Below are 117,818 nucleotides of genomic sequence, written 5' to 3'. Positions count from 1 at the left end.
CAGGGTCTGGCCATAGCCTGACATTCTCCTCGTATGGTCAGAGTCTGGCCATAGCCTGACATTCTCCTCCTGACATTCTCCTCGTATGGTCAGGGTCTGGCCATAGCCTGACATTCTCCTCATATGGTCAGGGTCTGGCCATAGCCTGACATTCTGATCAGTTTAATCTGTGTATGTGATAGTTCACTGTGCATGAAAGTTAATGTGGTCAGTATCGGTCAGTTGTGGTCACACAGGACATGACCATGATCAGACAATAAATGGAGCAGTGATGTCTAGACTGAGCAGTGAGACACGAGGCAGGGCAAAGTGCATGCACCATCCTTATATTCTATCATTTAGCCCAAACAACTACCTCTTCCCCTACCGTATTTATTTACATTTACATTTACATTTAAGTCATTTAGCAGACGCTCTTATCCAGAGCGACTTACAAATTGGTATTTATTTATTATTTTTCTCCTTTGCACCCCATTATTTCTATCTCTACTTTGCACATTCTTCCACTGCAAATCAACCATTCCAGTGTTTTTCTTGCTATATTGTATTTACTTCGCCACCATGGCCTTTTTTGCCTTTACCTCCCTTATCTCTTATGCTCACATTGTATATAGACTTATTTTTCTACTGTTTTATGGATTGTATGTTTGTTTATTCCATGTGTTACACTGTGTTGCTGTATTTGTCGAACTGCTTTGCTTTATCTTGGCCAGGTCGCTGTCGTAAATGAGAACTTGTTCTCAACGAGCCTACCTGGTTAAATAAAGGTGCAAAAAATTAAAATAAATATTCCCACAAGAGGGCGGTGTGAGTCCAGAAATCAGTAGGCCAGTGTGGTGGTTCCCAAACCTTTTTGGTTACTGTACCACCTACTGAATTATGCTCTAACTGGAGTATCCCTGAAGTTTCCCTCATGTGCATTTGGTCTCATGAGTCTTCTCAAGTACCCCTGTGGATAGACCAAGTACCCCTGTAGATAGACCAAGTACCCCTGTGGATAGGCCAAGTACCCCTGTGGATAGACCAAGTACCCCTGTGGATAGACCAAGTACCCCTGTGGATAGGCCAAGTACCCCTGTAGATAGGCCATAGATAGGCCAAGTACCCCTGTAGATAGGCCAAGTACCCTGTGGATAGACCAAGTACCCCTGTAGATAGGCCAAGTACCCCTGTAGATAGGCCAAGTACCCCTGTGGATAGACCAAGTACCCCTGTAGATAGGCCATACCCCTGTAGATAGGCCAAGTACCCCTGTGGATAGACCAAGTACCCCTGTAGATAGGCCAAGTACCCCCTGTAGATAGGCCAAGTACCCCCTGTGGATAGACCAAGTACCCCTGTAGATAGGCCAAGTACCCCTGTAGATAGGCCAAGTACCCCCCCTGTGGATAGACCAAGTACCCCCCTGTAGATAGACCAAGTACCCCCTGTAGATAGACCAAGTACCCCCCTGTAGATAGACCAAGTACCCCTGTGGATAGACCAAGTACCCCTGTAGATAGGCCATACCCTGTAGATAGGCCAAGTACCCCCCTGTAGATAGGCCAAGTACCCCCTGTAGATAGGCCAAGTACCCCCTGTAGATAGACCAAGTACCCCTGTAGATAGGCCAAGTACCCCTGTAGATAGACCATAGACCAAGTACCCCTGTAGATAGACCAAGTACCCCCCTGTAGATAGGCCAAGTACCCCTGTAGATAGACCAAGTACCCCTGTAGATAGACCAAGTACCCCCTGTAGATAGACCAAGTACCCCCTGTGGATAGACCAAGTACCCCCCTGTAGATAGACCAAGTACCCCCAGTAGATAGACCAATACCCCTGTAGATAGGGAAGTACCCTGGGATAGACCAAGTACCCCTGTAGATAGGCCAAATGTAGATAGAACATTGTCATAGGGTGATGGAAGTACCCCTGAGATAGACCAAATATGGTATAGACCAAGTACCCCCTGTGAATAGCCATTCTGTAGATAGACCAATAATTGAATAGACCAAGTACCCCCTGTATAGACCATAATCTCTGTAGATAGACCATATGATGTGGATAGAAGTGACACTATTTCTAGACCAAGTTTGATAGACCAAGACCCCCTGTTAGACCAAGTACCCCCTGTAGATAGACCAAGTACCCCCTGTAGATAGACCAAGTACCCCCTGTAGATAGACCAAGTACCCCCTGTAGATAGACCAAGTACCCCCTGTAGATAGACCAAGTAACCTTGGTCCTGGAGGGGCAGATAGACCAAGTACCCCTGTAGATAGACCAGGCAACCTTGGATAGACCTGGACCCCCTGTAGATAACCTTGGTCCAAGAGTAGATAGCCCCCCCTGTGGATAGGCCAAGTCCTGTAGATAGACCAAGTACCTGTAGATAGACCAAGTACCCCTGTGGATAGACCAAGTACCCCTGTGGATAGACCAAGTACCCCTTGGATAGACCAAGTACCCCTGTGGATAGGCCAAGTACCCCTGTAGATAGACCAAGTCCCTGTAGATAGACCAAGTACCTGTGGATAGACCAAGTACCCCTGTGGATAGACCAAGTACCCCTGTGGATAGACCAAGTACCCCTGTGGATAGGCCAAGTACCCTGTAGATAGACCAAGTACCTTGGATCCAAGTACCCCTGTGGATAGACCAAGTACCCCTGTGGATAGACCAAGTACCCTGTAGATAGACCAAGTACCCCTGTGGATAGACCAAGTACCCTGTGGATAGACCAAGTACCCTGTGGATAGACCAAGTACCTTGGATAGACCAAGAGTGGATAGACCAAGTACCTTGGATCCAAGTACCCCTGTGGATAGACCAAGTACCCCTGTGGATAGACCAAGTACCCCTGTGGATCCTGGAGGGGGTCCTAATACTCCTGGTGGGAACCACTGGAGGGTGCACAGACACCCTTATTCCAAATATAGAACATTGTCATGGGTGATGGAGCTGATGCAAATATGGTAAGAAAGGTGAATGGCATTCTGGGAAATAATTGAATGTCATCTGTATGACTATAATCTCTATCATATGATGGGACAGAAGTGACACTATTTCTAACCATTTGACAGAGCAGGACAATATGTGTTTGGTCTAGTGCAAATGGGCAGGCAACCTTGGTCCTAGAGGGGTAGGCAACCTTGGTCCTGGAGGGGCAGGCAACCTTGGTCCTAGAGGGGTAGGCAACCTTGGTCCTAGAGGGGTAGGCAACCTTGGTCCTAGAGGGGTAGGCAACCTTGGTCCTGGAGGGGCAGGCAACCTTGGTCCTGGAGGGGCAGGCAACCTTGGTCCTAGAGGGGTAGGCAACCTTGGTCCTAGAGGGGTAGGCAACCTTGGTCCTAGAGGGGTAGGCAACCTTGGTCCTAGAGGGGTAGGCAACCTTGGTCCTGGAGGGGCAGGCAACCTTGGTCCTGGAGGGGCAGGCAACCTTGGTCCTGGAGGGGCAGGCAACCTTGGTCCTAGAGGGGTAGGCAACCTTGGTCCTAGAGGGGTAGGCAACCCTGGTCCTGGAGGGGTAGGCAACCTTGGTCCTGGAGGGGTAGGCAACCTTGGTCCTAGAGGGGTAGGCAACCTTGGTCCTAGAGGGGTAGGCAACCTTGGTCCTGGAGGGGCAGGCAACCTTGGTCCTGGAGGGGTAGGCAACCTTGGTCCTAGAGGGGTAGGCAACCTTGGTCCTAGAGGGGTAGGCAACCTTGGTCCTGGAGGGGTAGGCAACCTTGGTCCTAGAGGGGTAGGCAACCTTGGTCCTGGAGGGGCAGGCAACCTTGGTCCTGGAGGGGTAGGCAACCTTGGTCCTGGAGGGGCAGGCAACCTTGGTCCTGGAGGGGCAGGCAACCTTGGTCCTGGAGGGGTAGGCAACCTTGGTCCTGGAGGGGTAGGCAACCTTGGTCCTGGAGGGGCAGGCAACCTTGGTCCTAGAGGGGTAGGCAACCTTGGTCCTGGAGGGGTAGGCAACCTTGGTCCTAGAGGGGTAGGCAACCTTGGTCCTGGAGGGGTAGGCAACCCTGGTCCTGGAGGGCCACAGCCACTTCATGTTTTGGATTGAACCTACCAGGAAGACCAGGGGTGTCCAATTTAGGCCATTGAACTGATCAATTTGCTCAGACGTGGTGCCTAGTTGGAACAAAATCCCACAGTACCTGTGGCACTCCGGGAACAGGGTTACCTACCCTTTCTGGGAGAGCTGTGACACACTCGTCTGGAGAGGAGGCCGTTTGTTTAACGAGATATTTGCTCAGAAATTGTGCAACGGGTTTGATTGGTTCACTCAAATGTTTACTATTTTTTTTCCACTCGGGGGTTCAGACCTCTCGTTGGGATTTGAGAATCCAACCACTGTAATGGAAGGGGGTGGCACTCGGGGGCTGTGAATGGCTGTGCATGTCGATGTTTGAGTAGGAAAGACACAGAGGAGAGCCAACCAGTAAAAGCACAGCCCCCTTCATTATTGTGCTGATAACATCAAAGAGCCATCCCAGACTCTGAAGTTAAGAGGACTTAGAGTGTTAGGTGTTAGCCAGACTAAGTGCCACTGACTCCGGCCTATAAGAATATCACAATTGACGAGGGTTCGAGTATAAATAACTGCCCTTCAGATTCGCACTCCTCACACTTTTCCTGTCTTCTCACACTAGCCATTCAATAAAAAAAAAATACTAATTTAAGTACACACAACAAATGTTTAGATGTTTAAATTTGTTGGATTACTTTTTTGCCTGTATGCATGCATCACAGGAGGTTGGTGGCACCTTAATTGGGGAGGACGGGCTCGTGGTAATTGCTGGAGTGGAATTAGTGGAATGGAATCAAATGCAATAAACACGTGGTAGATGCCATTCCATTCCCTCCGTTCCACAGATAATTATGAGCCATTTTCCCCTCAGCAGTCTCCTGTAGTGTAGTGAAGTTTCGCGAGGCCCCACTACAAGGTCTGTAAAAATATTTGTAGGATATTTGATTTTACCATGGGGCAGAGAGTAAAATGTGCAGTTTTATAGCTAATCTCATGCTATTTGACACATTTTGCCATGAGGGTGAGAGAAAATGTATTTGTTTTACTGCTCAAGGATCTTGAAAGACGGGACAATCTAAACCTTTTTTTCCACAAATATGTATAAAAAATGTAACATACAGTGCCTTTGGAAAGTATTCAGACCCCTTGACTTTTTCCACATTTTATTAGGTTGCAGCCTTATTCTAAAATGTATTAAATTGTTTGTTTCTTGGCGCAGTGGTTAAGGGCACTGTACTGCAGCGCCAGCTGTGCCACCAGAGACTCTGGGTTCGCGCCCAGGCTCTGTCGTAACCGGCTGCGACCGGGAGGTCCGTGGGGCGACGCACAATTGGCCTAGCGTCGTCCGGGCTAGGGAGGGTTTGGCCGGTAGGGATATCCTTGTCTCATCGCACACCAGCGACTCCTGTGGCTGGTGCGCAGTGTTTCCTCTGACACATTGGTGCGGCTGGCTTCCGGGTTGGATGCGCGCTGTGTTAAGAAGCAGTGCGGCTTGTTTGGGTTGTGTATCGGAGGACGCATGACTTTCAACCTTCGTCTCTCCCGAGCCCGTATGGGAGTTGTAGCGATGAGACAAGATAGTAGCTACTAACAGTTGGATACTATGAAATTGGGGAGAAAAAGGGGTAAAAATTAAACAACAAAAAAAACATTTGTTTGTTTCTTTCCTCATCAATCGACACACAATATCCCATAATGACAAAGCAGAAACAGGTTTTTGGACATTTCTGCTATATTATTTGACAAAATGTACTAAAATATCACATTTACTTAAGTGTTCAGACCCTTTTCTCAGTACTTTGTTGAAGCACCTTCGGCAGCGATTACAGTCTCAAGTCTTCTTGGGTATGACGCTACAACGAACACCTGCATTTGGGGAGTTTCTCTCATTCCTCTCTGCAGATCCTCTCAAGCTCTGTCAGGTTGAATGGGGAGCGTTGCTGCACAGCTTTTTTTCGGTCTCTCCAGAGATATTCAATCGTGTTCAGCTCTTGCTGGGCCACTCAAGGACAGTCAGAGGCGTGTCCCGAAGCCACTCCTGCATTGTCTTGGCTGTGTGATTAGGGTCGTTGTCCTGTTGGAAGGTGAAACTTCGCCGCAGTCTGAGGTCCTGAGCACTCTGGAGCAGGTTTTCTTTAAGGATCTCTTTGTACTCTGCTCCGTTCATCTTTTCCTCAATCCTGACTAGTCTCCCAGTCCCTGCCGCAAAAAAACATGCACCATGCTGCCACCACCATGCTTCACCGTAGGGATGGTGCCAAGTTTCCTCCAGACGTGATGCTTGGCATTGAGGCCAAAGAGTTCAATCTTGGTTTCATCAGACCAGAGAATCTTGTTTCTCATGGTCTGAGAGTCTTTAAGTGCCTTTTGGCAAACTTCAAGTGGGCTGTCATGAGCCTTTTACTGAGGAGTGGCATTGGTCTGGCCACTCTACCATAAAGGCCTAATTGGTGAAGTGCTGCAGAGATGGTTGTCTTTCTTGAAGGTTTTCCCATCTCTACAGAGGAACTCTGGAGCTCTGTCAGAGTGACCATCAGGTTCTTGGTCACCTTCCTGACCAAGGCCCTTCTCCCCTAATTGCTCAGTTTTGCAGGGTGGTCAGGTCTAGGAAGAGCCTTGGTGGTTCCAAACTTCTTCCATTTAAGAATGATGGAGGCCACTCTGTTCTTAGAACCTTCAATGTTGCAGCAATATTTTGGTACCCTTCCCCAGATCCATTCCTTGACACAATCCTGTCTCAGAGCTCTACGGACAGTTATTTTGACCTCATGCCTTGTTTTTGCTCTGACATGCACTGTCAACTGTGGGACCTTGGATAGCCAGGTTTCTGCCTTTCCAAATCATGTCCAATCAATAGAATTTACCACAGTTTGACTCCAATCTAGTTGTAGAAACATCTCAATGATGATCAATAGAAACAGGATGCACCTGAGCTCAATTTCGAGTCTCATAGCAAAGGATCTGAATACATATGTAAATAAGGTATTTCTGTTTTTATTTTTAATAAAAGTGCAACAGCTTCTAAAAATAATGTTTTTCTTTGTCATTATGGGGTGTTGTGTGTAGCTCGGTGAGGGGAAAAAAAATATTTGATTCATTTTAGAATAAGGCTGTAACTTAACAAGATGTGGACAAAGGGGAAGGGGTCTGAATACTTTCCGAATGCACTGTAGGTACAGCAGGGTTGATTTTATTTATACGTTTTCTGATCTGAAAAAATATTGTAATGCACCGCTTGCCTGCTACCCAGATTACTGAGCTCTACTCTATTTTTTTTATGGGGGGGGAGGGACATTAAATACTAAAACGCCAGCAAATCAGCTCCAAGTGATAAGTATTCCCACACATAGGAGATATGTGATCATATAGAAGGAAGTAAGATCTGAAATTATTGTTTTAGTCAAATATTATATCCGTTTGGGCTTCATGAGGCCAATTTGCAGTCTCCAAATTATTTGTAATTATGTTCCGACCCCTGACCATCCACTCAAGAAACATAGTCCCGCGGCTGAATTTGGTTGATGATCCCTGGGCTACAGTCGTTGATAAATGTTAGCCTCTTCACAGTGAGGGTCCGTGACATTAACTGTAAAGGGTCCGTGGTTACAACTAGGGGGAGGCGTTGTACTCCACAGTTTTCAAAATCAGGAAGCGCTCGATAGAAAAAGTATCGCACTCAAAGCGAAGTGTAGGCAGGCACAGATAAAAGAAGCGACGCGTTCCTCTGCCCAAGCGTTGCTGACGTATGCCAAACCTTACAACGTCTGGAAAGGTATTTTAACTTTAACTAACCACATCATATGTTATAGCCATCTGCTAGTCGATGACACAGTCGATGATGTTGCACGCCACCATTGGTTAATTCATGTAACTTCGGCGCAGGGGAACGCGAACCGGAGTATCGACGTCCTTGATAACCCGTGAACTCCGTGCCAAGAACAATTCCTAGATTCGGAAACTGACCAGGAAAAGTAAACAGAAGATTTGCAGTTCATTTTTATTCTGTTATTTTGTTTTATCGTTTCAGAGGAGACAAGTAGCACTTTGAAACGTTGGAGACTGAGGTTTAAAGTCCCGACCGAAAGAGACAGTCTTCCCTCTCCTCTGCACGCGTCGTTTGCCATGGCTTTGACAACCTGTACCAGATTTACCGACGAGTTTAATCTCTACGAAGAGCTGGGAAAGTAAGTATTTTCAATGTTTTTGTTATTTCTCTCCAATACATATCTGCATTGGATTATGTTTAGCTACTGGTGCTCTAAACGGGTGGTTATTCTTGATTACCTGTTACCTGTGTGTGGTGCACAGAAACCGTACCCGTTGTATTCAAACCGTACGTTTGGTCTTCAAATGTATATTTCCTAACTTTTCTTTCCAAAACCGTCGTTGCGTTTGTTTTGATATCTTTACTGAATGTTTACGTAGTATTTCAATCGCTCTTGACATTTTCGTCTAACAAGTCACCGCCCTTTTAGTGGAACAACAACTGTATTGAGGCGGTAATTTCCTAGTGGTGAGCGGTCGTAAATGGTAGTGTCTAAATTTCTGGAGAAATCCCTTGTTTTCCCAGCTGTGATGTCATTCCTTGCTCACAGCAAAACGAAATTGGCATAAATGTGACTTATCGATCCACTGATTGCTATTGCCAAGCGGCCAGCGCACATGCCCATTCCGACATGGTTTTATTGGGTCTATTTATAACCATAAACAAAATAATAAATGCCATAGTTTTAGCAACAATGTAAACGCATCGATATGAGTGATGGGTTTTAAAGCATGGCAGAGCGAAAGGTTACCGCGTTAAATGTTTTTAAAAGCAGCGCTGACCCTGGGTGACTGAGAAGAATCCCTTGACATTACTGACTAGCCTGCCCTACTTTACCAGCAAAGCACGGGGGGCTTTGCGGGGTTGGGGAAAATTAGGTCACTTGCACTTACGCGGTCTTCAGTGCTTTTTCCAGCGTGAGGTTGCATCTTCTAGCCTAGGCCTACTCTCCACAGTGGTCCACCGAGCATGGGCCTCTCACAGCCATCTCCATCCGAGTTTGACTACTAAAACTTGAATTATTGTGTACACCATGACGCAAATAAACGAAATATAGATGCATATTTTCAGTATATCCCTGTTTCTTTGGAGTTGTATGCATCAGGTCAAATACATGGTTCGTTGGACAAAGCCTATGGGGGAAAATAAAAGGCATTTTAGGATAAACGCCGAAAATAAGGTCTGGCAAACACAGGCTAAGGAGATTTTATACATTTTGTTCAATAATAATCTTCAAATAAAATTGTATTGGTCACATGCACATGGTTAACAGATGTTATTGCAACGCAGCAATATCTAACATGTAATCTAACAATTCCACAACAACTATCTAATACACACATCTAAAGGGATGGAATATGAATATATAGATGAGCAATGACAGAACGGCATAGGCAAGATGGTATAAAATACAGGATATACATATGAGATGAATAATGCACGATATGTAAACATTATTAAAGTGACTAGTGATCCATGTATTAAAGTGGCCAATGATTTCAAGTCTGTGTGTAGGCAGTGATGTGCTAGGGATGGCTATTTAACTGTCTGATGGCCTTGCGATAGAAGCTGTTTTTCAGCTTTAGGTCCCAGCTTTGATGCACCTGTACTGACCTCGCCTTCTGGATGGTTGCGGGGTGAACAGGCAGTGGCTCGGTGGTTGTTGTCCTTGATGATCTTTTTATCCTTCCTGTGACATCGGGTGGTGTAGGTGTCCTGGCGGGCAGGTAGTTTGCCCCCGGTGATGCGTTGTGCAGACCTCACTACCCTCTGGAGAGCCTTGCGGTTGTGGGCGGAGCAGTTGCCGTACCAGGCGGTGATACAGCCTGACAGGATGCTCTCAATTGTGCATCTGTAAAAGTTTGAGGGTTTTCGGTGACAAGGCACATTTCTTCAGCCTCCTGAGGTTGAAGAGGTGCTGTTGCGCCTTCTTCACCACACTGTTTGTGTGGATGGACCATTTCAGTTTGTCTGTGATGTGTACACTGGGGAACTTTCCACCTTCTCTACTGCTGTCCCGTCAATGTGGATAGGGGGGTGCTCCCTCTGCTGTTTCCTTAAGTCCTCGATCGTCTCCTTTTGTTGACGTTGAGTGAGAGGTTGTTTTCCTGACACCACACTCCGAGTGCCCTCACCTCCTCCCTGTAGGCTTTCTTTTTGTTGGTAATCACGCCTACTACTGTTGTTCTCTGTAAACTTGATGATTTGAGTTGGAGGTGTACATGGCCATGCAGTCATGGGGGAACAGGGAGTACAGGAGGGGTCTGCGCACACACCCTTGTGGGGCCCCAGTGTTGAGGATCAGTGACGTGGAGCTGTTTCCTACCTTCACCACCTGGGGGTGGCCGGTCAGTAAGTCCAGGACCCAATTGCACAGGGCGGGATTGAGACCCAGGGTCTCGAGCTTAATGATGAGCTAGGAGGGTACTATGGTGTTGAATGCTGCGCTATAGTCAATGAACAGCATTCGTACATAAGCATTCCTCTTGTCCAGATGGATAGGGCAGTGTGATGGCGATTGCATCGTCTGTGGACCCATTGGGGCGGTAGGTAAATTTGAAGTGGGTCTAGGGTGACAGTTAAGGTGGAGGTGATATGATCCTTGACTAGCCTCTCAAAGCACTTCATGGTGACATAAGTGTGTGCTATGGGGCGATAGTCATTAAGTTCAGTTACCTTTGCCTTCTTGGGTAACAACACTTTTTGTGAATGTTGAAGAATTGATGTAATGATAAAAAGCACATAAAGGCTTCATAATTCATAAAGGTCATGTTAAACTAACTGATATTATCTCATAGAACAGAAAGTATGAGATCTCCTAAGCCCGTGTTAACCTCTGACCTTATTTTTGGTGTTTATTCCAAACCCCTATTCATTAGGAATGACTGAACAAACCTGACATGTCTTATTTCTGAGTGTTTTAGGACTACAAGCTAGCACTTAACAGAGCTCGCTATCTTGCAATACATAGCTTGCAGTCCGAAAACCCGGAAATGATATGATTCGCCACTGTTGTCTTACGACTCGACAGATAGCTCGAACCAGTCATGACTATTCAACAAAACAATTAATTATTTAAGTTTATTTTCAGCAAATGTATTAGTTACATGATTGTATAACTAGAAAGTGAGTTTTGAAGTTGAGGGTGCAGTATTTATGAAGTTTGGCAATGTGGACAAAAATTAGCATAGTTCAACTAGCCAGCAAATTTAGTCGGGGAAAACAAATCTGGGAGAGGATATAGCTGGGTGAACATGAATCCAGGAAATGTATGGTGAAGTCCCTTCCAGACACGGTAGATTCCTCCTCACCACTCTATAGAGAAAGGAAAGGGTTTTTCAATGGAACAAAATGTATAACATCTCCAAAGCCTGTGTTTACCAGACCTTATTTTCGGCATTTGTTCAAAAACGAACCATGGTGAAATTAGTGCAGACAAAAAGACGCCATCACTATTGCTCTCCATGTCAGTTTGATTGTCTACTCATCACCGTTTTTGTGTGTCCTAAAGGGGAGCTTTCTCCATAGTGAAAAGATGTATGAGGATCTCCAGCGGACAGGAGTATGCTGCCAAAATCATCAACACTAAGAAGCTATCTGCTCGGGGTAGGTGTCTTTACCATGTCTTTTCCTTGTCTTGGCAGTTTTGGTTGAAAAAAAAAAAAAAATCTCCAACATTTCCTTGATTTTTGGACTTCATGCACTTTTTAACCAAGTGACCTGCCCTCCAACTTCCCCACATTTCGCTCCTGCTTACTTTTTAGTGGACAACGTACAGTCGTAGCTGTATGAACATGAGTCATTTCTGTAATTGGAGGCAAACCACGTCTGGGGAGGCTCGCTCAGGGTTCTGTCCAACTGGCTTTTCAGTTCTTCTTTCATTTTATATCCTTAGTGCCCCTTGTGGCGAGGGATGAAAACACCAAGCAAGGTTATGACTCTCATACTGGTATCAGTTAACCTGCTTTGACTTCTGACATGAGTCACAGTGTAGTCTTCTGTGTCACAACCACAGTCACTATGGGGTAACTGAAGGGATACTGCCAGTAGTAGAAATAATGCATTCTTCAAGACCTTTGGGTCTATATCCTGGTGCTACTATACAAAGTCTTGCTTTTGTAGAATGGACTGCCTGTCCAGGATGTAGCTTGGGTCTGTTTTTTTTCCCTTATTCTCTCTCTCTCTCCTTCTTTCTGAGGCAGCTGTGGTGAGCGGGTTGGGTTGGTGCGTGGGCCGGTGCTCCCGTTGTCTGTATGGCGCTGCTGATTATCCCTCCACAAACCTTAATGGGCTGCTGACAGACAAGTAAGGATGAAGAGACAGGAGGGAGGGATGATTAGGACTAAATGACAGGAGGGAGGGGAGGGATGATTAGGACTAAATGACAGGAGGGAGGGGAGGGATGATTAGGACTAAATGACAGGAGGGAGGGAGGGATGATTAGGACTAAATGACAGGAGGGATGATAAGGACTAAATGACAGGAGGGAGGGGAGGGATGATTAGGACTAAAAGAAGGGAATGTAATTGTATCACAGACAGGAGCTATGTCTAGAACAGAACATGAATAACTGGATAGAGAATATAGCTGGAGAGAGGAAGCGGTACCCAATTCCTTACACAATCCTCTTTATGGTACAGAGAGTAAAGAGAGATTAGATTGCTGAGGTGTTGAATAGAGGGTGGCCCAGAGAGGGTTGAGAAAGCGTATTGGTGTTTTTTTCCCATGATTGATCCCATTCTAGGATTGGCTTGACTGATTGGCTCCACTGAGCCACGCCCGGCCCCTATCCGAGAGAAGATGAGAGGCAAAAAGAGCAGGGAGATAAATTGGAATGGGAGGAGAGATGTGCAAGATTTTGTGAGGGACAGAAATGGAATGAATTGAAGAGAGAAAGCGAGTGGGGCGAGATGAGGAGGAGAGATAGGAAAGAATAGTACTAGCAGAGAGATCTCTCCCTTCTTCAGCTGAAGGTGACCTTCGAGGAGGGAAACCCCAGGTCTGTGTGTCAGTCAGATACCAGGGGCAGGACTGGAGGAACATAGTAAGTAGAAAGGGGGATACCTAGTCAGTTGTACAACTGAATGCATTCAACCGAAATGTGTTTTCTGCATTTAACCCAACCCCTCAAACTCACCTCATCCACCAGCAATGTGTAGCACCCACAATGCACAGCAAACATTTTTGTGCCTGGACGCTCACCTCATCTATCGAGATACAGGATTTTCCCCATTAGGAATGAGAGGAATTATTAGGTGGCCATGATGGAATGGGGCCAGGTTGGGAGTTTAGCCATGACCCCAGGGTGGTATTACATCCCAGCTGTGGGATGCAGGGTGATCTACTTCTGCCAACCTGTAGATTGTTGTCAATTGGGTGATCTTTATCTATACCCCTATAGGGTGTTATTAAAGCCTTATCAAAGCACAGAAATGTAGACAGTGGATTGGTTTTTGGTTCACTGCACTGTATTGACGAAGTTAGATGATGTGTTAGCAAATCAGTCTGTCCCTATATGTGTGTGTCCCCTTCTCTGTGTCCACCACGAGCAGGGCACTGATCTACTAACAGCCGTCTTACTTTATGTTTGAGGGAATGAGTTACAGTTCGGACATTCAAGGTTACTCTTTGCGCTGGGGATTCCCAAAGTGGGTCGTGTGACTTCTGATAGACGAGACTCTGAATTTAGCCTCCCGTGCGATAGTGGGACTCCTTAGGGAATAGACCCTCCCTGGTAACCCACACTCCTTTTGGCTCGCCGTGTGGAGGTGTGTTGAAGGTGCAGACCTATATCTCCTCACACACTTATGTCAATGCATGGGCTTTGGGAGTGTTTTTGACTTGTTGCACTTCTTCTTTTCTCTCATTTGGTGACTTCCCCCTTCTATAAATTGGTTAGCATTTAGAATGTATAGGTTTTTGTGCCTCTTGCTTTGTGGTTAGATGAGGAAGGATGTGTTTTTGAAGCCAACTGAATGTCATAAAGTTGTGGCTATCCTACCAGGCTCTGTCAGGCTCATTGTCTGCTAATGAGAGGGGTGTAGACCCGCACAGACATTATGGGTTAATTGGGGGCTCCCAAGGGGCACAGCGGTCTAAGGCACTGCGTCTGCGCTAGAGGTGTCACTACAGACCTTGGTTCGATTCCAGGCTGTACCACAACCGGCCGTGATTGGGAGTCCCATAGGGCGGCGCACAATTGGCCCAGCGTCAGGTTAAGGACAGACTGAGAACCCCCTCTCCACACGCGCACACAGCCCACCATAAATACAAGTCACCCTGGCCTGACCAATATGGCTGACCTTGGTGTCTGGGAATGTTCACACCAGCATGAATACAGATGACTCAATCACCCCAAAGCTCTGTCTAATATGGGGATCTGGGGCACTCACTGTGCTGTAAGGTTCCCCAAGGTGTGAGGGATTTTTTTTTTTTCTCACTCCGTCCCATGTATCCCTCCTGTGAGGTATTTAAGTATGTCTCTCTTTTTCTCCATCTCTCTCTCGCTCTCTCCTTTCTGTCTCTCACTCTCTGTCTCTCTCTCCCTCTCTCCTATCTCTCTCTCTCACTCTCTCTCTCTTTTTCTCCATCTCTCTCTCTCCTTTCTGTCTGTCTCTCTTTTTCTTCTCTCTCTCTCTCTCTCTCCTGTCCCTCTCTTTTTCTCCATCTCTCTCTTCTTTCTGTCTCTCTTTCTCCATCTCATTCTCTCTCTCGCTCTCTTCTTTCTCCATCTCTCTCTCGCTTTCTTCTTTGTCTCTCTCTTTTTCACCATCTCGCTCTTCTTTCTCTTTTTCTCCATCTCTCTCTCTCGCTCTTCTTTCTCTGTCGCTCTTCTCTCCTTTTTCTCTCTTGCACTCCTCGGTCTCTCTTACAATCTTACGGTCTCTCTCTCTCTCTCACTTTGCTCTCTTCTCACACTCACGGACAGGGGGGTTGAGTCACAAAGTGTTTAGTTTTTTAGTTTTATTTCCTGTAAATCTGTATTTGTGTAAGAGCAAAGCCCTCAGTCTATTTAGCCCTCATCTTACGGAATAGTGTGTGTCTGAAGTTCATGACAGAGCCAATCAGCACACTGGATATTTTACTAAGCTGGAGCATTCCCCGAGCAGTTCTAGAACACCAGAGGAATGAAAAGATGTAACGATTGGTATGGCGTCAGGAGAACGTGTGTATTGGCAGACCCCCTCCCCCCCGACTGAGCGTTTCACGGGCAGGCTAAAAATATCTCATTTAAACAACAGAAACCGAGGGAGGGAGAGGAGGAAGATCTGGATCGAGGGAGATGGTGTCTGTCAGTGATGAACTATCAGAATGAGCAAAATATTCATAGATCCTTAGCAAAGATATTTTTATATTTGGCTGCACAATGTTCAATGAATGACCAAATCAATCAATCAAATATATTTATTTGTAGCCTGAATTGGGTCGCATCGACAAATCACTAAATATAGTCCAGGTTCTTGTTATTTTCATTCCATTTCTGCCAAACGGTGACAAGAACAGTTGTTGGGGAAGAGACCAGAACAGCATGAACGATACATGACGACAGGAAGCCACACTCACTACGCCTTGGCCACATGTGCATCGGAACATGTTATTAGCCGGCGTGTCGAAGGGAAATTGCTTAAACAAACATAAGAATCTCTATTGCACTTCACACTGCCCTTTCACATTTGGACAAAAGGAACACCTATGTGAGAATGCAATTCATTGACTACAGCTCAGCGTTCAACACCATAGTACCCTCAAATCTCATCACTAAGCTAAGGACCCTGGAACTAAACAACTCCCTCTGCAACTGGATCCTAGACTTCCTGACGGGCCGCCCCCAGGTGGTAAGGGTAGGTAACGAAACATCCGCCATGCTGATCCTCAACACGGGGTCCCCTCAGGGGTGCGTACTCAGTCCCCTCCTGTACTCCCTGTTCACTCATGATTACACAGCCAGGCACAAGTCCAACACCATCAAGTTTGCTGATGACACAACAGTTGTCGGCCTGATCACTGATGAGAAAGCCTATAGGGAGGAGGTCAGAGACCTGGCTGTGTGGTGTCAGGACAACAACCTCTCCCTCAACGTGATCAAGACAAAGGAGATGATTGTGGACTACAGGAAAAGGAGGGCCGAGCATGCCCCCATTCTCATTGACGGGGTTGTAGTGGAGCAGGTTTTGTGCTTCAAGTTTCTTGGTGTCCACATCACCAACAAACTAACATGGTCCAGGCACACCAGGACAGTCGTGAAGAGGGCACGACAACCTATTTCCCCCCAGGAGACTGAAAAGATCTGGCATGGGTCCTCAGATCCTCAAAAGGTTCTACAGCTGCACCATCGAGAGCATCCTGACAGGTTGCATCACTACCTGGTATGGCAACTGCTTGGCCTCTGACCGCAGGCACTACAGAGGTTAGTGCATATGGCCCAGTACATCACCAGGGCCAAGCTTCCTGCCATCCAGGACCTCTATACCAGGCAGTGTCAGAGGAAGACTCCAGCCTCCCTAGTCATAGACTGTTCTCTCTGCCACCGCATGGCAAGCGGTACCGGAGCCCCAAGTCTAGGTCCAATAGGCTTCTAAACAGCTTCTACCCCCAAGCCAAAAGATTCCTGAACAGCTAATCAAATAGCTACCCAGACTATTTGTGCAACCCCCCCCCCCCCCTCACGCTGCTACTACCCTCTGTTATTATCTATGCATAGCCACTTTAACAACCCTATCTGCATGTACATAATTACCTCAATTACCTCGACACCGGTGCCCCCGCACATTGACTGTACTGGTCTCCCTGTATATAGCCGACACATTGACTCTCTACTGGTCTCCCTGTATATAGCCCCACTATTTGTTATTCACTGCTGCTCTTTAATTATTTGTTATTCTTATTTCTTCTTTTTTGTATTTTCTTAAAATGGCATTGTTGGTTAAGGGCTTGTGAGTAAGCATTTCACTAAGGTCTTACACCTATTTTATTTGACGCATGTGCCAAATAAAAGTGGATTTGAAAATCCCAGAGATGGAATCTGGTGTCACCATGGGGCTGGCGTCTCTAGGAAGGGTTTCAGCCGCAGTCTCCTGGTCTTTCAGGAAAGACCATATGCATCTGTCTTTGTTTGTCATGAAATCCATGTTTTCCCTTAAATATATATATATTTTTTTTGAAGTGGCAGGTCTTTGATTTACTGTTTCGTCATTTAGATAAAACCATGAAACGCTTTGTTTGTCGCCAAGGGGACGGATAGGTTATCGATCGCTTGAATCTAAAGAGGGAACTGTCATCAATATGAATTAGTCAGTGTCTCTTCTCTTTGTGAATGATAACTGTGATGGTCAGTGTCTCTTGTCTTTGTGAATGATAACCGTGATGGTCAGTGTCTCTTCTCTTTGTGAATGATAACTGTGATGGTCAGTGTCTCTTCTCTTTGTGAATGATAACTGTGATGGTCAGTGTCTCTTCTCTTTGTGAATGATAACCGTGATGGTCAGTGTCTCTTCTCTTTGTGAATGATAACCGTGATGGTCAGTGTCTCTTCTCTTTGTGAATGATAACCGTGATGGTCAGTGTCTCTTCTCTTTGTGAATGATAACTGTGATGGTCAGTGTCTCTTCTCTTTGTGAATGATAACTGTGATGGTCAGTGTCTCTTCTCTTTGTGAATGATAACCGTGATGGTCAGTGTCTCTTCTCTTTGTGAATGATAACTGTGATGGTCAGTGTCTCTTCTCTTTGTGAATGATAACTGTGATGGTCAGTGTCTCTTTGTGAATGATAACCGTGATGGTCAGTGTCTCTTTGTGAATGATAACCGTGATGGTCAGTGTCTCTTTGTGAATGATAACCGTGATGGTCAGTGTCTCTTTGTGAATGATAACCGTGATGGTCAGTGTCTCTTTGTGAATGATAACCGTGATGGTCAGTGTCTCTTTGTGAATGATAACCGTGATGGTCAGTGTCTCTTTGTGAATGATAACCGTGATGGTCAGTGTCTCTTTGTGAATGATAACCGTGATGGTCAGTGTCTCTTTGTGAATGATAACCGTGATGGTCAGTGTCTCTTCTCTTTGTGAATGATAACCGTGATGGTCAGTGTCTCTTCTCTTTGTGAATGATAACTGTGATGGTCAGTGTCTCTTCTCTTTGTGAATGATAACCGTGATGGTCAGTGTCTCTTCTCTTTGTGAATGATAACCGTGATGGACTATGCACCACTCAATACACACACAAGCACTTGTTTCCCAGCCCTAAACACATCACTGATATACTCAGATATACTCTATCCCATCACCGCTAAAACCAACTGACTGATCATGTGTCAGGGCAAGCGAGGGATTTAAAACAACAATTCTGTTCTTTTCTCTCCTTTGCCTGTTTCCAAGCTCATTTTCCAGTTGACTAAAACAGCCCTGTTTGCGTCAAATTTTTCTGTGTGTGCTCGGTTTATTTTCAGACCCGACGTGAACTCCCCCAGGAGCGGTAGCTAGCTCTGCCAACGTTTCATTATAGCATAGCCAGGTGTAGCAGCACTCATATAAAAAACAGCTGAAAATCAAAGTTGATTCAGAATTCCTGTTCTGTTTAGTTTGTTTACCAGAGGGGGCTTGGGAGGAGGGATTTTCAGTTCATGAATGAATGCAAAATAATTCAGCTCGTACCATATGTAAGACGTTTTGATTTGCATTTGTACACACACACACACACACACACACACACACAAATGTTGTGTATCACATTGAACTGAACCCCAGATCCAATCTATGTAAGCAAAGACTGTCATCCCTGATGAATCTGTCTATTTCCATAAATGTGAGCTTTCCCCGGGGCTTCAGTCTAAATCCTCATTTAGGCCAGTAGGCTCAGGGGGGACGGGGGCTCCCTTAATTAGTCTCTTTGTCTGGGAGAGGGACAGAGGGGCCACTCCACAGGAGCCCAGAGGTGCTCTCCCACTCTTAATGAACGATGGTACCCTTCACCGGGCCTTCTATGGTTATGTCTGTCTTTCTCTCTGATATGTAACGGAATGGAAACTTTCAATGAATTCTTCTTCTTTTCATTACCTTGACCTCTGACCCTTGGTGTCTTTTGCTGTCCTTAGGGCTGCTGGGAGAGGTTATATGTAAATGTATTCTGTGTTGAGGTGAGCGCCAGTAACTACTTGTAGAAACACACCGCATTAATGAGACTCGTATAGATGTATGATATGACACTGCGAATATCCCCTCTCGACACCAGTCATCCTCTCAATCGCCATGTCATTCTTCCACGGCTACACAGTCTTGCAAGTGTCAGGAGCTTTAGTCTAGCTTATGTTCCAAGCCGAGTCTATCCTACACGCTCCCTAATACAAGCAGAACGTATCTGTTCTCTTTCACTCCTCCCCCACCTTAGAATACACTACCTTCCACTACCATCTGAATGAATGTATTCATGGGACTGTTATTCTAGCTGTCTCTGGTGAGGTGGAATGAGTTAACCCCAGCTGCACTGGGTTTGTCCCTGACCAGGCCATGCATTTTTATTCCACACAGCCACATATGTGATGTGTCTGTGTGCAGAGGGCACATGGCCAGGCAGTCAGTGACCCCCCCCCCCCCTCCTTGCTGAGCAGGGAATTAGATGGTGTAGTTAACCTCTCTGAGATACATGGGACCCACCTCGCCAACAGCAAGTGAAAGTGCAGGGCGCCAAATTTAAAACAACAAAGTTCCTCAAGCATACAAATATCTTAAACTTCTCGTTAATCCAGCCACAGTGTCTGATGTCAAAAATGCTTTACAGCGAAAACACCACAAATGATTGTTAGGTCACCACCAAGTCTCAGAAAAATCCAGCCATTTATCCAGCCAAGAGAGGAGTCACAAAAAGCACAAATAGAGAGAAAATGAATCACTCACCTTTGATGATCCTCATCAGATGACACTCATAGGACTTCATGTTACACAATACATGTATGTTTTGTTCGCTAAAGTGCACATTTATATAAAAAAAAATCTCATTTTACATTGGCACGTTACGTTCAGTAGTTCTAAAACATGCATTGATTTTGCAGAGAGCCACATCAAGTTACAGAAATACACAACATAAATGTTGATGAGAATACAAGTATTACACATGGAATTAGAGGGATGCTTCTCCTTAATGCAACTGCTGTGTCATATTTTTTTTTTAAACTTTACGGAAAAAGCAAACCACGCAATAATCTGAGTACAGCGTTCAGACAACAAAGCAGCCAAAAAGATATCCGCCATATTTGGTAGTCAACATTAGTCAGAAATAGCGTTATAAATATTCACTTACCTTTGATCTTCAGAATGCACTCCCAGGAATCCCAGTTCCACCATAAATGTTTGATTTGTTCAAGAATGTCCATTAGTTATGTCCAAATATCTTCTTTTGTTAGGGCGTTTGGTAAACAAATCCAAAAGCGCGTTCAGGTTGCGCAGAACGTCGGACGAAAATGATTCTATATTTAGTTTGACAACTAAGTATAGAATCAATCTTTAGGATGTTTTTAACATTAATGTTCCAACCGGAGAATTCCTTTGTCTGTAGAAAAGCAATGGAACGAGAGCGAACTCGTGTCAAAAGCCCCCAAAAAAGCCCACCGCGCGTCAAAAGCCCAAGGCATTCTGCCAGACCACTTACTCAAACAGCTCTCATGAGCCCCTCTATAGTAGAATCCTCAAACCAGTTTCTAAAGACGGTTGACATCTAGTGGAAGCCTTAGGAAGTGCAACATAACCAATATCCCACTGTATCTACAATAGGGGCTGAGTTTAAAAAAAAACTACAAGCCTCAGATATCCCATATCCTGGTTGGATTTTTCTCAGGTTGTCGCCTGCCGTATGAGTTCTGTTATACTCAGACATCATTCAAACCAGCCTGACAATGAGCCATCCTCAACAAGGTTGGACAGTGAAGATGAGGCCTCAGAGTCTGACGTTCAAGAGGTGGACATTGAGGAGGTCCAGGGAGAAGACATGGAAGCCTGAGAGGAAGACAACCAAAGCTTTAGTTTCTAGACTATCATTTTACAGATGTTGAAAAGGTTTGTGGGAGATGCGATGGATCATTGAGGATCATTCAATATTCCCTTTCTTTTGTTGTTTGGTGAAATCATCCCATGTGAAGAGTCAACTCATTTACTTAAAGTTCAATTTGTAAATAAATTGTTTTTATTTCTATTGGAGGGATTTCATAATTTGCAATTATGTCTACTTATGATAAGATTTATGTTTCTGTCTCCATATGATGTGATATATCCAATGCAAAAAAGACATCTACATTTAAATGGTATTAATATTAATTTGCATATATTTCTGTTAATTCCCACAAAGTTTCTACCTCTGAATATTCCCCAAAATGTGCAACCCTGTCTATAGACGGCGGAGGAACGATGGGGAACCTGTATATATGTTTAGTAGATGAGTGTGTTTCCTCACGTGTTGCTTTCATAACCTACATCTGATATCATACTGTATATAACTCAAAGCTGTGATTGTCATCACTGCCTCTTATGCTACATTACTGCTCTACATTGCCCCCAATGTAGCATTTTGTATCTCTCATATGACGTCTCTTCTGTTCATCAGCCACATTGTCACGCCTTTAATGAGCCGGGAATCCGTTCATCTCATACAAACTTCAGGGTTAATGTTCAGGCACCAGTAATGACCCGGATGTGGTAGACCAGCCACCTCCATTTTTAAAAATGTATTTATTTGACCTTTTATTTAACTAGGCAAGTCAGTTAAGAACAAATTCTTATTTTCAATGACGGCCTAGGAACAGTGGGTTTACTGCCTGTTCAGGGGCAGAACGACAGATTTGTACCTTGTCAGGTCAGGGGTTTGAACTTGCAACCTTCTGGTTACTAGTCCAATGTTCTAACCACTAGGCTACCCTGCCACCCCTCATGCTCTCCCTTGGTAATTAACCGTTCACACTGAGGCTAATTAAGGGTGCTTTTAACGATGCATGATTCACCCCGAGAGTCCACAGACATAATGTAGCTGTAAAAGCTATTCTTCGAGCGACAGAACAGTTTGTGACCCATTGCTACTGTATGCGACCCAGCCAATGCAGTGTCAGGGAAATTGAGAGCAGGCTTGATGCTGGTGATGGCTTGTTCTCTCTCTCCATCTTGACTGTTGTCTGACTAGAGGAGCTTCCTTTCTCTCCCTCCATCTTGACTTGGTTTCTGACAAGAGGAGCTTCCTTTCTCTCCCTCCATCTTGACTGGTGTCTGACTAGAGGAGTAAAGTACAATCATTCTGTCACCAAACCAAGATGAGACGTTTGTAGTGTAGTAGCAGGTTATTCTCATGCTGTTCCCTGTGAGGTCAAGCCACCCAGTCGATTGGGCATGTGCGTTTGTTCGCCCTAACACAAACACAGGGGCTCCCGAGTGGCGCAGTGGTCTAAGGGACTGCATCTCAGTGCAAGAGGCGTCACTATAGTACCTGTATCACAGCTGGCTGTGATTGGGAGTCCATAGGGCGGCACACAATTGGCCCAGCATCGTCCGGGTTAGGCCGGAGTAGGCCGTCATTGTAAATAAGAATTTGTTCTTATTGACTTTAACTGACTTGCCCAGTTAAATAAATAAAGTCAACCCTCTGGTATTTATTTTTTATCTTGCCGCAGTGTAAATCTCCTCACCTGTACTGTTGGACCACTGTCCTCCTCACATTCCTGCTCCATGAGTCAGGGCCACCAATCATTATAGGCTCTCCACCAGGTACTCTCTGGTGGCTATGGTTAACCACCTGTGGTTACCTTAGCCTTAACCACTGCTATCTGCTCTTGCCGTGAGCAACTGCTCCACCAACCTTGACCACTTCCCAATGCTGTTCAAAGCCTAATCTAAGGCTGCGTTTTACACAGGCAGCCCAATTCTGATCTTTTGCCACTATTTGGTCTTTTGACCGATCAGATCCTTTGCCCATAATTGGGCAGAAGATCAGAGTTGGGCTGCCTGTGTAAACGCAGCCTAAGTAATGTGCTGTATTCAGACATTCTCAGATTGATATATTTAGAAATGGTGTAAACACACCACAGCTGGAATGCATGCTCTCTTGGGAATTTTAGATGGCTTTAGTTTGTTTACCTTTTAGATGACATGTCCTGCCAAGTTCAGTCCGAAAGCTGTTGAGGTCAGCGTTGCGTACAATGTCCGCATCGGCTTTGCTAGTGATGAATTCTGGGTCCTGACTCCTAAACTTGAAATAAGGTTAATTATCAGGTATCCTATTGAAATATTGAGTCCCATGGTTTAGAGGGTCTACACCAGAAGTTATCTGTAGGAGGAAGGTATATGGTGGAGGCAATTAAGCTTGGAATGTACTGAGTGTAGGGAAAAACAATCACATGTGACGGGCATTGATAAGGGAAGTCATGGATTAGTGATGAAGGGGGTCGAGGGCAGGTCACGTTAAGGGAGAAGGAACAGTTTATTTCCCGTCTCATTTCCTGCCTCGCAATGAATATACAATGTTTAGCGAGAAGGAGGAGACTCCACCCAAAGTGGGGTACATATACCACCACTGTTGTAAATATGTTTTTGTCGGTTCAGCTCCTTTGGGAAGAATAAACTTGGTTTAAGCTTTCAGTGTCTGAATTCTTACTGTGACATGTAGAACCTAGAGTCTTGCCTGGATGTTGAGCATTGAGAAATGGACCTCAGGTATATTTGATAATGATATACAACTTGCCTGTTTGGCTTCCATGTGTTTATCACTTAAAAACCACACTTGTTAAATGTAAATGCAGTTTCTGGCTTCTTAAACAGTCTCCTCCCTCATTTAGTTGCTGGCTCTCTGTTAGGGAACTTTCACTTCTTTTTTTTTCTTGTATTTTTCCCTGAGCTAATTAGTGTGTGTGTGATGACTAGGGGAGATTTCAAGGAACAGATGGCTGCTAGCTGGTCGAGCTAAACTCTCAGGCCATGTGGAGAAACTGAACTCACTCAACCCAGGATTCCAGAACATCTAGAAGCCAGCCAGCAATTTCTGTTTTTCCAGTAGGTTTCCTAAAAAGGAATACCAATGTTGTGGCTTATGACAACTAGATGTAGGTCACTTGAATTAGCCTTTTGAAAAAAGGTCTCCTTGGTGTAACTGCCAACCTTTAACCTACAATATTTTCTTAGATTTTATTGCAGAAGAAGCTGTTTGGTTATTTTCAGGAGATTTTCTATTTTATTTCTAAGCTATTGTTTTCTGTGCTCTACTTTTGAGCCTCCTGGCAGAGAATCTCACCATGTGACCACTAGCGTCTTCCTTAGATGCTGTGCCACCACCAGTCAACACGATGGGCCACTGCACCTGCCGCGTCTCTCACCATCCTACTGGAATGATCGATTTAGTCCTGAGAGGAGAAAAAAAACCAAGAGGTCCTTTTGAGGGCAGTGCTCTGTTCGCTTTAGCCCCACCGTCTCCCATTTCCTGAGAATGAGGGTTCTATCCTGTATGCAAATTCTCCGTGTGGTCAGAGATGAACCCGTATGCTAGCTACGACTACGCATTTTAAAAGTACGTTGCCAACAATTTAACAAAATGAATATGGGGGAAACACTGGTACCATATGACTCACTGTAACACTGTTTGGACTTTTCAGATTATGGAGGAAAAGTTTCTCATTAGACTTTAGTTTTTGCAATTATGCAGATCACATTCATAAGCAATTTGAGATAATTGACGTTGTGATGCACACTGCTGTTGAGATGAACCACCTCCGGTTAAAGGTGACTCAGTTCTACGACGTCAATGGGAGAAAGAGAGAGAGCGAGTGTACACACACGTTAATGCACTGCCTATTGGGATTCATATCACTTTTGATTAGCTTGTTCTGGCATGTCCTATATGCAAATGTGCCTATGTAGGTGACACACTCAGTCAAATGAAAGGGAAACCGTTTGAATTTTGAAACTCGTTCACAACGACAAGTTGAGACGAATTAATCAAAGGATATAGTGTGCATATGATCCCTGCGTGAAGGTCTCTCTCACATTGTCCTAATGATAACAATAACCCATTACAATCCCAGACGGGTGTGTGTGTTCCTCTACCCCTAGCCAACATCGCTTTGTGGCTCTGCTCTAGCAATGAGTCACCCACTTCTTCTACAGACATATAGCAGACTGAGACGCATTGTCTTATCACCGTGTTTGGGGTTTGTTTCCGGGGCCTGACGTTCCAATCTAGACGCTCATTGCTACGAATCGAGTTATCTCTTCGAGGAAGCAAAATAGGATTTTGTGTCTGAAGAGTTTGTATTAAATACGTATGTGGGTAATAGGGATGGGCATTTTTCCTTTGACTGTTGGAGTACGCACATTACTTATTTTCAGAGGACTCCAATGGGAAAAATGTAACATTTTAGAATAAGGGCCACACTAGAAAAAAATGTGCGCATTTATCTAATACTGAACAAAACTATTAAGGCAACATGAAACAATTTCAATGATTTTACTGAGTTAGTTCATATAAGGAAGTCAGTCAATTAAATTCGAGGCCCTAATCTATGGATTAGAATTGAGGCGCAGCTATGGGTGGGCCTGGGAGGGCATAGGCCAACCCATGTGGGAGCCAGACACACCCACTGGGTAGCCAGGCCCAGCCAATCAGAATGAGTTTTTCCCCACAAAAGTGCTTTATTACAGACCGAAATTCTCTTCCGCTGTCCGGGTTGGCTGGTCTCCGAGGTCAAACATACCTGTATTGCTGTTTCATAGACGAGGTGATTTTATTTTTATTGGTATAATCACAATGAATTCTAGTCTCAGCATCATTGCCAGAGCGTCACAGGCTGACTCTGCATGTTCTCTCTACCCCAGATGGCTGGATTACTCTGTTTTAATTCCTGCTCCAGTGTACTAATCACATTCAGAAATCTGTCAAAAGCCCCCAGGGAAGTGGTTTGGACTAATGACAGACACGGGCAGATTGGGATGAGTGTTTGTTTGGCTGCATTTACACAGGCAGCCCAATTCTGATATTTTGCCACAATTTGGATATTTTCCCAATAATCAGGTGAAATACCATAACTGGGCTTCCTGTGTAAAGACAGTCTTTGTATGTTATGGGAGTACAGGCCTCCCGGGTGGCGCAGTGGTCTAGGGCTAGCTGTGCCACCAGAGAGACTGGGTTCGTGCCCAGGCTCTGTCGCAGCCGGCCGCGACCGGGAGGTCCGTGGGGCGATGCATAATTGGCCTAGTGTCGCCCGGGTTAGGGAGGGTTTGGTCGGTAGGGATGTCCTTGTCTCATCGCGCACTAGCGACTCCTGTGGAGGGCCGGGCGCAGTGCACGCTAACCAGGTCGCCAGGTGCACAATTTTTCCTCCAACACATTGGTGCGGCTGGCTTCCGGGTTGGATGTGCGTTGTGTCAAGAAGCCGTGCGGCTTGGTTGGGCTGTGTTTCGGAGGATGCATGGCTCTCGACCGTCGCCTCTCCCGAGTCCGTAGGGAGTTGCAGCGATGAGACAAGACGGTAGACACTACCAATTGGGGAGAAAAAGGGGTAAAATAAATATATATTTTTTTAAAGAGAAAGTTAGACGCACAAATATAATTTATTTGTATTTAACGAGGCAAGTCAAATTATTATTTTACAATGACGGCCTACCCTGGCCAAACCTTCTCCTAACCCGGACGATGCTGGGCCAATTGTGCGCCGCCCCTTGGGACTCCCAATCACTGCCAGTTGTGATACAGCCCTGATTGATCCAGGGTCTGTAGTGACACCCCTAGCACTGAGATGCAGTGCTTCAGACTGCTGTGCCGCTAGGGAGCCCAAAATCACACCCCCAAGACATGCTAACCTCTCTCCATTACGCTAACAGCATTAATGTAGAAGTGTTTAAAAACACATTCTATTCTTATTTACAATAAAAGTGACTCCAAAATGACAATACATTATTTTAAATTAATTTATATTGGCCACAAAATAATCTGAAACTAAACCAAAACAAAGAGCAAATGCATCCAACAAGTTTGTAGAGTCACAAGCTTGATGTAATCATTGCGTGCTAGGAATATGGGACCAAATACTGAACTTCTGACTACTTTAATACACAGTATTTTCCCCCAATACTTTTATGGTCCTCAAAACTGCAGTGGACTACGTACAGAAAGTTCTGTCATTTCTAAACGGTTCACTCAATATGGATGAAAATACTCTCAAATTAAAACTGTCAGGCTACAATTTAACCTCCTCGTTGATCATTGTATCATTTCAAATCCCAGGTGCTGGAGTACAGAGCCAAAACAACCAAACATGTGTTACTGTATGTTCGTGTTACACTAGCCTTGTTGGGAAGCCTGGGGAAGTTCCATGGCGGAAATCGGCTAAAGACGGGTCAGAACCCGGTGTAAATCAGTGGCGCGGTGCTCACCAGATTAGTGCCGTAGGAGCAACAGTGAGGACTAAACATGCCAACAAAACAACCGCTGGTGACACAACCATTTTAGAATGTTAGCAGCACGCGGGTTCACAGCATTTCTCTGTTTAGAGATGAGCTGAACCACAGCAAGAGAACATAGTCTCCCATTCTGGCCATATCAATATTAAGCGTTTTCGTTGAACCACAGAGCTTAGGCTATCGGTCTACCACCACTTCATTGGCAAGTTTTTCATGTTGCTGACATGCAGTACTGATAACTGTAGGCTATTATACCACTTTTCTTGACATTTTGTTTTAATTATTGTGATAGGCTCATGTTTTACCAGTACGGCGTACCCCCCCCCCCCACTACTTGTTTTTCCGGATCGCCTTACCAGACCGCGTCGCCTTACTTTCACCTCTGCGTTATACTCAAATTAAACAGAATATTATGTTTCTATTATCTCTGTCCTCAAAGTTGAACCGTCTAGGGACTGGAGAATCTTTTCCTAATGTCCTCTCTCAAAATGGCCAGTCCTATCCAATCGCCGACACTCTCATTTTACTGACAGCTGGAGCTGCAATTTCCCCCTCCTCCATGGCAGTTATCTACAAATGCATTTGCAGACCGTGTTTTTAATTTACAATAATTACATCAAGATAGCGCAACCATGTGGTTGAATGGAGACAAGGAAAAAGATCTTTGGCACCAGAGCGGTTTAGAATGTGTTGTGACATGACTTTACCAGTGTAATCCAATTTCAATATAAATCGCAGGCTGTCGGCCACACTTGAAAACCAGCACTTCAAAGTAGCATAGTCAACAACAACCCTTCTACGGCCGTGGGGGAGTGTTCTTGAAATGTGACATCCAATCAAAATCAGCGGACAATTCAAACTGTTTTTGCAATACAAAATTCTCTCAACAATGTTATTTTGAAGGCATGGCAACGCAAGACTAGTAATTACTCCCTTGTTCTTTCTGGAAAAGCTAAATCCGTGCTGATCACTTTCTCCACTCTAATCCCACAGACGGACTCTGATTAGTGGACTGCTCTCTTCTCAGTCTGGCATCAGACCATGTCTCCCACTCCTTTTTGTGGGTGTGGGACTCCTACTGCACTGAGACAGCAGTTATTGTTCACCCCCGCCGACCTCTGATCAAAATGAAAGGCTTTAATTACAGAAACACAAGTGTAGATTAGATAAGTATGTGTCGGAGCTTGCATGGGCTCTTTATTTAAAGCTCATCTAAAATATGTTTTATGAATATTAAATGCAAATGTAACGGTCTTTATATGTACCACAGAAGAACCAAGAAGTGAAGAGTGTCACCACTCTTTATGGGCTTTTACATAGGATCTGTAATATTATGGAAAGACAGGACAGGAACACATCAGTCTCCAACGCGCCATCTGACAAGTTGTTCTATAGAGGAGCATGAAGAAAGGTTAAACACATCCTGTCTCACATATATAATGTTGTTAGTCACATGCGCCGAATACAATAGGCGTAGATCTTACAGTGAAATTCTTACTTACGAGCCCCTAACCAACAATGCAGTTTAAAAACCCCCAGATAAGAAAAAAAGTAACAAGTAATTTAAAGGGCAGCAGCAAAATAACAATAGCGAGACTATATACAGGGGGGTACCGGTACAATGTGCGGGGGCACCAGTTAGTTAATATGTACAAGTAGGTAGTTATTAAAGTGACTATGCATAGATAACAGAGTAGCAGCGGTGTAAAAATGTGGGGTGGGGGGGGGGCAGCAATGCAAATAGTCTGGGTAGCTATTTGATTAGGTGTTCAGGAGTCTTATGGCTTGGGGGTAGAAGCTGTTTAGAAGCTTCTTGGATCTAGACTTGGCACTCCGGTACCACTTGCCATGCAGTAGCAGAGAGAACGGTCTATGACTAGCGTGGCTGGAGTCTTTGACAATTTTCAGGGCCTTCCTCTGACACCGCCTGGTATAGAGGTCCTGGATGGCAGGAAGCTTGGCCCCAGTGATGTACCGGGCGGTACACACTAACCTTTTGAGGATCTGAGGACCCATGCCAAATCTTTTCAGTCTCCTGAGGGGGAATAGGTTTTGTCGTGCCCTATTCAGGACTGTCCTGGTGTGCAAAGGACCATTTTAGTTTGTTGGTGATGTGGACACCAAGGAACTTGAAGCTCTCAACCTGCTCCACTGCAGCCCCGTCCATGACGATGGGGACGTGCTCGGTCCTCTATTTCCTGTCGTCCACAATCATTTGTCCTTCGTCTCTAATACATCGCCAGGTGCTTTCAGTGCTGACAGTATTAAAATACTTTTTAGCACTCTGTAAAACTATATCAATAACAATTTTAAACTGAAAGTTGCATGTTTCAATAGTCTCACACTTATAACAATACCTATAGCATTAACCTTGGGATGCTTTGTTTATTTAACGTAATGGAATTTCTGATCTGCGACATACGGTTTCTGTTTTCTCGGACTGAGGAGAACGGGTGCTACGGGTAGTACCAGAGTATTAGGTGACGTAAGCACACAGATGAAATCAATTACATTTAATGAAATAAAAACCGAAGATGTTGATATCATCCAGCTACTGTAGCTGCCTACTTAACATCAACAGGCAGTACTAGTAGTGCAACAATTGAAAATAGAAACCAAAAGTAAAGATTTGAGCTCCGACTCCCCCCTTCAGTCTAAACTTGAAATATTCATTTTCGTGGGTTTGGGTCACTGACCCTTAACCTGGTTGTTTTGCGTTATCTACTATTTTAATAATTTGTTAAATTTGATGGAATGACCATTTTAACTCTCCCACACAAGAGTCACAGAGCTTGAATTTTAAAAAAATGTCACGAGTTCGAGTCACTTAGTCTTTTTGTACCGTGTATCAAAACACGACCCATTAGACCCTATGTCCAGTTGGAGGTGTAAATAATTCCCACTTCCCCCGTCCAATGTCTTGTTAAAACTGGACCACTTACAGTAGCTGAGAAAGAAGCTTTTATGTTTGGGAAATCTCCTCCTGCACAACACAAGCCCAGCTCTGTGCCGCGACCAGCGATGTGAGCAGCCAACACGTTGACTCATAGAACCAACCCTCAGCTCTCTGGTATTAGTGAGTCACCCTTTAAACATACCCCCAGAGAGGGGGAGAGAGGTTGAACGTGGCTCGTGCTTCCCCAGCCGAGAGCACTCCGGAGTGGGGGAGACGGTTTGGAGATAACATGTCTGCCCTGGTTCTCTCCTGCAAACATGGAGCTGCCTGCCAAGGTCTACCGATGTTAATCACAGCTGTGTTTGTGTAGCGCGCTCACTCTTTCTTGTGAGTTTCGCTTCTCAGTTGGACACACCCACCTCATTCTTTCTCCCGCCTTTTCCCTTTTCTCTCGTTCCTGTGATCTCTCTTGTTCTCTCCCTCTCAATCTCGCTCTCTCAATTCAATAGACTATTGGCATGGCAAGTTAAATTACTTAAATGTTCAAAGTACACAACAATAGTCGGGACAGTAGTGGTAATGATATGACAACAATGGTAAATGAGAATAATAATACATTAAAGCTATATTAGTAGGCTAGTCTCAACATGACTGAAACCGAGTCCCCTCTGGGTTTCTCTGGCTCTCCCTAAGAAAACAGGGTGGATTTAATTGCACGAGACCTCTCAGCTTCTCTGTAAATGAACTGTTCTCTGAGACTGCTTAGGTTAAGTTGTTCAGAAGGCAGGCTAATGTTCTTTTCTACCCAGTAATCTTATACTCGACTGTAAAAAAAAAACATGCTATGGAATATTTACCCTGCAGAGACCCTACTAAAATACAGCAAATACCAGTGAATTATACATGTATATGACAGATCCCGGAAATTCATCGGGGTAGGATTTGCAATGTAAAGACTGTATTCGAATGTAGTTACAACTTTCTGGGAAATGCTGGGGAGTTAGAATGGCTCTGGTCTACAGTCAATGTTGTGGGCAAGCTCTGAATCCACAAATCCCATATAGCTGTAATTCTCTGGAATTCTGGGAATTCACTACTTGCTACAGGTCATGACAGAATGTGGGGATCTAGGCATGCGTTCTCCAGAGATAAGGGATTACATCGGGACCGTTTTGATCCCAGACACTATCCCCTGTTCACATGCCAACACATCTATATGTAGGACGTTTTAAAGTAGAAAAACATTAAATCCTGGGTGAAGAGTACATGTTTCCACAGTTTTTTTAAAATTAAAAAGCAGAATCCTCCCGACTCCAGATCTAAAAGCTTTAGTCATTGGATGTGTAAAACTTGAGAGGTTGACTTTGAACCTGACCTCCAGTGAGCTTTAGGTCTCAAGCATCAGGCTCAACTTCCTTACAATAGCATTGTGTAGGACAGATCTCATCAGCCATCATGCTCAGAACACCAGGATAAACAGAATGAGACCACATCTGTATGGATCACATCAGTTTAGTTGGGGAACATGATTTTATGATTACTGGCGCTCAGATATTAACATAATCTGATGGGGGAGGGGGGCAATGTATCACACAACACCATCCTGATTACTTCGATTTGGCTGGAGATCAGTGCAGCTCAGACAGTTGACATTCTGAACTCCACCAGGCCCAAATTCCACCATAATGAATCTATCCCCAGGGCTTTACCACTACAGCCTCGTCAATCAGTGCGTCTCCTCGTCAACAGTCATCACACAATGAGCCCAACGTGTTCTAGATGTTAGCGAGAGAACAATCCCTTCATCTCTATTTTAATCTAAATGGTTATTTTGGTCTTTTCTTGGCTGTTCATTGGTCTTTCGTCATTCCTGGAATGGCAAAGCTTTGTATTTTTAGATTATCAACAGAGTTGGTGGATTAAAAACATTCCACTTAGAAGAACAGCCAGCAGCAATTACTAAGAGTAATTAATGAACTGGTTCCTGGGCTGCTTTAGTGTTGTGTTGGTTCCTGGGCTGCTTTAGTGTTGTGTTGGTTCCTGGGCTGCTTTAGTGTTGTGTTGGTGTTGGCTCGCTCTCCTACAGCTGGAATATGTCCAGTCACAGCCTCAAACCTAAATTATTTTTCAATTCTGGTCATCAAATGAATGCAGCCTCCATTGTGGGAGCTGAGTGCGAAACCTCTGTTCAGTGTTAGTCTTGTCCATACACACACACAACTGTCATATGTTGTAATGTGGTACAGGATTGTACACAGCATGCGGTTATTTCCCCGGTCCCTGTCTCTTTGTAAGAGCCTGTCTGTATGTATTTATATGGAAGTGTAGAAATGTGAGCAGGCCTGCCACTGTGATGTGTCACAGACTTGTCCTCCTCTCTAGGTTTTGGATGTTAACCTTAATCCTTCAAAGCCTGGATGACAGTACTGTGTGTGTGTGTGTGTCAGGAATAAAATGCAGTGCCACACCCAGACATTTTTGCAGAGTATTTAGGTCCATTCCATTTGTATGCTAAATCTTGTTTTGACCTGCAGAAATGGAGACTGGGAGAGAAACTGAGGGATGTTGGTCTACTATGGATGTTTGGGATAACATCTGCCAGGCTACTGTAAAATGCTATGGAACATTTGATACATAGTTAAGCTCTACTGTAAAAACATGCGATGGAACATTTGATACATAGTTCTTAAACTCTACTGTAAATACAATGTGCTATGGAACACTTGATACATAGTTAAACTCTACTGTAAAAACCACATGCGATGGAACATCTCATATATAGTTCTTAAGTTCTACTGTAAAACAACATCGATGGAACATCTCATACATAGTTCTTAAGCTCTACTGTAAATACAACATGTGATGGAACATCTCATACATAGTTCCTAAGCTCTACTCTATGACTTCTAGTAATTTACCTGTGATGAAATTGTCACCCTCTACCTTCATTTTTTGGTCTCATTCAGTGTCCATGATCCCTTTTTACAGTGTTGGTAAAGAGTAGAGCGTCTGAACCCTCTGCCCCCCTCCCCCCCTACGGGGTTCACCTAAAAGCCAGCCTGCTCTCAGCGAGTGAAGGATTAGGGAGAGAAGTAGATGGTGGGTAGAGGGAGGGATGCTGAAGCTAAAATGAAATGACAACTTTTTGTTTCCATGGAGACAGTTGTGTGTACCACCGTCACCTGGGGCGATGTCATCGGCGCTGCCCCTGCCACCTCGCAGCAGACTGCCCCCACCACCACAGACAAAGTTGAGTTGCATTTACCCTAATGAAAACAGAGATGACAAATTTCCCCTTACATACATTTAGCTAACACAGTTAATTGTGAATGGATATAAGCCTAGAGCAACGAATAAGGTCATTGTATATCTACAATACACATCAACACTTGAGATGACCTCAGCATGTAGACATTTTGGGTTTCTACCTTCTAATGTCTGAAGTAAAAGTAATGTATTGTGATTACTGAAAATGTATAATTTGCTTTGCAGGCCTACTGGGCATTTCTGTTTGTCCTCATGTTTATCCTCATTTGTGATGTTCCTCTGACTCTGGATCTAATTGGCTTACTGCTGTTTCCCCCCCCCCAAAAAAATCCCCATTTGTGCCAGTGGTGTGTTTTTACTACAGGGCCACAGTGTTGCTCTAAACCCAGCAGTCGTTGAATACTGCCCGGGCCTCGTGTACATTTAGGGAAACGGAAAGATATTAAATGTAATTATCGTGCAGAGAGCCATTTTCATTCCCCTCCACCCTCCTCAGTCTCACAAACTCCCTTTTCTCTCACCTAGCATCACTCTTTACATTTCACCTCAAAGAGACCACTATTTTTATTCCTCCTCATTTCTCGTTCATCGTTTCTCTCGCCCACTTTCCCTCTTTTTTTTGTTCCCGTCTCCACACCAGCCCTCCATCTTCATTCTCTCCACAGCCTCTATCTCAATCTCCATCTTTTTAATAATCCTGTCAGGGTGTCTACCCCCAAAAGAACACTTCTTCCATTTATCCCCCTGTCCCCTGTGGTTTTCTCAATACGGTTTTCACAGCTTTGATTATGCAGCTAGCAGCTGCTGTGTGTTCCCCTTCTTGACAAACCCCTCTTACTCTAATTCCACCATCTTTTGACGATGATTTCATAACTCTGATTTCTGTCAAGGGCCCTTTTTAAAAACCTTTTTTTTTTTTTTACACAGCTACACACTAATCAACGGTTAACCCAGGTCGATCACAGTACAAATTGTACTGATAGACAGATGGATCAGTCCAGTCATTTCTCTACTGGATATCCACCACTCTCACAGGAGAAATGTCAAATCAATGACGTGATGTCCAATAGAGGAGGCTTGCCTGGGAAACGGCCTAGATGTTTTGGGAGAAAGTGCTGTTCTTGCTATGCCGTGGGATATCGACCGTCATATCTGACTGTCCCTGTGTAGTTAATCGTGAAACACACAGGGGCCCCAGTGTGTGAGAAGTGTCTGTATTGACTCCCATTCAAGTCGTTTGGACACATTTCCACTTGACTAAAGATACTGTGTCCTTTTTAAAAGCACTTGCAGATTGTACTGATAGACTTGGATGCACTGCGTTTTTGAATTTTGTAAGAGTTTATCTCAAGCTCCTCGGCCCCACATGTTGGGTACAAGAGAGGTTGTAGAGGGGGGTTTTCAAGAACATCTTTGGGCCATTTCCTTCTGCTAAGAGCTCTGTTGATGATAATGGCCCCAATGCCAGAGAGAGTATGCATTTGTCAGTGTCACTCACTGCAGCTTCAGAACAGACAAACTCTGACAGGACACTAAAGAATCGCATGTAGATGACTCTGTTCGCTTAAGTTTGCGAGGGTCTCTACTGCCAGTGTCTTTGACATCCTAGAATGTTCCAGAGATCTTTCTGTGGAGAGAGAAAAGAGGAGAATCAAATAAGATGGAGTGAGTTTCTCCTTTTCACCTGGGCTGGCTGGAGGCCCATTGGAATTGTGGGTATTGTTTTTTTTTTTTAGGCTACCATACAAAATTAGCTGTTTGACTTCCTCCTTTTGAAGTGTGTACGGAGTCTCATAAACAAGATGAGTTTAAGTTTATGCCAGAGTTGTGGTCACTGTATCTAACAAACTTCCCATATACCTCACGCAATCTCTCCCTTTTGCTAAAGAAAGACCTCTGTGGTACTGAACATTTTAATATCACCATAACCAGGAAGCACTACCCTCCAGACCCGTCCAGCTTTATCCATATCACGGCTCAAACACGTGTCAGCTATCCCATCCATACACACAGTCTGCCAGTTAGAGATATGAGGGCCAGAGCCCGGATGGCTCCCAGCCAGTTGGAACTTCCAGGGGGACACTGTCTGTCAGCACTGTCCCTGCTATCGCTCACCAAAAATGATTTGATTGATATCAGTCACATGCTTTGTAACCAACATGCTAACAGGGAAATGCTTACTTACGGGCCCTTCCCAACAATGCAGAGAGAAAAATAATAACACAAGGAATAAATACACAATGAGTACCTATATACACAGGGTACCAGTACCGAGTCGATGTGCAGGGGTACGAGGAAATTGATACTATATATAAAAGTACACCGCTTACAATTAAAGGGTTCTGCTATTTCAGCCACACCCATTGTTGACAGGTGTATAAAATTGAGCACACAGCCATGCAATCTTCATAGACAAACATTGGCATTGGAATGACCTTACTGAAAAAGAGTGACTTCGTTTGTCAGGAGATCCATGAAATGGGTTTCCATGGCCGAGCAGCCGCACACAGGCCAAAGATCACCATGCGCAACGCCAAGCGTCGGTTGGAGTGGTGTAAACCTGGTTGCCATTGGATTCTGGAGCAGTGGAAATGTGTTCTCTGGAGTGATGAATCACGCTTCACCATCGCAGTCCGACGGACAAATCTGGGTTTGGCGGATGCCTGGAGAATGCTACCTGCCCAAACACATAGAGCCAACTATAAAGTTTGATGGAGGAGGAATAATGGTTTGGGGCTGTTTTTCATGGTTGGGTCTAGTTCCGGTGAAGGGAAATCTTAATGCTACAGCAAATTCCAACTTCTAGTGGAACGCCTTCCCAGAAGAGTGGAGGCTGTTAAAAAAGAAACGGGGGGACAACTCCATATTAATGACTTTGGAATGAGATGTTTGACGAGCAGGTGCCCACGTACTTTTGGCCATGTAGTGTATGTACATCTAGGTAGGGATACAGTGACTAAGCAACAGGATAGATAATAAACAGTGGCAGCAGCGTATTTGACGAGTCAATGGAGTTAGTGCAAAAAGGGTCAATGCAAATAGTCCGGGTAGCTATTGGTTAACTATTTAGCAGTCTTATAGCTTGGGGATAGAAGCTGTCCAGGGCCCTGTTGGTTCCAGACTCGCTGCATCGGTTTTGCTTGCCGTGAAGTAGCAGAAAACAATAGACGCCAGGCTCTGTCTCACTGTGTGATCCATCAAAATCCACCACTGACACCATCAGTCACCACGGATGTAGGGATGTCATGATGTACTGTAGTTTCTGAGCTTGAATGGGGCAAGTTTCCCTGTGTAGTGAGGTTAATACCATGTCACCGTTATCATTTAGCTTCACTTTAAGGGCAGCAATAATATTTCACGGGATTGGTTAGATCTGTTGTAAATGCTGTATATTCTCCTAGCCAATACAGGGCATTGAGAATCTATTGACATTTGAGCACTCATTGGAATCTCTCAATTTCCTGACGGGACCAGCTGGGAGCCTTCTACTGTCGACGGCTATAAGCTCATCAGTGGAGTGGCTGTTCGAGTGGAAGTAATACCTCCTGTAGAGAGAGGTGTGTGTTGTATAATGAATACGTCTGGTCTCTGTCTCTCCCTGATTCTGATTGACATTGAGCTATCAAGGGGAAATCTTGTATTCAGTAATGAAATCCCTTTTTTTTTGCGCGAGAAATTAAAAACCAAGGTATCCAATTCACGCCTGGCAAATTACACTAAATGTCCCTTGAGAGCATATTATCTAAAGCAGGTTTGTCTGATTGTACAGTCTTATAATGTGTCATCATCGCTAGTCATTCAGAGAAAGCGTTTGTTTTCATGATCACAGCTCTGCAATGGTGTGTTGTCATTGGCGCATGATCCTTACAACGCAGCGTTTTCACACCATGCAGTGGCGAGACACCCTGCAGCATTGTGGGTAGTGTGCCTCTTTGCTGGACCGAAACTACATGTGTCCTTCCGTGCTCACTGAGACGAGGTGTCAAACTGTTTTCACAGTCCCTCTAGCTGTCACTTCTACACTGAGCCTTCCTCTACTCTATAAGCATAATGTTGACGATAGCAGTCACACTTTAATTATTACATATTTGACATGTGATACGGCAAGAGAGCGGGCCAGAGATAATTAGACACCTGTGATAATATGAAGTACCCTAAATGACCACTAGATGTCTTGTGATAGATTTAAATAAAATCCTTGAACGATACAAACATTCTGGTAGTTTACTGGTAAACATTTCCAGTAAAATATTCTGTCTTTGCAACCTGAGTGCTGTAGCTTGGAAAATAAAGAAATGTGACTCTGGATGACGACATAATGATGTTTGTTTGTTTCCAACATTGGGGCTGATTTCCTAAAGTTAAATCCGCTTTGTGTTTTGTTTCCTTAACACGATACTAACGAGTATCGAGACACTGGTATCGTCCCGGCCCTACTCTTTACAATGAAATTACCTTGAAATGTACACAACAAGTTGTTATTTGAATGTATTTCTGTTGCAAAGCGAAGGCTACACCTGGTGTTGTGTTATGTGCCTCTCTCTCCTGTGTGGCTCTCTAAGATGTTCCCCTGGATGTCTGTGAGATCTTGTCACACACTGTGTACCCAGTCAGTCAATGTGCGGGGGTACAGGTTAGTGACTGCATAGATGATAAACGGCGAGTAGCAGCAGTTTAAAAACGGGGGGGGGGGGGGGGGTCCAAAGTAAATAGTCCGGGTAGCCATTTTATTAATTGTTCAGCAGTCTTATGGCTTTGGGGTCAAAGCTGTTTAGGAGCCTTTTGGCCGCTTGCCATGCGGCGCCGCGGAGCTGCTTGCCGTGCGGTAGCAGAGAGCAGTCAACGACTTGGGTGACTGGAGTCTCTTTTTGTGGGGGGGGGTATATAGGTCCTGGACGGCAGGAAGCTTGGCCCCAGTGATGTACTGGGCCGTACGCACTACCCTCTAGTGCCTTAATGTCCGATGCCGAGCAGTTGCCATACCACCAATGTGTGTCTGTGAAATATGATTCTTTATGTCCTGTTGAAGTTCTGTTATTACATACTACTTGTCTTTTATGTAGAACTAATGTCTTTTTTAAATGGTGATGATTTACTGAAGCTGTTCTGTATTCTGTTAGCGGCGTTCCTGTTAGCTAATGCAGACTGCAATGATCATTGTGGATGTCTGTGGTGTGTTGGGACTGCGCTGGAAATCCGCTTGTTATAGACAACAATACAATACCCACACCTCTGTGCACTCCTCCTCCAGGGCTACTGGCTATGAAGGCTTTTACACCAGAACTATTGTTTTACCCCTCTCATTTGTGTCTGTGTAAATCTCTGTGTTCCTCTCACGCTGGGATAACTGACGGGGTGTTGTTTTGGTGTCTTATCTCCGTCGTACGCTGCCGCCCACAACTCTCTATTCCTGCCTCAGCTATTCTAGAGCCCCGAGGCTGCCACACAGGACTCCCTCGCTGTCTCTGTCTCGCGCTCTCTGTGTGTCTGTTTCATTTGTCTATTTCAGTCCTTCTTTATCTATTTATAACATTTCCTGTGTGTCTGTCCACTGTTGCGCCTGGTCTTAGCATCTTGCTCTTCACTGTCGGTCTCTCTTTCCATTTCTGTCAGTCATTTCTCTCTCTCACCTCTGTCCTCTCGCTAACACCTTGTAATTGTTTTGTTCCCGGTGGTGGATATTTTAGTCATCACTGAATGCAGTAGCTATTCTGATGATGCCTTTTGCAGGGCCTGTCATGCCAACTAGTGTCCCCCTCCTATGTCACAATGGTATTCGATAAACTATTAGCATCCGTTGCTATATCAACGGTGTAATTACCTAATGATGAACAATTTGGAGATCATTACAGCCTAAATGCTGTTCTTTTCATCATCGCTATGGAAACGGCTGATTTCCACGCCAATTTAGCTTTTTGTTGTTTGTTTGTTTAGCTTATAAAATGAAAACATTAATTCAAACTACTTTTAGGTACCTTGTTAACATTACAACATGAAATCCATGTCTTCAAAATGACATGTTTTCGTTGGCATTTTCGAAACGTAGCAATCTGCCTGACACAAAGTTTCTTACCATTACAGATCAGGAAGTCAGCTGATTTCCACTCCATTCATACACACTGGCTTGTCTGGCTGTTGTTTTTATTTCAACCTGCCCTTATCTACACTGAAATAGTAGCATTTCACTAGTCCTCTATTATGATAGAAGAAAACATTCTCACATTACTCATTAGTACACTTTTGTGGTTTAGTCGGTTAGGACATCTACTTTGTGCATGACACAAGTAATTTTTCCAACAATTGTTTACAGACAGATTATTTCACTTTTAATTCACTATCACAATTCCAATGGGTCAGAAGTTTAAGATGACTGTGCCTTTTTTAAACCGCTTGGAAAATTCCAGAAAATGATGTCATGGCTTTAGAAGCTTCTGATAGGCGAATTGAGATAATTTGAGTCAATTGGAGGTGTGCCTGTGGATGTATTTCAAGGCCGACCTTCAAACTCCGTGCCTCTTTGCTTTACTTTTCATGGGAAAATCAAAGGAAATCAGCCAAAACCTCAGGGGGGAAAAACTGGACCTCCACAAGTCTGGTTCATCTTTGGGAGCAATTTCCAAATGCCAGAAGGTACCACGTTCATCTGTACAAACAATGGCACGCGAGTATAAACACCATGGAACCACGCAGCCATCATACCTCTCAGGAAGGAGACGCGGTCTGTCTCCTAGAGATGAGCGTACTTTGATGCGAAAACTGCGAAACAATCCCAGAACAACAGCAAAAGACTGTGTGAATATGTTGGAGGAAACGGGTACAAAAGTATCTATATCCACAGTAAAACGAGTCCTATATTGACATAACCTGAAAGGCCGCTTAGCAAATAAGAAGCCACTGCTCCAAAAAAGCCAGACTACGGTTTGCAACTGCACATGGGGACAAAGATCATACTTTTTGGAGAAATGTCCTCTGGTCTGATGAAACAAAAATATAACTTTTTGGCCATAATGAGCATCGTTATGTTTGGAAGAAAAAGGGGGAGGCTTGCAAGCCGAAGAACACCATCCCAACCGTGAAGCACGGGGGTCTCAGCATCATGTTGTGGGGGTACTTTGCTGCAGGAAGGACTGGAGCACTTCACAAAATAGATGGCATCATGAGGATTGACAATTATGTAGATATATTGAAGCAACGTCTCAAGACATCAGTCAGGAAGTTAAAGCTTGGTCGTGACCCCAAGCATACTTCCAAAGTTGTGGCAAAATGGCTTAAGGACAACAAAGTCAAGGTATTGGAGTGGCCATCACAAAGCCCAGACCTCAATCCTATAGAACATGTGTGAGCAGAACTGAAAAAGCATGTGCGAGCAAGGAGGCCTACAAACCTGACTCAGTTACACCAGCTCTGTCAGGAGGAATGGGCCAAAATTCATTGGGCCAACTTATTGTTGAAGGCTACCCGAAACGTTTGACCCATGTTAAACAATTTAATTGCAATGCTACCAAATACTAATTGAGTGTATGTAAACGTCTGACCCACTGGGAATGTGATGAAAGAAATAAAAGCTAAAATCATTCTCTCTACTCTGACATTTCACATTCTTAAAATTAAGTGGTGATCCTAACTGACCTAATTTTTACTAGGATTAAATGTCAGGAATTGTGAACTGAGTTTAAATGTATGTAAACTTTTGACTTCAACTGTGTGTGTGTGTGTGTGTGTGTGTGTGTGTCCTAGGATACAACACTGATTAATATGGAACAAATAAATACCATCAAAGGAAAACTTACAACAATGAACACCTTGTGAAACAGCTGTGAACCAACCTGCCAATATTTTAATACAAACTTGGATTGTTTTTAGTAAAGTTGTCATTCATTTATCAGTTGTTGTGTTTTTTGGGGGGGGGGGGGGCACTCATTGCAATCGGACTAAAATACTGAATTCTGGTGTGTGGAATATAGCGGTGGTGTTGCTGTGTGGGTGGGAGGTTCTGCCTGTCACTAGTTCTCAACAGGCCGCCAGTTTCAGAAGGGGGACTTGAAGAGGGAGGCTACAAAGTCCAGGCACTTCTGCTCTCTTTGTTTGCAGTGCCAGTGTGCTTAGTTAATCTGTGTAGCTCACATATTAGGTGCCCAGTATGATAGAACAACTTTCTTAGCAGATAATAATATAATATATCCCATTTAGCAGACGCTTTTGTCCAAAGCGACTTACAAGTCGGCTGGGGCCACTACTTTTACATATGGGTGGTCCCAGTGGGAATCGAACCCACGACGCTTGGCGTTGCAAGCGCCATGCTCTACCGACTGAGCCACACAGGACCCCCATGACAACAGTAACTATTGATGATGTAATGAAAAGTTGGAGGGTGGTTGGTAATGGAGGACATCCTGTGGATCTGGCAGAACCCTTTGGTCCTGGAGAACAGGAGCAGAGTTGAAGGGAACAGGGTAGGAGACAGACACATAAACAAGCAAACACACAGGTTACACTTTACTGTGAGAACATTTGATGGAAAGGGGGATACCTTGGCAGTTGTGCACTGGAATGTGTTTTCCTGCTGTTTAACCCAACTCCTCTGAATCAGAGAGGTGCGGGGAGCTGCCTTAATCAACATCCAAGTCTCCCGCTCCCGGGGAACAGTGTGTTAACTGCCTTGTCAGCTCGGCGATTCGATCCAGCAACCTTTCGGTTACTGTCCCAACGCTCTAACTCCAAGGCTACGATTAGCGCAGTGCTCTAAATAGGAGATACTTTTCAACTCTTTTGGAAGGTACAGCCTACCTCAAGCTGGTTCCCCTCTGACTCAGAGCATTGAAAATCAGACTGATCCAAATTCACTGGTTCTGGGGGACGGGTTACTTTTATTTATTTTTATAAGCTTAGCATAACTGCCATTTATTGCGTTCTTAAATGTCAACCAAAGCTTAACATACCTTGTATGAATTCAACAAAATTCTAAGATGTATTTAAACTAGTAGGAAATCAACTAAAAGTATTGAACTTGGGCAAATTAATGCATTTTCTAATAAGTTCATCTTAAGACATGAACAAAATGCATCAGTGATTTGTTTTTTCCTGCATTTTTCTGGAAGGATACAGGACTGGACCTGTCTGTGTGGTGCACGTATGTCATGTCTACAGTCTGTGTAGCCATTAGCGATGAATGATAACTGTCTGTTGTTGGATGGAAACTCAATGAAATATTAACCACAAAGTAGCCTATGCCAACCTGCCAGAATGTTATCATGATTATTTGTGTCAATCCAGTGGTCATTTGTTTTGCAATCACATGACCGCTAACATTCCCCCAGATCTCAAACGTGGTCTCCTGATGTGGTTTAAGCATTGTTTTGGACTTAGACCATCCAATTAAGTTTTTTTTTCTATTAGAAAAGTGTTATTTGTGAAAAACTGGGGGAAATGGAGAACTGAAATTTCGATTGGTTTAAAAAAAAAAAAGAGTTCATAGGGCCCTAGTTTTTGTATCTCCACTCGTTGTCGTCTCTCTCTCTCCTCCTCCTTCCTCCTCTCTCCATTCGCTCTCGCTCATTCCTCCTTTCTCTGTGTCCACCTTTTAAAAAAAATAAATCTCTTTGCCTCCCATCTCCTCTCTCTCCTTCCACTTCTCCCTCCCTCTTTCTCCTCTCTGATACCTGCTGTCTGTCACATTGCAGGTGGAAGTGGCAGTCTAGACTTAAGGACCACCCTTTGCAACACTTTATTTTCGCTGCCTTGGCAACACAGCCGAGAGAAGCAGCGAGTCAGGATGGTGTGTTCTCACCTCTCCCATATTTCAGCCAGCACTGCTATTGTGTAGTGTGGTCTTTGAAAAAGTTGGTCGCCTTGTCTGGTTTGGGCCAGGGCTCAGGGTGATGAGAGAGAGGGAGAGAGAGAGGAAGATCCTCTTTAGAATGGAGGGGAGATTAGGGCTTTAGCTGCATCCAGGCAGCGTGTTTGTTTTACTTACCTGTGTGTGTGTGTGTGTGTGTGTGTGCGCGTTTTAAGTGGATTAGGCAGGTGTACGTGTCTGCATGCCAGTTGTGTGTGTGTGTGTGTGTGGAGCAGGACTGGTGTTCAGTGTCTGTGCCTGGGGAGGACCGACTGAGACGGACTACCTGAGTGTGAGCTGAATACTGAACAAGGGACAGCTCTCCTGCCTCTGATTGAGGATCAATTTCAGGGTTTAGAAAAGAGACATTTCTGCAACTGCTACAGACACGTATTCAGCCTTTTGCATAACTCTTGCATTTATTTTAACATGTTCATTCATTTAATTGGTTAGTTCATTCATTCACTCATTTTGCTTGTTTGTTCATTTATTCACCCACTCACAAACCATTTCCAGATAGGATATTTGACTGCTCTCTCCCCCTCATCCCTATCTCCTGCCATCCCTCCATCTCATTTTCTAACACATTTGTTTGTTATTCAAACCTGTAGCTGTGTGTCCCATCTTTCTCTCTGCCTGAAACAGGTTGACATCTTGTTTTGCATAATATTTCCCCCTGGCCATTCTGTGGTATGGGAAAACACTTTGTTATATAATCATCATACTGAAGGCAAAACTGTCTTTATGTGCCTGTAGCCTTAATACATCCTCCATCTTTGTTATTATGGTAATTACAGTACATTTTATGTCACTGTAGGTTTAGCACTTGTATACTCTCATACTGTACCAGTCAAACGTTTGTACACATCTACTCATTCCAGGGTTTTTCTTTATTTTTACTATTTTCTACATTGTAGAATAATGAAGACCTCAAAACGATGAGTAAAACACATATGGAATCATGTCGTAACCAAGAGTGTTAAACAAATCCAAATATATTCAAAGTAGCCACCCTTTTGCCTTGATGACAGATTTGCACACTCTTGGCATTCTCTCAACCAGCTTCATGAGGTAGTCATTTGGACTTCATTTCAATTAACAGGTGTGCCTTGTTAATTTGTGCAATTTCTTATCTCAATGCATTTGAGCCAATCAGTTGTGACAAGGTAGGGGTGGTATACAGAAGATGGACCTATTTGGTAAAATACCATTGTCCACAATCACCCAACCCTGAGAGATTGTTTGGGATGAGTTTGACCGCAGAGTGAAGGAAACAAAGCCAACAAATGCTCAGCATATGTGGGAACTCATTCAAGACTGTTGGAAAAGCATTCCAGGTGAAGCTGGTTGAGTGTGCCAAAGCTGTCAAGGCAAAAGTTTGCTACTTTGGACAATCTCAAATATAAAATATATTTTGATTTGTCTATCACTTTTTTGCTTACTACATGATTCCATGTGTAATTTCATAGTTTTGATGTCTTCACTATTCTACAATGTAAAAATAAAGAACCTCTTGAATGAGTGGCTGTGTCCAAGCTTTTGACTGGTACTATATGTGCTCAGAACAGTTTGGGGGGGGGGGTAACTTAACACTGGGCAACAACATTCAGACCGTATGGAATATAATGCCGCTGTTGTGTTGAGGCTGTGTTCTTTGATCCTGGATGTCCTCAGGGCCTATGTCTGACAGTGGGTCTGTCTGAGAGAGACTGTATGCACATAAACAAGTCAGTGAACAGTGTAGCAGACTGTCTCGCCCCTGGCAATCAGACCTTATTGAGGAGATTAGTGGGAGGGAGAGAGAAGGGGACACGCACACATTGGTATTACAGTGACATGCACTGACTACCTGTTCCTGCCGAGGGTCGGGAGTTCGTTGACTAAGACCACACACACTAGCAAAGTCTGTTCCTCTCCATATTTAGTTGACTCATTTGACAGACATACTATATATGGACCCCCCACCCACCGGTCCTTTTTATGCATGTATGTGTGTGTGAACTCCAGTCATGGTTGTTTTTGTCCATTGGGCTATCATAAGTACTGTAGGTTGCACTGACCATCACGGTGTGCATGCAGAATTTACCAGGGTTACATTCTGTATCTCTGTAATGTCTCTGTTCTGATGGGGATTCTGTCAGATTCTCTCCTTTACTGCGACTCTGTTCTCATCACATAATTGCCCTTGGTCTGCCAGGGTCTGTAAAATCTGCTGCACAGATTAATATTGTGTGTGAGCTGAAGAGCGGCCAGCGTATGGATCAGCAAAAGAGGGTCTTAGGCTTCTGTGACGTCACACACTGGGGTGAGCAGCACATCATCATAGAAACACTCATTTTATCACCGAGTCATCATCGCCGTATCATGAGGCTAAGGGTGTTCCCGCTCCAGTGCCCGTCTATCTAGAGCTCGCCTCTGTCTTTTTTTCTATTTGGCTGACACACACGAAGACAGGCATTTCCCTCTACCCCTATCCCCTAAAGACCAAAGTAGACAGCCAGGATCCTCGGGGGGGGGCGGGCGGGCGGGCGGGCGGGCATGTCCCCCTTTTGCTCTATTTTGGTGGCCTCTGGCACATTGTAACGCCTTGATTCCATCAATTATTGAATACGTTATTGAGTTTACCTCCCAGATTGGAAAAATGTGTTATGGTATTGTGTTTACAATTTAACATAGTGAGATCATATGAATCCAGCGTATTGTTAGTAGTTTTGGATATCGTCTTGGCCAAAGCCTATATGATCAGCGCTATTTTCTAGGAGAACATTAAACCTCAATTTTTTTTATTTTATTTTTTTTTACATTTTAACGTGTCTTTTTTAAGAGCAAAGTATTTTACTGCAAGATATGAATTTGCCACAATTATGTATTTTATTACATCATAAAGTGCCAAAATGATCTTAAATGTATTAAAGGTTACATTTAAAATCAAAAGAATTGTGATGGCACTATTTCAAATGGAAAAATTGGTCTCTTAAGTAAACAGAACAGATGCTCCATTAATTTGTGACCATACGTGTTTAGAGCGAGAATGGCATCAGTTCAATTAAAGAATTTCATCAGGTGTTTGCTACTCTTTTGTAAATTGCATAATAACATTTATTAAAAAAATTGCTTGATTAACAACTGACCCACAGATTTCTTTTTAAATAATCTTGTAAGAGTCTGCTGACTTCCACAGGCTTCAAGCTTCCTATTTAAGAGGCATTTTCTCAGCTATCTGCAATACAGGAATGACTGAAGAATGAAACAGGTGTTCATCATGGCCTTCGCTACACAGGAAACAGCAGTTGACTGGTCCATTGTCAACATGTTGATCTAGATCAATGTCTTTCAAAATAACATACAAGTATCGTTAGCTTTTTTTAAACAATTAAATCCGTTTTCTTTTATTATATTTTGGACCAGAGTGAGGCTCTCTCTCCACCAGCCTACATATTGTTCCTGCAGTGAGAAGGATTTGCTATTTTCATCTGCTGTTTTAATAATTTATCTGCAGTTGATCGCTAAAAATCCTACCAGTATGCAAATTAGGGAGTCAAATGAATTGATCTCTTACCGATGTGATACGGTAGGATACTGAAGAGTCACTCACATAAAGGTCACTGCCTGGCATGTCCTGATGGACTTCATATCGGCAATACAAATGAGATCTTCAGTTGTCCCGACGCGATGGACGTATATAAATAACTACGTTATGAATGGGAAGGCAATATGAGATCGACTTTATTCAGTCAGCTCAACACCTTTTATAAACTAGTCAGGCTCGCTGCTCGTCAATCAAAGCACAGTAAGCCTATTCGCCAGCACTTCGTGGCTGCATATGAAACACGCAAAATAAAATAAATTAATGTGCTGAAAGAAGCCACTAGGAAGTTTTTCTGTAATTGTTGCTAGCCGGCCATCCAGAACCACAACAACTCACAGACTTCTACCCCATTGAAGCATGAGCTTCGTTTTCGTGGCTTTAAAGAAAATGAATGAACGTTCCAGAAAACAACAGGCTAAGTGGATTTCGACTCATCATCATCACCACATTGAATGGGACGTGCAAATTGACTCACATAGACGACGGAGCATCATGCTCTCTCACTCCGCATAAAGACATTTGACTGCAACCACAGAGTGCACACACGCGCACGCACAGGAGGCGGACAGACAGACTTTCAAACCAGTAGTGTTTCACTGTCATCGCACACTTTGACAAGTGCCTGTCCCATCAATAGAGCTCTAGAAGATGCATATCGTCAATCTAGCCGGACAGGGTTTGGCAGACCTTTTTTTTTGTATTTACAAATTGTAAAAAAGTTCCGTAGATAATTTAACACCATACCCAAACTGGCCGGGCGCAATGGTGCGTAAATTGATTTTGTCTCTCCACACCAAAAGCTGTCAAAACAAACTCTGAACCAATTATATTAATTTGGGCACTGATCGAAAAGCTTTTAATTTTTTTATTTATTATGGCAATTTAGCTAGCTAGCTTTCAGTTGTCCTATTTAGCTAGCTTGCTGTTGCTAGCTAATTTGTTCTGGGATTAAATATTGTTGTTATTTTACCTGAAATGCACAAATGTCCTCTACTCTGACAATTAATCCACACATAAAACAGTCAACTGAATCGTCTCTAGTCATTTCCTCCTTCCAGGCTTTTTCTTCTTTGGACTTTATATGGCGATTGGCATCTAACTGTAATAATTACCACGTGAATTCAGTTAATCTTTCAATCACCCAGGTGGGTAAAACCAATGAGGAGATGGCCCGTGGGTATCTGCTTCTATAAACCAATGCTGCGTTCAGCATCACAAATAGAACTGACTTCTATTTTAGTGCTTGGCAACGCAGACGCTCTTTGGTTGGTGCACGCAATTATTGAATAACATGTTTAAATTTGTTTTGCAACGCTAGCGCACGTGATGTGAGAGGTGCGGTCAGCATGTCATTTAAGAGGAACATTTGTGTGTAATGGGCTGTATAGCCGACAACACACGTGTGCCACTCTTCAATTGCCTGGGTTTATAAGCCCGGCCATGCTGTGGCCTAGTTTCAATGGCAATTAATTCAGGCTATCGATTTCTCTTACAAAGTGCTGTAAAGACAATGTCTTGCGATAAATGATGGCCCATTTTTATTTTAATGGACCAGTCTGCTTTTGAAGCTGTCTTCTAATGAGGGACTACCCTGGAGCCTCTGATACTTTCAGGGTGACTTGCACAAACTTCCTGTCTCGCTTTTAATGTTGAGCTGTTTTTCTTTTTAGTCCTTTTTATTTATTTTATTCTTCTCACTGCCTGTCTCCAGAAAATAATTGGCTCCCTATTTAAATCAGTCTGACTGTGCTGCCAAGACCGACAGTCTGGTGTGAAGTCGCCCAGAAGAAGCTGAGGAAGTGGGGTTTGGGAATCCTGGTTCCATTTATTTTCTCCTGTAACGTTAAGTACCCAGCTCGTCACCATTGGGCTTACTTCAGCCATCACAACACCCCACCTTCAGCCTAGCTCTGCATCAACAGGTAGGGAAGAAATGGCATGAGGGGAATGCGCTTTAAAACCTCTACAGGATCGGTGGGTCCCCCATGGGACAGTTGAGCTAACGCGTATAGCATGCGGTTGTAAGTAACAAGAACATTTCCCAGGACATAGACATATCTGATATTAGCAGAAAGCTTTAAATTCTTGTTCATCTAACTGCACTGTCCAATTTACATGAGCTATTACAGTGAAAGAATACCATACTATTGTTTGAGAAGAGTGCACAGTTATGAACTTAAAGATGTTAATAGGCCAATGTTTAGGCACATGTTTGCAGTCTTGATACAACATTTTGAACAGAAATACAATGATTCATTGATCAGTCTAAAACTTTGCATGTATAAAATCTGAACTGCACTTGGGCTGGAATAATAAATGATGGCCTTTCTCTTGCATTTCAAAGATTTCTTTGTATTATCTTTTACCAGATCTAATGTGTTTTATTTTCCCACATTTAATTTCACATTTCCATATACTTCAAAATGTTTCCTTTCTAATCCTTGCTTCCGGTCCTGAGCTACAGGCAGTTAGATTTGGGTATGTCATTTTACGTGAGAAATAAAAAAAATTGTCCGATCCTTAAGAGGATCATCATTATTAATGATCCTAACAGGTCAAGACACCGATAAATTGGCCTCTTCAAGGCGTTGGGGACTGAGAATCCACTGGACCTGAGGGCAGCAGCGATACCAGATGTGCTAGATTTTCATCATGTCAGTGACTGAGGATGGGGTTGATTGCAGTGAAAATAGCTGCTGCCCCTGTTCCTCAGGCCTGACAGCATTCTCTCTTGCTCATCTGGGGCTGACGAACGTTTAAATAGGTCAGCTCTGGGGAGAATCACACCACACGGTTTTAGTTGTGTTGCTCATTTTTAAAATCACTCCACCTGAAGCTGTTAATGAGAGAAGGATGGCGAGTCCGCCTCTTTGTGTGTCACATTTATGACGCTGCAGACCAAATGCATCATCTGATTGACATCATTTATGGTAGTCGGATTGAGGAACTACATAGGGGTTTCAAGTTCGATCTTGCAAATCATGTTTTTGTCGAGTGTTTGTGGGGGGGGGGGGGGATTGACGTTTACATGGTCTCTCTGTATAGGTCAATTGAAATCCCCATGTCGGAAATGAAATACCATAATAACATGGAGTTCATTATTCTCACCAGAGCTACTCACTAAAGGTGTATGGAACAGAATGGGGTCAGAATATGATGATGATGATGATGAAGACGGAGGAGAGTAAGCAGGTGTAAACCCTGTTACGTCACAGATTGGGAGCATGCTGCCTTGGGATGAGAAAGGGGGCGACGGGAGAGAATGGGAGCACGCCAAAGTCCACCCGGCGATCGGGATTACCGCCCTGTAAAAGCACACCTGATTGGTGCAATTTGGGATTAGACGTTTAAAACAAGACGTGATTGGAGAGCTCATTAGCGAAGCTACCGCGTCACATCTGGCTCAAGTAGCAGGGATTACAACCATAGAAAAACACATCTGATTGGAGGAGCACAGATTACAGGCCTGTAAAAGCAAACCTGATTGGAGAAATGGAAATGTGGCTGCTGTGAATAGACATCCGATTGGTGTGTGTAGGATCATGGCATTTGAGTCAGATTGGATGGGAAAGCTTCCAGGCCCTGTGAAGTTTACGTCTGACTGTGGATTAGAGCTGCACAAATGCATCATAGGTCCTAAAAATAGCATGTGGTCTCTAGAATAATCTCACAACGGATCAGACATGGTCCAATATGGCTCACACACACACACACACATAGACACACACACACAGATTCACTGACATATCTGTAGTATTGATCTGGCATTAACCTAGAGTTGATGAGGATCTGGTCATTGACCCAGTCTCACATGCTCGCAATACCTGCCTGTCCACCTGTTCTGAACTATTGCGCGCCCCCTGCAGGTGAAAGATGGCAGTGCACCCCCATAGAATTGCCTATGGCGACGCCTTTGGAATTCCACATGGATACACCGAACACAACACATGTATCTAACCTGAACATGAACCACTTCTTTTATTCACTTTTACTTTACATTTCAAATGTCACAGCAAGAAAGGGGATCTTCAACTCTACACATGTTGACAAAGGCCTACCTACAGGGTTAGAGTCAATTCCATTGTAATTCCAGTCAATTCTGGAAGTACACTGACATTTCAATGCTTTTCAATGAAGACTGTTTTGAATTGTAATTTGGTTTGCTTTCTGTATTGGCTGGAATTTAAATTGAATTGACCCCAACCCTGCCAACATGTAACATAAACATTCAGGCCCCGTACGCTGCCTTTTCATTTATTCATAACCCCCTGCGCTCTCCTAACCCTTTGCCCCGAACACACTGTCTACCTCTGACTCACTCACACAGTGTCCCTCAGGTAACCTTTTGTCGTTAAGCCAAACTTGTTTATCAAGCATTAATAATACAGCATACTTGCCGGCAACGAGTCCGTCGTTAATTCTTTAAATTGGGGTTCAAAATGAATTCAAAATGAGCTACCATGTGGCTATTTACCTCCTCAACTTTTGTGAAACCACTTTTGATTTATCTGTGAAGGACACGCCGCGCTACACTTTAAATTTGGTTAATTTCCTGGTTCTGTCGGCTGAATTTATTCATGTCAAATAATTTACTGGTCGCAGAGGTTGTCCACATGAAAGATGAAAGCAACACCTGGAGGAATTGCAATAGTGAATAACCTTGATGAATTTAAATGTTTTAAGTGGTTTTCAAATACTTGCCCTTTTATAGTAAATGAGAATGTTCCCTGGGGTACCAGTTGAGGTACCAGTATCGTGTTGAAATGAATAGCACTTGATATTCACATCTCAATTAACTCGCGTCACATTTAATTCACACATGGACGTGTTATTATTGCAAAGTGGTCGTTGAGCAGTCCTAAGTGTTGCAGTGATATCCTGTTGGCAGCATGATGAATATAGTGTGAAAAATACTGTCTAGATGAGCTCACCAGATGTGCATGCTAACATTACTCTTCCCTGAAGTGGGGTGGGGGACCAGATTTCACAGTGGACTGCCATCAGCCTAGTAGCTCCACTCTTAAGACATCTGGTGACTGATCAAAACACGTAAACAAAGGAGCGAAGGTAAAGGTGAATACAGAGCGACGATATCCGCCCGTTGTGTTTGTGTGTAAAGCCCAGAGAACATAACACTACTGTTCCAACAGGCCATTCAGTTCCATTCTCTGACCGTTCATCTAGTTCCTAATGAATCATGTTGGATTGGGAAGTCATGGTGGCCGTTCATCTAGTTCCTAATGAATCATGTTGGATTGGGAAGTTATGGTGACCCTTCATCTCGTTCCTAATGAATCATGTTGGATTGGGAAGTCATGGTGGCCGTTCATCTCATTCTGCTGTAAGGTGAAAGTGATGGGATTTACTGTAGTACTGTAGCCATTACTCTGGTATCAGGAAACTGGACTGTAATCTGACCCTACTGGATTTACAGATCATGAACCGGCTTGTACTTTTGGCGTTGTGTATCATTTACGCTACTTTGGCGTCTGGGAATGGAACACGGAAGCCACATGGAATACCTTTTTTAGCGTGGTCACTGTTAGCGTGGTCACTGTTAGCGTGGTCCCTGTTAGCGTGGTCCCTGTTAGCGTGGTCACTGTTAGCGTGGTCACTGTTAGCGTGGTCCCTGTTAGCGTGGTCACTGTTAGCGTGGTCACTGTTAGCGTGGTCACTGTTAGCGTGGTCACTGTTAGCGTGGTCCCTGTTAGCGTGGTCCCTGTTAGCGTGGTCACTGTTAGCGTGGTCACTGTTAGCGTGGTCCCTGTTAGCGTGGTCCCTGTTAGCGTGGTCCCTGTTAGCGTGGTCCCTGTTAGCGTGGTCACTGTTAGCGTGGTCACTGTTAGCGTGGTCCCTGTTAGCGTGGTCACTGTTAGCGTGGTCACTGTTAGCGTGGTCACTGTTAGCGTGGTCACTGTTAGCGTGGTCCCTGTTAGCGTGGTCCCTGTTAGCGTGGTCACTGTTAGCGTGGTCACTGTTAGCGTGGTCCCTGTTAGCGTGGTCACTGTTAGCGTGGTCACTGTTAGCGTGGTCACTGTTAGCGTGGTCCCTGTTAGCGTGGTCCCTGTTAGCGTGGTCACTGTTAGCGTGGTCACTGTTAGCGTGGTCCCTGTTAGCGTGGTCCCTGTTAGCGTGGTCACTGTTAGCGTGGTCACTGTTAGCGTGGTCCCTGTTAGCGTGGTCCCTGTTAGCGTGGTCCCTGTTAGCGTGGTCACTGTTAGCGTGGTCACTGTTAGCGTGGTCACTGTTAGCGTGGTCACTGTTAGCGTGGTCCCTGTTAGCGTGGTCCCTGTTAGCGTGGTCACTGTTAGCGTGGTCACTGTTAGCGTGGTCACTGTTAGCGTGGTCACTGTTAGCGTGGTCCCTGTTAGCGTGGTCCCTGTTAGCGTGGTCCCTGTTAGCGTGGTCACTGTTAGCGTGGTCACTGTTAGCGTGGTCCCTGTTAGCGTGGTCCCTGTTAGCGTGGTCCCTGTTAGCGTGGTCCCTGTTAGCGTGGTCCCTGTTAGCGTGGTCACTGTTAGCGTGGTCACTGTTATGTGAAAACCGGAGAACAGGATCAGGCTTCTTGTCTTTACAACCCAAGAGAAGATGACACTAACTCCGTAACTACAACGTGAGAGAATGCCAGTCTTTGGGGTTAAGGTGTGTGTGTGTGTGTGTGCGCCTCAAAGACTGACACCTTCTGTTTTGTCTCTCCTATAGATCACCAGAAGCTGGAGAGAGAGGCCAGGATTTGTCGTCTGCTCAAGCACCCCAATATCGGTTAGTCAAATACTGTACAAGTCTAACATCTGTGAATCAGTGTTCCACCTTCAGTTCCTCACCTTCTCCTGACCTCCACTCCCCTGTCCCTGACCTTTTAACCTCTTTCCTCTCCTTCACATTTAATCCCCCTCCTCTTTCTGTTCAATGTGCCAGCTGGCACTTCACTGGTAGCAGTAAGACAATCACACTGTTATTCCATAATACACATGCGGGCGGGCGCGCGCCACACACACACACACACACACACACACACACACACACTTGACCGTCTGTCTCAGTCCTGGCCAGCCCACTGTGCCGGGGAAACTGGCCCATCATCCATGGCAAAAAAACGAGTTCGAAAGGACCGGCCTTTTGCCTGGTAAAACCGCAATGTGTCCATCCCCAAGATATCTCACGCCTCAGGGATAAACCCCCACCACACACTCCCATGTAGGCTATCCCCATTTTGAAGGGAACCAACCTTGATACGCCCCAAAGCCATTTTTAGGTGGATCCTGGGTAAATAAACATTGAAAGTCTGTTTAAAACCAGACCTCGCCCACGTTCTCCCAGTCCCTTGCGGGCTGCCAAGGGACATACGAAGGCCAAGGCACTGTAAGACTTGACGACCACACTGGGTGTTGGTGTGGTTGTTTTCACACGGTTTGTTCTTTCCCGGGAAGAGAAGGATAAGACGATGATATGGGGGGGTGGCATTTTGTTTGTCTATCGATGAGAAGACTTGGCGATAAAATGTAAAACGTGGGAGACCATTGGAGGAAGAGTGGTTTGGGTGGCCATGTGTCTCAGTCGTCAGTCCTGGAGTTATTATTATTAGATAGGAATACTGGAGGAAAACACACCAGATAGGAATACGGGAGGAAAACACACCAGATAGGAATACGGGAGGAAAACACACCAGATAGGAATACGGGAGGAAAACACACCAGATAGGAATACGGGAGGAAAACACACCAGATAGGAATACGGGAGGAAAACACACCAGATAGGAATACGGGAGGAAAACACACCAGATAGGAATACGGGAGGAAAACACACCAGATAGGAATACGGGAGGAAAACACACCAGATAGGAATACGGGAGGAAAACACACCAGATAGGAATACGGGAGGAAAGCACACCAGATAGGAATACGGGAGGAATGCACACCAGATAGGAATACGGGAGGAATGCACACCAGATAGGAATACGGGAGGAAAGCACACCAGATAGGAAAGCACACCAGATAGGAATACGGGAGGAAAGCACACCAGATAGGAATACGGGAGGAAAGCACACCAGATAGGAATACGGGAGGAAAGCACACCAGATAGGAATACACACCAGGAAGGAATACTGGAGGAATGCACACCAGATAGGAATACTGGAGGAAAACACACCAGATAGGAATACACACCAGGAAGGAATACTGGAGGAATGCACACCAGATAGGAATACACACCAGGAAGGAATACTGGAGGAAAGCACACCAGATAGGAATACTGGAGGAAAACACACCAGGAAGGAATACTGGAGGAAAACACACCAGATAGGAATACTGGAGGAAAGCACACCCGATAGGAATACTGGAGGAAAGCACACCCGATAGGAATACTGGAGGAAAGCACACCCGATAGGAATACTGGAGGAAAACACACCCGATAGGAATACTGGAGGAAAACACACCAGGAAGGAATACTGGAGGAAAACACACCAGGAAGGAATACTGGAGGAAAACACACCAGATAGGAATACTGGAGGAAAGCACACCCGATAGGAATACTGGAGGAAAGCACACCCGATAGGAATACTGGAGGAAAACACACCCGATAGGAATACTGGAGGAAAACACACCAGGAAGGAATACTGGAGGAAAACACACCAGGAAGGAATACACGCCAGGAAAGAATACTGGAGGAAAACACACCAGATAGGAATACACACCAGGAAGGAATACTGGAGGAATGCACACCAGATAGGAATACTGGAGGAAAGCACACCAGATAGGAATACTGGAGGAAAACACACCAGATAGGAATACTGGAGGAAAACACACCAGATAGGAATACACACCAGATAGGAATACTGGAGGAATGCACACCAGGAAGGAATACAGGAGGAATGCACACCAGGTAGGAATACGGGAGGAAAACACACCAGATAGGAATACGGGAGGAAAACACACCAGATAGGAATACACACCAGGAAGGAATACTGGAGGAAAACACACCAGATAGGAATACTGGAGGAAAACACACCAGATAGGAATACTGGAGGAAAACACACCAGGAAGGAATACACGCCAGGAAAGAATACTGGAGGAATGCACACCAGATAGGAATACACACCAGGAAGGAATACTGGAGGAAAACACACCAGGAAGGAATACTGGAGGAAAACACACCAGGAAGGAATACTGGAGGAAAACACACCAGATAGGAATACGGGAGGAAAACACACCCGATAGGAATACTGGAGGAAAGCACACCCGATAGGAATACTGGAGGAAAGCACACCCGATAGGAATACTGGAGGAAAACACACCCGATAGGAATACTGGAGGAAAACACACCAGGAAGGAATACTGGAGGAAAACACACCAGGAAGGAATACACGCCAGGAAAGAATACTGGAGGAAAACACACCAGATAGGAATACACACCAGGAAGGAATACTGGAGGAATGCACACCAGATAGGAATACTGGAGGAAAACACACCAGATAGGAATACTGGAGGAAAACACACCAGATAGGAAAACACACCAGATAGGAATACTGGAGGAAAACACACCAGATAGGAAAACACACCAGATAGGAATACTGGAGGAAAACACACCAGATAGGAAAACACACCAGATAGGAATACTGGAGGAAAACACACCAGATAGGAAAACACACCAGATAGGAATACTGGAGGAAAGCACACCCGATAGGAATACTGGAGGAAAGCACACCCGATAGGAATACTGGAGGAAAGCACACCCGATAGGAATACTGGAGGAAAGCACACCCGATAGGAATACTGGAGGAAAGCACACCCGATAGGAATACTGGAGGAAAACACACCCGATAGGAATACTGGAGGAAAACACACCAGGAAGGAATACTGGAGGAAAACACACCAGGAAGGAATACACGCCAGGAAAGAATACTGGAGGAAAACACACCAGATAGGAATACACACCAGGAAGGAATACTGGAGGAATGCACACCAGGAAGGAATACAGGAGGAATGCACACCAGGTAGGAATACAGGAGGAATGCACACCAGGTAGGAATACAGGAGGAATGCACACCAGGTAGGAATACAGGAGGAATGCACACCAGGTAGGAATACAGGAGGAATGCACACCAGGTAGGAATACAGGAGGAATGCACACCAGGTAGGAATACAGGAGGAATGCACACCAGGTAGGAATACAGGAGGAATGCACACCAGGTAGGAATACAGGAGGAATGCACACCAGGTAGGAATACTGGAGGAATGCACACCAGATAGGAATACAGGAGGAATGCACACCAGATAGGAATACAGGAGGAATGCACACCAGGTAGGAATACAGGAGGAATGCACACCAGGTAGGAATACAGGAGGAATGCACACCAGATAGGAATACAGGAGGAATGCACACCAGATAGGAATACAGGAGGAATGCACACCAGATAGGAATACAGGAGGAATGCACACCAGGTAGGAATACAGGAGGAATGCACACCAGGTAGGAATACTGGAGGAATGCACACCAGATAGGAATACAGGAGGAATGCACACCAGATAGGAATACAGGAGGAATGCACACCAGGTAGGAATACAGGAGGAATGCACACCAGGTAGGAATACTGGAGGAATGCACACCAGATAGGAATACAGGAGGAATGCACACCAGGTAGGAATACTGGAGGAATGCACACCAGATAGGAATACAGGAGGAATGCACACCAGGTAGGAATACAGGAGGAATGCACACCAGGTAGGAATACAGGAGGAATGCACACCAGATAGGAATACTGGAGGAATGCACACCAGATAGGAATACAGGAGGAATGCACACCAGGTAGGAATACAGGAGGAATGCACACCAGGTAGGAATACAGGAGGAATGCACACCAGGTAGGAATACAGGAGGAATGCACACCAGGTAGGAATACAGGAGGAATGCACACCAGATAGGAATACACACCAGGAAGGAATACACGCCAGGAAAGAATACTGGAGGAATGCACACCAGATAGGAATACACACCAGGAAGGAATACTGGAGGAAAACACACCAGGAAGGAATACTGGAGGAAAACACACCAGGAAGGAATACTGGAGGAAAACACACCAGATAGGAATACGGGAGGAAAACACACCCGATAGGAATACTGGAGGAAAGCACACCCGATAGGAATACTGGAGGAAAGCACACCCGATAGGAATACTGGAGGAAAACACACCCGATAGGAATACTGGAGGAAAACACACCAGGAAGGAATACTGGAGGAAAACACACCAGGAAGGAATACACGCCAGGAAAGAATACTGGAGGAAAACACACCAGATAGGAATACACACCAGGAAGGAATACTGGAGGAATGCACACCAGATAGGAATACTGGAGGAAAACACACCAGATAGGAATACTGGAGGAAAACACACCAGATAGGAAAACACACCAGATAGGAATACTGGAGGAAAACACACCAGATAGGAAAACACACCAGATAGGAATACTGGAGGAAAACACACCAGATAGGAAAACACACCAGATAGGAATACTGGAGGAAAACACACCAGATAGGAAAACACACCAGATAGGAATACTGGAGGAAAGCACACCCGATAGGAATACTGGAGGAAAGCACACCCGATAGGAATACTGGAGGAAAGCACACCCGATAGGAATACTGGAGGAAAGCACACCCGATAGGAATACTGGAGGAAAACACACCCGATAGGAATACTGGAGGAAAACACACCAGGAAGGAATACTGGAGGAAAACACACCAGGAAGGAATACACGCCAGGAAAGAATACTGGAGGAAAACACACCAGATAGGAATACACACCAGGAAGGAATACTGGAGGAATGCACACCAGGAAGGAATACAGGAGGAATGCACACCAGGTAGGAATACAGGAGGAATGCACACCAGGTAGGAATACACACCAGGAAGGAATACTGGAGGAATGCACACCAGATAGGAATACAGGAGGAATGCACACCAGGTAGGAATACAGGAGGAATGCACACCAGGTAGGAATACAGGAGGAATGCACACCAGGTAGGAATACAGGAGGAATGCACACCAGGTAGGAATACAGGAGGAATGCACACCAGGTAGGAATACTGGAGGAATACACACCAGATAGGAATACAGGAGGAATGCACACCAGGTAGGAATACAGGAGGAATGCACACCAGATAGGAATACAGGAGGAATGCACACCAGATAGGAATACAGGAGGAATGCACACCAGATAGGAATACAGGAGGAATGCACACCAGGTAGGAATACAGGAGGAATGCACACCAGGTAGGAATACAGGAGGAATGCACACCAGATAGGAATACAGGAGGAATGCACACCAGGTAGGAATACAGGAGGAATGCACACCAGGTAGGAATACAGGAGGAATGCACACCAGGTAGGAATACAGGAGGAATGCACACCAGGTAGGAATACAGGAGGAATGCACACCAGGTAGGAATACAGGAGGAATGCACACCAGGTAGGAATACAGGAGGAATGCACACCAGATAGGAATACAGGAGGAATGCACACCAGGTAGGAATACAGGAGGAATGCACACCAGGTAGGAATACTGGAGGAATGCACACCAGATAGGAATACAGGAGGAATGCACACCAGATAGGAATACAGGAGGAATGCACACCAGATAGGAATACAGGAGGAATGCACACCAGGTAGGAATACAGGAGGAATGCACACCAGGTAGGAATACTGGAGGAATGCACACCAGATAGGAATACAGGAGGAATGCACACCAGGTAGGAATACTGGAGGAATGCACACCAGATAGGAATACAGGAGGAATGCACACCAGGTAGGAATACAGGAGGAATGCACACCAGGTAGGAATACAGGAGGAATGCACACCAGGTAGGAATACTGGAGGAATGCACACCAGATAGGAATACAGGAGGAATGCACACCAGGTAGGAATACTGGAGGAATGCACACCAGATAGGAATACAGGAGGAATGCACACCAGGTAGGAATACAGGAGGAATGCACACCAGGTAGGAATACAGGAGGAATGCACACCAGATAGGAATGCACACCAGATAGGAATACTGGAGGAAAACACACCAGGTAGGAATACAGGAGGAAAACACACCAGATAGGAATACAGGAGGAAAGCACACCAGATAGGAATACAGGAGGAATGCACACCAGGTAGGAATACAGGAGGAATGCACACCAGGTAGGAATACTGGAGGAATGCACACCAGATAGGAATACAGGAGGAATGCACACCAGATAGGAATACAGGAGGAATGCACACCAGGTAGGAATACAGGAGGAATGCACACCAGGTAGGAATACTGGAGGAATGCACACCAGATAGGAATACAGGAGGAATGCACACCAGGTAGGAATACTGGAGGAATGCACACCAGATAGGAATACAGGAGGAATGCACACCAGGTAGGAATACAGGAGGAATGCACACCAGGTAGGAATACAGGAGGAATGCACACCAGATAGGAATACTGGAGGAATGCACACCAGATAGGAATACAGGAGGAATGCACACCAGGTAGGAATACAGGAGGAATGCACACCAGGTAGGAATACAGGAGGAATGCACACCAGGTAGGAATACAGGAGGAATGCACACCAGGTAGGAATACAGGAGGAATGCACACCAGATAGGAATACACACCAGGAAGGAATACACGCCAGGAAAGAATACTGGAGGAATGCACACCAGATAGGAATACACACCAGGAAGGAATACTGGAGGAAAACACACCAGGAAGGAATACTGGAGGAAAACACACCAGGAAGGAATACTGGAGGAAAACACACCAGATAGGAATACGGGAGGAAAACACACCCGATAGGAATACTGGAGGAAAGCACACCCGATAGGAATACTGGAGGAAAGCACACCCGATAGGAATACTGGAGGAAAACACCCGATAGGAATACTGGAGGAAAACACACCAGGAAGGAATACTGGAGGAAAACACACCAGGAAGGAATACACGCCAGGAAAGAATACTGGAGGAAAACACACCAGATAGGAATACACACCAGGAAGGAATACTGGAGGAATGCACACCAGATAGGAATACTGGAGGAAAACACACCAGATAGGAATACTGGAGGAAAACACACCAGATAGGAAAACACACCAGATAGGAATACTGGAGGAAAACACACCAGATAGGAAAACACACCAGATAGGAATACTGGAGGAAAACACACCAGATAGGAAAACACACCAGATAGGAATACTGGAGGAAAACACACCAGATAGGAAAACACACCAGATAGGAATACTGGAGGAAAGCACACCCGATAGGAATACTGGAGGAAAGCACACCCGATAGGAATACTGGAGGAAAGCACACCCGATAGGAATACTGGAGGAAAGCACACCCGATAGGAATACTGGAGGAAAACACACCCGATAGGAATACTGGAGGAAAACACACCAGGAAGGAATACTGGAGGAAAACACACCAGGAAGGAATACACGCCAGGAAAGAATACTGGAGGAAAACACACCAGATAGGAATACACACCAGGAAGGAATACTGGAGGAATGCACACCAGGAAGGAATACAGGAGGAATGCACACCAGGTAGGAATACAGGAGGAATGCACACCAGGTAGGAATACACACCAGGAAGGAATACTGGAGGAATGCACACCAGATAGGAATACAGGAGGAATGCACACCAGGTAGGAATACAGGAGGAATGCACACCAGGTAGGAATACAGGAGGAATGCACACCAGGTAGGAATACTGGAGGAATGCACACCAGATAGGAATACAGGAGGAATGCACACCAGATAGGAATACAGGAGGAATGCACACCAGGTAGGAATACAGGAGGAATGCACACCAGGTAGGAATACTGGAGGAATGCACACCAGATAGGAATACAGGAGGAATGCACACCAGGTAGGAATACTGGAGGAATGCACACCAGATAGGAATACAGGAGGAATGCACACCAGGTATGAATACAGGAGGAATGCACACCAGGTAGGAATACAGGAGGAATGCACACCAGGTAGGAATACTGGAGGAATGCACACCAGATAGGAATACAGGAGGAATGCACACCAGGTAGGAATACTGGAGGAATGCACACCAGATAGGAATACAGGAGGAATGCACACCAGGTAGGAATACAGGAGGAATGCACACCAGGTAGGAATACAGGAGGAATGCACACCAGATAGGAATGCACACCAGATAGGAATACTGGAGGAAAACACACCAGGTAGGAATACAGGAGGAAAACACACCAGATAGGAATACAGGAGGAATGCACACCAGATAGGAATACAGGAGGAATGCACACCAGGTAGGAATACAGGAGGAATGCACACCAGGTAGGAATACTGGAGGAATGCACACCAGATAGGAATACAGGAGGAATGCACACCAGATAGGAATACAGGAGGAATGCACACCAGATAGGAATACAGGAGGAATGCACACCAGGTAGGAATACAGGAGGAATGCACACCAGGTAGGAATACTGGAGGAATGCACACCAGATAGGAATACAGGAGGAATGCACACCAGGTAGGAATACTGGAGGAATGCACACCAGATAGGAATACAGGAGGAATGCACACCAGGTAGGAATACAGGAGGAATGCACACCAGGTAGGAATACAGGAGGAATGCACACCAGATAGGAATGCACACCAGATAGGAATGCACACCAGATAGGAATACTGGAGGAAAACACACCAGGTAGGAATACAGGAGGAAAACACACCAGATAGGAATACAGGAGGAAAGCACACCAGATAGGAATACTGGAGGAATGCACACCAGATAGGAATACTGGAGGAATGCACACCAGATAGGAATACTGGAGGAATGCACACCAGGTAGGAATACAGGAGGAATGCACACCAGGTAGGAATACAGGAGGAATGCACACCAGGTAGGAATACAGGAGGAATGCACACCAGGTAGGAATACAGGAGGAATGCACACCAGATAGGAATACAGGAGGAAAACACACCAGATAGGAATACAGGAGGAATGCACACCAGATAGGAAAACACACCAGGTAGGAATACAGGAGGAATGCACACCAGATAGGAATACTGGAGGAAAACACACCAGATAGGGCAGACTGACCCAAGCCCCTGGCGCACAGACTATTGCAGCATAGATACTGGAGACTGAGACGGGGGTGGTGATTCAGGACACTGGAGCCATGTCCGATGATACCAGCTGGCACTTCACTGGTAGCAGTAAGACAATCGCACTGTTATTCCATAATACACATGCGAGCGCGCGCCCACACACACACTTGACCGTCTGTCTCAGTCCTTGCCAGCCCACTGTGCCAAAGAAACTGTCCCATCATCCATGGCAAAAAAAAGTTAGGAAGAACTGGCCTTTTGCCTGGTAAAACAGCAATGTGTCCATCCCCAAGATATCTCACGCCTCAGGGATAAACCCCCACCTCCACACGCTCCCATGTAGGCTATCCCCATTTTGAAGGGAACCAACCTTGATACGCCCCAAAGCCATTTTTAGGTGGATCCTGGGTAAATAAACATTGAAAGTCTGTTAACCAGACCTCGCCCACGTTCTCCCAGTCCCTTGCGGGCTGCCAAGGGACATACGAAGGCCAAGGCACTGTAAGACTTGATGACCACACTGGGTGTTGGTGTGGTTGTTTTCACACGGTTTGTTCTTTCCCGGGAAGAGAAGGATGTGGGGGGCAGAAGAACAAGACGATGATATGGAGGGGGGGGGGGACTGTGTGTCAGTCCTGGAGCTATTATTATTGCCACCCCACACCACTAGAGGGATATCAAAAGACCACCAACTTGACTACCCTGAGACAAGGCTGAGTATAGCCCACGAAGATCTCCTCCAGTGCACAAGCCCGAGGGTACGCAAGGCCGGACAGGAAGTGACGCAACCCACTCAAGTTGTGTATAGCGAAGAAAAGGCATGACATGACGCACCCTTCTTAGTGACGGCATTGAAGGTCACTCGTAAGCCAGTGACTCAGCCCCCGTAATAGGGTCAGAGGCAGAGAATCCCAGTGGAGAGAAAGGAGCCTGTCAGGCAGAGACAGCAAGGGTGGTACATTGCTCCAGTGTCTTGCCGTTCACCTTCACACCCCTGGGCCAGACTACACTCAATCATAGGACCTACTGAAGCGATGAGTGTTCAGTAATGACTTAAAGGTTGAGACCGAGTCTGCGTCTCTCGCATGGATAGGCAGACCATTCCATACAAATGGAGCTCTATAGGAGAAAGCCCTGCCAACAGCTGAGATGCTTAAAAATTCTGGGGACAATTAGGAGGTCTGCATCTTGTGACCGTAGCGTACGTGTAGGTATGTACGGCAGGACCAAATTCGAGAGATAGGTAGGAGAAAGCCCATGTAACGCTTTGTAGGTTAGCAGTAAAACCTTGAAATCAGCCCTCGCCTTAACAGGAAGCCTTTGTAGAGCGGCTAGCACTGGAATAATATGATACATAGATTCTTGCAGCCGTGTTTAGCACTAACTGAAGTTTATTTAGGACTTTATCCGGGTCACTGGAGAGTAGAGCGTTGCAGTAGTCTAATGTAGAAGTGACAAAAGCATGGATGAGCTTTTCTCCTAAATTTTAGAACAAAATGTTTCACATTTTTGCAACGTTGCAAAAAAGCTGCCTTTTAAATATTCTTTGGGTTCGTCAAAAGAGGGATCAGGATACAGAGTAACGCTGAGTTCACACAGTTTTATTTGAGAAGACTATACAACCATCAAGATTAATTGTCCGATCAAACAGGATAACATGAATGCCTAGCATGATGGATTACTGTCCTGCCAATTGAGTGTCTAAATAATCTCAGGTTTCATACTGTACCCTCACAGGGTGATGTCTCAAACCCTACCCTTCAAGGGCCTAGCTATAGAGATAATAACCCAAGTGATTCTACTCTTAGAAAAAAGGGTTCCAAAAGGGTTCTTCAGCTGTCCCCATAGGAGAACCATTTTGGGTTCCAGGTTGAACCATTTTGGGTTCCATGTAGAACCCTCTGTGAAAAGGCTTGGACGTGGAACCCAACACGGTTTTACTTGAAAACCAAAAGAGCTCTAAGTGGCACCAACAAGGGTTTTTCAAAGCCGAAAGAACCCTTTTTGGTTCGAGATAGCACCTTTTTTTCTTTCTTCTAAGAGTGTAACAAAGGAAGTTCCCATATTGCCACAGTATGCCATCTTTACTCTGTCTGAACATCCATCCGTCTCAGTTTCATTCTCTGATTGGCTGGTGCGTGTAGCGATTGCCTCATTAGATGCCTCGGAGGCGGGATGTTATCTCCGACTGGGACCCAAGGGGATTCCTGTCCTTTCTCCTCCCTCTATCGTGCTTCACACTGGCCATTTTTTATTTTTCCCTGACCTCCACCTTTTCCTTTCTCCCCCCTCTCCATCTCTCTCACCCCCATCTCTCTCTCGCTCGCTCCATTCTGAAGGTCAGTCACTGCCATCCATCTGTATAATATCACCCAGGGAAGTCGTTTTCCTCTTGTGTGTTAATTACACTGATGGCTGGCTAATTGGTTGTACCATATAAACCTAACATACCAACCATGGCAAGGTCTCCTCATGGTCATCCCTCTCCAAGGGTTGTGTTCATCTGTGCAGAGGATCAGGCCAAAATAGCTGTGCGACACCTGTTCAGAGACCCAAAACCCTAAGAATAGAACCGAGATTTGGCTGGGCCTGTTGACCACTCGGCCTGTCCTGCTGACCAACTGAAAGACGGTAACACCTGACTGGCTGTTTCCTGCATGGTGACCCGTGTAGCCCTTGGCATTAAGATGCTGTACGCTGTAAATAAGTAACGGTTCCTGGAGGATCCTTTAGGGGTTCTTCAGATTAAAACTGTGAGGAAACCGTTCTAAGTCCATAATGTAGAGGCCTGTGGGATATTCATTGAAGAGGAAAGGGAAGAGGATACTACATGTGATCTCCGTAATATAACAATACCAATTGACATACCTTTGTACGCCTCCTTGTTTGTATACCTGCAGACATGGACACAAGTCAGCAGTTCAGTCATCTGCACCCAATACAGCCAGCCTTCAACATGTTCTTATAGCCGACACGTTCTTACCTATTTGTTGATTGATATCCATTCAATTGTGTTCATTTTCTGTTTTAAGAAAGACTTGCACAAATATGAAAAGACAGATGGTATCATCATAAAACAATATTAATTTAGATCCTACAAGGGACAAACCTTACCTTTTTTATATTGAGATCTTTACAATGTTCAGTTAAGTGCCTGTACCTGCTGTCCTTTTAAATTCAAATCAAAATGTTTCTGTTGGGCAGTTCGGCTCCTGCAAGAACCCCCACCAACTAAGGAGGTTCCTCGATGAACCCCACCTATGGGGTTCTTGGAAGAACCTTTTTGGGGGGGCAATTTTCTAAGGTTCTTCAGAGAACTTTGAGGATCTAAGAAGAACCCTGGTTGTGAACCCCTCATGTATAGACTATAGGACATCGGGGTTATATAAAGACGTATCGAGGCAGACTGCTCCAAATACAGTTCAGTGAACTCTCAACGGGGTCATATTTCAACAGGAAGCATTTATACGTCCTGTATGATGTGATCGTCATATGGAAACGTTTTGTACGCTATAGGACGTGATATTGATGTGGTTAAGCGTTCATTATTGATTGATGTGTTGGGAAGTGGGCTGATATGACACAATACATCAAGACATCTGCTGACACATTAAAGGAAATGTCCATTGAACAAGTTTAGGATGTGTATTACCATTAGTGTAAACCCTGCGGTATTGTGTTCTGAGTCTGTCTCCGTGAGATGAATGGGGAGTTTGTATGGCCTCCAAGGTTTATTATGGATTCAATTGAGTCAGGCAGGAGCGAGAACGTTTAAATCAGGGTCATTTGTGTAATGGATGAGTTTCTCTTCCTCACTGACTTTTTTTCTTTTCTTTGCCTGACACACAGACTACACACACACACACACACACACACACACACACACACACACACACACACACACACAGCAGACTCTACACACACACACACACACACACACACACACACACACAAGCAGCAGACTCTACACACACACACACACACAAGCAGCAGACTCTACACACACACACACACACAAGCAGCAGACTATACACACACACACACACACACACACACACAAGCAGCAGACTATACACACACACACAAGCAGCAGACTATACACACACACACACAAGCAGCAGACTATACACACACACACACACACACAGCAGACTACACACACACACACACAAGCAGCAGACTACACATGCAGACTACACTCACAGTCAAGCAGCGGGCTACACAGACCTACGCAGTCAAGCAGCGGGCTACACAGACCTACACAGCCAGGCAGCGGGCTACACAGATCTACACATAGCCAAGCAGCGAGATACACAGACACACACAGCCAAGCAGCGGGCTACACAGACACACACAGCCAAGCAGCGGGCTACACAGACACACACAGCCAAGCAGCGGGCTACACAGACACACACAGCCAAGCAGCGGGCTACACAGACACACACAGCCAAGCAGCGGGCTACACAGACACACACAGCCAAGCAGCGGGCTACACAGACACACACAGCCAAGCAGCGGGCTACACAGACACACACAGCCAAGCAGCGGGCTACACAGCCAAGCAGCGGGCTACAAAGACACACACAGCCAAGCAGCGAGCTACAAAGACACACACAGCCAAGCAGCGAGCTACAAAGACACACACAGCCAAGCAGCGAGCTACAAAGACACACACAGCCAAGCAGCGAGCGACAAAGACACACACAGCCAAGCAGCGAGCGACAAAGACACACACAGCCAAGCAGCGAGCGACAAAGACACACACAGCCAAGCAGCGAGCGACAAAGACACACACAGCCAAGCAGCGAGCGACAAAGACACACACAGCCAAGCAGCGAGCGACAAAGACACACACAGCCAAGCAGCGAGCTACAAAGACACACACAGCCAAGCAGCGGGCGACAAAGACACACACAGCCAAGCAGCGGGCGACAAAGACACACACAGCCAAGCAGCGGGCGACAAAGACACACACAGCCAAGCAGCGGGCGACAAAGACACACACAGCCAAGCAGCGGGCGACAAAGACACACACAGCCAAGCCGCGGGCGACAAAGACACACACAGCCAAGCAGCGGGCGACAAAGACACACACAGCCAAGCAGCGGGCGACAAAGACACACACAGCCAAGCAGCGGGCGACAAAGACACACACAGCCAAGCAGCGGGCGACAAAGACACACACAGCCAAGCAGCGGGCGACAAAGACACACACAGCCAAGCAGCGGGCTACAAAGACACACACACACCGACTGGATGACTAAATGGTTCCGTCTGAAGGGCATAATTTCTAATCAGACTTTTGCTTTCTCTCTCTCTCTTCCCCTCACCCCTCTCTCTCACTCGTTTGCTCTCATGCCATTCCCCTCTCGCTCGCTCTCATCATCCCCGCTCGCTCTCACCACCCCCCCACTCCGCTTTCTCTTGCTTGCTCTCATCCCCTCCCCCCTCCTCTCGCTCTCTATCACACAGTGAGGCTCCATGACAGCATATCAGAGGAGGGATTCCACTACCTGGTCTTTGACTTGTAAGTACAATGTTTCTTTCAATATAATCGACCCCAACCATCTGCCCAGTGGTGTATAACCCACCGTCGACCCCAACCATCTGCCCAGTGGTGTATAACCCACCGTCGACCCCAACCAGTGGTGTATAACCCACCGTCGACCCCAACCAGTGGTGTATAACCCACCGTCGACCCCAACCAGTGGTGTATAACCCACTGTCGACCCCAACCAGTGGTGTAACACACCGTCGACCCCAACCAGTGGTGTAACACACCGTCGACCCCAACCATCCAACCAGTGGTGTATAACCCACCGTCGACCCCAACCATCCGACCAGTGGTGTAACACACCGTCTACCCCAACCAGTGGAGTAACACACCGTCTACCCCAACCATCTGACCAGTGGAGTAACACACCGTCTACCCCAACCAGTGGAGTAACACACCGTCTACCCCAACCATCTGACCAGTGGAGTAACACACCGTCTACCCCAACCAGTGGAGTAACACACCGTCTACCCCAACCAGTGGAGTAACACACCGTCGACCCCAACCAGTGGTGTAACCCACCGTCGACCCCAACCAGTGGTGTAACCCACCGTCGACCCCAACCAGTGGTGTAACCCACCGTCGACCCCAACCAGTGGTGTAACCCACCGTCGACCCCAACCAGTGGTGTAACCCACCGTCGACCCCAACCAGTGGTGTAACACACCGTCGACCCCAACCAGTGGTGTAACACACCGTCGACCCCAACCAGTGGTGTAACCCACCGTCGACCCCAACCAGTGGTGTATAACCCACCGTCGACCCCAACCAGTGGTGTAACACACCGTCGACCCCAACCAGTGGTGTAACCCACCGTCGACCCCAACCAGTGGTGTATAACCCACCGTCGACCCCAACCAGTGGTGTATAACCCACCGTCGACCCCAACCAGTGGTGTATAAGCCACCGTCGACCCCAACCAGTGGTGTATAAGCCACCGTCGACCCCAACCAGTGGTGTATAAGCCACCGTCGACCCCAACCAGTGGTGTATAAGCCACCGTCGACCCCAACCAGTGGTGTATAAGCCACCGTCGACCCCAACCAGTGGTGTATAACCCACCGTCGACCCCAACCAGTGGTGTATAACCCACCGTCGACCCCAACCAGTGGTGTATAAGCCACCGTCGACCCCAACCAGTGGTGTATAAGCCACCGTCGACCCCAACCAGTGGTGTATAAGCCACCGTCGACCCCAACCAGTGGTGTATAACCCACCGTCGACCCCAACCAGTGGTGTATAACCCACCGTCGACCCCAACCATCCGACCAGTGGTGTATAACCCACCGTCGACCCCAACCAGTGGTGTAACCCACCGTCGACCCCAACCAGTGGTGTAACCCACCGTCGACCCCAACCAGTGGTGTGTAACCCACCGTCGACCCCAACCAGTGGTGTGTAACCCACCGTCGACCCCAACCAGTGGTGTGTAACCCACCGTCGACCCCAACCAGTGGTGTATAACCTACCGTCGACCCCAACCAGTGGTGTATAACCCACCGTCGACCTCAACCAGTGGTATAACCCACCGTCGACCCCAACCAGTGGTGTATAACCCACCGTCGACCCCAACCAGTGGTGTATAACCCACCGTCGACCCCAACCAGTGGTGTATAACCCACCGTCGACCCCAACCATCCGACCAGTGGTGTATAACCCACCGTCGACCCCAACCAGTGGTGTGTAACCCACCGTCGACCCCAACCAGTGGTGTGTAACCCACCGTCGACCCCAACCAGTGGTGTGTAACCCACCGTCGACCCCAACCAGTGGTGTGTAACCCACCGTCGACCCCAACCAGTGGTGTGTAACCCACCGTCGACCCCAACCAGTGGTGTGTAACCCACCGTCGACCCCAACCAGTGGTGTATAACCTACCGTCGACCCCAACCAGTGGTGTATAACCCACCGTCGACCTCAACCAGTGGTATAACCCACCGTCGACCCCAACCAGTGGTGTATAACCCACCGTCGACCCCAACCAGTGGTGTATAACCCACCGTCGACCCCAACCAGTGGTGTATAACCCACCGTCGACCCCAACCATCTGACCAGTATAATCGACCCCAACCATCCGACCAGTGGTGTATGCAAGACATAGCTTCAGCCACAATGTCCTACAGTGACCAGAAACAATGCAATCCCTTCGTGGCTTTCTAAGATATGTACAGTATCCTTAAACACCTAGTTCAGTAGGCCTGCAGTGTTATTGGATTTAGAAACTATTCTTACTTCAAAAGTGAATAGGTTATTTGGGTTTAATCAATGTAACCCACAGTTAGAAGAGACTAAGAGAAGAAATCTGATCACTGTAGACACAGTGTAACTCTTCAAATACACACACAGGGCATTTTTTATTTTACCTTTATTTTACTAGGCAAGTCAGTTAAGAACAAATTCTTATTTTCAATGACAGCCTAGGAACAGTGGGTTAACTGCCTGTTCAGGGGCAGAACGACAGATTTGTACCAGATTTGTGCTCGGGGATTCGAACTTGCAACCTTTCGGTTACTAGTCCAACGCTCTAACCATTAGGCTACCCTGCCGCATGAGCTTAGGTAAGGTAAACAAAGCTGGCAAACATTTCCACCAGAGCAAAACGCAGGACGGCGTTGTCCTCCTGTCAGTGGGGCATCATGGGAGATTAGCAGCGGGCATGTTCCCCCGGTGTCGTCGTCCTCCTCCATCTGTTTCATGTCCTCACTCCCCCTGCTCTCCTCCCCAACACACTCTCCATTACTGCTTTATTACAGAATTATCTTATTCAGTGTGTGTGTGTGTGTGTGTGTGTGTGTGTGTGTGTGTGTGCACGAATGGATATTATAACACTACACAGGAATCACTGATGTTTGTGTATGTACCGGTGTACTGTATGAGTACTGTATGAGTACTGTGTACTCAGCTCTTTGCTACACCATGTTCCTTGGTTGTATGCACACTGTAAATGTAGTCATTGTTAGATAAACCTGAATACTAATTATATTTTGTCCGTGTGTGTGTGTGTGTCTCTAGAATCTCTCCAGGCTTGGGAATAACTAACACAGATCCGTAGATGACCTCTCCTAGCATCTGTTTACCGTCTTCTCTCCATCAACTCGCTCTTTCTTTTCTCTGTTCTCTTGTCACTTCACTGCTCCCTTCTGGGGAATTTACATAACCAATGGAAAAGGGTGCATTACACTTCCTATTGGTCCAGAGCTGGTCAAGCTTGAAAAAAATCCATATACACTGAACAAAAAATATAAACGCAACATGTAAAGTGCTGGTTTCATGAGCTGAAATAAAAGATCTCAGAAATGTTACAAATGCTCAAATTTTGTGCACAAGTTTGTTTACATCCCTGTTAGTGAGCATTTCTCCTTTGCCAAGATAATCCATCTACCTGACAGATGTGGTATATTAAGAAGCTCATTAAACAACATAATAATTACACAGGTGCACCTTGTGCTGGGGACAATAAAAGGCCATAATGTGAAGTTTTGTCACAACACAATTTCACAGATGTCTCAAGTTTTGAGGGAGTGTTCAATGGACATGCTGACTGCAGGAATGTCCACCAGAGATGTTGCCAGAGAATCTAATGTTAAAGCCCTTTTTTGGAGGGAAACTAATTCTGATTGGCTGGGCCTGGCTCCCCGGTGGGTGGGCCTGGATTTTTCAAAATGTTGTTAAATTACAGTCTTATTCTAAAATTGATTTAAAAAAAACAATCATGACAAAACCGTTTTTTAGAAATGTTTGCAAATGTATTCAAAATAAAAAATACCTTACTTACATAAATTTACCGAAGTTAAAGCCTATAACTGCCCCAGAGTTTGAGGACATCTGAGTCATCTAAAGGGGACATATTACAGTATGATTCAGACTTTTGTTTGCCTAGCCTCTTATAAATCAGTTTGAACCCTGACCTGAGGGATTTGATTAGTGTTCCTTCACTACAGCTCTCTCTCTCTCTCTCTCTCTCGCTCTCTCTCGCTCTCTCTTGCTCTCTCTCGCTCTCTCTCGCTCTCTCTCGCTCTCTCTCGCTCTCTCTCGCTCTCTCTCGCTCTCTCTCGCTCTGCGCTCTCTCTCTCGCTGCGCTCTCTCTCTCGCTGCGCTCTCTCTCTCGCTCTCGTTGCTCTATATACTCTGTCACCATCGCATATTGGCTCCATATTTCAAACATTTTTGACACAGATCAATAGAACTTCAGAAGAAGACCATTACCATGACTTCCTCTCTCTCTACCCCTGTCTCTTGTGTGTTGGTAGCAGTTTGGCAGTGTTTTATTTGATAGCTGGAAGGGGAAATCAGTTCCAATATATTTTAAATGCTGCATTTCATTTGACTAATGGGCTGTTAAAAAAATAATTAAGAAAAGTATCAGATCAGGGATGAAAGCTTTTCTCTATTTTTACCCAAGTAAAGAATGACAACAAACAAAACTGCAGTGAGGCTAAATCACATTGACCGTGAATAGAAGAGGTACATTTAAAAACAACTTTTATTATATCCACCTGCCTGCCATTTTATATTTTAATGTGTTCCTCCATTCAATGAATGACCACTTCTTACTAGTGCATTATGTGGAACAAATTGAAAGCATTGTGAGAATGCCTGTGGTTTGTCGGATGTGACAGTAGGCCAGAGAAAGGTTGTTTGGATAGAGTTTTGGGGACAATGACTTGGACAAATCTTTGATAAGTAACAATAGAGCTTACATAAAGAGAAAAAATAGCATAGTATTGTGCAACAGTGGTTTAAATTTAGGAACAGAAAATTATGCATGGGTGAAAAGAGAAACTAAAGTCACACACAAACAGGAGGGACTACTTTATCAAATGAATGGGAATGAAAAATAGAAACGCTAAAATCGGAAACAAATTGTCTTGGAGTGATATTTGCATGGTCAAACCTGAAGTCTTCGAGATGAACTGTTGTGACCTTAAGTTCCCTATAACCTTTACCATGAAATTATGTCTTAGGCTAATACTAAGTGTGTGTGTGCACTGAACAAGTATTAGTCTGGTGTCGTGCCAAGAGTGGTTACATGAAGCATTCCCATCTCCTGAGTTGCCCAGTTCCTTGAAATAACACTTGGAATTTGGGACATTTAGCTCATTGTAATACACAACATTCCAATCTAGTCAAATCTAATTTTATTTGTCACATACACATGGTTAGCAGATGTTAAAACCTCTTGATACTCCCCATCCCGGATCCGGGATCGTGAATAAAGCCTAAGGCTCATTAGCATAACGCAACGTTAACGATTTCTGAAAATCGCAAATAAAATGAAAATAATGTGCCTGCTCTCAAGCTTAGCCTTTTCTTAACAACACTGTCATCTCAGATTTTCTAAATATGCTTTTGAACCATAGCAAATCACTAATTTGTGTAAGAGTATGCTAAGCTAGCTTAGCATTTTGAGTAGCATTTAGCACGCAACATTTTCACAAAAACCAGATAACCAAATAAATAAAATCATTTACCTTTGAAGAGCTTCAGATGTTTTCAATGAGGAGACTCTCAGTTACATAGCAAATGTTCAGTTTTTCCTGAAAGAATCTTTGTGTAGGAGAAATCGCTCCGTTTTGTACATCACATTTGGCTACCGAAACGAACCGAAAATTCAGTCACCAAAACGTCAAACTTTTTCCGAATTAACTCCATAATATCGACCGAAACATGGCAAACGTTGTTTAGAATCAATCCTCAAGGTGTTTTTTCACATATCTCTTCATTGATATGCAGTTCGTGGAAGCCTGCTTTCCCCTCAGAATAGCATGGAAAAATACCAGCAGCTGAAAAAGACGCACCAATTTCGACGGAGGACACCGGGCGGACACCTGGAAAATGTAGTCTCTTATGGTCAATCTTCCAATGATATGCCTACAAATACGTCACAATGCTGCAGACACCTTGGGGAAACGACAGAAAGGGCAGGCTCATTCCTCTCGCATTCACAGCCATATAAGGAGACAATGGAAAACAGAGCCTCAAAAATCCTGCTGATTTCCTGGTTGCCGTTTGATCTTGGTTTTGCCTGTAGCTCCCGTTCTAGGGCACCCACAGACAATATCTTTGCAGTTCTGGAAAATTCAGAGTTTTCTTTCCAAAGCTATCAATTATATGCATAGTCGAGCATCTTTTTGTGACAAAATATCTTGTTTAAAACGGGAACGTTTTTCATCCAAAAATGAAATTGCGCCCCCAGAGTTTCAAGAGGTTAATGCGAGTGTAGCGAAATGCTTGTGCTTCCAGTTCCGACAATGCAGTAATAACCAACAAGTAATCTAACTAACAATTCCAAAACTACTGTCTTATACACAAGTGTAAGGGGATAAAGAATATGTACATAAAGATGTGAATGAGTGATGGTGCAGAGCAGCATAGGCAAGATACAGTAGATGGTATCGAGTACAGTATATACATATGAGATGAGTATGTAAACAAAGTGGCATAGTTAGTGGCTAGTGATACATGTATTACATAAAGATGCAGTAGATGATATAGAGTACAGTATATACGTATACATATGAGATGAATAATGTAGGGTATGTAAACATTATATTAGGTAGCATTGTTTAAAGTGGCTAGTGATATATTTTACATCCTTTCCCAATCTAGTGTGAACAATAACTGTTGAGATTCTAACACCATTGGAGTGTGTTATTCTAATGATCAGAAAGCACAAGCATAATTGTTGTCATGAATTAAACAAAAGACGTCTTTTTATATCTCATATCCTTTCTCTCTCTTCCTTGAAGATGCCTGAATGGCAGATTTGCATAGCTAATTGCAACACTGTTCTCCGGGTCTCCCGCTGTTTTTCCCAACTTCTCACTTGGAATTAACAACGTCTCATTTTCCCATCTCTTCCAGGGTGACTGGTGGGGAGCTGTTTGAGGACATCGTAGCCAGAGAGTACTATAGCGAAGCAGACGCCAGGTCAGACTCACACAGACTCCAATCAAACCCAACTTTATTAGTCACATGCACCGAATACAGCAAGGGTGTAGACCTTACTGTGAAATATTACTTACAAGCCCTTAGCCAACAGTGTAGACCTTACTGTGAAATATGACTTACAAGCCCTTAACCAACAGTGTAGACCTTACAGTGAAATATGACTTACAAGCCCTTAGCCAACAGTGTAGACCTTACTGTGAAATATGACTTACAAGCCCTTAATAACCAACAGTGTAGACCTTACAGTGAAATATGACTTACAAGCCCTTAACCAACAGTGTAGACCTTACAGTGAAATATGACTTACAAGCCCTTAACCAACAGTGTAGACCTTACAGTGAAATATGACTTACAAGCCCTTAGCCAACAGTGTAGACCTTACCGTGAAATATGACTTACAAGCCCTTAGCCAACAGTGTAGACCTCACAGTGAAATATGACTTACAAGCCCTTAACCAACAGTGTAGACCTTACCGTGAAATATGACTTACAAGCCCTTAGCCAACAGTGTAGACCTTACCGTGAAATATGACTTACAAGCCCTTAACCAACAGTGTAGACCTTACCGTGAAATATGACTTACAAGCCCTTAACCAACAGTGTAGACCTCACAGTGAAATATGACTTACAAGCCCTTAGCCAACAGTGTAGACCTCACAGTGAAATATGACTTACAAGCCCTTAACCAACAGTGTAGACCTCACAGTGAAATATGACTTACAAGACCTTAACCAACAGTGCAGTTCAAGAAGAGTTAAGAAAATATTTACCAAATAAACTGCAGTAAAGAATGCACACAATAAAATAACAATAACGAGGCTATAGACAGGGGGTACCGTTACCGTTAGAGTCAATGTGGAGGCTATAGACAGGGGGTACCGGTACCGTTAGAGTCAATGTGGAGGCTATAGACAGGGGGTACCGTTACCGTTAGAGTCAATGTGGAGGCTATAGACTGGGGGTACCGGTACCGTTAGAGTCAATGTGGAGGCTATAGACAGGGGGTACCGGTACCGTTAGAGTCAATGTGGAGGCTATAGACAGGGGGTACCGTTACCGTTAGAGTCAATGTGGAGGCTATAGACAGGGGGTACCGTTAGAGTCAATGTGGAGGCTATAGACAGGGGGTACCGGTACCGTTAAGAGTCAATGTGGAGGCTATAGACAGGGGGTACCGGTACCGTTAGAGTCAATGTGGAGGCTATAGACAGGGGGTACCGGTACCGTTAGAGTCAATGTGGAGGCTATAGACTGGGGGTACCGGTACCGTTAGAGTCAATGTGGAGGCTATAGACAGGGGGTACCGGTACCGTTAGAGTCAATGTGGAGGCTATAGACTGGGGGTACCGGTACCGTTAGAGTCAATGTGGAGGCTATAGACAGGGGGTACCGTTACCGTTAGAGTCAATGTGGAGGCTATAGACAGGGGGTACCGGTACCGTTAAGAGTCAATGTGGAGGCTATAGACAGGGGGTACCGGTACCGTTAGAGTCAATGTGGAGGCTATAGACAGGGGGTACCGGTACCGTTAGAGTCAATGTGGAGGCTATAGACAGGGGGTACCGGTACCGTTAGAGTCAATGTGGAGGCTATAGACAGGGGGTACCGTTACCGTTAGAGTCAATGTGGAGGCTATAGACAGGGGGTACCGGTACCGTTAAGAGTCAATGTGGAGGCTATAGACAGGGGGTACCGTTAGAGTCAATGTGGAGGCTATAGACAGGGGGTACCGGTACCGTTAAGAGTCAATGTGGAGGCTATAGACGGGGGGTACCGGTACCGTTAGAGTCAATGTGGAGGCTATAGACAGGGGGTACCGGTACCGTTAAGAGTCAATGTGGAGGCTATAGACGGGGTACTGGTACCGTTAGAGTCAATGTGGAGGCTATAGACGGGGGGTACCGGTACCGTTAGAGTCAATGTGGAGGCTATAGACGGGGGGTACCGGTACCGTTAGAGTCAATGTGGAGGCTATAGACGGGGAGGTACCGGTACCGTTAGAGTCAATGTGGAGGCTATAGACGGGGGGTACCGGTACCGTTAGAGTCAATGTGGAGGCTATAGACGGGGAGGTACCGGTACCGTTAGAGTCAATGTGGAGGCTATAGACGGGGGTACCGGTACCGTTAGAGTCAATGTGGAGGCTATAGACGGGGGGTACCGGTACCGTTAGAGTCAATGTGGAGGCTATAGACGGGGGGGTACCGGTACCGTTAGAGTCAATGTGGAGGCTATAGACGGGGTACTGGTACCGTTAGAGTCAATGTGGAGGCTATAGACGGGGGGGTACCGGTACCGTTAGAGTCAATGTGGAGGCTATAGACGGGGTACTGGTACCGTTAGAGTCAATGTGGAGGCTATAGACGGGGGGTACCGGTACCGTTAGAGTCAATGTGGAGGCTATAGACGGGGGGTACCGTTACCGTTAGAGTCAATGTGGAGGCTATAGACGGGGGGTACCGGTACCGTTAGAGTCAATGTGGAGGCTATAGACGGGGGGTACCGGTACCGTTAGAGTCAATGTGGAGGCTATAGACGGGGGGGGTACCGGTACCGTTAGAGTCAATGTGGAGGCTATAGACAGGGGGTACCGGTACCGTTAGAGTCAATGTGGAGGCTATAGACGGGGGGGGTACCGGTACCGTTAGAGTCAATGTGGAGGCTATAGACAGGGGGTACCGGTACCGTTAGAGTCAATGTGGAGGCTATAGACGGGGTACTGGTACCGTTAGAGTCAATGTGTGGGGGAACAGGCTAGTTGAGGTCATTTGTACATGTAGGTAGGGGTAAAGTGACTATGTATAGATAATAAACAGTGAGTAGCAGTAGCATAGTAGTGACACACCTTCTTCACATCAGCTATGTTCCTGGTCTAGTCAAACACACGTCAGTGGACCTGAAACCACACATTGTAGAGAATGTATTTGGGTTGAGGATTTTTCATCATTAGTTAGTTTCAAAATGCCACAATTTAATGAGGACAATGATAAATGTACTGTTTATACATAACACATGCATACACAGTTCACACACACACACACTATAATGAGCAATTATAGTAGTTTGTAACTATGAATAATCTATAGGTGTGTTACTGTATACACCCTCCCTCTCGTTGTTTCTGTAGTGGTTATGGTGTCTGTGTTATATCTGTGTGTGCTGTCTGTAATGTATCTTATACAGATAATCTTCTGTTTTTCTGTTTTTCTGTTGCTCTCCCATCACCAGGCTGCACATCTATACAGTACCTTCTATGTCTGCTTGTATAGTATTCTTCATTAACAAACAATGACCTGAGAGTTTGAAATCCTCTCATTCTAGTCTGACTGTTTCTACTCATACCAAAAAGTACTTTTCAATGTAAAAGGATATTTGGGGATTTTGGCATTGAATCTACTTCTCCAGAGTCAGATGAACTCATGGATACCATTTGCATGAAGGAGCAAATGCTAACTAGGGTTAGAGCAGTTGCTGGAAGAGCAGTTGCTGGAAGAGCAGTTGCTGGAAGAGCAGTTGCTGGAAGAGCAGTTGCTGGAAGAGCAGTTGCTGGAAGAGCAGTTGCTGGAAGAGCAGTCGCTGGAAGAGCAGTCGCTGGAAGTCGAGCATGCTAGCAGATATCCACCGACTTCGTCGCTGCGCTAACGTCAGTTAGCATTTGCACTAGCGCTAGGTAGCAGCTTCCTTCAAACTGCACGCAGTCGTAACATTGTTATCCACTAGGTCATCTGACTCTGGGGAAGTAGATAAGGGGCCTCATTGCCAAAATCTTTTGCCATTTCTGGTATTGGAAGTTAATGATTTATAATTATTGTGACAGAAATGGATTTACCACTTTCCAAAGTTTGAGGTAGAACAAAATGTGAACTTGACTCTACTCTCTCTCTACTCTGAACTTGACTCTTCTCTCTTGAATTTTTAATTTTTATATTATTTTAGTTTTGCTGTCCATTTTTCTGTTCTCTGATGTGTTCTCTCGTCCTCCCTTGTGTTCTCTCGTCCTCCCTTGTGTTCTCTCGTCCTCCCTTGTGTTCTCTCGTCCTCCCTTGTGTTCTCTCGTCCTCCCTTGTGTTCTCTCGTCCTCCCTTGTGTTCTCTCGTCCTCCCTTGTGTTCTCTCGTCCTCCCTTGTGTTCTCTCGTCCTCCCTTGTGTTCTCTCGTCCTCCCTTGTGTTCTCTCGTCCTCCCTTGTGTTCTCTCGTCCTCCCTTGTGTTCTCTCGTCCTCCCTTGTGTTCTCTCGTCCTCCCTTGTGTTCTCTCGTCCTCCCTTGCTTCTTCTGGCCTTGTCTCTCTCTCCTCCACAGCCAATGCATACAGCAGATTCTAGAAAGTGTAAATCATTGTCACCAAAGTGGTATAGTTCACAGGGACATGAAGGTTAGTACACAACACAGAGACTGTGCTGGCACCATGCCCGCCCCTCGCCCTCCTGCCCGAATTCCACCACAAATTAACAACCACCAACTCCCCTTACCTACTACCCACACAAGCAGCTTTCCTCCTCTCTTCCATTCCCAACCACCAGCCACCCTGACCCCCACCCCTCCACCAATCACTACTTGTGGCTGAGGTCAGGTGACCCACCAGGGGGCTGGGGCGGCAGGGAGATGAGGTGACACCAGCTCACCTTGCCCTCCTCTGTAAACAAACGATATGCATGTAGGCTCTCTGCCTTGAACGCCTGCTGTGAGCCTGGGTCCTGGGAGAACGTCTGCTGTGAGTCTAGGTCCTGGGGGATTTGATAAGCCCCTTTTTTGTTTTTGTGGGGGGGTTGAGGTGAAATAGTATCAATACATTCACCTCCCCCTACTCCCTCCCCAGGGTCGAGCTCACAGCTGGCGGAGAGTTAACACCACTTCTGTTTTATGACCCGGGGGGATAGCGGGTGGGTGATGATGTCATAGCCAGATGTCCTGGTTCTTAATGATTCAATCAGAACACACTTTTGCATAAATTATGTCTGGCCAATCTTATAGCCTCATTCACTTATTAGAATCTCTACCATCTTGCCTGTCTCTTATATTCAAGGCAATCCCATCCAATTGGGTAAATAAATTCTCTATACTGGGGTGCTAGTGGTCAAGGGGTGGTAGTTGGGGGGAGGGATAGTAAAGACCACTCAAACATCATCCCCACCACCACTGCTGCCCTCCCCAGTCTCAAGCAGAGCGCATGTCACAGACAGTGAGTGTGAGCTCGTCAATAACCTACGCCCCCTGGTGTTTGCATGCAGTCATTGCATTCAGCAGATCCTGGAGGCTGTGCTCCACTGCCACCAGACGGGCGTGGTCCACCGTGACCTCAAGGTGAGTAGAGACACTGGGAAGCCAAACACAGCCTTTCCTCCTCTCCCTCCTTCTTCCTCTCATTCCTCTCCTCCTCTTTGAACTCTAGTTGCAGGGTGACCTCATTCATCCAGACGGACTTTCAGATTCATCCGTTTGCCTTTAAATAAATACACCCCTTAAGTAAATAAAGGTTAAATAAAAATGAAGAACTTTGATAGACTGTCTCCGACACGTCTCCTGGTTCAGTTGAAATGAGAGAGACACAGAGCCAATTACAGAGCCAGTTCTTCTACTGACCCTGATGGGGAGGCAGGTAGCCTAATGGTTAGAGTGTAGGGGAGGCAGGTAGCCTAGAGCATTGGGCCAGTAACCGAAAGGTTGCTAGATCGAATCCTTGAGCTGACAAGGTAAAAATCTGTCTTCTGCCCCTCTAAAGGCATTTGACCCACTGTTCCTAGGCTGACATTGTAAATAAGAATTTGTTCTTAGCTGATTTGCCTAGTTAAATAAATCAAAACCGGCCTCGTTTAAAAAGTGACAGGAGAAGTAAGATGAGCGAAAGTTAAATTGTCCAAGTAGAATTTTGAGACTTGCCATTGTTAAACCCTTTCTGCCATCCCCCCCACCCCCGTCCACCCCCCCACCCCCGTCCACAACTCTAATTTGCAAATGAAATGAGCCAGGTGCAGTCGGGAGCTCCTGAAATAATCATTCCGCGTTTGCATTCGGCCCCCTCAGGCAGCTCTCTGATTGGCTGCTGCCAGGCTGTTACCATGGGGAGCGGTGGAATAGACAAAGGCAAAACAGATATGAACAGGCGGATGAAAGGCTTCGTGTGTGTGTGTGTGTGTGTGTGTGTGTGTGTGTGTGTGTGTGTGTGTGTGTGTGTGTGTGTGTGTGTGTGTGACCCATATTGACACGCGCGCACACACACGTCATTTTGACAACCGGACACACTGTATCCATACTGGATAGAACAATTTGTACCTAACTAACCTACATTTAATTGACAGACCCAGTCTAGACTGCCAACCTCGTAACGGTCTCCACCAGACCATAAACAGACTGACAGATCCTTCAGAAAGTATTCATACCCCTTGACTTTTGCCTCATGATGATGTTGTTGTTACAGCCTGCAAATGGATTAAATGGAGATGTTGTGTCACTGGCCTACACACAATATCAAAGTGGAATTATGTTTTGAGGAAATGTTACACATTAATATAAAATGAAAAGCTGTAATGTTTTGAGTCAATATGTATTCAATCCCTTTGCTATGGAAAGCCTAAAGTTCAGGAGTAAAAATGTTCTTAACAAGTCACACAATAAGTTTCACTATGTGTGCAATAATGTTTAACATGATTTTTGAATGACTACCTCATCTCTGTAACCCACATATACAATTATCTATAAGGTCCCTCAGTTGAGAAGTGAATTTCAGAGACATATTCAACCACAAACATGTAGGAAGATGTAGGTGCCTTAACTGAGTTGCTGGAGAGGAAGGAAACCACTCCGGGATTTCACCATGAGACCAATGGTGACTTCAAAACAGTTAGTTTAATGGCTTGTTACTGTAATTTAATTATGCCAATGTGTTTTCATCAATTGAAAACCCTTAATCTATTTTATGAGAATTTCTAAGATTCTTGTTTGCATAAAATAGACGCAGACCAGTCTTTCAATAATAGGTAACAGAATTTATTCTCGGAGCACGCTCCCACTTAATCACTGAGTACTGAGAGTACTTCCCAGGGTCTCCCTATCTTGAGGGAGGATGGGGAGTAAGTCTCACGGATTCCCCTAATGTGTGCTAATGTTTGTGTGAATGAATGTGCGTGAGAAGCCAGTATAAAATGCATGGTTTTGTACAACAGAACAGTGCTTTTTGACTATTTTAGCTGGGCCTCCGTCTGTTTCATTCGACCAGTATCTTACAAATTCTAGGTTGCAGACTGAGTAGTATAATTGAATTGGGTTATGAACATTGGGAACATAATTCTCCTAATAATTCCATATGTGTTATGTCATAGTTTTGATGTCTTCACTATTATTCTACAATGTAGAAAATAGTAAAAATAAAAACCCTGGAATGAGTAGGTGTCCACACCATTGACTGGTACTGTGTGTAAATGAGATATTTCTGTATTTTTTCAATACATTTGATAAATTTTGTAAACATGTTTTCACTTTGTCATTATGGGTTATTGTGTGTTGATGGTTGAGAAATATTTTCAGTTGAATCCATTTTGAATTCAGGCTGTAACACAACAAAATGGGGAGTAAGTAAAGGGGTGTGAATACGCTCTGAAGGCTCTGTACATCAGACCAGACATACCTCTCAAACTGTTCCTTCAACACTCAATGACTTCTTTGTACTGGATGCTGACAGCACTCTGTTCAGCTCTGCCTCCTCCGTTCCTGCTCATCTGTCATCTCCTTTTTCATGCCTCATCCCTCTCTCTCATCCCTCTCTCTCATCCCTCTCTCTCATCCCTCTCTCTCATCCCTCTCTCTCATCCCTCTCTCTATCGCTCCACTGCCCTTTTTTCTTTTCACCCTGAACTGAACTCTTCCCTCTTGTCCTCCCTCATTCCCCCCTCTTGTTGTCATCCTCTCTCCTCCTTCCCATCTGTCCTCCCTCATTCCCCCCACTTGTTGTCGTCCTCTCTCCTCCTCCCCCTCTGTCCTCCCTCATTCCCCCCTCTTGTTGTTGTCCTCTCCTCCTCCCCCTCTGTCCTCCCTCATTACCCCCACTTGTTGTCGTCCTCTCTCCTCTCTCCTCCTCCCCCTCTGTCCTCCCTCATTATCCCCCCCCTTGTTGTCGTCCTCTCTCCTCCTCCCTCATTCCCCCTCTTGTTGTCGTCCTCTCTCCTCCCCCTCTGTCCTCCCTCATTACCCCCTCTCTTGTTGTCGTCCTCTCTCCTCCACCTCTGTCCTCCCTCATTCCCCCTCTTGTTGTCCTCTCTCCTCCTCCCCCTCTGTCCTCCCTCATTCCCCCTCTTGTTGTCGTCTTCTCTCCTCCCCCTCTGTCCTCCCTCATTAGCCCTTTTCTTGTTGTCGTCCTCTCTCCTCCTCCCCCTCTGTCCTCCCTCATTACCTCCTCTCTTGTTGTCGAACCTCTCGCCTCCTCTTCCTCCCAGCTGGTCATCCTCTCCTCCTCCACCTCTTCCTCCCAGCTGGTCGTCCATTCTCCTCCTCCCCCTGTCCTCTTTCTCCCAGCTGGTAGTCCTCTCTCCTCCTCCTCCTCTTCCTCCCAGCTGGTAGTCCTCTCTTCTCCTCCCCCTCTGTCCTCCTCTTCCTTCCAGCTGGTAGTCCCCTCTCCTCCTCCCCCTCTGTCCTCCTCTTCCTTCCAGCTGGTAGTCCTCTCCTCCTCCTCCTCTTCCTCCCAGCTGGTAGTCCTCTCTCCTCCTCCCCCTCTGTCCTCCTCTTCCTCCCAGCTGGTAGTCCCCTCCTCCTCCCCCTCTGTCCTCCTCTTCCTCCCAGCTGGTAGTCCCCTCTCCTCCTCCCCCTCTGTCCTCCTCTTCCTTCCAGCTGGTAGTCCCCTCTCCTCCTCCCCCTCTGTCCTCCTCTTCCTTCCAGCTGGTAGTCCTCTCTCCTCCTCCTCCTCTTCCTCCCAGCTGGTAGTCCTCTCTTCTCCTCCCCCTCTGTCCTCCTCTTCCTTCCAGCTGGTAGTCCCCTCTCCTCCTCCCCCTCTGTCCTCCTCTTCCTTCCAGCTGGTAGTCCCCTCTCCTCCTCCCCCTCTGTCCTCCTCTTCCTTCCAGCTGGTAGTCCTCTCCTCCTCCTCCTCTTCCTCCCAGCTGGTAGTCCTCTCTCCTCCTCCCCCTCTGTCCTCCTCTTCCTCCCAGCTGGTATTCCTCTCTTCTCCTCCCCCTCTGTCCTCCTCTTCCTCCCAGCTGGTATTCCTCTCTTCTCCTCCCCCTCTGTCCTCCTCTTCCTCCCAGCTGGTAGTCCTCTCTCCTCCTCCCCCTCTGTCCTCCTCTTCCTCCCAGCTGGTAGTCCTCTCTCCTCCTCCCCCTCTGTCCTCCTCTTCCTCCCAGCTGGTTAATCCTCTCTCCTCCTCCCCCTCTGTCCTCCTCTTCCTCCCAGCTGGTAGTCCTCTCTTCTCCTCCCCCTCTGCCCTCCTCTTCCTCCCAGCTGGTAGTCCTCTCTCCTCCTCCCCCTCTGTCCTCCTCTTCCTCCCAGCTGGTAGTCCTCTCTCCCACTCTGTCCTCCTCTTCCTCCCAGCTGGTTAATCCTCTCTCCTCCTCCCCCTCTGTCCTCCTCTTCCTCCCAGCTGGTAGTCCTCTCTTCTCCTCCCCCTCTGCCCTCCTCTTCCTCCCAGCTGGTTAGTCCTCTCTCCTCCTCCCCCTCTGCCATGCTCTAATCTCTGAGGCTGTTGCTCTCTAACTCTGTCTGTCCACACGGGAAGCCAAGACACTCTGGATGATGCTGGTCTGGATGACTACATGAGACCAGGGCTGTCCCTCTCCTCTGCCTTCCCTCTAGGTTTAGATACCAAGCCACTGGTTTAAATCCCTGAAGACAAGAGAGACTGATAGCGAGGAGATACAGAGAGACTGATAGCTAGGATATTGAGGAATAGACGTTTCCAGATATGCACAAGGGCAGACGTGTGTGAGTGTTGTCGCATTTGCCAGCGTTGTGTGTATGCCAGCATGGATGTGTGTGTGACTGACAGAAAGCCAAGTGTAGCAGTAGATATGTTAAGGCCAACCAGGCTCGATGAACTTGGAGGAATTACATTTCTATGGCTGAGAGACTGATTCAAATTAGACCCGTTGCACAGGAACCCTGAGGACCGGGAGTATATACCCTGATCACAGAGAGACCGATGAGATCCACACACAGACACAGGAACCCTGAGGACCGGGAGTATATACCCTGATCACAGAGAGACCGATGAGATCCACACACAGACACAGGAACCCTGAGGACCGGGAGTATATACCCTGATCACAGAGAGACCGATGAGATCCACACACAGACACAGGAACCCTGAGGACCGGGAGTATATACCCTGATCACAGAGAGACCGATGAGATCCACACACAGACACAGGAACCCTGAGGACCGGGAGTATATACCCTGATCACAGAGAGACCGATGAGATCCACACACAGACACAGGAACCCTGAGGACCGGGAGTATATACCCTGATCACAGAGAGACCGATGAGATCCACACACAGACACAGGAACCCTGAGGACCGGGAGTATATACCCTGATCACAGAGAGACCGATGAGATCCACACACAGACACAGGAACCCTGAGGACCGGGAGTATATACCCTGATCACAGAGAGACCGATGAGATCCACACACAGACACAGGAACCCTGAGGACCGGGAGTATATACCCTGATCACAGAGAGACCGATGAGATCCACACACAGACACAGGAACCCTGAGGACCGGGAGTATATACCCTGATCACAGAGAGACCGATGAGATCCACACACAGACACAGGAACCCTGAGGACCGGGAGTATATACCCTGATCACAGAGAGACCGATGAGATCCACACACAGACACAGGAACCCTGAGGACCGGGAGTATATACCCTGATCACAGAGAGACCGATGAGATCCACACACAGACACAGGAACCCTGAGGACCGGGAGTATATACCCTGATCACAGAGAGACCGATGAGATCCACACACAGACACAGGAACCCTGAGGACCGGGAGTATATACCCTGATCACAGAGAGACCGATGAGATCCACACACAGACACAGGAACCCTGAGGACCGGGAGTATATACCCTGATCACAGAGAGACCGATGAGATCCACACACAGACACAGGAACCCTGAGGACCGGGAGTATATACCCTGATCACAGAGAGACCGATGAGATCCACACACAGACACAGGAACCCTGAGGACCGGGAGTATATACCCTGATCACAGAGAGACCGATGAGATCCACACACAGACACAGCGAGGTGCTTCAGGAAAGAACCCCACAGTCTCACCACAGTTCATTTTCCAGTCTTGAATGCTCTACTGGTTAGGTACTATAGTTCTCATATGTGCTTTTAGGTTAGATTATAAAGTGTTGATTAGCCTACTTAGGGCTTGTTAGGGCATATTGACTTTTCCATACTACTTTTTGGTTATGAAGCCCATTACTTATAGCCCATTAGGGATGATGTGTTATAGTGAAGGATGATGTGTTTATAGTGAAGGATGATGTGTTTATAGTGAAGGATGATGTGTTATAGTGAAGGATGGTGTGTTTATGGTGAAGGATGATGTGTTTATGGTGAAGGATGATGTGTTTATAGGGAAGGATGATGTGTTTATAGTGAAGGATGATGTGTTTATAGTGAAGGATGATGTGTTTATAGTGAAGGATGATGTGTTTATAGTGAAGGATGATGTGTTTATAGTGAAGGATGATGTGTTTATAGTGAAGGATGATGTGTTTATAGTGAAGGATGATGTGTTATAGTGAAGGATGATGTGTTATAGTGAAGGATGATGTGTTATAGTGAAGGATGATGTGTTATAGTGAAGGATGATGTGTTATAGTGAAGGATGATGTGTTATAGTGAAGGATGATGTGGTTATAGTGAAGGATGATGTGTTATAGTGAAGGATGATGTGTTATAGTGAAGGATGATGTGTTATAGTGAAGATGATGTTATGAGACTGGGAATTATATATATATTTTCATTGTCCCCTTCCAGTCTCATCATACAGGTTATGTGATTTTTTTGGGGGGGGGGGGGATGGGAGGGTGGGATGATTGGGATGTTTGCAATGACTGCATGGCACTGCTGACTGCTCTTACCGCCCCTCACACCATAGCATGAGCCCTGCCCTCAGATCTGCACAAATCACGACTCACGAATGCTCTACTAACTGCACCAGTGAATGACCATACATTTACCCTGTTTGACTCGATGCTATACGACAGGGGTAGACACCCCTGATCCTGGAGTGCCAGTGGCCACTTCATGTTTTTGAATTAACCGACCTGGAAGACCAGGTGTGTTGAATTTAGTCAATCACTGAACTGATCAGTTAGCTCAGTTGGTCTGGTGCCCAGTTGGAACAAAATCCTGCAGCACTCCAGGAACAGGGTTGCCTACCGCTGCTATATGATATTGAGAAATTGATTCCATTTGTATTTCTACACCATATGGGATATCTAGGCCATAGAATGGGATATCTAGGCCATAGAAGTGGATTTAGTCTACTGATATGAATACCGTTCTTGGGGTAGTGTAACTAATGTTTTTGCCACACAAGCAAAGCAACTTCACTCCAAAAAGTCGCTGAAACGGCTCTCGCTCGACATGCAACACATCTCCTGTTTGTTTTTATATTAAAAGTATTTCCTTTCTGATACATTTCTGCTAATTACTTTCAAAATGTCAGCAAGTGCATTATTCATCAACCCAGAACCCAAGGTAACCTTTTCTCTAAGCCCCTCCTCTTCCTGTTCCAACACTGGCGATACGCAAATCCCTGTCGACCTCCTCTGACCTTGTAGCCCGGCCCCTCGAGCTATAGAGACAGACGAACCAATTAGACGCCAGGACCAGAGGAATGTGGCCTATTGCACACGCTTGTGTCTCTCTAAAGATCTGTGTCCGTACCACAGTGTCGACCCTGTTACTTAACACTGGTCTGGGTGGTGGAATATTTTCCCCAGTGAGTGTTGAGTGAGAGCGTTGAGTCATAGCTGCTTTTCTGGAGAGTGATCTTGGTGACAATGACCACTCATGGCCCCACAGGGACACTGGGTTTTTACCGAAGAGTTAATAATGTGCCTAAAATATACTTTGGTTAGTTGAATTTGGTCGTATTTTGAGGGGCATATTATTTTTCAATGGTGAAGATGACCCACCGTCTCGGTTCACCCAGCATACTAGACAGAATACACGTGTATAATACAGTGGGTATGTTGCCAACACTTAATTTTCATGTGTTTTGCTGCATGAGAAGTGTTGAAACCCTGTTCCCATCTCTCCACTCCAAGCCTGAGAACCTGCTCCTGGCCAGTAAGCTGAAGGGAGCAGCGGTAAAGCTGGCAGACTTTGGTCTGGCCATCGAGGTGCAGGGAGACCAGCAGGCATGGTTCGGTGAGTACCAGTCAGTCACACAAACATCTGTTCAAATATCTTCAACTTAGAGGGTCCATTGGGGATTTGTTTGAAACAATAACGACAGATATAGAAAATAAGGCCTTGTTGACAATAATCAAAACGTTGACTCCGTTAAAATGTTGTATGTGTATATACACTACCGTTCAGAAGTTTGGGATCACTTAGAAGTGTCCTTGTTTTTGAAAGAAAAGCACTTTTTTGTCCATTTAAAATAACATCAAATTGATCAGAAATACAGTGTAGATATTAATGTTGTAGATGACTATTGTAGCTGGAAATGGCAGATTTCATTAAATATATATATTTTTAATGGAATATCTACATAGGCGTACAGAGGCAACCATCACTCCTGACTTCCAATGCCACGTTGTGTGTTAGCTAATCCAAGTTTATCATATTAAAAGGCTAATTGATCATTAGAAAACCCTTTTGCAATGAAACCTGAAAACTGTTGTGCTGATTTAAAAAAGCAATAAAACTGGCCTTCTTTAGACTAGTTGAGTATCTGGAGCATCAGCATTTGTGCATTTGATTACATGCTCAAAATGGCCAGAAACAAAGACCTTTCTTATGAAACTCGTCAATTTATTCTTGTTCTGAGAAATGAAGGCTATTCCATGCGAGAAATTGCCGAGAAACTGAAGATCTCGTACAATGCTGTGTACTCCTCCCTTCACAGAACAGGCTAGACTTGCTCTAACCAGAATAGAAAGAGGTGCACCGGGGCCTCCCACTCAACTGAGCAGGAGGACAAGTACATTAGTGTCTAGTTTGAGAAACAGACACCTCACAAGTCCTCAACTGGCAGCTTCATTAAATAGTACCTGCAAAACACCAGTCTCAATGTCAACAGTGAAGAGGCGACTCCAGGATGCTGGCCTTCTAGGCAGAGTTCCTCTGTCCAGTCTCAACGTCAACAGTGAAGCGACAACTCCGGGATGCTGACCCTCTAGGCAGAGTTCCTCTGTCCAGTCTCAACGTCAACAGTGAAGAGGGGACTCCGGGATGCTGACCTAGGCAGAGTTCCTCTGTCCAGTCTCAACGTCAACAGTGAAGCGACAACTCCGGGATGCTGGCCTTTTAGGCATGCACCACCACCAGTGCTGATATGAAGTCTCTTGTGTGAAACAATGAGGAGTGTCAGTGCTCTGGGTTTATAGTGCAGGTTTTGATAGGTGGATTAATGGGACTATTTTCCTGCTCATCCCCACAGAATTGAGGAATAATTATACTAATCCCCTAGGCTGGCTGTCACCTGAGAATCATCTACTCACTTCACTCGTTGTGCCCCAGGGCATGCTGGTACTTGGAGTTCTTTAGAGAAGTAGGTTGCGATTGTTTGGCGCGGATCCACATTATGCACCCAAGAGGGCCGTTCCAGTGGGGAAGTTTTTGGGAGCTTGTTAACCGTGGCCCATAAATGTTGCGTTTTGGATTTGTTTGACCTCTAATTTGCTACTGTGGCATTATTTTTTCTAAAAACTGAGAAAAGGCCCCCCATTGACTGTAGATGCATCTTGGGAAATGTAGTTAATTTATGTCTCGTCTCTGTTCCAGGTTTTGCGGGAACCCCAGGCTACTTGTCCCCAGAGGTTCTGAGGAAAGACCCCTATGGGAAACCTGTGGACATGTGGGCCTGTGGTAAGGAACTTCCCAACAGAACAATCTCTTTGAGCTAACATGGTTCTCACACAGACGAGGAGTTCCTCCAGTTCACACTCCTTGAATTAATCACTGCAGCTGCTCGTTACATAACTCATCAAGGGCCAGGCCACATGGGCTTTACATGTCTATAACACACTCATTCACACACCTGCGCTTGGTCTATGAGTCCCGGGTAAAAATGGCAGTGTTCGATTAAGTTGAACCGCGGTGCACCGGTCTATGGCCCGTGACGTGAACGGGCAAAAGCGCTGAGGGAGGGGTGCCCTTCTCAAATTGAAAAGTCATTTGTGTCTCTGTCATGTTGTCATTGTCAACAAGACAGCATGGTGCATCGTTCAGAAACATACAGGATCTTTTTTTACATAAAATATATGTTAGAATTTTCAAACTAGTTTTCATTGGGAAAGGCAAATGAAGCGTTTTTATTAAAAAGCAATCACCTTTGCATATGAAATCCTTCTCATTATTCCACATGCTTTAACCGATGTCACTGTTCTGAGCCAACATCGCCATCGGCCAAAATGGGGCACCTGGTTCCAACACTAATGAAACTAAAGCCATCACTTTTCAGCTGGTGCAAACTCCTCCCACCAGGGAGTGCTCCACTGACCAATCTGGGCCCTTTATCTCCTGCCGGTAACCTACCAGCCAGCGAGTAACACAATGCAAAGTGTTTGGCTTGTTTGTCACCACGGCGATTGTGACGCGAAAGCCCATATAGTGGGAGGAGTCTACTGTATGTGAGGGAGTTACTTCCAGTCCTCTCCTGACCTCTTCATGCATATAACATTAGCATATTTTAGCCAATAGTTATGTCAGTAAATGTCATTATTATTAATATTATACATTATTTATTTTATTATTATAATATATATTGTTATTAGATATTATTATAAATATGTATTATTGTTATTAGATATTATTATTATTTTTATTAATATGTATTATTATTATTGGGTTGTGCTGTGTTTGATTGTAATTTCTCCTCTTGCTGAGTTTTTAGTATAATGATGATTATCACACTGCTTGCGAATTTCCTCTATTTTAAAGTGACATTTATTCATAATTGGCATCACCCTGATTTTGTGTGTGTGTGACCAGGTGTGATCCTCTACATTCTCCTGGTGGGCTACCCTCCCTTCTGGGACGAAGACCAGCACAGACTGTACCAGCAGATCAAGGCTGGGGCCTACGACGTGAGTACCGCACACACACGCACACACACACACACACACACACACACACACACACACACATATCCCAACAGCAGTGTTTGACACTTGTTTTACTGCAGATATCTATTCATCCAGCTTTCACTGACAGCCTAGCTGACACAAATATTGACATGAGCTTAAGCCAGGCTTAGATCAATACAGACATCTCCCATCAGTTTCCAAGACTTTAATCACAATCACTTAACTTTAGCAGGCAAAGCTCATCTCCTGTTTGAGTGGCAGGAATAGGACATCTCTTACACCAGAAGGAAAGGTGTTAGCCACTTGTTTTCCCATCGACGCAAGGCCATACATGACACATCAGATCGTGTCTGTCTGTGTTTTGGCTGAGCATTGCCACTCCCAGCATGCTGTTGGAACACAGGCTGTGTGCCTTTCTAGCGGTGGCTGTTCCCTCCTCGTACTGTTTGCCTGCCCACGCCAATGACAACGCCTGTCCCAGACAGATTGAGTCTTAGGAGGAAGGGGAGAGAGGAGAAGGAGAGGCAGGGACAGCCCGACACGATGGCTCAAGCTTAATTTAGCTCTGTATACATGCACCTGATCCTCAGTGATTCTGTGTTTTTGTCAACCTTGTGAAGTTATTTTGTCAGTTATCTCTCGGTCCTGGTTTCTCCAATGGCACATTTCCAAACAAAGCTGGAGGGGGGGTGAAGGAGGAATAGATGAGTGGACTGCTGGATGACAAACCTTACTGCCTCACCCCTTGTTCTCTCCTTCAGTTTCCGTCCCCTGAGTGGGACACGGTGACCCCCGAGGCCAAAGACCTGATCAACAAGATGTTGACCATCAACCCTGCCAAGAGGGTCACCGCCACAGACGCACTCAAACACCCCTGGATCTGCGTACGTGTCACACGCACACCCACGCACTCATACACACGGTCCATGAGAACATCTACAGACACATGACACTCTCCCCCTCTCTCACTGTGTCCTCTGCAGCAACGGTCCACCGTGGCGTCCATGATGCACAGACAGGAGACGGTGGAGTGCCTGAGGAAGTTCAACGCCCGGAGGAAACTCAAGGTGAGGGAAGGTTAATCACAGCTTTTGACCAGGTTTTGCCAGGTTTCTCACAGGATTTGACCAGACTTTGCCAGGTTTCTCACGGGATTTGACCAGACTTTGCCAGGTTTCTCACGGGATTTGACCAGACTTTGCCAGATTTCTCACGGGATTTGACCAGACTTTGCCAGGTTTCTCACGGGATTTGACCAGACTTTGCCAGGTTTCTCACGGATTTGACCAGACTTTGCCAGGTTTCTCACGGGATTTGACCAGACTTTGCCAGGTTTCTCACGGGATTTGACCAGACTTTGCCAGGTTTCTCACGGGATTTGACCAGACTTTGCCAGGTTTCTCACGGGATTTGACCAGACTTTGCCAGGTTTCTCACGGGATTTGACCAGACTTTGCCAGGTTTCTCACGGGATTTGACCAGACTTTGCCAGGTTTCTCACGGGATTTGACCAGACTTTGCCAGGTTTCTCACGGGATTTGACCAGACTTTGCCAGGTTTCTCACGGGATTTGACCAGACTTTGCCAGGTTTCTCACGGGTTTTGACCAGACTTTGCCAGGTTTCTCACGGGATTTGACCAGACTTTGCCAGGTTTCTCACAGGATTTGACCAGGTTTCTCACAGGATTTGACCAGGATTTGGACAATGACCACTAAGTAATCTAATCATTACATATCCACCTAATGTCTGATACCATGTTAGGGACTAGAGGTGAAAGTGTGACAATTATTAAAGCCTTGGAGGTCAGCCTCAACTCACTCTTCCGGTTCTCATCCTCAGGGTGCTATCCTCACCACCATGCTGGCCACACGCAACTTCTCAGGTCAGATGCATCTTCCTACTGTGTTACTGTTTCTTTCAAGGTGTCTGTCTCGCTCTCTTTGTCTCGCTCTCTTTGTCTCGCTCTCTTTGTCTCGCTCTCTTTGTCTCGCTCTCTTTGTCTCGCTCTCTTTGTCTCGCTCTCTTTGTCTCGCTCTCTTTGTCTCGCTCTCTCTCTCTCTCTTTGTCTCTTTGTCTCTCTGTCTCTCTCGCTTTGTCTCTCTGTCTCTCTCGCTTTGTCTCTCTGTCTCTCTCGCTCTCTGTCTCTCTCGCTCTCTGTCTCTCTCGCTCTCTGTCTCTCTCGCTCTCTGTCTCTCTCGCTCTCTGTCTCTCTCGCTCACTGTCTCTCTCGCTCACTGTCTCTCTCGCTCACTGTCTCTCTCGCTCACTGTCTCTCTCGCTCACTGTCTCTCTCGCTCACTGTCTCTCTCGCTCACTGTCTCTCTCGCTCACTGTCTCTCTCGCTCACTGTCTCTCTCGCTCACTGTCTCTCTCGCTCACTGTCTCTCTCGCTCACTGTCTCTCTCGCTCACTGTCTCTCTCTCTAGTTGTTTTCTAAAGCCCCAGGTTTCCTATGACATTGCCACCAACACTAGATTAATATTTAGAATTCTCCTCCATCAGCTGTTGCTAAATAATGCAGCTGGGTTATTTATTTCACCCAAACACTTGAGGGAAATGAAGGCGAGAGAAATAAGTGAAAATAGGGGGGAGTGAAAGCGGGAGGAATGAGAAGGGCAGGTGTTAAAGAAAGGACTGCTAGAGAGAGAGGAAGAATAAGGAGAGAAACGGGAGAGAATACGGTAGCCTTTAGAAGAGCCACCATCAGCCTCCACCCAGCTCGTGTCAATAGAGGCTGGAGACCAGTGGGGGGGGGGGCTGCAGATCAATGTGGCAAGATCCAATACTTACATGTTTTGTACACTAGTAAAATATACCCTTCTCGGTGTGATGAGTTGTTAATGGAGGAAAGATGTGGACTTTGTTCAGGCAGAAAAACACAGATGATGTTTTAGTCTCTCCCGGTCAATACCGATTGTCACTAGAACCCTTTCAACTTGTATGCGTTTTCTTTTCAGATTAAACAGTACATTGTGTTCATTGTTCATATTCTCCACAAAGTGGAGAAAAATAGTCTTTGCGCCGAGCAAAGACTTGACACCCATTCTGTTTTATTTACGTTTATTTTTTTCTCCCTTTGTTTGTTTGATGTGTAACCCTGTGAGGTAAGAGACTCTGGCATGGAAAGAGGCATGTGTTGTACTGCGCTCTACCCATGTAGTCACGAGCACCCATCTAATAGCGCCCCCCTCTAATAGCGCACCCCTCTAATAGCGCACCCCTCTAATAGCGCACCCCTCTAATAGCGCACCCCTCTAATAGCGCACCCCTCTAATAGCGCCCCTCTGAGACCTACTAAACATGTTCACAAACACCATTCTACTCCTCCTTTGCTGATCTATTGTAGGAGCATGTGCTAATGTGTTCTAATGAGGAGTTAGATTTGAACTATTAAATTAGATTATCACACAAACTGTTTTTATGTTTAGAAGCAAGAACTTGGTCTCTTTATGTGCGTGTGTTGGCAGAGAGCATTAAACCTCAATTCGTTGGACCTCTTCCATAGAAACCCTATCAGGCTGTTAGTTGTAGCTATAATTGCATCTCACAAACTAATCACTAAGTTTGATTTCTCTCACTTAATTTGCATCTTCCTTTTTGCTTCTTCCGTCTCTGGTAGGAGACTGTCACAGTTGGTCCATAATTCGCCGTCTTGACTAGATTTAGCAGCGCGTGTGTGTGTCAGAGGTGTCTTCTCTGATCATGTCCCCTTGCCCCCTCTTTCCTTACAGCAGCCAAGAGCCTGCTCAACAAGAAAGCTGACGGCGTCAAGGTAGGTCATCCACTACTTCTGTCTTAACACCTGACCACACACATTGACACACACTCGTGTAACTTAAATTGCACGAGAAAAGAGGAGTTGGATGTATTTCTACAGTACTCTTATTCCACGTGCCAGCAGTGAAATAGTCTGTCATTTTGAGTGCTGCGTGACTAAGATATCTGCCCCACCTTTATCTCGCCTTTCCAAAATAATTCAGTTAGAGAGGGGTGGCATCTGTTTTGTGATATGAGGAAGCTGAGAAAAAAGAATGCTGTGACGGATGACCTGCTAACTCAGAATGACAGCCCTCATCTCCCGTCCAATCAAATCTCAGCCATCGTAGCCACCACTGGTTCCCTATCACCTCTACAGGTGCTTCTCAGAAAGCATCTCTCTTTCTCTGTCCCCCCGTCTATCTCGGTTTTCAAATCTAACATCAAAATCCCTGTCACCCTCTTCCTCATTTGGGGATTTTGACTCCTGCTCCTCTCAATACCTTTCCCTCCCTTCAATTTCTTCATCACTTTTTTTTTTCTTTTATATATTTCTTCTCTCTCTCTTCATCCCCCTCTCTTGGTCTCTCTTCATCCCCCTCTTGCTCTCCCCACTGGGGTCTGCCGGACAGTGTCCTCTCACATCTGTGGTTCAGTAGCTGTTCTCCAGTTTCTGTTTCTACACCCTGGGCCCAGTGTCAAACTACTACGCTGGCCGTTTGTCCGGCCCCTGTATCGGTATCTGCCTTCCCCTGGCACTTCATCTCCGCACCCCCAACCCTCCAGCTCCTCTCCCTCTCCAAATGCTAATCCAAAACACTAAAATCACATACCCAGGTGCATTACTTGGCACTTAACACATGATCTGAAAAAACACTGAGGTATCCAAGGGCTTTATGGCTGGCAGTTTAAACCGCTGTAGGAGGTTTAGAAAAGCATTCTTTTTTAAATCTGCAGCCGAGTCATCGGCGTTTTTTGAAAGTATAACGTACCGCATTTGAAGGATTTATCTTAGGTTTATCGCAGGAGTCCAGCAGAAATGGCAGCCATTTTTAATCCGGCCATCAATGTGGGTTTCCATGTATGCTGAATATATAAGGATTACAATTGTGTTGTTTGGTATGAAATATCCTTTCTCAAACAGTATACTGTAATTCTCTAGGGTCTTGACACGTACTGTATGTGTTTTGGGGGTTGAGATATTGTGATATTGGATCCAGTTTGTCTTGTTCTCTTTTGTGTTCTAACGGATGGATACAGAAACGGAAGTATGAAACCGAGCCAATGCCTATCTACTTTTTATGCAACCGCTATGGGTTGCCAGTTGTGGTTGATTTTAGTACAATCATAGTCTGGATAGATTCAGGGTGGGTTTTAATTGTCCATTTTGTAGAAGCCCGGTCTAGTATCTTGGTTTAATGAGCAATGAATTGTAGAAGCCTCTTGATGTGTAGTTCCAGTCCCACATCTCCCTGTAGAGAACCTAGTCCTACCAGCATGTGTATTCCAGTTGGCCCATATTACAAGGTTTTACACTGCTGGGATGCCAGCGCTACTTAATCAGGGCTTGCAGTTCATAAAGGAATTACAGCGCTTTTTGATATACATTTCCCCCCTGATGCTCTTCCAATGACAATGTGCTCCGATGCAGACAATGATGTTCATGTTAACAGGAAAACCAAAAACTATTGGGATGTCATGACATCGTTTGAGTGGATAATTGCATTACCTCTGGCTTTTAATTTCTCCTCTCTAGTCGTCACAATGGCACTAATTCATTAGATTCAAGGCCTCTATGAACTGTGTTAATAGCCGCAATTAGGCTATTTTCTCTTCCTGAAAAAACCTGCAAACAGTCAAGCGGAACAGCTAATCGCTTTCAAAACAGGATTTAAGTTGACGCCCGTTTTAATGTTTCAAGTTCTGTTTCAGCGAGGAAGTCCTTGCTTTTTCCCCTTTTTGCATAATGCTCTGCATCATAATGATGCGTTGCTACAGGCTTGGAACTAACAGATGTCTAATGAACTTATTTTGTCTACCTGAACTTTCTACCCGTCAGAGTATTTTGATGTTAACACCCGTAGACCTGCGGGCGAGACTCTTAACATTTTCTCTCCTGCAGCCCCGTGTTCCTGACAAATCTCTCTCTGCTGATATTGTTCTCCTGTCTATCTCCCTGTCTGGAGAATTAGTCCTTGTTCCTGACAAATCTCTCTCTGCTGATATTGTTCTCCTGTCTATCTCCCTGTCTGGAGAATTAGTCCTTGTTCCTGACAAATCTCTCTCTGCTGATATTGTTCTCCTGTCTATCTCCCTGTCTGGAGAATTAGTCATTGTTCCTGACAAATCTCTCTCTGCTGATATTGTTCTCCTGTCTATCTCCCTGTCTGGAGAATTAGTCCTTGTTCCTGACAAATCTCTCTCTGCTGATATTGTTCTCCTGTCTATCTCCCTGTCTGGAGAATTAGTCTCTGCTGATATTGTTCTCCTGTCTATCTCCCTGTCTGGAGAATTAGTCTCTGCTGATATTGTTCTCCTGTCTATCTCCCTGTCTGGAGAATTAGTCTCTGCTGATATTGTTCTCCTGTCTATCTCCCTGTCTGGAGAATTAGTCCTTGTTCCTGACAAATCTCTCTCTGCTGATATTGTTCTCCTGTCTATCTCCCTGTCTGGAGAATTAGTCCTTGTTCCTGACAAATCTCTCTCTGCTGATATTGTTCTCCTGTCTATCTCCCTGTCTGGAGAATTAGTCCTTGTTCCTGACAAATCTCTCTCTGCTGATATTGTTCTCCTGTCTATCTCCCTGTCTGGAGAATTAGTCCTTGTTCCTGACAAATCTCTCTCTGCTGATATTGTTCTCCTGTCTATCTCCCTGTCTGGAGAATTAGTCCTTGTTCCTGACAAATCTCTCTCTGCTGATATTGTTCTCCTGTCTATCTCCTGTCTGGAGAATTAGTCCTTGTTCCTGACAAATCTCTCTCTGCTGATATTGTTCTCCTGTCTATCTCCCTGTCTGGAGAATTAGTCCTTGTTCCTGACAAATCTCTCTCTGCTGATATTGTTCTCCTGTCTATCTCCCTGTCTGGAGAATTAGTCCTTGTTCCTGACAAATCTCTCTCTGCTGATATTGTTCTCCTGTCTATCTCCCTGTCTGGAGAATTAGTCCTTGTTCCTGACAAATCTCTCTCTGCTGATATTGTTCTCCTGTCTATCTCCCTGTCTGGAGAATTAGTCCTTGTTCCTGACAAATCTCTCTCTGCTGATATTGTTCTCCTGTCTATCTCCCTGTCTGGAGAATTAGTCCTTGTTCCTGACAAATCTCTCTCTGCTGATATTGTTCTCCTGTCTATCTCCCTGTCTGGAGAATTAGTCCTTGTTCCTGAAATCTATCTCTGTTTCTGTCTCTCCCTCTACCCACTCATTTCCTAGATCAACAACAAGACCAATGTAGTCACCAGCCCCAAAGAGCCCCCCACACTGGTACTCTGCCTGTCTCTGCACGCCTGCCTGCTTGTCTGTCAGCTTGTCTGTCTCTGTCTTCCTTCATGCGTGGGCTGCTTACTCTAACAATGTCTCTCCTTGTTTTGCTGCCAGTGATGCCTCTTAAATTGCATTTTTGTTTACTGTATAAGCACATGTTATTTGTATCATACACGGACATTTCCTTATACTGTGGTTAGACATTTCAGTTGGTATGTGCACTTGAACTTTGTGTATTTTTGTTTGGGATGGCCTCTAGTTCGCTTTGCATGTTTCTGTGTGTGAAGAACTGTACAGCCTGGGTCTGCTGTTTTTACTGTTAATCCACAGAAGCTTTCCCCAAGTTACCAGGGAAACCAACGAGACATGCTGGTTGGGCGTGCGTCCTAAAATAGACTTCACACACACACACACACACCCGCTCTCTCTCTCAGTGAAAGACATCCTGAGGCAGATTGTTCTGATAGTGCCATCTGTGTCACCACACATGAGCTTCAACATGGCTGTGCGATGGCATTCCTTATGACAGGCAGCCCACCCGTTGGCTCACAGATTCACCCAGGTTTAATCTAGGCATGTTATACAGGTCAGGTCAGCCAAGAGGCCTGTACTGTATATATCCAGCCCAAAGCACCAGTATAAGGTCACCATTCAGGAATACATACAAAATATTGCAATAGCTTTGTTTTTCATACAATTCCACATCTAATAACCATGGGGCTATTTAATAGCATACCCACAAGCCTGGTACATGTACATACCCCACTTCTCCCCCCCCAACAAAACATTTTAGATCAATTATATAAAAAATGCCCCCCTCTTGACGGCAGAGATACTTTTAACGTTTTACATTCTACACATTTTGCCATGGTGCGGAGAGAAATGTTTTCAGTTTTTTTTATATTATAGCTGAGTGAGACTAACTACTTCAATGGGCGGCCCTGGCTGGCAATTCAACCATGATTACTAAGTTTAGATAGCTGGCTGCTATCTTACAATCTAAAACATGTTAGCTGACATGGGCTAATTGAGGGACTATTAGTGACTGACATGTCAAGAGAAACTAATTTTGAAATTGCACCGTGTGTATTCTACTATTCTAACTTTAACAGTAAATTGAGACCTAACTGAGTTACAGAGAGAGAGAGATAATAAATAAATATATCTATCTATCTATCTATCTATCCGAGGGTCTTCTAAAGGGGGACTGTTACCCATCCCTGTTCTAGAGTGATGTGGTTATGTATTCTTAGATGTGAGAAATGGGGCCTGCCATAGCCAGATTCATGTTCACTCACTGTGCAGTATGTACACACAACTGGCCTGGAGTAAGGACTGAAGGTGAACTGCATGCCTTGGCTGTACACACCTCAAACCTTTTCCTGTAGTTTATATCCAGGAAGGGCCTGGTGACTAACATGCTGTTACTGCTGTACACCTCCCGTCCTGTCTTGGCTGTTTCTTCTAATGTCTTAGGGCACCAAGTTGACTACTCAACGATACTTATCCCATGGGAATTGATCATCAGGGCAACTGTTTACCACATTAAGTTCCTGTCTATTTATCCCCTTTCTTCTTTACACTCTTCTTCCTCCTCCTCCTCTTCCTCTCCATGAATCAGGAGCCTCAAACCACTGTTCTCCACAACCCAACTGATGGAAACAAGGTAGTGATTAAGTAGGACTGTCGTGTTTGCGAGTGTAGAGGTTTTTGCTAATATTGTGCTGTAGTTCAAAGTGATAAGCTTTCTAGTTAGTGTTATTTACTAAACTTTGTTGGTATGCATGGTGCCTTAATGTATGCCCTAGACCCCCCCCCCCCCATAATACTCAACTGGCGAACCGCATTCTGGATCCAGACCCAGGACAGGGTCAATACGGACCACCGTATTGTGCTCACGCTGAATCCAGTCTCTACAACTGGCAGGTGTTCATTGTTGCTCTCTGTTTGTTCTTGTCCAACAGGAGTCCAGCGAGAGCACTAACACCACCATGGAAGATGAGGACGTGAAAGGTAGGAGCACACAAACGACTAGAAAAATAAACAAACCGCTCTGTCCCCAACGCCGCTCTGTCCCTAGCAGGAAGGGCTAGCCACCTGTATTAGGCTAGTAGCACTGTTGTGTTAGCTCTCTGCTCAAGTGAAAGGTAATATGTTATTATCACAGCACTGAGGTGTTGGCTTAGCACAGGGGCAGGCAACCCTGTTCCTTGGTGTGCCTGCGTACCCCTGACTTAGCATGTAGTGTAACTCATGATTCTTCAGCGTTAGGGCTCCATGTATTGCATGTTGTTATCCTACTGATTTTGCATGAATATGTTGGCTGTTAAAATTCCAATTTTCTTTGTACCATTTTACATTTTTCTTGCATGTGAATTCATCAGATATGCTTTTGTTTATCCAGGCATCCATTCATTTGGCTTTTTTATTTAAATTAATTCACTTCCTCGTCTGATCTCATTCCTTAGACATGCACTGCCATCCTCCAAACGTGGAATGTTACGTCTATCCTCATTACCACGCGGAATGTTACGTCTATCCACATTACCACGCGGAATGTTGCGTCTATCCACATTACCACGCGGAATGTTGCGTCTATCCACATTACCACGCGGAATGTTACGTCTATCCACATTACCACATGGAATGTAGTTTACAATTTGAATCAGGTGTGCTAGCTGTACGATATTTAAAATACATGGAACGGCTGGGGAACCCCGAGGAGAGGTTTGAGAGCAGGCGGAGTCTACCATGGTGTGGACAGAACGGTCTCTTAGGGAGCTGAATCAGGCTCTGCTACCACGCATGATTTCCCATCTCGCTGCTGCTCTGATGGTCCGCTGAGCCAGAGCTGTGTGTGTGTGTGTGTGTCGCCACTCTACCATTACAGATAGTAATTTGTTCACCTCCCACTTCAAATGGAAGGTTTTACCTCATAATGCCATCATACCTTCTGGGGAGTGTTACAAGACCCTAATCACCAGAAGGAAATCTTCCCCTTCTAGACCTTAAAAGGCCCCTTTGAAAATCTGAGAGAGTAGGATGACATTTGGTCAGGCAATCTCATGAGCTACCTGCTTTGAACAATCCCTTTGTCACAAAACCCCATTTGAGAGCACCAGAATGTCCTCGGACTCCTATCTACTGTGCTACGGCGGTATTGTGTGGAAAGTAAATGAAAGTTTCCTAGCATCTCAGTGTCGCTTTGTGTCTACTTTTGCAATCCCTGACGGATGATTACTGCCGGGTCATGGATGGATGTAACGGTCGCACCACTAAACGTGTGTAGGTGTTTCTAACGTTTATGTGCAGCTGGAGGCTCCTCAATTTCATATTCACTTTGTTTTCTTTGGCAGCTTCTTTGTTTGAAAGATGAAGGCGTTTAATTTGCCAATTTTACGCGGTAGTCGTTTTATCACGTTGTATGTAGGAGTTGAGGACTGTAGGATGTGTTTTGAAAAAATATTTTGGGCATTGTCTTGCCCCTTTTTTTATGTTACAAATAATCATAACCATGTTTTTGGCCACAACTCATTGTGAAGCAGCAACCCAACACACAGGACCCTATGAGTCCACAAGTGTCACTCGCCCAGTGACGCCATTTAAAAAAAAATCTATTTAACCAGTTGAGAACAAGTTCTCTGGCCAAGATAAAGCAAAGCAGTGCGACATAACCAACAACACAGAGTTACACATGGAATAAACAAACATGCAGTCAATAACACAATAGAAAAATATATATGCAGTGTGTGTGCAAATGTAGTAAGATTAGGGAGGCAAGGCAATAAATAGGCCATAGTGGTGAAATAATAACAATTTAGCATTTAACACTGGAGTGATAGATGTGCAGAAGATGAATGTTCAAGTAGAAATACTGGGATGCAAAGGAGCAAAAAATAAATAACAATAAGGGGAAGAGGTAGTTGGGTGGACTATTTACAGATGGGCTGTGTACAGGTGCAATGATCGGTAAGCTGCTCTAACAGCTGATGCTTAAAGTTAGTGAGGGAGATATAAGACTCCAGCTTCAGGGATTTTTGAAATTCGTTCCAGTCAATGGCAGCAGAGAACTGGAAGGAAAGGCGGCCAAAAGAGGTGTTGGCTTTGGGGATGACCAGTGAAATATACCTGCTGGAGCATGTGCTACGGGTGGGTGCTGCTATGGTGACTAGTGAGCTGAGATAAGGCTGGGCTTTATCTAGCAAGGACTTATAGATGACCTGGAGCCAGTGGGTTTGGTGATGAATATGTAATGAGGGCTAGCCAACGAGAGCATACAGGTCGCAGTGGTGGGTAGTATATGGGGCTTTGGTGACAAGCGGATGGCACTGTGATAGACTACATCCAATTTGCTGAGTGGAGTGTTAGAGGCGATTTTGTAAATGACTTCACCGAAGTCGAGGATCGGTAGTCAGTTTTACGAGGGTATGTTTGGCAGCATGAGTAATGGAGGCTTTGTTGCGAAATAGGAAGCCGATTCTATATTTAATTTTGGATTGGAGATGTTTAATGTGAGTCTGGAAGGAGAGTTTACAGTCTAACCAGACACCTAGATATTTGTAGTTGTCCACATATTCTAAGTCAGAACCGTCCAGAGTAGTGATGCTAGATGGGCGGGCGGATGAGGGCAGTGATCGGTTGAAGAGCATGCGTTTAGTTTTATAAGCATTTAAGAGCAGTTGGAGGCCACGGAAGGAGTGTTGTATGGCATTGAAGCCCGTCTGGAGGTTTGTTAACAGCGTCCAAAGAAGGGACAGATGTATACATAATGGCGTCGTCTGCATAGAGGTGGATCAGAGACTCACCAGCAGGAAGAGCGACACCATTGACGTATACTGAGAAAGAGTCGGCCCGAGAATTGAACCCTGTGGCACCCCCATAGAGACTGCCAGAGGTCCAGACAACAGGCCCTCCTATTTGACACTGAACTCTATCTGAGAAGTAGTTGGCAAACCAGGCGAGGCAGTCATTTGAGAAACCAAGACTGTTGAGTCTGCTGATAAGAATGCAGTGATTGACAGAGTCGAAAGCCTTGGCCAGGTTGATGAAGACGGCTGCACAGTATTGTCTTTTATCGATGGCGCTTATGATATCGTTTAGGACCTTGAGCGTGGCTGAGGTGCACCCATGACCAGCTCGGGAACCAGATTGTATAGCAGAGAAGGTACGGTGGGATTCTAAATGGTCGGTGATCTGTTTAACTTGGCTTTCGAAGTCCTTAGAAAGGCAGGGCAGGATGGATATAGGTCTATAACAGTTTGGGTCTAGAGTGTCTCCCCCTTTGAAGAGGGGGATGACAGCAGCAGTTTTCCAATCTTTAGGGATCTCAGACGATAAGAAAGAGCGGTTAAACAGGCTAGTAATAGGGGTTGCAACAACTGTGGCGGATAATTTTAGAAAGAGAGGATTGTCTAGATTGAGAGGAAAGAGAGGATTGTCTAGATTCAGAGGAAAGAGAGGATTGTCTAGATTGAGAGGAAAGAGAGGATTGTCTAGATTGTCTAGCCCAACTGATTTGTAGGGATCCAGATTTTGCAGCTTTTTCTGAACATCAGCTGTCTGGATTTGGGTGAAGGAGAAATGGGGAGGCTTGGGCAAGTTGCTGTAGGGGTGCAGAGCTGTTGATCGGGGTAGCTAGGTGGCAAGCATGGACAGCCGTAGAAAAATGCTTATTGCAATTCTCGATTATCGTAGCTTTATCGGTGGTCACAGTGTTTCCTAGCCTCAGTGCAGTGGGCAGCTCTCGAGGAGGTGCTCTTATTCTCCATGGACTTTAGTGTCCCAAAACTTTTTGGAGTTTGCTACAGGATGCAAATTTCTGTTTGAAAAAGCTAGCCTTTGCTTTGCTAACTGCCTTTGTATATTGGTTCCTAACTTCCCTGAAAAGTTGCGGGGGCTATCCGGTACTAATGCATGACGACACAGGATGTTTTTGTGCTGGTCAAGTCTGGAGTGAACCTGGGGCTGTATCTGTTCTTAGTTCTAAAAAAAAATCTAAATCCATCCACCTACCCAGCTATTCATCCATCTACCCACCCATCCACCTACCCAGCTATTCATCCATCTACCCACCCATACACCTACCCAGCTATTCATCCATCTACCCACCCATCCACCCACCTACCCAGCTATTCATCCATCTACCCACCCATCCACCCACCTACCCAGCTATTCATCCATCTACCCACCCATCCACCTACCCAGCTATTCATCCATCTACCCACCCATACACCTACCCAGCTATTCATCCATCTACCCACCCATCCACCTACCCAGCTATTCATCCACCTACCCAGCTATTCATCCATCTACCCACCCACCCATCCACCTACCCAGCTATTCATCCATCTACCCACCCACCCATCCACCTACCCAGCTATTCATCCTTCTACCCACCCACCCATCCACCCACCTACCTCTCATACCAATGTCCCTTGTCACCCCTCCCCCTTTATCCTAGTCTCCTCTCCCTCCTCCCCAAGTTCCCCTCTCTTCTTGCGGGGGCACTCAGGCTCATACTACTACTCCTCCTCATCTTCCTCTTCATCCTCCTGCTGGTATTCTCCCAGTGTTTGGCCCAGTAGGGATGAGTTGTGTCACTATGTTCTGAGGGCCCTGCTCACCTGCTACCTGCTCCTCCTCCTTTGTGGTCTTACTCTCTGTCACCCACATTCGGGGGCCCCAGCCTCTGCACCCCCTTGGGCCCCTGCCTAGCCTGGGCCCCAGCAACATGCAGTGTAAGTTCACCCAGAGCGGAGAGGCCAGAACCGTTTCCCACTGCCCTCTAGGCCTCACAATCCCTGAACCTCCCTTCATATCGTCTTGACCGCTATCAGATATGCATCATTGGAAGTCCACATTTGTTTAGGATATGACTTTTAGGATCATTTGGTGCACCTGGTGAGTGGTTATAAATGCAAATAGTTGCCTCATTGTACCTGGCACTCATTACCAAAGACTAAACAAAGGCATACAAACCTCTTAGTGTTTGTCATGGAACCCTGTGAGAGAAAGCTATTGAAAAGTAGCCCTTGTCTTACTGAGGTTGCAATCTGTACGTTGGCCTGGTATTACAGTACACTCTGCTTCAGCACCGGTCTGCCATACAGGCGTCCACCCTGTGTGTACTGTGCTGCCCTCTGGAGGTCATGGTCGAACCAGGACTGAGTTTCTTTGTCAATGTATTACACCAAAATTGGGCTAAGAAAGTATTACTGCTGTGTTGATGCGTACGGGGAGGGTGAGACAGAATGTCGTCAGCTCCAGGGTTGACCGTGAACATTCTAAATGAGATTGAGTATACTTTAAGGACTAGTTTGGATCGAGGTTGTTCTTTGCACAGACAGCACTGATGACTTCCAGGAACGGGATGGTTTCGTTGACCGTTAAATGTCTCTACATTGACAGCACATTTGCACAAGTGGATTGCGTTTGGTCGAGAAGTGCTGAGTGAGCTGGCCTATTCAGAAACTCTCCTTCGCAGCTATTGTGTGTGTGCGCAGCTCAGTATACAGCACCTCATAGGAAGCAACATGTTAAAGAGTAATGCTGGCTCCTAAAGGAATAGAAATGGCAAACATAAGACAATGTTGTGTGTGTGTGTGTGTGTGTTCAGTCTCAAGTTCCCTTGATCTACTTCTGTTTAGATAATAATCAACAGCGAAAAACAGCTTTGTTTTCCTGCCGTGTGCTGTTTTGTGTTATCAGGGGGACAGATTACGCCTTCCACTTATAGGGGAGAATTGTTGCTTCATAGCAAACAGACTGCTAGAGAGCAAGGTCTGTCAGTGATCTGTAGGTGAGTTTGTACATGTTGGACTGTGCGACAGCAAAATGTCAAAGAACTCGTTGAGTAAACTGACCCCATTTTCAGATGTATCAGACTAGCTGCTAGGATAGTAGCCAATCACTGATGGCTAATGTAAGACATAGCTGGAGTGTCGTTGGTCTTTCACTCGGTCAATATCTGTAAACGTTGGAGTATTTCGCTGCCACTGGTGAACAATCTTCTAAGAACTGAGGGAAAATGTTTCTTATTTGCATCTTTTGTGTTCTGTCAGTCACGTCGATTGAACGTGTCAGAGGGGACCAAGGTGTCGAAGGTAAAGAGTTGAGGAAATGGCATTTGATCTTTTTCTCCTTTTGGGGACTAAGTTGTGATGTTGTCTATGGGTCAGTCTCACTACCATTCCATTTGACATCTACCTCAAATTCATGTTGAGCACAATGAGAGATGTGCTAAACCACAAAACCTTTGTTTTTCTTTACATTCATTGTCTCTTAGCTTGCCTACGTAATTTGCGAGGTAATGAAATCATGTCTGTGTTATGTGGTGATGATGGTGAAACACACTGATTTTCCCGTGTGTGTGTGTGTGTGGTGAACCTGTGGTTTATTAATTGTCTTGCAAAGATAACCGTTGACCGTTTTAAGAACCAAACAAGAGCAAACAGAACAAAACGGGGAGGGACCTACCTGAATTTGTCCAGTAGTTTTCATTACAAAACATTTTTAGTTTAAACTGTTTCTGTTACAAAACATTTTGAAACAGAATCGCCGTAATGAATACACCCCTTTGCCCCTGGACCTCTTGGCTGTGTTTTGGGCTGCATTGCTACCACTACTTGGGTTTATGTAAATCCCTCAACATCTCTACAAAGACTCACTAGATGACTCAACACATCAGGGGTGTCTTACTCTAATCACCTATGGCTGTGGGACAGTTTTAGGCAACTTGTGAAAATGTCACAAAAAATTCTGTCTCTTGCTCACCTTCAGCTCGTAAGCAGGAGATCATCAAAGTGACTGAGCAGCTGATTGAGGCCATCAACAATGGAGACTTTGAAGCCTACACGTTAGTAATTTGGAATTTTTAACACTACACCGTCCAAAAACACATATGCAATCCGATCTTCATTGTGTTCCTCGTTTTCTCCCACAGGAAGATCTGTGATCCCGGCCTGACATCCTTTGAACCAGAGGCCTTGGGAAACCTAGTGGAGGGAACTGACTTCCACAAGTTCTACTTTGAGAACGGTACCTGCATCCCATTATGCACTCGTAGCATTAATGATCAACACATGGCCATAAGGAGACCAATGGCTGTAGAGGCATTAATTACCTAGATTGTGTACTGATTTGATTCATCTCCCCTCTCTCATCCAGCTCTGTCCAGGAGCAAGCAAGGGCCCGTCCACACCATCCTGCTCAACCCCCACGTGCACCTGATCGGCGAGGATGCGGCGTGCATCGCCTACATCCGCCTCACCCAGTACATGGACGCCAGCGGCATGCCGCGCACCATGCAGTCAGAGGAGACGCGCATCTGGCAGCGCCGTGACGCCAAGTGGCAGAACATCCACTTCCACCGCTCCGGCTCACCCACTGTGCCCGCCAAGTAAGGTGACTAGAGGTGCTCTCTCAGTGCTGTCTTGGTTAGCTGAATTCATTGTGGAGCTGGATTGGTTCTTCGTTGAACCTCATATCCCTACCTGGCTAAGAACGATGTACTTACAGTCCCTGTCCTGTAGCTGTCCAGCATCTGTATCTGTCCTGTATCTGCTCCACCTGCACTAGGGGCTACTGTATGTAGTATTGTCTGCACTATGTAGCTACTAGCCTGCTACTATATATAGTGTGGTCTGCGCTATGTACAGTTGAAGTCGGAAGTTTACATACACCTTGGCCAAATACATTTAAACTCAGTTTTTCACAATTCCTGACATTTAATCCTAGTTAGGATCACCACTTTTTTTGACTGAATCTCCGTCTCAGAGCAGAATCTGCTTGTCTCAGAGCAGCATGAAACTAAAAGAGTTGTAGGCTATTGCTTCAAATCCTAAATGTGCTCTTTAAATTAAATAAATAAGACCTATACCACTTTTAACAGCACAGTACTCAACACTAGTGAGACTCATGTCACCTACGGTAGGCCTTCAGTATATCGAAAAATATGACGTGACTCTCTGCCAATAGTTACATATCAAATCAAAGTTTATTTGTCACGTGCCCTGAATACAACAGGTGTAGACCTTACAGTGAAATGCTTACTTACAGGATCTAACCAATAGCGCAAAAAAGGTATTCGGTAAACAATAGGTAAGTAAAGAAATAAAACAACAATAAAAAGACAGGCTATAAAAGTAGCGAGGCTACATACAGACACCGGATAGTCAGGCTGATTGAGATAGTATGTACATGTAGATATGGTTCAAGTGACTATGCATATATGATGAACAGAGTAGCAGTAGTGTAAATGAGGGGTTGGTGGGTGGCAGTACACAATGCAAATAGCCCGGTTAGCCAATGTGCGGGAGCACTGGTTGGTCGGCCCAATTGAGGTAGTATGTACATGAATGTATAGTTAAAGTGACTATGCATATATGATAAACAGAGAGTAGCAGCAGCGTAAAAAGAGGTTGGTTTGGAGGGGAGGGGACACAATGCAAATAGCCCGGTTAGCCAATGTGCGGGAGCACTGGTTGGTCGGCCCAATTGAGGTAGTATGTACATGAATGTATAGTTAAAGTGACTATGCATATATGATAAACAGAGAGTAGCAGCAGCGTAAAAAGAGGTTGGTTTGGAGGGGAGGGGGCACACAATGAAAATAATCCGGGTAGCCATTTGATTACCTGTTCAGGAGTCTTTTTGTCCTAGACTTGGCACTCCGGTATCGCGGTAGTAGAGAGAACAGTCTATGACTGGGGTGGCTGGGGTCTTTGACAATTTTTAGGGCCTTCCTCTGACACCGCCTGGTGTAGAGGTCCTGGATGGCAGGCAGCTTAGCCCCAGTGACGTACTGGGCCGTACACACTACCCTCTGTGCCTTGCGGTCAGAGTCCGAGCAATTGCCTTTTGAGGATCTCAGGAACCATGCCAAATCTTTTTAGATTCCTGAGGGGGAATAGGCTTTGTCGTGCCCTCTTCACGACTGTCTAGGTGTGTTTGGACCATTCTAGTTTGTTGATGTGGACACCAAGGAACTTGAATCTCTCAACCTGCTCCACTACAGCCCTGTCGATGAGAATGGTGGCGTGCTCGGTCCTCCTTTTCCTGTAGTCCACAATCATCTCCTTAGTCTTGGTTACATTGAGGGATAGGTTGTTATTCTGGCACCACCCGGCCAGGTCTTTGACCTCCTCCCTATAGGCTGTCTCATCTGTCGGTGATCAGGCCTATCACTGTTGTGCCGTTTGCAAATGTAATGATGCTGTTGGAGTTTTGCCTGGCCATGCAGTCGTGGGTGAACAGGGAGTACAGGAGGGGACTGAGCACGCACCCCTGGGGAGCTCCAGGTTTGAGGATCAGCGTGGCAGATGTGTTGCTACCTACCCTCACCACCTGGGGGTGGCCCGTCAGGAAGTCCAGGATCCAGTTGCAGAGGGAGGTGTTTCGTCCCAGGATCCTTAGCTTAATGATGAGCTTTGAGGGTACTATGATGTTGAACACTGAGCTGTAGTCGATGAATAGCATTCTCACATAAGTGTTCCTTTTGTCCTGGTGGGAAAGGGCAGTGTGGAGTGCAATAGAGATTGCATCATCTGTGGATATGTTTGGATGGTATGTAAATTGGAGTGGGTCTAGGGTTTCTGGGTTAATGGTGTTGATGTGAGCCATTATCAACCTTTCAAAGCACTTCATGGCTACGGACGTGAGTGCTACGGGTCTGTAGTCATTTTAGGCAGGTTGCCTTTGTTCTTGGGCACAGGGACTATAGAGGATTGGAGGATATTTCTGTAATTCAGTGATTTTTATTCCCATAGTAATTCGTTATGGATCCATAACTAAATTGACATTGGCATTTTGAAAGATTATTTTTATCATTGTTTTATTAACAAAAGCATAACAATGCCATTTATTAGTTACCTGGTTTTAGTTTCAACCTGCACTAAGAACGTTTCCCTAGTCAGCGCCATTATTAGTGCAATGCCCCTTAGTGTTGCTCTGTGCTACCCATTGTGGCAGGGTGGGGGTCCACCCCCTCCGCCTTCCTCCTACCTTCCCCATGGGCTTGGTCGGTCTTCTGTGCGCGGCTCTGCGGCCCATCCTGTGCCCCTTGCCCTCGTGCCTTGAACCTCGCGTGCTTTCAGTGGATACAGCTGGAGAACTGCATTGCAATCCCATTGTGAGCCATGACCAATATAGATTGTCCTCCTATTAACAGGGTTAATAATATATCTGTGAGAATATCCAACTGACTTTTTATATCATTCTAAATTAATAATAATAAAAGCTTTGTTAAAAAAACAAAAACATTTTGGAGATTTCGTTTTCAAATAATGTAAAATGAGTGAGGAAAAAGTTGAGTCCGGCGCAGGTATTGAACCAACATCTGTAGCAACAGACCTTTGCGCCACTCAACGTGACCGGTCTAAAGTACTACAGTAAGAACAAAATAATCCTAACAAAATAAAAAGAATAAAAGCCTTAGTGTAACAACTGTTTTTAGCAAGTAATACTGAAGTCGTGCATCAGTTTCTATTTAGTTTGTCACCCATTCATTGTCAGTTAGACACAGTAGGACCCAAAAGCATAATCTGTGCTCTAACTCCCCCTTGTGGTGGTCTGGAGCAATGAAGTGGTGACGCAGGGTACTGTACTAAACCACAAATGACCTCTAAGTCCTGCAGCATAATTGCAACATTTTTAGTGGAGTAAACACGTAGTTTAGCCCACCTAACCTGCTTTATCCAGGAGCTATGTCGCTAGCTTGGTCTGCTTTGTTTCCGCTTTGGTCTTTCTCTAGCCTCAAACACACATTTTGACAATACAACACAAGTTACTAATTCCAAAATGATCTTCGTATTGCAGTTGAGATGACGCCCTATCCTGCAGCTGTTGCTGATCTATGGAACCACCTACCAAGTGTCTGTCACATCCTCATCCGATCTCGGCCCAACTCTGCCATCTCAGAGTGTTGTTTACATATCGTCGATGCTGAACTGAAGATTCTTCTTGCAAAAGATAAAAAGGAAATACACAACAATCTTGACGATATAATTTTGTATTTTATCATTTGAGTGAAAATGTTGTTTTATCACCTTCTGTCTCATCGCAGGACATTTATAACTAAACATTTTTTTTTATTTTTATTCTGAAACAATGATTTCCTCTTTTTGAACATGTTTTATGTTTGAATGGGAAAACGTTCAATCTTCAATATTATCAGTGTCAGGAACAAGGTATTCATCTCATCTGAATATTACACATCAATCCCAATAACTGAACTGATATAGGTTTAGCCTTAAACCAACATTGCAGTCTGTCAATCCTTCTTTAAATGTCAGTCTTTGTGCAGAAAAATCTAAGAACATAAGTGAACGACAAACATGAGCTTGCTTTTATTTTGGTGATGTATAGACTTGTGATTGATGTGAATCGCTATATCTTTGCTTAAACTCTGGAATATTGAACTGTTTAATTATGAGCTTAGTTTGCAATCTTTTAACAATTCAAGATGTTCTCAACTGGCTCAATATTAAGTATGATTACTGGGAATTTTTATTGACAGTTTATGTTAAGGGAAAAATGGTATCCTATGTTTTATAATATACGTTTGTCTACATCATCACAATGTGACCGAATTCTCAATGACTGATCTATAGATTACATTCTTTCTTGCACTTGTATTACTCAAAGCCATTGTATGACATATGGAACACTGTTTAAAAGTCTAATCATGATATTTTCATAAGGATGATGATAATTATGTGAATTTTATTGGTTCTATATTTTTTGGGGGAACTATTGACCCTTTCATGTATAGCGAATGGATCTGTTTCTTTAGTGTAGCATCTCTCTCCCCAACCCCGTGTCCATGCGTAAGAACCTATGGAAGACAAATAGCCTTTTACCACTGACACCTGGGTGTTAGTTAATCTACTTGACAAGTTGAAACACACAATGTTTTATACTGAGAAGGGAGACGGTCATATGGGATCACATTGTTCTGGTTAGTTTTTCCTAGTCGGTAGAGATTTTCATAAATGGGTGTTTAGGTTGGTTTTGCTGATGGAAATGTAAGGGAGTTAGAGATGCAGTAATATTGAATCAGGGTCAACCTAGAATATTGGGATTGGCAAAGAAGTAATCCATTTGGGATTAAAGGCTCTGTGTAGGTTTGCCATTAGGATGTCCACTGTGGTGTTAATTAACCATTACTTTCCCCATTTATTCCTACAGGAATGGTGAGACAATTTTGTTTTTTAAGTTACGTTGAACTGTACTATGGGACAAAGTGTATATTGTTATGATGAGAAAGGACTGATAAATGTTTAAGAAATATCAAATAAAATGTGATTTCTGCCAAATCTCTTATTTCCATGTCACTTTGCCCATAGCTTAAAGTTTGTGAGGTGATCACTGTAATAAACCAATAAAAATACATTTTAAAAGAAGTGAACATTTTGTCTTCTAATGGCTGTGGTGTAATCCTTCAAAGCATGGGTAGTAAAAATGACCACCACACCACACATTTGACACATGTACAATTTAATATTCTGCCACATACACTGTAGCTGCTATGCCATTCAGAATTGCCCCTCCTTTATTAACTAATACATGCCCTCATAGATATTTATATATGTGTAATATTGTTATCACCATGGAAACAAGATGCGGATTCATCAAATCAAATGCAAGTTTTTCACTTTTTTTTTTTTGGTTTCTTTGATTTTGATCACACAAAGTAAATTGGCAAAGTGATGAACCGTAATATTAGATAGATTACATAGATAAAGTCTGTACCACATAACACCCAACGATGCTTTCAGCCAGCCAGCCCAAGATTACAGTACATCCATGTCAGTTCTGGTTTCTGCATTTGTTTCAGTCATGGTTTCTAGAGCGTTTCAGAATTCATGTGAAGCCTTGCGTACAATGGCAACTTATCGGTTGAAGAGTTTTAATTGAAATTCCCTTTCCCATCTTCAACTTGCACTCACACAAACATAAAACACACTCATGTCTACGCACACTGGAGGAGGAGAGGAGCATGGCTGGACATCAATAAATACGTAGAAACAAAATGAAACTTGGCGAATAGGTCATCCGCTGAAGACTGCTCCGTGTTTACTCCACCCCCATGTATACCAGTTGAAATGAATAGGCCTTGCAAGTCTGTGGGGGCCAAAATCACAATGATATTGCTTGGATGGTAATTAACAGTAGAGCTTCTTCTGAGGGCAGAACATTTATGCAAGGAATGTGAGGGAAACAAAAGATAGACAGGGATTTGAACTAGGCACCTTCTGGTGCATGCTGACATGGTTGCCAGGTGTACAGTGTTTCCTCTGACACACTGGTTAACCAATCATATAGCTCAAGCTCCATCCCTTGTCCTTCCAACCAATCTGCCCTCAGAACAAGATTGTGGAAACATACCATTGAGCAAGAAATAATGCATGTCAAAGGGCCAATGATAAAGGATCTTCCATCTCCACGCTACCAACACATGCAAACACGAAGCAGACCAAAAATAATCTGTCAGAAACTCAAGATGATGTGCCGATCTTATCACCATTTATTGGATACCATAAAACCAACAGAAAAAAATCTAATCAACAACAGCAAATTAAACAGAACAACTACACTGGTCTCTCTCTGTCCTATACTTGCTTGTACAAATCTTAACAGGCTTAAAGAAAGACTCAATGAAATGATGTTGCCACGAGCAGCACCGCAGATAGTGTGATGCAAGACTTTGCTCTCACATAGTCACACCCAGTATCTGCACATGTGCACAGGTTTGCTTCAGGCTGTCCACAGAGTGGAAGCCACAGGACCAAAACAGCAGAGAAGTTGAGCCTCACGCTTCAACGCTCTTAGTTGTTGTGGAAATTGACCCACTATGTTTACTTTCTGCATCCTCGTCATATTGCAGAGTCTACCTTTAATCAATGTCATTGATAGATGGGTGAGATGGCACGCACAAGTGACTCATGGTAGGGAAGGAGGGGCGACGTACCTAGTGTTATGACCTGTAGGTGTAGGGAAGGAGGGGCGACGTACCTAGTGTTATGACCTATAGGTGTAGTAATGGAAGGGAAGGAGGGGCGACGTACCTAGTGTTATGACCTGTAGGTGTAGGGAAGGAGGGGCGACGTACCTAGTGTTATGACCTATAGGTGTAGTAATGGGAGGGAAGGAGGGGCGACGTACCTAGTGTTATGACCTGTAGGTGTAGTAATGGGAGGGAAGGAGGGGCTACGTACCTAGTGTTATGACCTGTAGGTGTAGTAATGGGAGGGAAGGAGGGGCGACGTACCTAGTGTTATGACCTGTAGGTGTAGTAATGGGAGGGAAGGAGGGGCGACGTGTTACCTAGTGTTATGACCTGTAGGTGTAGTAATGGGAGGGAAGGAGGGGCGACGTACCTAGTGTTATGACCTGTAGGTGTAGTAATGGGAGGGAAGGAGGGGCGACGTACCTAGTGTTATGACCTGTAGGTGTAGTAATGGGAGGGAAGGAGGGGCGACGTACCTAGTGTTATGACCTGTAGGTGTAGTAATGGGAGGGAAGGAGGGGCGACGTACCTAGTGTTATGACCTGTAGGTGTAGTAATGGGAGGGAAGGAGGGGCGACGTACCTAGTGTTATGACCTGTAGGTGTAGTAATGGGAGGGAAGGAGGGGCGACGTACCTAGTGTTATGACCTGTAGGTGTAGTAATGGGAGGGAAGGAGGGGCGACGTACCTAGTGTTATGACCTATAGGTGTAGGGAAGGAGGGGCGACGTACCTAGTGTTATGACCTGTAGGTGTAGTAATGGGAGGGAAGGAGGGGCGACGTACCTAGTGTTATGACCTATAGGTGTAGTAATGGGAGGGAAGAAGGGGCGACGTACCTAGTGTTATGACCTGTAGGTGTAGTAATGGGAGGGAAGAAGGGGCGACGTACCTAGTGTTATGACCTGTAGGTGTAGGGAAGGAGGGGCGACGTACCTAGTGTTATGACCTATAGGTGTAGTAATGGGAGGGAAGGAGGGGCGACGTAGTGTTACCTAGTGTTATGACCTGTAGGTGTAGTAATGGGAGGGAAGGAGGGCGGGTGTATGGGAGGGAAGGAGGGGCGACGTACCTAGTGTTATGACCTGTAGGTGTAGTAATGGGAGGGAAGGAGGGGCGACGTACCTAGTGTTATGACCTATAGGTGTAGGGAAGGAGGGGCGACGTACCTAGTGTTATGACCTGTAGGTGTAGTAATGGGAGGGAAGGAGGGGCGACGTACCTAGTGTTATGACCTATAGGTGTAGTAATGGGAAGGAAGAAGGGGGTGTAGTAATGGGAGGAAGGAGGGGCGACGTACCTAGTGTTATGACCTGTAGGTGTAGTAATGGGAGGGAAGAAGGGGCGACGTGTTATGACTAGTGTTATGACCTATAGGTGTAGTAATGGGAGGGAAGAAGGGACGACGGGAGGGAAGGAGGGGCGACCTAGTGTTATGACCTGTAGGTGTAGGGAAGGAGGGGCGACGTACCTAGTGCTATGACCTGTAGGTGTAGTAGTGGGAGGGAAGGAGGGGCGACGTACCTAGTGTTATGACCTATAGGTGTAGTAATGGGAGGGAAGGAGGGGCGACGTACCTAGTGTTATGACCTGTAGGTGTAGGGAAGGAGGGGCGACGTACCTAGTGTTATGACCTGTAGGTGTAGTCATGGGAGGGAAGGAGGGGGAGGGGCGACGTACCTAGTGTTATGACGTACCTAGTGTTATGACCTGTAGGTGTAGTAATGGGAGGGAAGGAGGGGCGACGTTACCTAGTGTTATGACCTGTAGGTGTAGTAATGGGAGGGAAGGAGGGGCGACGTACCTAGTGTTATGACCTGTAGGTGTAGTAATGGGAGGGAAGGAGGGGCGACGTACCTAGTGTTATGACCTGTAGGTGTAGTAATGGGAGGGAAGGAGGGGCGACGTACCTAGTGTTATGACCTGTAGGTGTAGTAATGGGAGGGAAGGAGGGGCGACGTACCTAGTGTTATGACCTGTAGGTGTAGTCATGGGAGGGAAGGAGGGGCGACGTACCTAGTGTTATGACCTGTAGGTGTAGTAATGGAAGATAAAAGAGCGTACATGAAGGACAAGAAAAGAGAACATTCTGGATAATTTATTTTGAAAATGGCAGATCGCAATATCAGTGAGGATTCTATGAACTAACACACAAACACACTCACGTACATACGTGCGCGCACACGCACACACACACACACACACACACACATAGGTGGCAGCAGTCTGATGCACTGCTCAGAAGGAAGTTTGACTACACAACACCCATAAGACAGAAACAGACAGAGAAAAACAGGGAGATGGGGACAGTACCTGGGGCCGTACCTGGGGCAGTACCTGGGGCTGTACCTGGGGCAGTACCTGGGGCAGTACCTGGGGCTGTACCTGGGGCTGTACCTGGGGCAGTACCTGGGGCCGTACCTGGGGCTGTACCTGGGGCTGTACCTGGGGCAGTACCTGGGGCAGTACCTGGGGCAGTACCTGGGGCTGAATGTGTGTTCACAAAGCTCATGTAAAACAAACGACACCACATCATTACACACGTAACCATCTTGAGCCAACTTTTTAAAGTAGTGAACTGAACTGTAGTGGAGGGTTATATGGGGATGATTTGCTTCAGTAAAATGGGGGTTCAGATCACAGCG

General features: G+C 45.4%; 2 protein-coding genes and 1 non-coding gene across 12 annotated transcripts in view; 1 reads left to right on the top strand and 2 right to left on the bottom strand.

Annotated features, from left to right (window-relative positions):
• Nucleotides 1-7,674: 7,674 nt before the first annotated feature.
• LOC135516425 (calcium/calmodulin-dependent protein kinase type II delta chain) lies at nucleotides 7,675-113,567 on the top strand. 10 transcript variants are annotated; one of them, XM_064940727.1, is made up of 21 exons: nucleotides 7,675-7,778; nucleotides 8,034-8,190; nucleotides 11,563-11,657; nucleotides 53,758-53,817; nucleotides 68,633-68,687; nucleotides 75,579-75,644; nucleotides 79,965-80,037; nucleotides 88,943-89,045; nucleotides 90,627-90,710; nucleotides 91,836-91,930; nucleotides 92,692-92,814; nucleotides 92,914-92,997; nucleotides 93,772-93,814; nucleotides 95,664-95,704; nucleotides 99,118-99,168; nucleotides 100,790-100,834; nucleotides 101,133-101,181; nucleotides 107,947-108,022; nucleotides 108,110-108,204; nucleotides 108,334-108,570; nucleotides 111,982-113,567. In XM_064940727.1, exons 2-20 carry the CDS (start codon nucleotides 8,129-8,131, stop codon nucleotides 108,567-108,569), a joined length of 1,536 nt encoding a protein of 511 aa, XP_064796799.1. In that variant the 5' UTR covers nucleotides 7,675-7,778; nucleotides 8,034-8,128; the 3' UTR covers nucleotide 108,570; nucleotides 111,982-113,567. The 10 variants fall into 10 exon arrangements, with proteins under 10 accessions (XP_064796799.1, XP_064796802.1, XP_064796804.1 ...); XM_064940730.1 differs by lacking the exon at nucleotides 7,675-7,778 and having other exon boundaries at nucleotides 7,811-8,190; nucleotides 108,334-108,580; XM_064940732.1 differs by lacking the exons at nucleotides 7,675-7,778; nucleotides 79,965-80,037 and adding an exon at nucleotides 80,894-80,966 and having other exon boundaries at nucleotides 7,812-8,190; nucleotides 95,667-95,704.
• On the bottom strand, nucleotides 41,882-41,957 carry trnaa-ugc (transfer RNA alanine (anticodon UGC)). Its single transcript has one exon. It is a non-coding gene; the product is annotated as a tRNA-Ala (tRNA).
• Nucleotides 113,568-117,256: 3,689 nt separating the features above from the next.
• Nucleotides 117,257-117,818, bottom strand: part of LOC135516424 (ankyrin-2-like) — a 152,212-nt gene continuing 151,650 nt past the window's right edge. Inside the window, exon 51 of the mRNA XM_064940725.1 lies at nucleotides 117,257-117,818. This exon is cut by the window's right edge and continues 1,012 nt beyond it. The gene's annotated coding sequence lies outside the window, so the exon portion shown is untranslated.

This window comes from Oncorhynchus masou, chromosome 27 (assembly GCF_036934945.1).
Source record: "Oncorhynchus masou masou isolate Uvic2021 chromosome 27, UVic_Omas_1.1, whole genome shotgun sequence".
NCBI lineage: Eukaryota > Metazoa > Chordata > Actinopteri > Salmoniformes > Salmonidae > Oncorhynchus > Oncorhynchus masou.
This window is presented reverse-complemented; position numbering and strand designations above follow the sequence as displayed.

What these genes read in the sequence shown, in the direction of transcription:
- LOC135516425 (XM_064940727.1), top strand. Translation starts at nt 8,129, where the DNA reads ATGGCTTTGACAACCTGTACCAGATTTACCGACGAGTTTAATCTCTAC. An exon ending in AGACCAGCAGGCATGGTTCG is followed by an intron (nt 89,046 to 90,626) that starts GTGAGTACCAGT and finishes TCTCTGTTCCAG; the next exon opens with GTTTTGCGGGAACCCCAGGC. An exon ending in TGTGGACATGTGGGCCTGTG is followed by an intron (nt 90,711 to 91,835) that starts GTAAGGAACTTC and finishes GTGTGTGACCAG; the next exon opens with GTGTGATCCTCTACATTCTC.